Source organism: Manacus candei, unplaced genomic scaffold, assembly GCF_025592945.1.
Source record: "Manacus candei isolate 608988 ecotype Guabito, Panama unplaced genomic scaffold, ASM2559294v1 h1tg000037l, whole genome shotgun sequence".
NCBI lineage: Eukaryota > Metazoa > Chordata > Aves > Passeriformes > Pipridae > Manacus > Manacus candei.
In genome coordinates this window covers 13,173,574-13,293,221 of record NW_026138085.1, presented here as the reverse complement: position 1 = coordinate 13,293,221, position 119,648 = coordinate 13,173,574, and the positions used below count along the sequence as shown (strand labels likewise).

Sequence of the window (119,648 nt, the reverse complement as noted above, 5' to 3'; positions counted from 1 at the left end):
CAGAGTGACCTGAAAGCTGGAGCTGATGGTGCAGAGCCACAGGGCTGTTCCCCAGCGTGGTTTTACTCTCAGAGGAAAGCAAGACCCCCCTCGCTGTAGTGTCTGAGCAAATCTCTGGGAGGCCTAAATTGACTTGGAAGGACCAATGGAAACTGTCCCTGGTGACTATTTGTGACAGCAGGTCCACCTGCACACCTCCCTCACCAGAGTAGGTCCCATGGGGGTTTAAGCCCTCCACCTCCACGGTGAACATGACCCACCAAAACCCTTGGCAGTGTGTTCCTCCTTGCTGACTTAATCTCACGTGGCTTTTGTTTCAGGGGATGGGGTCATGAAACCTCCTGGAAGCTGATGCTGTTTGAGGGCTGACACGGAGAGGATGTCAAATTGCTCTCTGAAATGATGGCACAGCTCCATAGCACTCACACAGCAACATTGTGTTGATTGAATAGGAGCAGAGATGGAGCCTTGGAAGGCTTTGCAGATGAGGGAGTTGGAGCTGGATAAAACTAACAATAATCTGTTAGTTTCTCATCTATTTAAGCAGGCTCTGAAGTCAGCTCTTCAGAAGTAAAGGCTGGTACCTGCTGCAGTTCTGTGTGCCTGCCTTTTGAACTCCTTCAAAGAGGCTCTTGTACTTTATCAGGGAAATGAAGAGGGAGATCCCTGTGTAATCTCCATCATTAGTTTTCATTTCCTGATGTAATGATGCATAAAGTGTCCTGTGGGGAGAGTACCTTTCTCCCCTGTCACAGCGGGGGCTCCTTTGTAACCCTCCTCAGGCTTACAATAGACACCCCTACGCAGCAGCTTCCCCTGATCCTCAAAGTGCCATTACAGCATAGTTAAAATAATTTACATGCTGTTAATATAATTTTTTTTCCTGAGATAAAGCCATATATATGTCCATGGAAGAGTCGAATTGCCCAATTTAGGAAAGAGTTTGAGTTTCTAATGCCACTGACAGCATGCACGTCTTCAGAAACTCCTTCATGAATGATGAGGGAAACATGACTGCTTTCCTTCAAGATTTTTTCTCTTATTATTTTCAGTTGCTCATTAGTCTTGCAAAGCCAATCAGCCATTTTGACCCAAATATTTGGCTATGTGTTAATTCCAACAAAATTCTAGTGGTTGTGTATTGATCTGAATAAAAGCATGGAGCTTCAGAAAAGTGCAGGAGTTGGATGGAGTTGTGCAGTGTTTGATGAAGAACAGACAGTTTGCCACCAATTATCACACATAAACACTAACAGAGCCCAGAAAAGGCCGCAGGACTTCAGCAGAATAAATAACCACTTGCAGATTTAATACTGCCTGTCGTATCTCTGCTTTGTGGGGTTTATTAATGACTTACTCAGCAAGAGGAGCCCTTGTTCTGCTCCTCTGCCATCAGAGAAGGCACAGAATAGATGTGGTTTACATTTCTCTAAACTTAGAAGTCATGATGTAAAACTCAGAAATAGACATGAATACAGAAAAAAAAAAAAAGCCAAAATGTGTAATTTGAAAAACGTGTTCAAGCAAGAACTGCACAATATCCCACCTCCCGGAAGGTCCAAAGGAAGAGGGTTATGGGTAGAGAGCCCAGTGGGGCTGTTTGTTCCCTGGGGAGCAAAACACTTAAGTTTTAGTGTTCATGAAAACAGAAAACAATTACTTTGTTGCCTATGGAAACTTTATCAGCATTTCCCTCAGAGTTTTGAAGGCTAAAAGTCGCCATAGGCGACAGAGGGCCAACACAGCTGATGAAGAGTCTGGAGCACAAGTGTGATGAGGAGCAGCTGAGGGAGCTGAAGTTATTCAGCCTGGAGGAGGCTCAGGGGTGACCTTATCGCTCTTTGCAACTCCGTGACAGGAGGCTGTAGCCAGGTGGGGCTCTTCTCCCAGGCAACCAGCGACAGGACGAGAGTGCCATGGTCTGGGTGACACAGTGGTGCTTGGTCACTGGTCGGACTCGATGACCTCAGAGGTGTTTCCCAACCTGTGACTCTGACTGCTGGGACATCACTGGAGCCTGGAGCAGAGCTTCGCCCCCCCACGAGGGGAAGAGCCAGGCTTGCACCTGCTGTGAAGGAAGGAACGCTGCGAGAACTCGGTGTACACGCCCGCCAGGTACCACCGACAGACCTCATAACACCGCGCCGCTCCCGCAGCCGAGCCCTTCGCTAATTAAGCACTAATTGCGCCGCGCCCTCTCGGGAAACGGCGCAGGCGCAGGAATCATGACCCCTCCCGGACGCCGTCCGGCCCCGCCCTGCCCCGGACGCCGTCCCGGCCGCCACTTCCGGCGGCGGCCCCGGCGCGGAGTCCCCGGCGGTGCCGCGCTCCGCCCGGGCCGGGCCCGCAGCCGGCGCAGCATGCCGGGGCTGCCCGACCCGCCACACCGCCGCTGCCCCCCGCCACACCGCCCCGCGGCCCTGCCTCTGCCTCCTCCGCGCCGCCGCGCCCCGGCGGGGACGTGAGCGCAGCTCGCCCGCCCGCGCGGCCCCGGGGCTGCCCGGTGAGTGCGGGCAGCTGGGAGGGGGCCGGGTAAGCGTTCGGCAGGGCCGGGGGGCTCCACTTGGCCGTGGGCCGCGAGGGGGGACCGGGCTCGGGGACCGGGCTGCAGCTCTGCCGGGGTCAGCGGGGCCGAGGTGCGGGTCAGGCCAGGGCTTCGCCTGGCACGGTGCGTGGGGCCTTTATTCATAGAATCATAGAATTAGCCGAGTTGGAAAAGACCTCTGAGATCATCAAGTCCAACCCTTGAGCCACTAACACCGTGGTTACCAGACCATGGCACTGAGTGCTACATCCAGTCTCACCTTAAAACCTCCAGAGACAGAGAATCCACCACCTCCCTGGGCAGCCAATTCCACTGTCTGATTACCCTCTCTGTAAAGAACTTCTTTTTAATATCCAACCTAAACCTCCCCTGGCAGAGCTTAAGACCATGCCCTGTTATCTTACTGATAGTTGCCTGAGAGAAGAGACCAACCCCCACCTGGCTACAACCTCCTGTCAGGGAGCTGTAGACAGTGAGGAGGTCTCCCCTGAGCCTCCTCTTCTCCAGGCTAAACAACCCCACCTCCCTCAGCCTCTCCTCATAGGACTTGTGTTCAAGCCCCTTCCCCAACCTCGTTGCTCTTCTCTGAACCTGCTCCAGCCCCTCAATGTCCTTCTGAACTGAGGGGCCCAGAACTTCCCATGTCCTCCCCACGCCCCAGTGGCTGCAGCTACTGTTGCTGTCAAGGGAGGAGCCCCGGGGATGTGCCGGTGGGTGAGAGGGTTGTGAGGCTTCCTGCCTGTCCAGCCTCTGGCCCTGGTGTGACGTTTGTAGCCAGGCAGGTGCTTGTTGCGTGCACGGCTTGTCCTGGGTCACCAAACTTACCCCAGAGTTCCCTGTGGAACTGCAGCTTTGGAAGTGCAGGTGCAGTGTGTTTGCACTGAGCTGATGGTGTTGAGGTTATAGAAAAGGAGGTGTTTTCTTCTAGAAGTAGGTAAATAGGTGACACACAGTTACCTTGGCTTAATTAAAGTCAAAATTAGGTGCCAGTGATGCTGCCAGTTTGCTAAGGTGATGAAAAAAGTCTGTGTTGGTAGAAATGTTGTGTAACTTGTCAAGAGCATAACACAGAGTGTGTGTTTTAGCCATGGAGGCTCCCTATGATGGCGCTGAAGTGACTGTGGTGATGGAGGAGATAGAGAGCACTTACACTTATGCATCACCAGTGCCATGCAAGAAGAAGAAGAAACATAAAAGTGCTGGTGATCATGGAGAAAAAGCGAAGAAGCCTCGGTAAGTCCTTTCTGCCTTCATTCAGCTCCCGAGTAGGGTATTGCACCAGTTTTCCTTGTTTCTGATATGAGTGAACTTTGCAGGGCACTTGGAACGCTTCACAGTGTAAAACATCATATGTGAAACATCAGCTTGACACTTTGGGCCTGCTCTGATGTTCTTTACAGGTGCCACTGTTGCTCAGTCTAGAGTTTATGTACCCCAGAACATTTTGCTTGAGGCTTTCTCTCGGAGGTTCCTCTTTTTTCCTTCAGAGGTTCTCCCCAGAGTCTTACTTTTCATTTAGTTAAAAAATAGATTTACAAGTAGAATTGAATGAAAAATGACCTCAAGACAAACATAAACCTTGTGGATTTATTTTTTCCTAAGGAATTTATGTTTCAATTTCTGGTTGTGTTCCAGATCTGCTTACCTTCTCTACTATTATGACATTTACTTGAAAGTCCAGCAAGAGCTCCCGCACCTCCCTCAGTCTGAAATCAACAAAAAGATCAGTGAGAGCTGGAGGCTGCTCAGTGTGGCTGAAAAAAGCTATTACTTGGAGAAAGCCAAGCTAGAGAAAGAGGGATTGGACCCGGTAAGTCGTCTTTGTGGCAGCTGAAGACCTTCACTACTTACACAGCACTGTGTGTCATTTAACTGCAGATCCCAGTTTGTATTCCTGCCTGTAAAGAGTCTGTGTGAGGCCACTGCCTCTTGCCTTTGCCTTCTGTTCAGTCAAGGGAGAATGTTTGGAAATTCAAGATGGATATGTCTAGTACCCGCTCATGGTAGTTATTTTTGTGTTGTATCATCAGAGTGAGTGATGGGAAAGTGAGTGATAAAACCAAGACTGAGAAGGATTCTGCAGGCTCTGTCGTGCGGAGAAATTCCCAGCAAACTGCTTCAGGAAAACATGTGAACTTTAGGCACTAAAATAGCAGGATTGAGAGCTGATTCTCTTCCTCTTCTCATATTCATTTATTCCATCCTCTGGTTTTCCCCACAGAACTCCAAGGCGTCCACACGAACAGCAGTAGTCCCAGACATTCCAGGCTTCCGCAAGATTCTCCCTCGCTCTGACTATATAATTATTCCCAAAACCACTCTTCAGGAGGACAGGAGCAGGCAGTCAGTGGAACTATGTGTGGCACAGAGCCCAGCAGCCCCCGAGGGGTTAACAGCTCCCAGGAACATCTCCGGTGTGTCCCGTGAGGCCATGCAGAACATCCTCTCCGTGGACTCGGGCCAGGCCGGTGTCTCGGAGCAGTGCATTGCCATCGAGGGGCTGGCAGAGGAGGCTGCAGCCTTTGCCCAGCCCGAGCCTGCTGAGGAAGCTGTTGCCTCGGAGGTTCTCTCTCACTACGTTGGCCCTGTGACAGAAAAAGTGGCTGGAGATATCCTCTTGGATGAGGCTTCTTTGGAAATAGAAGGACAGCCGTATCAGACGGCCCGGGTGGTTATTGAGGAGACTCTTGTTAGCAGCTCCACGGACATCTCCAATGGGAGCATCGCTGTGGCCCGTCCCCAGGTGCCCGATGGGGTGTCTGTGGTGACCGTGGTGACAGGGAGGGTAAGTTTTTCTAGTGACACTCAGACTCCTGCCAGAGTCTCACCTGAAATGTCCGAGGCCTCTTTGTCTGTGCACATTGTCACATGTTACATTAAGATCCTTGGCGGGTGCAGGAGATCTTCTGTTGGCCAGCAGGGTGGGGATGCTCAGTGCTGAGGAAAACAGCAACTTTTGTAATCAGTGATACAAAAGTAACTTGGTGACCACAGTGTCTCTGCTTCCGGGTTGAATCAGCCATGTGCTGGTATCACTTGTACCTCAAGATGACTCCTTGAGTTTTTTTTTATTGTTTCTTATAACAATAGTTGTGGTATTGCAGTGCCAGTAATTGAGTTCTGCAGTTGGACTACAAGATTTTGGGGAGAAAAAAATGGCTGTCTCTCTGGTCCTGATAGGTGTTTTCTTGGTTGCAGAGATGTAGAAGGGAGTCCTTTTAAGCAAAGGTGATAGGGATCAGTTATAGAAAACCTTAGTCAGTGAAAAGTTGGATTCACTGTTTTCAATTTCAAGGTGTGAAGAGTTTGGTAGTTTCCAGAATGAACCTGGCAAGGCCGTTGCTTTTGAAATGGTCACTGCTCTGTCCTGCCTTCTGGTCTCATCAGTCCTTAGGACTTGTGTTTATTGGTAATGTTAATGAGAGGGAGGGATATGGGTCACCATGTCTGTTTTTTTCTGCATGTATTTTCCCTTTTACTTCATTTTAGGATACTGAAGAGAATAGCTCCTCCACACCTGCAACACAGTTCATCATGTTACCTTTGCCAGCTCATTCTGTTGTGGAGAACCCAGCATCAATTAAATTGGTAAGAAGTTCAGAGTCTTGTGGTATTTTAAGGTTTGGATGTATTGCATAGGTTTGTCTTGAAGATGTTGGAATGGGAGGGCTTTGATCCTGAATCAGTTCTTAAAGATAATCCAGTTTGGAGTCATCATATCAGTTGATATATTCCTTTGTCCCTGGTTTTATGTCTTGCATAAGCTAATGGGGGTCTGTGACTTCCTAGAGTGTCTCATAGGGGCCTGGTTTTGCTGCCTTTTTCTTCAAGGAACTTCTTGGAAACAGGTGGAGTAGATAAAGCTGTCACAAAACATCTGGTCAACAGCAGTTTGTATGTAGCCATCTACATGCTCTACTTGAGTGCATATTTGTTTTCATCCCTTCATCCCAGCTGGTGTCCATCCCTTTAAGGGCAAGATTGTGCTCTTGTGACAGGAAAACATGAACTCCTCAGTCTCGTGGATGGCTGTCACTTGGGCCGTGTGACAGGAGAGGAGCAGTGACCTGAGGTTTTAAAGACATGTAAAAGACTGTGTGGCCTGAGGAAGAATAGTATTACTTCTCTAATCAAACCACTCCAGCCACTTGTGTTTCTGTAGTCATTTTGGGACTTCATTGTACAGTCAGCACTGCAGCTCCTTGTGTTGTATAAGCTAGCATCAAATGCTGTTTTCCAGTTTCTCTATGCTTCTCTATACTGCAGGTATTTATAGTGGTACATAGCGTGATGCTCTTCCAGGTGTCTTGGGGAGAATGGAAGTACCTCAGGTTTTTGTTCCTGAGAAGTGTCAGGCTAAAATTGGCTCATTTCTTTGACAGCAACTCTTGCATTTCTAGAAAAATCCGTACCTAGTTAAGGAGTTACAGTACAACAGCTCGCTCGGGAGTGTTGAGAACAGGATATTGGGAAGTGCTGTGCTGACAAAAACTCCCACGTGTTGGTGCAGTTGTCCTGGCAAAGATGACAGGTTCTGCTTTGGTTGTTTTTATAAATACTGCCTGGTGGTGCTGCTGGTGTTTCAGTAGTTCATAGCAGGTTGGTGAAGCACCAGGGAGTACTCGACCACCGCATACAACAACCCTGTTGCCCCGTTGTCATGAGTATTAATCACATCTCGTCTCACTGTGGACTGCTGTTTGAATCATTTTTATATCATCTTATTATGACTTTTCCATGTTCAAAGAGAACTGTTGCATCACTGTAAATGCAAAAGTAGCTTCTCCAGAGGTTATGTGCATTGCTCATCTCTGCTCTGCAGGTTGATCTTAATTCTGGTTATACCAAAGGCTCTTGTGTAGACTGAGAGTTTAGACTTGGAGTAGTTATGGTGCTGACTCACCCTGATCCAGCTGTGTGGTGGTTGTTCAGTAAAAGGAATAATAGTGCAAAGCTGGTGTTTTGCTGAATAACGTTTGTAAAGTGCTTAGGAGGAAAAAGGGAGTGATGAGCACAGCTTTGTGTTTTTCAGATCTGTAGAGAAATTCTTTACAATTCTTGTTTCAGACAACCACCTATACTCGCAGGGGACATGGAAATTGCACCAATCCTGGCTGTTCCTTCACTTACGTCACCAGGCATAAGCCACCAAAATGCCCAACATGTGGGAACTTCCTGGGAGGGAAATGGATCCCAAAGGTAAATTTATCTTTCCTTTCCTAACTTTCAGACAAAAAGTGCTGATTTTATGAGTGCCTGTGGTATTTCTAGACCTGTAGATCTAGCATAGGAGGTCAGATATACCAGAACTGATTCTTTAGGTTTCCTGGGGTCTTTCAGCATTGTTTTTTCGACAGAAAGGAAGAACAGCTCTCAGCTATAGTAGATGTATGACCCTTTGGGAGTTTGTTAATAAAGTTGATGTAGTGGAAGCTGAAGTGCTGTTGAATATTGTTGTCTCATGGCAATGTGTCTGATCATTCACAATGTTCTGACCTTTGGCTGGAAGGAAATTCCCAGATGTTGATGGAGTTGGAAAGCTTGTCTGAGTGGACATGATACCTATTCTGCTTAAGTTTTTGGCATCTCTATTAATTGTGCACAGCAAAACCCACTTGCTACTTAAACCTTGGCACTGTCATGGTAATTAGTCAGCTCTGAAAAGATGTGTGTTCATTAAATAAATTTCTATCTGAAACAAGGCTCCTCAGGCACAATTTAAAGGATGGTCTTAGTTGGCATTGAAATTCAGTGGCTTTGTGTGGATTTGTTCTGGACCTCCTTTGTTTTGTGTCTGGATCCATTAAACATTGAGGTGCAAGAATTCTTTTAGGCAGCTTACAAACCCTGCGGTGTCTGAGCTGATGGCTGGGCTTCCTGTGTGGTAGGATACAAATAGTGATGGGGGTGTCTTCACTTTTGTTTGGTAAAGCTTTTGTTTGCTGAAGTAGAGAGATGGCTGACTGCAAAAAGTGTTTCTGGATTCTGCCTGAATGTAACATGTCTGCTCCTGTTCAATCCTACATTGATTAGAACTGAAACATTTCAGAGGGAGTTTTCTTTCTGTAGTTCAGGCTTACTCTGTTTTGCTGGGAACACGTTTGCATAAACAGGTCCACTGGTTTTTGTGGTGTCATGCCTTTGGAAAAATATGCATTAGCAATTTCTTTTAAACTAATAATAGTATCAGTAGAGCTGAAACTAAATATATACAAAGCTTCCTGTTCCTTAGAAAGGTTCTAAGATACCTTTTCTGAAAAAACTAGGTTATCCTTCTGAATATGAACTCTGTAGTGAGCTTAGAATTAGTGTGTTTGTCATGCCAAAAACTCTGGATTCCATTTCTGATGTGTTTTTGCATATTAGCAATTCAGTGTTCATTGTACCTTTGTCGTCCCCAGTACAATGACTTCTGTAGCCTTAGTCGTGGAAGTAACATTTTTCTTAAAGTCAAAAAACCTTCCTAAGTAGTCCCGTTTCCTACTTGCTCAGATGTTTGCTTTTCTGAATGCACATATCCAAAAGTTGCAAATTCTCTGTCCAGCTTCCTCTTGTTTCTCAATAATATGGAAGAACAGACAGCATCAGAGAGCTGAAGCCATGAAAGAGGAGCGTAGGAGGTGGGGCCTTGGTAGGGAAGGTGGTGGGTGACTTTGTGATGTTGATGCTAATGGTGATATTTGAGGGAGTTTAAGGAAGATTGATTCTCTGAAGTAAACAGTGCCTAAAAATAATACATGAAGGGCCAAGAGGCCAGATAAAGTGTTACCAGGACCTATGCTGTTGTAGGAGGTGCTGTCTGTCTGCTCTGGTACAATTCACAGCTTAAACACTTGGGATTTTGCTGTTTTGATCCAGCATTAAATAGGCCATGGGAAACATGGCATATGTGCAGGGAACTTACTTATCTGCGAAAGCCTGAAGCTCTGAAATGCGACTTTCTCTTTGTTTCCAGGAAAAGCAACCAAAAACCAAATCTGAGCCAAATTCAGGCACCTCTCTTAAAACTCCAGCAGCTAAAAGAGGTCAGCAGTCAGTCCTCACGGAGCCGACAGCCGTCAGCGAGAGTCCCTCCAAGTGTGCCTTGGAGAGCTCTGAAGCCGTCAGCCAGCTGCTGAACGCTGTGCCCACGGGAGGGCAGATGCCAGAGATGGAGTGGGAGGAAGTGATCATCTCTGAGGCTCACTTTCTTCCAAACAACGTGCTTGCTGAAGACAGGCAGGGTGCTGTTGGAGTGGTGCTGGGTCAGGAGAGCCAGCGGCAAGGAGATGCTTCCTCGGAGCAGGCGGAGAAAGAGAGCGTGGGGCTGGGGGTGCCACCATCCTCTGAGGTGCCAAGTGCAGGTGTGAAAAAGCCAGTGGGGTGAGTCAGTTTTTCATGTTATGGGAGTGTATGATGTCTATTGTGTGCTGATGGAATCAGTGCAAGAAATTGAAGGCAGTTGGCAGTGCTTCCTGTAAGACCTGTTCTGTTCTGTTTGCTGTGTGCTTTGTGCCAGTCCAGAGTTGTTCCTTTGAGACTTTGTCCGTGAGAGCTAATGTTTTTTAAAGTGACAACTAAATTATAGTCACAGGACAGATGTATCCTTAGCAGTCTCTCTCCTTTTATTGCAATAGCTGTGATCAGTGTGCTAATAAAGCACAATTCAGGGAAAAGAAGAAAACTGAAGCTGAGGAGGAATCGATAGAATTTTTTTCCACTTGTAGCTCTTGTCTTTCAGAATTGATGCACCAACTGCTACACACAAAGGACAAGAAGTAAAGAGTAAACCAAGACCCAAGCCCTCCTTGCTGGCTGCAGCCAGACCCATGAGAGCCATTCTGCCTGCACCAGCCAGCGTGGGGAGAGAGGCCAGCACTGAGCAGCCGAGCAGCAGGCAGGCCTTTGCCAGTACTGGTAAAAGCAGCATTCTCTGGTGTACTTTGGGAGCTGTTGTCTTTCCTCACCACACTGAACTCATCTCTGTCAAATAATAAGATAGGTCTGAAGGGAGGTGGTGACCTATGTTAGAAACCCCCCCCCCCACTTTCATTCTGCCTGAGAGTGCAGTAAATGGGCCATGAAACACCTGCTTGGGTCATTTCAAGTTCAGAGGAAAGATCTCACATGACTATGGTGGCATTTACGAAATATGTCAGAATGAAACAGTGCCTTTTTTATCACATTTAACCTGCTGCATCCCTTTCCTCCTTCTAGACAAGCATTCCCCTGTGAGAACATCAGGCTTGAAGCCCAGTACACTGAAACAATTGGGCCAGTCAGTTCTGCAGCCACCAAGTGCTGACGAGCGAAAGGTACCTAATGGGTTGTTCTTCAAATGCAAATTATTTTCCTGGTTTTTTTGGGGGGAGGGTTTTGTCCATATTGTGTTTTTTTTCTCTCCCAGGTGAGTGATACGACCTGAGTAAGAAATAGAGCATAAAAAGGTAGCAGCCTTATGATGATGAGATCTGTGACTTGCAGTTTTTATGGTACGGCTGAGAAGCAGCATAAATGCTTGGTGGGTGAGAGATGCTGTTGAACAGTCCTGCTGTTGGCTGCTTTAAGAACCTCCCAGCTACTTCCAGAAGATGTTTTCAGGATCTGCTGGTGCTTTGATAATCTGACATGCAGTATTGAATACTGAGCTCTTCACCTGTAAAATATGACCGAGTATGCCAAGATGCTGGAATAAATCTGTGTGAATTTTGATGCCTTAGCATGCAAAACACAGTGTCTTGTAGTACTCTGATGTTAAATGAACATTATTTAATTTCTTGGGAGCAGGAATGCTAATAGATATTGATTACAGGATGTATACATGTATTCAGCAGTAGGTGTCTCATGGGTGTTTTTTCTGCTTTCAATCTCTAGCTCCACAGTGCTGTGGCCAGCAGGGCATCTCAGGTTAAAGTAGTGGAGGTCAAACCAGACATATTCCCTTCCTGCAAGTACAGCTGCACCGTAACTTTGGTGAGAATTTTTCAAATGGTGTGACTTTGTGGGGAGTGTCCTCTCTGGGATGAGAACATTCCGTGACTTTTGTTTTACTAACTTGCAGAAATATATCTCATTTTTAACATGAAACAGTCTGTATTTTGTGTGTCATCTCCTGGACCTAATCCCAGGTGACTGTGCTCTGTTTTGCAGTCATGTTTGGGACCTTGTTAAGAGCTGGATTTTCATTCCTGTCCTAGCATAATATCCATCCCCTCCTTGAGTTCCTCTAGGGAGGATCAGGGATTTCTGAATGAATTTAATGTGCTTGTGGTCTCTGGAACTGGCCAAAAATACTTAAGTGCCAGTTAAAGTACTCTGTGCAAAGTGACAGGGCTCGCTGTTCGACCTTTGAACAAGATGCTATGAAGTGGGGAAAAAATGTATGATAATCTGTTTTAGACTTTGTCTAGAATCTTCTTGGCATAAAATCATAGAATCATTTAGGTTTAAGATCATCGAGTCCAACTGTTAAAAGTCAAGGTCAGCAAACATCTTTCTTGTGTCATTCAGGATTTGGGACTGGCGACATCACGTGGCAGAGGAAAATGCAAGAACCCCTCTTGCAGTTACGTGTATACAAACAGGCACAAGCCACGTATCTGTCCAAGCTGTGGATACAACCTTGCCAAAGACAGGACTGAGAAAACAGCAAAATCCCTGGTAAGGTTCAGGCTGGTTTGTTCTATCAAATGTCTCTCGTGGGCTGGGCAGGGAAGTACCTTAGTTTGCAAGTGCCCATGGGAACATGGTTTGGGTTTTTTTTCATTGTGGTAATCTTTTCTAACAGAATAATGTCCAATTTAAAATACTTGTGATAACATCTGAACTGTCAGATTCCTGTAGCAGTGGTGCTTCAGGCTGAGAATGAGTCTGAGCACACTCAATGCTACCACTGGGTGTCTCCTTAGCTTGTAAATGCTTCTGGTATGTTGGTACGTGCTGGGGAAATCACCCCTGAAGTCACACTTGTTGTGTCAGCTTTGTTGAACTTCAGACTTCATCAAAAAACTCCCAAGTATGCTGTGCTTTGTGATCAGTTTGGGGCTAGTGTCAGTTAAGTTAGTACATTTTGTATTAGAGCTTCCTATTTTTAAGGGTTTGTAGTGCAACTTTGCTTCCTGCCTGAATTTATTTCTGTATGTAGGTTGTGTTTTTCTCTGATGCAGAAATATGTTTGTCAGTTGTCTGTTTTTCTGCATGGATGTAAATAATTAATTCTGAGTTTATTTTATTTTCCTTTGAAGTTTCAGGGGTTAGCTTTTCTCATACAGAATTGTCATGTTTTAAGAAAATAAATGAAAAAAAGGAGCCGTCCTGTTCTAAGCTGAAATGCCCACTCAGCATAGAGACAGAATTTTAGTCTATATGGTAATATGACTCTTCCACTTGCCTTTTTTATTCTGAAGAACATAATTTTGTTTAGTGGTTTTGGTTTTTCTTTAAAAACACAAACAAACTGAGATGGCCTGTGTGAGCACAGAACAGCTGTGTAAGGAACAGCAGTGTGCTTAGCTCAGCTTGCATTTTGAGAGGCATGTGGCTTGTCTCTTCCTCATTTAGTTTTTTTCTTATTTTCTGGTTCTAGATGTGTTCAGCATTCCTGTCACACATGTTGTTGTTGTCTCTGGGCTTTGGACTGATCATTTACCTCATTGTTAGACTAGTCAGAAAACCAGGTTGAAATGCTGGCAGGAGAGTTTCAGTGATTAAACAGGTCAGCCTGTTTGTGTTCTCACTGTTCTCCTGGGACACCTGGAATTTGGTTCTCCTGTGCTCGTGTATTTTGTCTTGATAGCGTTTGTGTGTTGGAGAGGAAAGTGTTGAAGGACTGTAGGTGATCAATTGTAATTGATAAGTGTGTTCTGTATATCACAGCCCTCAGTTCTCATTTAATACTTGTCTTCCAGCTTTTAAAGAGGTGTGCAGGCTGCCATGGCTGGCTGAGCCTGTTATACAGGACACTGTGCCTGATAACCTATGGAGAATGGCAGTGATGATTGCCAGGATTGTTAAAGTGTTTATATACCTGTTGGTGGTTATCCTCACCCTATCCCCAATCCCTGCACTAACACTCCAATTTGATGGCAAATCTGTGATGGTCTAGCAGAGTAGGAGTTCCCAAAAGGCTGGGGTGTAATAATGTGTTTTTGGTGAAGTATCTTGGCTTGAAGCTCTTGTCTAGAGTCAGTGATTGAGCAGTAGAGTGCAAAGGTTACTGTGTTTTTACTGCCTTTTGTGACTTCTTTGGTCTTCTTAGTATTTCATCCCTGTGCTTGCTGAGTTGAATATCTGTTTTGCTTGCTTTCTAGGAGGTCAGCCCAGGTCAGAATGACGTGCTGAACACCAGCAAGCCCCTAACTCCATCCCAAAAAGAGATCCAGCGTCAGTCCACCCTGCAGCTGCTGCGCAAGGTGATGCAGATCCCCGAGAATGAGTCGGAGCTGGCCGAGATCTTCACGCTCATCCACGAGCTCAACAGCTCGCGGCTCATCCTGTCCAACGTGAGCGAGGAGACAGTCACCATTGAGCAGACATCCTGGTCAAACTACTACGAGTCTCCATCTGCACAGTGCCTCCTCTGTAACAGCCCCTTGTTCAAAGGGGGGCAGAAGTAAGATTCTGTTTTTTCTTGTGACTCTTTCCACCTCGTGCTGATTTTCTGTGTTACAAGTGTGCCTGAAATATTTGCTTTAGCCCCTGCACTGAGGATGGTGAAGGTAACACTGACTGACCTACACGTGCATGGAAAGGGTTTAGCAGGTTCAAAGAGTGGCTGCTAAGTCTAGGTGTAACTTTTTTTTTTTAAATTGAAACAGAGTATTTTCGTTAGTCATCCCCTCTTTGTTTTCCATTCTGATGTTTTGAGACTGACAGAGGAAAACGTGTGGGTTTACAGGTTATTACAGTGCATTATGTAATTTCCCTTTTCTCTCTTCCTGATCTGAATATTTCCTGTGTGGATCTTTTTGCTTATGATGTTTTCATTCTTTTCATGACTTAGTGTGTGCTTGAGTGAATCCTTTTTTGTAACAAGTATCCAAATGGAAACCTGAAGGATTTTCAGAAACTCCCAGTGCATTGGCTAGATTACCTTAACTAGGTTTTTATAAAAGCCTGTAGGGTATCTCCTCTCTGAGTCTGCCAGACATCCTCCTGTTCCCACTGCAAAATGTTGGGGAGTTTAAGGTGGTTTCTTTCTTCCATAAAAAATACTTTCCTGATACAAATGATGGATGTTTGCTTTGGTCAGGCTAGAACTAATTGAGATATTTCCAGCAGAGATAGTTTTTACGCTCAGTAATTTTTTCAGAACAGAGCTGTCTTGCACCCTGTCCTTCACCTTGTGACTTACCAGCCTGTGCATTGTAAATCCTTGTCTATGCTGGGCTGCTTTGCAGTGCTCTTGCATGTGGGACTCTCACATGTGCCTGCTCAGGCTCTAATTGAACCTCTGCCAGTGGGAGGGAGGTGGATATGATTTCGATTCCTGTTTCCTCAGGTGGACAGGTGTATTTCTGCCACTGGCATTCTCCTGTCTGAACTTCCCCCTCAGCAGCTGCACTGCAGAGGAGCAGACCTTTCAGAAGCTCTGTGTGTGCAGGGACAGGCTGTCGGGTGGAATGTGTTACTGATCACCATTTGTTGTCCCATAGCAATGGGACAGACACTTCTCCCAGGGCAGCTGAGATTTTCTCCACCTCTCAAATACTGTGTGCCCAGCATATGGAGCTGAAGGGATACTGTAATGCTCTTAAAAGAATTTGAGCAGTGACCCGACTCTGCCAGGAGAATCTGTTTTAAAATATAACTTTTTTTTTTTCTGGTGTAAATGATGTGAACTGGCTTAGACTGACGTACTAATGAACTCGTCTCAACAAGAATTCTTTAAGTTACTGCAGGGCTGGACTGAAAAACCCATTGAGTTGACTCAGAGTGGTCTTCTGTTGTCTGTTACAGTTCCCTTGCTGGTCCTCAGGAGTGCTGGCTGCTGACAGCTAACCGCTTGCAGGTGGTTACAGCTCAGGTCAAAGTGTGCTTGAACCTGCAGTGTCTGGCCCTCCACAGCTTCACTGATATTTACACAGGTAGGAAAGATGTGAGCCTGCCAACCTACAGCATGACTACAGTCTGAAGCCTTGAGACTGTATCAGGGCACTGTCTTTGCACAGAAGGGCTTGTTCCCATCCCCAGTGTACTGAACTCGAATTATTTTTTACTTGCACTATTCTTCCATTTCTTCTGCAAGTAAATCTGTATTCGTGAGGAAAAACATATGAATGCTCTGATGAGGAAGATGGTGCCTTGATTCACTGGTCTCCTCCATGTGCATGGTGAATGTCGAGTTCTGCAAGGCAATCCCTGAGGTCATAGTCAGAGATATCCTTGGAGAGTGCTGTTTCTCAGCATTGGCTAGTGAGGAGATGGATTGGCTGCTGTTCCTTGTAGCTTTTTAAATTCAAAGGCAAGTCCGTGAAAGGAGTTAATCTTTTAGCAGGAAATTTTGCACTTCAGAAGTACAGAAGTACTATCTGTGTTTCCGTTATCCTCTGAACAGTACTCGTATGAGTCTTTTGTGTATCAGTAAGGAATGTATTTCTTTGTGAGAAAGATCTGGAACCCTACAGACAATAACTGTCTTGTTTTAACTGCAGGCCTTTTTAATGTGGGCAACAAGTTGCTAGTGAGCTTGGATCTTCTGTTTGCAATCCGAAACCACATTAAACTTGGAGAGGATCCCAGAGTGGCCATTTCCAATATTCTCGACTCTGTTCAGGAGCAAACTGGTGGGTTTTCCTTCTGTTTTTTTTACCATAAGACACCAAATTATGACCTGCTGATGATTGTTAGGTTATAAAAAGGCAAACCTCACCTATTCTATTGTGGTATGTTTCTATGAAATCACTTCCTAAATCCAACAGTACCTCCATGACCAGTTCTTTGTAACAATTCTCTGGAGGACAGATTTGGTTTTATTCTGCACAGGAGTCCTACTACCTCTCCACTGACTTTAGGAAGTGAAAGCAGTAACAGTGGCATGTTTCCTTTTCAGAAAAAAAACTGAGCCCTGATGAGCAGGTTCAGCTCCAGGAACTGCTGTGCAATGGCTACTGGGCCTTTGAATGCCTTACAGTCCGGGATTACAATGATATGATCTGTGGAATCTGTGGCATAACCCCTAAGGTGGAAATAGCCCAGAGGAATGTGGAAAATGTCCTGGCACTGAAAAACATAGAGGTAGGCTTTTCCCACACTTCACATCCTGTTTGTGTTCAAAGCTGATCATGACTTTTGCTGACTCTGGTCTTCGTGGTGCACGATAAGTACATGAGACCTTTGTGAGTGGTTTTCTGCTGATGCCTGACAAGAGGATGTGGCTGGAGTGTGATGCCTGAGCTTCTTTTTGTAGGTGTTGATGTATAGCTTGGGGAAAAGGAGATCCTCTCTCCCTGGGCCACAGCTTTTGTCCAGCAGCCTCAGACAGTAGGGACCTTGGATTAAAGTGGTTGAACTTGGCCTTCTTCCTTTGACATGAAGGCATTCTTTTTTTTCCCCAATAACAGTTGCCTTGAGGTGCTGTCTTCTCTAATGGGGAAAAAAGCCCTAGTAGGAGTATGCAGCATGTCTGGCTTTTCCAACAAAAAGTGATTGTAGGGAACTTTAGGAGACTGAAATCATCTTGTTACATTTGGGCTGAGCACTCTCCTGAGTTGTCTTCATGCCTTGAATTGAGGCTGACACAGAACTGTCAAATGAACTGTGGTTATTTGTATTTGACCACTGTGTTCCTTGCTCTTTCTAGTTTACTTGGCCAGAATACTTGCCATCAAGTGAAGTGAATGTAGAAGACTTCTGGTCCACGATGGAGACGGAGGTGATTGAGCAGGTGGCTTTTCCTTCTAGCATCCCCATCACAAAGTTTGATGCCTCTATTGTTGCTCCTTTCTTCCCTCCACTAATGAGAGGAGCAGTGGTGATCAATACAGAGAAGGACAAGAACCTGGATGCACAGCCAGTGCCAGGTAACAGCTCGGGTTGTGCTTGTTAAAGGAGTGCTTCATGTGTTGGTGACTTCAGTCTTTTGGTCATGTTGAATTGAGAATTGATGATTGCATGTCTCTTTAAAAGTTATGGCTGCTGAGAAAAGGCAAGAATGCTGGGGTGGTTTTGGCTGTTCTCAGGCTACTTTGCTGCTTGAGCTTTGGCTTGTCCTGTGAAGCTTGAATTCACTGATGTGATTTGATGCATTTGAGACATGGGGGACATCAGAACACTGTACCCCAAATGAGATAGGGTCTGACTGCACAGGGATATGTGCACGTCTTGAATGCCAGTCAGGATTTGTTTCATGTTGTTTCATGATACTCACATGTGAAAATTACAGGTAGTGCTTGGTATCTCAATGTCACAATCTCAGTAAAGGCTAAATAAGTTTTTACAGAACTTGAGAAAAGAGTAGGAGAGGGATGTGCTAGTCCTTGTCAGTGTTGTCAACATTCAGTATATCTGCTGCATATTGACTGCATATAACCAGAAACCATGAAAGGAACAAGCTCAGATGTATGAGAGCTAAGTTTAGTTCCCTTAAAAATTTAGGTATGAGGTATAAGAAGGAAAACAGGCTTTGCAAGCTTAACAAGTGTATGAGTTGGTTTTGCAGGCAGGGCTGCAGCTGTTCTAGAGAGTTTAGCTGCAGAAGGGCTACATGAGCTTTCGTGGAAGTGAAGCTCCAGAGAAGGAACCAGGGAGGAAATGTGAAGGGTAAGCCTGGAGCTGCTCAGTCCGAAGGCTGAAGTCACATTTCTCTGTGCTCTTCTGTGAGTCACCTAAAGGTTACAAAGTACAAGATAGGCAAGTGCTTGTGGAGTCTGCAGCTCTACTGGGCTCAGTCTGCTGGCCTCAGCAATGAAGGGCTCGAGACAAGTGTGGGCTGTGATGTGCTTTGGAAGTAGGATTGTTCACAGCTTTCTCATGCTGGCAGTGGCTTGTACAATCTCTGCTTCTGTAGTCTTCATAAGAAATTATTTTGGTGACTTCCCTTCCTGAGAATGAGTGCTGAGACTTGTTTCCTGCCTTTGCAGGTAATGGGAGTGCCTTGGTGAGGCTCCTTCAGGACGAAGTCTTCAGGCCTGAGCTGATAAACTCTTACAGTGAGGAAGAGCTGCAGAGCTTTCTGACACAGTGTGGCATCCCCTGGGAGGCTTCAAATACAAAGGTAATGGTTTGTTTGCCCACACACAAGCCTGCAGGAGTGGAGCTGTTCTTCACTGTCTTTCCCTCATCCACTCTTGCCATCTTAGGTAATTAACTTCTCATCTGACTGCACTAAGGGCAGGGGTGGGTGCCAGCAAATTATAGGATAATTTACACATGGTGAAGTAAATTGAACCTTTGTGGGCTAGAAGAAAGGAAGGCTGTAATTACCTTGTCACTGGCTCAGTGTTGTGTAATTGCTTGTCATCCTCATGGTGCTCAGTGTGGGATTAGGAAGTTATTGGGTGAAGTGCAATTAGGATTTGGGAGACCTTGCCTGCAGCCTTCTCCCTCTCTGGAGGAGTCCATTAATGTTAGGCACATACAGACTTTTTCTGGGGCCTGTCTTTTCTAGGACCAACTCTGCTACTCCCTCCTTGCTCTCTATGAGTTTGTACAGAATGGGACAAGCATCACACCACCCTCTGCTCATCACACAGGAGGGAAAATCTACAAAATGTGTCCACATCAGGTAAGGAAGGCTGGAGTCAGCAATGTTATTTTCTTACCTTGCTGTTCACTATTTGACTTGCCAGCATGGAACTTCCTCATTAAATAGAAGCAATGGAATTGGCTTCTCTGAGCCTCAGGAATGAAACACACTGCCTTGTGGCTTGGAGTATGAGCAGTCCTGCAGGAGATCTCACGATCTGAAGCCTGGTCTTTATGTTGCTACTGAAGTGGAATTTAAAACCATCTCTTCCTGAACAAGATAAAGTGAATGTATATGAGGAAGAAACAGAATATCTTTAGAGAAAGTGACTGTCTGGTTACTGTGTAGTCTGGAATATCTGAAAGGAAGCCTAGTTTTTTTAAGTCTAAATTTTTTTCTGTAAATTTTCAGTTTTATTGGGCTGATGCTATTAATCCTTTTCTTTCCAGGTTGTGTGTGGCTCAAAGTACATAGTAAGAGGAGAAAGTGCCCGGGATCATGTGGACTTGCTGGTTTCCTCACGTCACTGGCCTCCAGTGTATGTTGTTGATACAGCCTCTTCAGTGGCACTGTGTGCAGACCTCTGCTGGCCTGGCCTGACTTCCCAGATGTGGGGGAAAAACCAGGGCTGCTTCTCTGACCCCATGGATCCTCCAACGGTTAGTTATGTCTTACCCTTGCTCTCTGCTATGCCAGTCCAGTATGGAAAAGTTTGAAGCGAGATTTAAAAAATTTTAAAAAAAAAGCATATATAACCTGCATGTTGCCTCAAGATCATTTCATAGAGTCACAGAATGGTTTGGGTTGGAAGGGCCTTTAAAAATCATCCAGTTCCACCCCCCTGCCATGGACACCTTCCACTAGACCTGATTGCTCAGAGCCCTGTCCAACCTGGCCTTGAACACTGCCAGGGATGAATTTGACTTGATAAGTGTCTCCTGACTTAAGCTTTGCCAGTGCATCACTTTTGAGCATAGCAGAACACGTTACCTGTTGCTTGGGGCGCTGTGTTAAGTTAATGGTCCTTAACAGGAAGAGCTGTGCTGGGAGTGCATTTTAATAGTTCAGGTCATGAACTGTGGAGCACATCACTTATTTTGACACAGCAACTCACTTCTCTCAAACTACTGCTATTTCTTGAGAAATGGGAGAGGAAGAGGGTTGCTAGTGCCTTGGGATTGTCTCTGAGGGCGTACAAGTGAGGAGGGAGTGTACAGACCACCTTTGTGGCACTTAGGGTCAGCCTGGATTGTTTAGCCATGCCTCTGTCCTGAATCATAGTGCTGGTTGAATTCAGCCAACCAGTATTGTCCTCTTAGCTGTGAGCAAATTGCTTCTTGTTCTACCTGGAGTGTGTCTCTCCTGCAGTACGTGTCCTGCCCTGAGCTGCTAGACCAGCACTACAGCGTGGACATGACGGTGGCTGAGCACTCCGTTCAGCACCCCATCACCAAGTCGTCGGCGCGTCGCATCGTTCACACGGGGTCGGAGCAGAACAGTTCCCGGGATCCCACGGCGCGGCATCACTGCATCTCCCTGTGCCGGGAGCTGGAGCCTTACGGCACCGTCATCGCCGCCATCAGCGACAGCAAAACGAGCAACATCCGCCAAAGGCCCATCACCTTCGAGAACCCCACGCACTATTACCTCTACAATCGCCTCATGGACTTCCTGACCAGCAGGGAAATCGTGAACCGGCAGATCCAGGAGGTGGTGCAGAGCTGCCAGCCGGGGGAGGTGGTGATCCGCGACGCGCTCTACCGGCTCGGGGTGGCCCAGATCAAAACTGAGACGGAAGAGGATGAAGAGGGGAAGCAGGAGGATGACAGAGGTTGCTGAGTAACAAAACGGCCTGTTGGTTTCTCTCTCTGGTCGCGTGGATGGGTGGGCTGAGCCAGCTTCTGCAGCTGTCTGGCTTGAGAGTTTATTTTTACAGGTTGGAGATGTGACGCCGGTGGCTTTGACTGCTGTTACTGACCAAAGAGCTCTGTGCTTCCGTAGTGTTGTGGTGGCTGCTGTGAGTGTGGGTCTGTCACCCCCCTTGCTGAAGGCTGCAACTGCCTCTGAGGCGTGGGATGGACCTGCTGTTCAGGGGTGTGGGATGCTGCCCTCCCTGCAGCTGGAGGAGGGAGAGGTGTTGCTGGTAGCAGGGAGTGTGCGTGGTCAAGCACACAGGATTTTTTAGTTCTGAATCTTGCTTGCTGACTTCTTTGTGCATATTGGTGGCAGGGCTGGGGGTGTGGGAGCAGGCATGAAAAGCAGATGGCTGCAAAGATTTTTTTCCCCCCAAAACATTCTGAACAGATGAATTTAGGACACTGACTCCTGCTTGGAAATCTTGCATAGCTCTCATATGCATTGGCTGCCAGGAGTCTTGAGGTGAGGAGGAGAAGGAGCTGTGCTGCTTTAACACGCTGTGTCTGGGGAGCCTCTCTGGAGGCTGCTCTCTTGGGTCCCAGACTGTGGGTGTTTCAGCTGCAGAAAGTTTTGAGAATTGTTTGTCCCTTCCCATGAGCACTGATAATTTAGAAGCCAAAACATACAATGAGTGAAGTGTGTTCTGCATGGTAAGGTAAGAACTGACCAGGTGAGCCCCAGGGGAGCTGTGCTGGTTGGGGGACAGTATGAGTGCTGTGCCAAAGGGATGGCTGTGGAAGGGGAAGGACACTCGAAGACTCTCTTTAGGATCAAGGAGGAACAATGAAAGCAGTATCACCAGAGCAAGCAGGGTTCCATATTCCACCCTCATGGATGCACTGGGAGAGCTGCACACACGTGTGCAATCTTGGCACTGTCAGGTGTCAAACCTGCCCTGCCCATGTCCTCCCAGCACTCTGAGGGTTAGAGGAGTCTCCTGCTGCCCAGGTTGCCTTGTCAGCTCCTTGAGAGGAGTCAGGCTGAGACCTCTGCTGCTGTAGCACAAACCTGAAGAACACCTTGGCCTGCAGTTACAAATCTGTGCGTGTCACCTGCTGCAGCTCCCTTTGGCCGTTGCTGGTGGTGAAGGCTGGTGGATGTTTGCTGTGACCCTCAGAGGAGAGAAGCAGGATGCCAGACTGCTGAGTTGCCATCTTGGGAGTTTGTTTTGCCTGAGTGAGCAGTGGGGAAGATTCCAAGGCTTGCGGTGTAGATGAAAACTCCCTTCTGTGAAGGGGAACCAATCGAGTACCGTACTGTTAAAGTAAATGTTAAAGTCTGAGCAAATGCAGTAATCACGGCTTGGGGTTTTTCTGTTAAGAACATTAACTTATTATAAGAGACGTTAGTGACTTTTTTCAGTCAGTGATAAAGTTTAATAAATTATCTCCAATTTTTGGGGTGAAACTGTGGCTAAGTGACTTGGTGTTTTTGTGTACAGGACCTCTAGAGGGCTGCAGTGGGAACGGGCACAAACACTGTCAGAGTCTCTGCTGCATTTACCCTGCCCTCGGTGTTGCACTTTCCCACAGTGACCATTGTCAGATGTCTCGTCATCACAATTGAAATTACATCCATGCACAGGGACTGCTTCAGAGCAAAGTGCTTTAAAACCTTGCTTTTAATAAGTTTTTTCATTACACAAGAATGAGTGATTTTGAAAACTGGTAATGAGGAGCTGGAGCAGAATTGCAGGGTGAGTGGGTAGGTCAGTGCATCACCCATGCCCTGAGCCATTCCCCTCTGAGAACAGTCCTTAGAGCCCTGGAAGGGACTCATTTTGTTAAGTATTTTATTTTTTTTATAATGCTGACAGATAGAGTTACATTAGCTTTTCATTTAGTAAGGAGGAATGAATCACTTGGTGTTAGCATAAAACCAGGTTTAATATAATCAGAAATGGTCCACAGTATAATTGCTCACAGTGTGACAAAGGCCACCTGCAATGCAGTTGTTGTAGTTTGCCTGAGCCCTGTCAGTGCTTGTACCTGGAATACGGATCCTTTACCCACCGAGCAGGTGAAGCTGAGAAGGTTCTTTAGCTACTTCTGGTAGCTACACCAGACTGGGTGGATGGGGCCGTAGTAACCCTGAGCAAGAGCTAGCTGAGAAGTAAGTTGAAGGGCATTAGGCCCTAGCTTATGAAGAAAAATCACCTCAGCTGTTCTATTAAAAATACATTTAGGAAATTACATACAAGAGTGTGTCTGTAATCGTAACAAAGGCAGTGATTGCTACATGTTCAGTAACTCAGAAGTTCTGTAGGATATGTGTTATGTTGATAATTTTCAGACCTGTTTCAGCTGCCATTCTTTCCTGGATTGGGATTGTGTTCAGTGCTCACATGAAAGAGCACTGGTTTCTTGCTGTATTTTACCTGAGAAAGAGCTGCCCCTCTGTCCTGTTACTGGGGCACAAGTTCACATAACCCTGGGATTGGCTCCATGGTTCACTTCACCCAAACACTCCCTGCAGAAGCATCAGCTGCAGAGAGGTCAATTTCATGAGGAAGTGTGGGGGTTAATGCATATTTAATGCTATGTAAAAGCTTCACCTATATCTAAACACTCACTCTGCACCATCCAGGGTCAGACTGACAAAGGGAAGAGAGCAAGACCACCAAGAAAGAGGGTTTGTGGAGCAGTTCCATTGTCAGGACTTACTTCAAGATGTGCTTATAAAACACAAGGGGTCAGTGGTTTACTTGGCTGCAACTGGTATTTAAAAAAACCCTACACAACCCAAACTCCCACAGCCTCCTCTGGGGAGGGGTGAGGCATGTGATGGGGACCTCTGTGTACCTTGTAGAGCCTGTTACCATCCTACCTATGCTATGGGTAGGGTAAGATAAGACCTTAGGGACCCCATGGTGAGTTGTGGTTTTTAGTCACTTCTTCACTCTCCTTTTGGTGAGGGAGTCGATAACACTCACACTTCAGAAAGCACAGAGAGGGCCAAAGCAGAAGGCAACTGGGTCCTAGGGCAGAGCAGAACCATGAGCTCTGCAGAGCCAGGACAAGGATCAACCCCAGGGTCATGGTCCCAGCTAACAGAACTGGTAGTTGTTGCTCTTGAGGAGGGGCTGCCCACTCTCCTCTTGCTCGCAGGACTCCTCGCAGCAGCCAGAGGTATCGCAGCCACTGTCTTCCTCAGCAGTGGAGGGGAGGTTGGTGTAGTCCTTGAAAGAAAAGGAAAAAACACATCACCCCAAGTTGTTCTGGTCCCTTTGATGGTGTTTCCATGCAGGTGACCAGCTGGGGATGCTCACTCCACACTGCCCCTCTCTGCGGTGCCCACAGGGCATGACCAGCTGCCAGGGCAGGCGTGTGCCTGTGCTTTTATGGACAGCCAGTCCCGAGGGAGTGCACAGCAAAGCCAGGGGAGTGGGGCAGGGTGCTGTGCTGGCAGTGTATCACTGCCCTGGTGAGGTTTCTGCCAAGCAGCCGCATTTCTTTGTCTAGCTTTCTTTGATCATGGTGGGGAGTGACTTTACCCTTAGCAAGGGGAAATCTGGACGATTCTTTGCACTTTCCACCAGCACTACACTGCTCCCATCAGCTAACAGTAAGAGACATCACAAAAGTTGTCCAGGAGCTGTGTTCGTGTAGAGGGAAGGCACATCTCCCCCCTTCTCTTCTCCAAAGGTCCTCACCTGCTCCTTATGCTCCTCCAGTTCTTTCTGGATGAAGCAACTGATCTGGTCAAAGGTTGGTCTCCGTGTGGGCTCCAGGCTCCAGCAGGCCTGCATGATGCTGTACCTGCAGGGCCAGACAGGGATAGAGCAGGTTCATGGTGCTGCTGGAGAGCCTGATCCCCAGGCTCTTCCCTGCAACCCTCTATGTGTCAGGGCCCAGCAGTGAGCAGGCCCTTGTCCACTCACATTTCCAAGGGAGCGAAGTCAGGCCTGGCCATCTGGTATCCCTGCTTCACCATGCTGTAGAACTTGCTGTTCACCACCATGCCAGGATATGGGCTTTTCCCTGTGGCAGTAACACAAGCAGAGGTGGCTCTCAGACAGAGGCTTTAACACTCCAGGCTTGAGGGGTGGGAAGAGGAAGCCTGGAGCATCACTTGAGCAGGTGCTACTCGGTTATAAGTTAGAGCAGATGATCCAGAATCCATTGTTTTTAATGGTCCCTCTGGAAGCATAACACAGTGTTTTATAGCCCTGATAAACCTAGATTTTTGTCAACCTTCCTCCTTTTTTGGAAATTTTTTTGCAGAGACATTAGGGCAGTAGTGAGCCGTGGAAAACAAAATAGGTTTGCAAGCTTGCTTCTTTCTTACCAAGGGAGAAGATCTCCCAGAGCAGGATGCCGTAAGACCACACATCGCTCTGCACTGTGTAAATGCAGTCAAAGATGCTCTCTGGGGCCATCCATTTCACGGGCAGGCGGGCCTGGAAGAGCAGAGAGTCCTGCAGGCTAGGACAAGCTGGCAGCTTATGCTATACCCTGTCTTTCATGTTCCAGCCCCACCCTGCCATTGTACCTTCTCTTGTGCCCGTTTCAATCACTTACATTGCCTTTTACAACGTAATTCGAGTCATTCATGATGTCCCGGGCCAGGCCGAAGTCGCAGATCTTGGCTACCCGTCCATCTGATATGAGCACGTTCCTGGCTGCTAAGTCACGGTGGATGCACTGGGGAGAAAAAACCACAACTGAGACCCAGGCAGCAGCCACCAGCCATCCCAAATAACTCCCTGCAGTCCAGGCCTGTCACCAAAACTTGTAGGAGCAAGGAGAACACTTGGCAGTACTGCTTGAAAAGCCCCTGTCAGAGGCACCGTGTCACGTACAGAATATATGGGCTCTCTTGCAAGCACTTCATTTGCAATGTTAAGACACTGACATTTCATGCCATGTCCTTTAATCACTCATGGGGCTGTTGAGGAGGCTCAGAACCAGGGGCTGCTGACACTGTGTCCTCATCTCTGAAACAGTCACACAGTGACTCTCTGAGCCAGCTCTGGCAGACAGCTCAACGGCCACTTTCAGTTCCTTGTCCCTGGGGCAGCAGGGACGCTGCCAAAGCAAGAAAGCTTCACAACAAAATTCCTGACCTCATGTAAAAGCAGGGGAGAAAATGTTGAGATTAGCATGATGCACAGCCCTGGGTTCCCCCTATAACACCGCCCTTCTGTGATGGCTGGGGGAGACAAAGGCTCTGGAGGGAACACCAGTCACCATGGCCCAGGCTGTTTGAACCCAACAAACAGAGCAGAGAGGCCCATTTCCAGCAGCAGCTTGCTTGAGCTTGGCCACCCCATCCAAAGACATCCCAAGCTTTCTGCAGACAGGGTGGTTGGCTCCTGCTTGGCTGGACTGGTGTTTCCCAGTTGGGGCATTGAGGCAGTTGTCCTCTTGGCACTCACGTTCTTTGATGCAAGGAATGCCATGCCCTGGGCCACCTGGCTGGAGAACTGTAGCAGGTCAGAGAGATTGAGGGGACGGAGATCCTCCCTGGCTTCATCTTCCTCCTCCAAGCTTCTCCCTGAAATTCAAAGCAGAGATTTAGACTTGCTGCAAACCTGGCAAGCAACACAAGCTGTGGTGTGTTGTGGTTCCCAGAGCTAAACCTAACAGGATGGCCAAAAGAAAGGAACCATGAAATCTCAGGAATGAGGCTTTGACTCACCCCTGACTTGCGCAGAATCTGATGCTACTGAAGATGATGATGACGACACAGGCCTCATTTCAACATATGTTTCCAAACCCTGGCTGGAAAAGCCACTGTCGCTGAATGAGAAACAACAGAGATGGGGGCAGGCTGTTAGCACCCTCCAGCAGTACCTTCTGCCTGCTCCACATCCAGTGAGAGGAAAAACCACATCCCTGATTGCAGCAGGTGACTTAGCCAGAGGATTAAGGGCAAAGGGAGCTGATTCAGAAAGGGGAGAAAAACCTGGCCCTGGTGCCCTGTGTTATGGGGCTCCAAGTACTGCTTCTCATTTTTAAGCTCTTGGCTGATGGGGAGCATCATCCTACAAACCCCATGTGCCCAACAGTGCAGGAAGCCCAAAAGTTTTGGTTCTAGATTGTGAGAGGACAGACTGGACAAAAACCTGGATTTATTGTGGGATGTTCAATGACTGCTGTCAAAATCTTTGAAAAATTCAGAACTATAACCAGGTCTAAACACATGCAACCCCAGTGACTTTTACATCCTGGTATCCTGCCAGTCCCCAGACCTTGATCTGTCCCCAGCACAGTGCTCTGCACACTTCTACCCAGGCCCTGTGTTGCTCAGCCCTGTGGCCCCCCGAGCTCTGCTCTTACCTGCGGATGTATTTTTTCTCTAGGTCAATGTTTTTGTAATCAGCAGCACTGTCTAAAGAGGTATCCAGGGCAGAATCCTGGATAATTATGGATTCAGCCTTCTTCCTCAGGAAATTCAGCAGATCTCCATAGCGACAGTACTCGGTGATGACAAGGATGGGGCCTGGGAGAGCAGCAGAAAGGGTTCATTAAGAAATGGTGTTACTGTGACTATCCTGAGGATTTCTGTCCCTGGGTGGGCAGCAGAACCCAGAGAGCTCATCAGCTTGCTCTGTGGTGTGACAGGTGAGGACAGGTAAGAGCCTCAGAGGAGCAGGCCATGGTAGGGGGCCATGGGGGAAGCAGGGCTGTCGGATCCTACCTCCATAGGTACATGCTCCCAGCAGGTTAACAATGTTCTTGTGGTGTCCCAAGTGACTCATGATCTTCAGCTCAGACATGAGAGCCTCCTGCTCATCTGTGTCTGCTGATGCTGCAAGGGGAGAGAAGGTCTTTGTGAAGGAGTGAGGGAGGGACAAGAAAGACATAAAGGGGAAGGATGGAAAAAGGTGTAGACAGATATTTGGAATAAAAGGAGGAGACACTCAGAGAGGAAACTTTGTCTTCTGTTCCTCTGACCTCTCATGTCCACAAAAATGACAGTAATGTGATTCCAGCACCTGGTACTTGTCACAGAAACATCTTTAAAAAGTAGATGTTGCAGACTGGGGGCACCAACACATGGTGAACACACAACACATCGTATCCAAAGGGGCTTGGGGGATTTCAACCTTCACAAATTCCTCTGTGCTTACACTTCAGCATCTTCACAGCCACTTTGAGGACCGAATCTTCTTTGCCCAGCCCAATAGCAGTGGCTTCTACCACTTTTCCAAAGGCTCCTGCTCCAAGAGTTTTTCCTGTAGAGAGAAAAAAAGGTACCTTTAAGATGCTTTATAGAAAAAGATTGAGCAGTTGTCCTGCACACAGCCTTGAGAAGGATGCCTGGTGGGTGGGGATTCCTGCTGGGCCCAGAGAAGATGACACATCCCTTAGTCAGGAGCTGGCTAACATCCATGGGGAACTCTGCTGTGAAGAAAAATGGTGGGAAAAAGGCCATTTCCAAACATGCCTCACCAGCTCTATGCCTTGGGAATGACCCCATATGCAAAAGAAGGGATAGGACCCTGACAACCTTCCTTGGAGCAATGGAAGATGGAAGGAGGTTGGACCCTACCATTTGCCACCCTGTGGGGAAGAAGGCAGCCAGGCCTGATTAAGGATGTTGCTCTAATGCCTGCATGCAGCTCTGGGTATTGCCCAGAGCTTTGGCTCTGACCCTTGGAGCATTTCAGCTCTTCAATGAGCTTCACACCCCCAGGCAAGCAGCACAGAAGGTTTCTTACCAAACTGGAGGTTATTCCTGGGAAACTCCCATTTTTCATTGTATGGCAGCTGAGTGGGATCAATAAATATGTAGTTATTCCCTTCACAGGCCTCAATGATCTTCCACCGCACCTGGTACTTGGGTTTCTGTAAGGAAGAGGCTCCAGTTACTCAGTGTTCCTGGAGTTCTGAGGGTTCCCCAGCCCCAGCCCCAGCACCCCCTCTAGCTCTCACTCTGCAGGCACAGAGGGAAGATACAGATTTCAGCCCAGCAAATAGCTCTTGCTTTGAACCTGGGCTGAATGAGAGAGCCTTCGTCTGGACAGGCTGGTCCCTTTGCTGTTACAAAGTTCCCCCAGGTCATCACTCACAACTGGGGGAGGTTCTCTTGCCTCTTTCACTGAAAGCATTCCATTTGGAATGGCAGAGCTGGGAGAGCCAGCACATCCCACCAGAGCAGTGGCTGCCAGTGCCCAGCTGGTGCTGGGGGAGATGTCCCCACTGTGTCTCCTTCCTTGGTACCCTGGTTGCTGAGCACAGCAGAACAGTGGAGCTGGCCCAGCCCCACTTCCCTTCCAGGGGAAAAAAAAAAAAAAGAAATGGAGAAAGAGAAGTAAAAATTTCTTCTCTTTTCTAAGAATCTCGTGGCAGAAGTAAGCAGGCAAGGCAGTGCTGGAGCAGAGAAGCTTCTTGAGCCCATGGCTGAGATAGGTAACCATGTTATTTATAACCCTGTCCTGCTTCTCTTGGGCTTGCAAGCCCTTCCTAAAAGCTATTTTTTTCAGATATGTGCTTATACACTGATTGACTGTTCCCCCTCTGTCTCTGGACCACTGGCCAAAGGCAACTCTCCCTGCAAAGCTGCAGATGCTTGTCTGAGAGAGGGATCTGATGGATTGTCTGACAACCAGCACCAGAACTTTGCTGCAAAATTTGCAGCCTTGTTAGGCTGTCAAAGGAAGGGTGCCAAAAGGGAGAGCTGAAAACCAGGTGACTTTCACCCACTGATGAAGCAGAGGTGGCTACTGATTGGTTCAGTTTATGGAAACAACAGAGAAGGAATCCAAATTCTGAAAATGAGTCTTGCAGAGAAAATGGGCCAAGTTCTTATATAAAAATAGTGACCAAGTCTTCCTGGAGACAAACTCCTCCTAACATCATCCTGTTTCCCCATAAAGACAGTTTTTATAAAGCAGTGAGGAGAATAAAAAGTGAATGCAAACTGCAAACCACTTTTTTTACTTCCTTAGTTCACTCCATGGATTTATGGTGACCAAAGCAAAACCAGCTGCAACTGACAGCACAGAATGAGCACCTTCGTCTGACACCAAACAATAACCACACTGACCTCTGGGCTACAGGACTGAGGGACCAGGGCAGGAGAGGTGTTAACACACTGGTTTTGGTGCATGAGCTTTGTCCTGCAGCCCGAAACTCCTGGGGGAAGCTGGGAGGCAGTGGAGGTGTGGGAGGTAGCTTGCCTGGTACCTCCAAGCTGAATGATTCCTGCCAGTGCAGGCTGTGTGGCCTCTGAGGCTGGACAGCCCTTGCAGCCCTTGCTATGCAACAGGGAATCTGACCTGGTTGTACTTGTAGAGGAGGAAGAGGAGTAGGAGGAGCAGCAGCACCAGTGCACCTATGCAGGTGGAGAGAATGGGGCTGAAGAGCTTGTTTGGAGGGGCCATGATGCTTCCTGGAAGAGGGAGAAAAGAAGAATGAGTAAAACAGTCCCATTTCAATCCCATCTCTGGGAACATCTTGCCCACTAATCACTTCAGCTTCCCCTGTATGCAACACACCCCAGCACTGGCCTCAGAGACACCCTTTTGGGAGCTACTGGGAACTGAGGGAAGTTCTTGATGCCAAACTCAAGGCCGCAATTGTTCCCCCAACGCACCCCAATTTCCACACAAACAGCAACAGGTGCAGGTCAGACTGTCTGGGGACCAAGATTTGTGCAATAAGAACAGTCCCATCAAAAGATGCAACCCCAACACTGGCAGGCTGAGCAACTGCTGGCTGCACCGTGCCCTGGAGCCGAGCCCTGCAGTAATAAGATGTTCATGGCATGGCTGAGCCTTTGGTCCCAGGCTACAGCCCAGCCAGAAATTCCCACTTGGCTCCTAAGACTGGCAAACGCCAAAGCCTCCCACCACTTGTGAGGGTACAGGGCTTGTGGAATCTATTCCACCTCTCTTGCAAGACAGTGGGGATATACGTATAGGATGACGGGCCCTCAAAGCCCCCACATTCTCCCCCACTGTGCCAAGCTACCAGTTTGTATCTTACTGGTGATGGTGAGTGAGTGAAACATGTCAGAAGTGTTGCCTTCTCCGTTTATGGCCACACAGCAGAAGGTGAAATTGGCATCCAGCTCCTGGAAGGGGATGCTGCTCTCCACCTCCACCTCTTGGAAGGGCAGCATGCTCACCACCTGGGGTCTGGAGTCATTCCGTAGCAATCTATAGTCCTCATTGTATCTGCAGAGACAGCGAGCAGGAGAGAATGAGTGCTCCCCTGCAGCACAGCGGCTCACAGACACTGCCTGTGTCAGATCAGAGAGGAGACATGGGCAATTAGGGTTGCCAGCTCTAAGATACATTGCTCTCTCCTCAGCTAAATTCCTCTCCCTGGACACCACAGCCCTGTACAGACAGAGCCTTAGCTGCGTTCTGCCAGCAGTCCCTTCAGTGGGGCTGGTCCTGAGACACGACAGCTGTGTCCAGGCAGCTTCCCATGATGCTGTAGCTCAGTGAACCTGTTCTCTGCAGAGCCTCAGAGCTCTGGAGGTCCCAGAAAGATGACTGGACCAGTCAGGATGTAGCTCTACGGCAACGTACGCCAGGGCACTTCTCTAAGGAATCCACATGTTCCTCAGAAAACCATGGGAAGAACATGAATCACTGGTGGCCAATCTCTTCAAGCTCAAGACATTCAGGAGTGGAATGTGCCCCCTCTACTCAGGCAGTCCCTGAGAACCTCTTCTTTTAGCAGAGCAACATCCCTACTGCTGTTACACATGTGGTGGTGCTCAGCAAATGCCAGCATGGCAAGGGCAAGTGCCCACCTTGGAGCTGCTCAGTCTCCTGGGCATTTCTTACCTGTCAGAGTGCACGGGGCACTGGTACCACTCAATGCGTGGGGCAGGGTAGCCAAGGGCCAAGCACTGAAGGATGCTGGAGTCATTGGCTGGCACCTTGATTTTGCAGACTGATGGAGAAGCTGTTGGGGAAGTCACATAAGCAGTGAATGCTGTGACCAGAGGAAGAGCACATCCCCCATGCTCTGGTTCACTTTCCACGTGTGCAACAATAAAACAGCAGCAACCCCTGTGCTACTCATTGTCAGGTTTGGGCTGGGGCTGTGCGTCCCATGGGTGCTGAGCTGGAAGCACCCTGGTACCTCGCTGAATTTGCTTCCAGCTGGGAAGCAGCCCCGGGGGCGAGCAGAGTGAAAGAATGGGCAAGCACTTACATTTCAGAGAGATACTGAAGGTAACTGACGCACTGGTCTCATTGTTGAGGGCATGAAATGTGTAGAGCCCTCCCTCTCCCTCCTGCAGGCGGTTCAGGAAGAGTGTGTTGTTGTACCTGCTCACCAAAAGAGAGCAAAAATAGTGAAGAATACACAGGCTGTGCTCAGTGAGATGCTGCTGCTTCCTGTGTTCTGGAGCAGTGAACACTTCCAGCACTAACCCCAGCCCATGAGGGAGCCTGCTGTTTCCTTCTTCAGGGGAAGCAGGGAGGGACTGACCTTCTTTAGAGGAAATTTTTTTTGCCATCAAGAGCACTTCAGCACTTCTGAAAGGCTACAGGTGGGTGAATGCTCAGAAATAATTTAACATCCAAATCATTGCTTTTGAAGGGGCAGGGGATGCCTGTCCTCCTGCCTTTGGCAGAATGAGTTATTCCATGAAGTCGTGCTCCCTTAGTGCCCACTCCCCTCTGCTCTCAGCCCATTTCTCAGCCCCCCATGCGAGTGTTCACCCTAAAGCTATCACCCTTGCTAAGTGGCACACTTCCTCTTGTAGATTATTTTTGGTTTCTAAGAAAATGAAAGGGGAATTGCCCAAACGCCCCAACAAATGGAATGATTTTCTCTCAGTCTCCTTTTGGTCTCAGTTGGCTGTAGGCTTTGAAAAAGCCAGGTCTGTGCCCTCTGTTAGATCACATCCACATAATGATGCTTCTGGCTTCTCTAGACATGGGCATACAGTGTCACTCAGTACACACTCTCCAGACCCCAGAGCATGGGACAGGTCCAAGGAGCAGTGAGGGAATTAAAGTTTTCTGTACTGATCATCCACCTCTGCAATTTCTTCCTGCAAGGAGAGTGCAGACTTGAACAACCGGATCACAAATGTGATACTGAATTCCACAAGGTTTTCTAAAGAGAAGGCTGCCAAGTTAGAGAAGGGTGGTGTCCTCCTTGACCTGATCATACCTCCTCAGTGTGGTTTGCTAATGATACTGAAAAGAGAAGACAGAAATGTAGAACAGTTCCCCTCTTCAAAACTTGATAGTTTTCTGTAGAATGGGGCCTGCCTGTCTCAAGGAAAGCACTATTAGAAACATGCCATAGCCAGTGTAGAAGACAAGGAGCACATACCAGTTGTTTCCAGAGATCATTTGGCCCTTGAATATGGTGCTCCCAGAGTTCTTCAGGGGGTTTGTGTGTTCCCAGCCCCAGTGGAGAAGTTTTGGGTAAGCTTTAATGTGGACCTGCAGATTCAGACTCTCTCCCAAAGCAACCTCCTGGCTGGTGGTGTCCCCTGGGGTCAGGAACACATAACCTCTCTCTGCAGGGTGGAGAAGAGCATGAACATCAGCAGGCACATCCAGAGACCTGGAACAAGCTTATACCAGCTTCATAAACAGATCTCTATTGGAAAGGGCAGCCTCAGCTAAGAGACTGCAGGAGGGAATGAGACACTACACAGGTTATGTTGCCAATGGAGTACTTTTAAACTGCTTCTTTGTCATGGCAGCCTAGTTTACACTGCCTGAGGAGAGCTAGAAAACCTTAGTGAACTCTCATGGGGAAAGAGGTTTTACATGCTGTATCCTAAGAAGTGATGAGGCTAAAACGGTATCTCCTAATTGTTCATAAAAGACAGGCCCTTTTAGCTAAAATCCTGGCTTCCCACTTGGAAACTACTCATTCCAAGCCCTCTTTCTGAGCCATGGTATGCAGCAGCTTTGGATCAGCAAACCCCAGCCTGCAAACTGTGAGGATGAATTTTCCGTCTTGCGATACAAACAAGTGTATAACAGACCTGAATCCTCTTATGTGGATCTGTGACTGGAAGTGACAAAGATCCATACTTTGCTCATATGGTTTGCCCTTCCTTCTAAGCCTTTCCTGGTCTTCAGCACAACCTTGCCTCATTCTCTGTTTATTGTTTTAAAGCTTTTTATAAACTCACAGAGACTGAAAAGAGCACTTTAATTTTTCATCCAGAACCCAAAATATGTCCTCCTGCTCCTCAAGATGTGAAAGGAGCACCATTTCCTTTCCTAGCAATTCCATGCTTGTCACATGAGCCTTCAGGCACAAGTGAGAATTATGTTTCCAACAACAAAACTAGGAACAGGATGGAGGCAGAAGCAGCAAATACTCAAGGCTAGGTGTGATTCAGTGTCCCTGGTCTTTTGGGGAAACACTCACCTACCACCTGAAGCACTGCTGAGGCATTCCTGAATCCTACTGAATTGTTAGCTATACAGATGTATTTCCCAGCATCTTCCATGGTCACGGCTGGAACAGACAGGGTGTCGTTGATGAAGTAGTTACCATTTCCAAAGTCAAGGTTTTTACTCCTCACAACCTGTCAGGCAGAGAGGGAACATCAGACATTGGAAGGGCAGAGGATGAATTGAACATTTAAGACAAGCATGCACACCCACTCTTGTTCTGGGCTAGAGAGTACATCACTCAGAGCAAACTCTGTGGAGATCCAGAGGTATATTAAACCTAAGTATCCAGGGCAGATATTCCACAGCAGTTAGGCTATAGCTATTGTCAGCCCTCTGACTGCAACTTGGCCTTACACTCTGTGATCCAAACAGTCCTTGCATGTTATTTCAACTCCTTAATAAAGACATCAGACACAATAAGGACTTCTGGCAAACCTTATCTAACCATCTAGCAGTTAAAAGTCAGCAGAGATTTTGAAATGCATTCCCTTTTTTCACCCGTGTCTTTTCTCTGGAGAATTGTGTGTCCTGAACACGTTTGCTGGTTTATAAGCCCTGGCAAGGCTAGGTGGGGAAATGTTGCCTTAAAAGGTACTGTGGCTCCTGTCCAATGAGCTCAGCTGAAACAACATATTCTCCTCCTCTCTTGCAGCAAGATCCTGACAACGTCATCCCAAGGAAAGGATATTCAGATTTCTACAGCTTGGGTAGTTCATGGCTTTGCTGCAGGTGACATGGATCTGGGCAGTTCTTACCACCCTATGTCCCCCAGTTTCCAGAAAAGCCCCACACCCCATTGAAGCTGCCCAACTTACCCTCTTTGCTGCTGTCACCCATCTGATGTTATACTTGTAGGAAGGAGCAGTTACTCTGCAAGTGACCTGGAAAGTTTCGCCCACGATTCGCACATGGTCTGTAGGGTCCATCACCACCAACACAGGCTTCTTCAGTGCTACAGAAAGGCAAGCAGGGAAAGATTCAACATCAGTTGGTCCAGTGATTCCACGTACTTTGGACACTCCCCAGGACCTGGCTACCTTGGATGGTGAGGCACTGGTACAGGTTGCCCAGAGAAATTGTGGATGTCCCATCCCTGGAAGTGTTCAAGGCCAGGTTGGATGGGGCCCTGAGCAACCTGATCTACTGTGTGGCATCACTGCCCATGGCAGTGAGTTTGGGATGAGATGATTTTTAAGGTCTCTTCCCACCCAAACTATTCTATTATTCTACTTTATGATTCTACCTTCTCCTTTCCATTCTCTTTAATCTCTTTACCCCCAACCTTCTCCTTCCCCAGTGATCCCCTTTGTGCTTGTGTCTGTGGGGAGCAGTACAGGTGGGGGGGAACACAGCAGTCAGCACTGTGGGTTGGAAGGGAAGGGGAAGCTTCTGCCGTGGTTACAGATGGAACATCAAGGCCTGAGGACTTGCAGAACACCGGAGAGATTGGTGGACATTTTTCTCTGGTCTGTGATAGTGCCTGTAAAGATTTGAAGACTGCTGAACCCATGGAAACTCAACTGAAGGAACCAATTTGCCAGAGGCTGATGGAATTTGGCCTCCATTAAACACTTTAAAAACTGCAGGTTCAGAAGGTCTTTCCTGCCACCAGAAAGGAGCTTTTCTTTAACTATCTACTGTGGCCAGCTTAGCTATTGGTGGCCCTGAGGACAGCAACAACCCCAATCCTTTACCTTCTTCCATAACCAGTCTTATTCTTGGTGATTTCTTTATTTTTCCATTTATCTCTGCCTGGCATCGGTAATAACCCTTATGCTTGTTTTGTACATTATATAGTTTTATTCCTCTCTCAGCACTGAAAGAGTAGTTGGTCCCAGGTGGGAGATGAGAGGCATCATCCATTATCAGAGTCACATTGGATCCATACTCAGGGGCCGTGATGAGACAGGGGAGATCGACATCGCCGCCTTCAGCCCCAAGGACCCGGAATTCCGGGGTGTACCACACATTATCAGGATCTGCAGGGGAGACAAGATAGGCTTGAGAACAGGATCAGAAAATGCATTGAAGCTCAGAAACACATTCCAGACAAGGCAGGTCTCCAGCATTGCTTCCCAGTGGGAGTTTGATGCTGGGGCAGCCCTGTTCAACGCCTGCCTGACTCAGCCTCCAAACACTCACACGACAAGCCCAATTCCAGCTAAGCCATTTGAGGAGGTCACAGCAATCAGCTCACAAATGTACATAGACAGGAGAGGCTGAGAAGTATGCTTACCTCTAATTAAACTTTTCACCACGGTGTTAGTTTTATTTATCAGACCTCCAGCTTCCCTGCCCAGGACAGAACCTCTGGTACAAGGGAAGGGATGAAGTCAAGTGGTGGAGCCACCACAGCATAAAATTCTTCTGGGATAAAATAATATTTTCAGTTCGGGTCATGTTGTGAGGATGTGATCCATGTGACTCTCTCCCTTGTCTGAGGTGCTGGCTACATAGTTCTCTGATTTGCAGATCTCACAGCTCATTACAACACTGAACAGACTTTTATCCCTGTTTTTTCAGGAAGGGAAGCCATAGCAGATAGAGGGAGAGACCCAGGACATTCCCAAATATGAATGAGATGCAGCTCAACCCAGTGCTTCAGCCATGGGCCCCATTTTGTGTGGACTTACATGGTTGTGGGTGAGCCACTGCCCCACCAGGAGCCTGCACTGCTCCCCAAACACACACACAGTCAGAAGCTGTGGAAAGGACCTATGTAATGGCTGTGCTCCCTGGAAGGAGGCTGTTCTGGATGTGGGAAGAGAGAAGCATGGTTACCTCTCACAAACAGGTGGACAGTTGCAATGCCCTTGTCACTGCTGTTGACATGAGCACAACTGTAGGTGCCAGTGTTCTTGTAAGTGGCCTTGGGAATACTGAGTGTGCTGATGGTGTGGTTACTGAATGCATTCCTTTGGTTAATCCATTCAACTTCAGACTCTCCTGAGCAGAGCAGGATGACCGGATCACCCGTGTTGACAACCAGAGCAGAGAGGTCAGGGTTGATCACTGGGGATGCTGAGCCTGCAAGGGAAAGAGAGAGTGAGGATGCAAAAATGATCCCTAAAGAGGAGTTTACACTGCTGAGCACAGAGTATCTCAGCATGAGGAAAAGGCTAAGCTTGGCATTCAGACTGGCTTTTTGGCTCACATCACTCCACCCATTCTCTCTCCCACCTGACCAGTATGGCCTGATACTCCAAGGAACGAATTTCAGGGAAGAAACGCCACCCCTCTGCCCTTCCCCCTTTCCTGCCATGTGAACATTTAGAGCTCTGGGACAGGAAAAATAATCATCTGGAGCTGATTAGGGCAGATGTTAGCTTGGAAATTGTTCTTGTTGGGGTTTGCCTCTTCTTGCAACAGTTTTCCTTTTGTGGTAGAGCTGGAGCTGCCCTATGAACTGGCTTAGCCCATAGCACCATTTGCTGGAGTTTAAGTCAAGTTTGGTGGATGGGGGTCTCTGTTGCAGTGGTGTTGTGATGAGCCAGAGCAGATCTGCAGAGTGGGAGATCAGTGCATGTCCTTTGGGAAGACTGGCTTTTTGTCACCAAGTGCTGGATTTTGAAGGTCGTCTCCTTATGTGTGTCATGGAGTCACACACAGCATTCTCCTCACAGATACCATCATAACATTATGAAGTGAGTCAGCATTATTATTCATATTGGGGAGAGGAAACTGAGGCACAGGAAAGCTAAACAGCTGAGGAAAGCCCATGGCTGCAGTTGTTCATGGAGCACACCAGTCCTGCAGACACCAGCATCACAACCAGCTGGATTTTTGATGCCATCTCCAGTTTGAAGATGGTTTCTCTGCTGGCTGAATAAAGGGGAACCAGAGTCCTAATCCAGCCCTCAGTGTCAGAAGGAAATATTTTTCCTTGTTTTGCCATGTCAGCGAGTTCTTTGAGTCACCACCTATATTTAGGGTGGGGGGAAGCACGAAATGAATCAGTGTCGTGGGGCCAGGGAAGAAGTGGTGCTGCCACCCCCACGCCAGGCCTTCAGGGAGGACAGGAAACACATTGCAAATGGCTATCTGTGCTCAGGGGGCTCTGCACCCTACTCCAGCCCCTATCCAGGGCTATTCTCCCACTTCTGCTTTCCTTCCCAGTTGCTAACCCGTCCTCACATCTTAAAGGGACATACACTCTGGTTCAAATTACACTAAGCATAAAGGTAGCTGTGGAATTTATCAACTTATTGCTCTTTGTAGAGGTCACTGCAGGCAATGATCCTCCTGCCATGGACACTGCCCCTGTAACAGCCAGCAGAAGCACACCCCTATCCTCCTCCATCCCTGCTCACAGCTCATTTGGTGATGAAGACTATGATATCCAAGGTACAAAAGTGTGTCCTGTGCTACCAGCTGTGTTCAGGGCTGTAACACCCAGAGCTCACACATCAGAGCTCCAAAAACATCATTTAAGCTGCCTGGGGCTGATGCCTCTCTCCACGCAACAAAGGGTTGGAAATATAAGACTCTTAAGGCCCTGGAGAGCATTGCTGGTGTGTGACAGTGACACAGCTGTCACGGGGAAACTCAGGTCTGGATCAAACTCACTGGCCCTCTGGGAAGAAGTAGAGGACAAGGATCTTCAGAGGATGGAATATTTGACATTTTATCTCCCTCCCCCTCCTTTTTTTTTTTTTTTTTTGATGTTTTTATCTACCTGTGGAAAGAGGAAAAGCCTCATTTATTCCCAGAGTGGAGGAAAACATATCCCAGAATCATTTGCAAAGCCACATTTTCCACATATCTGCGGCACAACATTCCTCCCCTTTTTGCTAAGCTGTGATTTCTACTGGGACTCGACATTTCTGTTGCTTTGATTCTCTGTCAGTGGATCCTTTTCCCTCACCTACTCTCCACTTTGGCTATCCCTCCGCATCCAGGGCTTCAGCACCATTTAATGGGGAGCCAAGCTTTTTGACTCACAGCTGCTTTTAAAGTAGTTCAGGGAAAGACTGTGTTGTAACTGATCCTTGGTTTGCCCACAGCAGGAAAACCCAAAACAAACAAGAGTCATATCACTCTGCATCCTTGTTGTCATCAACTTACACTTACTACTGAGATGCTGTGGCCAGAAGAGGCTCTGGGTAGGTGCTCTCCTGAATACTGAGGATGAAACCTTCAGGCTGTCACTGGAGACTCCCATCAAAAACACGACCACCAGCACAGGTGGAGTGAGGACAGACAAAGCAGAGACAGTAAATGCAGGACAAGGTGAGGTGAACATCATCCAAGCACCCACTCCTTTGTGTGTGCTGGGGGATGAGTCAGACCAGCAGGACCTTTTCCAGAATGGGGAAGCAGGGCTGCTGGGGAGGCTCTCTCCCTGCTGACCAGTGTGCAATCTTGCACGAAGCCCAGGGATGTCTCTCTGCTGCTCTCCAGCAGCTTCCGCAGCACTGCCAGTAACTGCTGGCCAGAGGTTTTGCCACACTCGGGTTGTGTAACCCTGACCTCTCCTTACAGCCACAGGCTCTGTCCCTGCCTCTCCCATGTCAGCCAAAACATTGCTTCCCTCTGCTGAGGGTTTGGTGAGGAAGGAGAAGTGAAGGCTGGTAAGACAGAAATGCTCAAGATCTTTACCAAGAAATCCAGTCATCAGGATCTTGAGTTGGTCCTGAGGAATCACTGGCCTAAGGTCTGGCCCTGAGAGGGACCCATACGAGAGCTGAGCTCCCCCTGTCCCACCCTCAAAGATGGCGAGGAAAAGTTTGGTTTTTAAGGACCCCTTCGCCAGACTGACCTACAGTATCTGGGGGGCCAGGGGAGAAGGAAAGTGTGCTTATCACAGTTCTGCTTGGGTTTTCTACCTCAGAGGTTTAGATCATCAAAGAAAACAAAAAGAAACCAAAAACCACGGGAAGACCTCTTGAGATGACCAATAACACAGATGTGAGATGATCAGGTGCAAAATCTTTTCTCTGCTTGATCTGAATCCAGGATTTCAGCCCCTTACACTTGCTCAGCAAGAGCCCAGATCACAATAGTAACACCACATCAGCCCTGGGTACTCTCAGAAGATGCATTTGCAATCCAAGAGGTAGGAGAAGGAAGTCAGGCTCTGACTCCGGCTTGAGGCTATTACTGTGGAGAACCTTGGAATGATGCAGCTTTGTGCTGCAGATGGCCAGCAGTGCTGGTACTCACACAGATGTGTGTCCAACAGCCTGACATGGCACACAGTTCCTGATGAAGATGTCACAGCTGGTGACCTGCATTTCCCACTGTCTCAAGAAACCTTTGGAGAGATCCTGACAGCTTATTGTTATGATTTCTCACAAATGTGTATCAGACCTGTCTAGTTCCTATAACCTTAAAAAAACACTTCAGAAATTAAAAAAATTAAAAACCCTGCAGCCTTCACAACTCAGTTCTCAGCACAGTAGACCTGGAAAAAGCCTGCTCAGCATGTTGAAGGCAGGACTTGAACTGCAACAACGTGCAGTGCAACAGTGAGAGGGATGCAAATTTCGTGGGCTGAAAATATGGGCACTGCAGTGGCTCAAGAGGGATACACTGCCTCCCTGCTACATGCTGAATTCTTTCCCTCCAGGTTGCCCATTCCAGGGAGGACCTCACACCACAGTCTCCTTGTCTCCCCAAGCAAGCTCAAAAGGAAAATGAAGGACAGTGGACCTGAGAGGCTGCCAGCACTTCAAAATGCAAGATTAGTAATACTGGTTTCCATCTGATTGGTTGTAAACCTCAAAACAGGCTTAAGTGACTTTTGAGGTTGATGGGTTATTACCTCTTGGCCACACCTCCACAGCCCCAAAAAACAGACGTGTTCACCTTTCCCTTCTCAGCTGCCTGACTTTCTGTTTCCATCACATCCTGGCCCTGCACCCCTGCTGTGCATGCCAGCACCACCAGAAATCAGCAATCCTCAGACACTCCAGCTGGGCATGAGGTACTTTGGGAGGTGCCAATGCAGCTGATTTTTCTGACTCTTTCACCTGCAGACCAAGCACCTCCAGCTCTTGCCCTGTTTAAGCAAAGGGTTATTTCAGAGACAGCTTCCCTCGGGCCACACTTTCTGCTGAACCGTTCCTTCATCCTATACCCTTTCCAGACCCAAAGAGAGAGAAGTTTCCCTTTCCCATCTCCCCACTGCCAAGGCTCTTCCTATGCTACGTGCACCTTTTCATCCTCCTTGGCCTTACCCTGGCAGTGCTGCAGGCAGCCAAGGGCAAGCCTTCAGCACAGCTGGGCTCCAGAGGCAACACAGACCAGCAACACACCCTCTTTCCACCACTGCCTTCCCTCTGTAATTGCAGCCAGCCCTGGATGGCCTTCAGAAAGCTGCTGCAGCCAAGTCTGCACTAAGTACCACACTCTGTGCCACAGAGCAGACACATTCTCCCTACCTGTGCTGAGGCTCCTTGAACCTGCCCACAGCAGTGGCTGCTTCATGCAGCAGCCTCCGGAAACAGGGACTGTCCCAGCCCACAGCAGCCTCCTGGGAGACACCAGTGGGAGCCCAACTTCACCCCCCACCTCCAGGAGCTGGGAACCTGTTACTCCAGCCTCAGCACTGCTCCATCCCCACCAAGGTTGTCACAACTCCTCACCTGAGGAGGGATGGAGCACTCGCACCAGACACCCGGGAAATCCTCACCACACCCCAAAACACCCCTGGAGTGACATGGAGGCACTGGGGGGCTTTGTGAGTCAGGGTACCTACCATACCAGAAGCCAGCTGTGCTGAGCAGCAGGAGGAGAGCAGGACACATGTCCCCAGGGACCGTGGTGTCCCCAGCGTGGAGGGGGGACGCAGCTGAAGGATCCTCTCGAGCAGCGGGTGCCTCTCCTTGCGGGCACCGTCCCCAGCACTCCCTTGGCAGGAGCTTCTCCTTTCTGAGTTGACCACAAGTTAACAAATTCCCTATTTTGTTTGTTTTTGAAACAGGAGGGGGAAAAAAAAAAAAAAGCAGGCAATGCTTTGATAGGTCACCGGTGTCACACCCCCGTGGCAGAGGTGGGGCCATGCATGCACCCCACTGCAGGGACCCCCTGCTGTTTGGGGTCACCTCCAGCCTCAGGAAAGGGTCCAACCCCACTCCAGTCCCCAGGGCTGGCAGGGACCACTGCACTATGCTGGGGTTCGGGACAATCCCAATGTGCTCTGGCTACTGCCACCCCAAAACACAGGGACTCCTACACCCTTTCCACTTGCATGGGGACACAAAATGCCTGACTGGGACCTGCCTTGAGGGCAGTGGACTCCATTTTACCTCAACAGGACACATTTTACCTCAGGCCCAGTGGCTCTTGCTGGCTTTGGGACCTGAGGACCCCCACGGAACATGGCAGACTCCCTCACAACAGGCACACAAATGCAATTCAGCCTAGAGCAGCTCCCAGGTGGAAAAAGCCCTGTGAAGATGCCAAATTATTTTGTGTTGACCAAGAGTGTGATTCCCAGTGCAGACAGGGGTCCTGGGGCCACACAGGATCATCCCCAATGCCCATGCTAACTCCAGTACCCTCCCCAACAGGATCACATGCTGGAGTCCAGCCTGCAGACCCCTCCCTTTTGGGCTGGGGGACACATGGGGACCCCATCAGGAGAGCTGGGAACCTCTCAGTACCTCCAACCCTGGAGCTCACAACAACCCTGTCACCACCAGGCAGTCCCTGGGCTAAAGCAAAGCTCCTTCCTCCCCCAGAGCCCATCCCACCCAGCCTTCCTGCTTCACTAGTGAGGAGGTTGCTTGAAGCTGTTTTATAACTGAGATCCTGGCAGGCACTTTCAATCAGTAATTAGGTAGTTAGTAAGCTAATTAGCAGTGTTAGTAATTAGTAAATTAGACACCTCGTTAACCCTCCACTAGACCGTGGCCCTTCCAAGACAGGGGTGAAGGCAGCCTTGAGGCCAACCGGTTCTCCCAGGGACACTCAAGTCAACAGGATCAGCAGGTCCAGTCAGGCACGGGTGCCCCTTGCTCTCTGCTCTGTCTCTGGATAACCTCATGCTGCAGCAGAAGTTCAAGGCTGTTCACAGCAGCTTTGGGGTGGGAAGTGACAGCCACCACCTGACAGTGCTGGGAAGGAAGCACAGGGGAGGAAGGTCCAGCCAGGGGGGCTCTCCCAACTGCTCCCAGCTGCAGCCCCGGCAGCGGGGAGGTGACCGGGACACCGGCGTGGGCAGAAAGAGAAATGCTGCTCCAAAACGCACAGAGGTGGCTGTTGAATCTTTCCTTGCAGTGCCAAGGTGCCAGGCAGCAGGGACGCCCTGCACACTCCCACACCACAAACGGCAGGGAACGGGCTTCTCCAAAGGGGGCAGTTAGAGAGGCACCAGCAAGACAAGGTCTTGGGGCCAGGAGATGAGAGCACGGCTGACGGTGCTGGAGATGACTAAGAGTCATGGGGATGTGGAGAGAGCTCTTGGTTTTGGCCAGAGAATGGCTGGAGAGTGTGAGGGAGTCCAGGGAGAAGGAAAGACAGCTTTTGGCCATAGAACGTTTCCTCTCAGCAGTTTTTCCTGGCAGGATGCAAGGAAGAAGAACACCAATTGGAGGCAGAGTGGTGCTCTGGGGGGCTCCTGTGCAGAGCTGGGAGCTGTGGAGCAGCTGGGCCACAGGAGACATCTGCCTGATTAGTCTTTCCTCCTTTTAAGCCAAAGGGGTTTTTTAAAGGATGTTTGTTTCCCTTTTTCTTCTTTTCAAGTCATTCTTTTATTTTTGTTTTTTTTCCAGGAACAAATGCCAGCTCAGACATAACTGACTCACCAGTGTGAACAAGTATTAAACCAGACAGGTTTAATACAGAGATGGGAAACAATCTCTCAGCCTCCCTTCTCTCTGAGTGGGCCCCTTGCAGAGCATCTCTGATGGCAGTGGTCCCAAGGTGACAGCCTGGACTCATGGTTCCCCAAGCTGGACTGAGCATGGGGATTCTGACTGGGACAAGCTGTCTGCTGGGTGTCCCTCTCTTTTTCGTGGCTTTCTCTTCCTGCATGCAGGCTGCACTCCAAATCCTATGGGTGCAAGCAGCAGCTCAGCCACAGGAGTGCTGATGGGGCTCATGTGCCCAGGCAGCTCTGAGCATGAGGCAGGGATGTTCTCAGAGGAGCTGCAGCCTTATTTTGAGCCACTTGAAGCCCAGGGATGTCTGTGGAGGCCCTGATGGCCAGGACAGACTTGATCAGTGCCTGGTTAGCCACAGCCTGGCTGTGGAAAGGGGAGTGGAGGCTGCTGTGAGCCCTGGCTGGGAGCACTCAAAGCTCAGGCTTGTTTCCCCAGGTTGAGAGTGGGGCTGGGCTATTCCCCTGCAATGAGCACAGCCTGCCTGAACTGCCCTGCAGCAGTCTGGGGACATCCAGTGTGGAACATCCATGTCCTGTTAGTACTGAACTGTCAGTGCCCAAACAGCTACAAACCCTGGTTACAGCAGGCCAGGGTTTGACACTGCAGTCTGAGGTTCTCTGCTTCCCTGAGCTCTTCCATGGGATGCCTGTCTCATCACTTGGAGAGGAGACTTCTTTTGGGGTGGGGAAAATGCCCTGCTGGGGGTCCCCATGTCTGCCTAATGCTTTCCAACCCTATAACCCCCTCCTCAGTGCATTCCAACATGCTAAAGGCCTGCCAGGTAGGGATTGGGCAGTGGGAGCCCACTGGGTTCAGGGCTGAGGTCTATCAATTCCCCTTCTCTGCTTCACCCTAAGCCTTTGCTGCAGCTTCTCTGAAGATGAGGTGATTTTTTTCCCCTGCTGATTCAGCTCCTGGAGAAAAATGCCCTGACCGAGCTGTGCCAGGTGACTCAGAGCATATCTGTGGAGAATCAGCCTGAGCTGGTCAGGGAGCCTGCAGACCTCCTCTCTGGCAAAATGAACAAAGGCAGGAACCCAGGACAGGCTGTGCTGGAAAGGGGAGCCTTGCTGGGACTGGGATCAGACTCCTGCAGCGCATGCCTTGGGCCCTTGGGGTACCCAAAGGGTTTCCAGGAGCTGAAGGAGGCACAGCTTCTGCCAGTGGGAGCTGCATCATGCAGCCTGAAAACAGAGTCAACATCAATATGCTTGAACATCAGGTCAAAATCCCTCTTCACAGCAACCCTGTGCTTTTCAAGCACATGGGTCAGAGCAGCTGCAAACAGCTCTGCTCTGCAACCTGGGGTCGTTTTTGGAGGAGCAATTTAAATGGAGAGGAGAGAGGAGAAAACTGGACTCAGGAGGTGCCTGTCTGTCATGGGGCTGGGGCACCTCAGTGTCTCTGGAGGGGTGACTGGGGAAAGGTGAGGGCAGAGGGGGGACCTGTGGGAGTGGTGATGTGGGAGCCAGTACTTTGGAGTTGCATCTTTTAAGGATATCAGCAAGTCCTAGAGGGAGGGGAGGAGAGTTGGACTTGGGGAGCCCTGTGCACTGCCCCACTGCTACCTCCAGTCTCTCCCACTGCCCTGAGATATTAAACTATGAGGAAAAATCAACAGTGCTGTGGTGTCTCCCATCTCCTTCAGCCCCGCCACTGTTCAGCCTGGCATCTCCTGCATCTCTACCCTGATCTGAGCACAGACCCAAGGAGCATGTCAAGTCCTTAGTTTGGGGCCCAAACCCCTGGCATTGGGGATACACACAGGAACAGCTCCCAGTATCCCTCCCTCTATGCACCTGCAACACAACCCACTGGCTGGTCATCCAGCTACCAGAGAGGTGGGGCAGATCCTGCCCTGTTTGCAGCCCCTTTTCCTTACCATGTCTCTGGGCTCAGCTGTTCCTTGCTGTGCTTCTCTCTGCCTGGCTCCCAGCTTGGCTTTCACTAAGCACTGGGGTCATGCACAGCGTATTAACATGCTTAGCCTTCACCCACGACATGGTTAAGCTGTATTCCCAGCCCTGCCTGAGTGGGAGCAACCAAAACGGGGCAAATAAAAGGAAGAGATGGAACTTTGCAAAATGAAAAACAACTTTATTTTTAAAACTCTTTTTTTTTTTTTTTAAACCGTATTTGTAAAAGTTTACAGCATAAAAATAATATCTCACGGCTATAGATGTGACATAGTACAAATCCTAAAAATACATCTGTAAACCTAGAAAAATGTTAACTCTTTGGTACCTTAGTCTGTGCTCTGCTTTTTCCCTTTGCCCTCTGGATGGTTTCTGACAGAGTGTGGAGGCAGGTGCTGCAGCTGTTCGGAGATGCTGCAGAGTAACAGCAAGTCAGCTCAGAAAGAGTGGGAAAGGGCACTCTTTGGGCAAGATTTGCAGTTCTGGTGCAATCAATCCATGAAGGAGGAAAAGACAGGAATGATGGGATGCTGCACGCCTCCTAGCACAAGCTGGCTTCTCTCCTACCCCTGCAAGAGTCATCTCTCCAAAGTGCTGCTGGAGCTGCACTGGAGTAGTTCCCCTGCCTTTGCCAAAGCCAACTAGATCCATCTTGGCATCTCCCAGAGACTTCAGATCTCTGAGGGTAACATGGGATCTATGCTGGGACCGCAGGAACCCATGTGCTGGCCCAGGAAATCTGGTTCTTAGCAATATCTGGCCCACTTTGGGCAGGTCTGCAAACACGGTGTCTCACTGTTACAGGCAGTGCTGGCCACTCAGCATCTGGGCAGGGCTGGGATCTGCTGCAGGGAGGACCTGTGTGTGGTCCAGGAGCTGCCCAATGCTTAGGGAGGACCTGCAGCTGCCCTGGCTGCTCCCTGCTTGGACAACCACCCGAGGCAAAGGACGCCAAAAGGTTACTGATGGCCACCAAAGGGCAACCTTTGTGTTCTCCAAGTGGGAGCACAGCCAGGCTGCATCCAGGCTCCCCAGGTCTGGCTTAGCAGCCCACTGCTCTCCTGCCCATGTGGGAGATGCTGTGGTTTGGATTGTGAGCTGGTCATATCGGTCCTGGGACCTGAGCTAAGCACTGAGCCCGACCAGAGCTCTCCTTTGTGCCTGTGTGTTGGAGCAGGGGGTTTTGCCTCCTTAGCACTCTGTGAAATCCCCTTCTCCAGATCTGCCAACTTTGCAGACCCAAGGCAGACCCTGGGCTTCCCCACAGGCCAAACCTACCTGCCCAGTGCCCTGTATTTGAGGTGCTGCCTCTCCCCCAGCCCAGAGCCCTGACTGGAAAGAAGGGGAAGAGCCGTTTCCCACTTCTGGCTGACTTCCTTCTGGCTGCACATCTGCACTGCACTTCTGCCTCCCATCCCCATGGGACTCCACCACAGTCTCCTTGGCAGGTGAACAGAGACAATTTAGTTACAAGTAAAGTCCGCTGTGCTATAGATTTCTTAACACGACACAAACAAACACTAAACGTGACACTCTTGCTTAAAAAAATAACACGCTCAAACCGAGAAGGACAAAAGGATTAAAACCTGTGCACACATCAGTCTGAGAAACAACTTAAATGTGGAAAGAGACACCAGAGTAACACATTAGTTTCTGGGATACACTTAGGTATGTATGAAATAGTGACTGGCAGTAGGATTATGCATATACTGGTGCTGATAACAATGTAACAGCTGTAGAGTAAAATATAATCTACAAATAAAAAGATATTGCACAAGAGATGGGCCCAAGCTGTGGCGTGTGTTCCTTTATGGGGGGCTCAGTTTGGGACCACCTCTGAACACAAAGACACGCCCCAACGAAAATGCTGATCATCAAAACTGAAAACCCAGAGGGACCAGTTCCCTTCAGAGTCTCACTGGAAAAAGTAGGGCTACAAAACTGATGGGCCCAGAACAGCCAACCATTTCTCCTGGCCCTCACTCTCCAGGCCATGCAGAGACTGGAATGTTGGCAGCAGAGACAGAGGGAGCGTGGGGCTGGAGCTGGCTCCCCATGTGGAGAGAGCTTGTCTGGGGGGATGCTCTAAGTCCCAGCCCTGCCAAGCCCTCTCTTTGATGGATGCTTAGCAAAACATGTTGGCTTTGCCCAGCTGCCAGCCTGTGCTGGGCTGAGAAGGTCTGCTCCCTGCAGCTTGCTAAATGGTGATGGGAATAGCTGGAATGATGCAGGAGTAGAGTAAGGATAGGAAAGTACCACAAAGTGCAAGACTTGGCTCTTAAAATTGCAGGGCCAAGGACAAACATTTGGTCATATCTCTCTGGAGGGGAGAATGGTACCATTTTGCAAGGAGTCTGGCGTACCTACTTTAAGAAGGAAGAGGAGGGTGGGGTTATCATCCCATCAGCAGCCAGAACAGGCTTTGATCCAAAGAATAATTGCAATAAATCTTCAAATGTGACAAAATGCCATAGGCATCCAAGTGTAGCTAATGCCCAGCTAATAGGACAGGATACTTGAGTTCCCCCAGAAGGAATAAGATCTCCTCTTTCAGGACTGTAGAAATTATTTGATAGTGGGAAATTAGTAATTTAATTAGCAATTAAATTACAAGATAGAGTTTAGAAAAGGATTTGCAAAGTAAATAAGCAAATGGCCAAAGGCAAGGTGAGAAGGGGTTAATTGATGGTGAAATTTTTGGGCTGGATGGAGGTAGTAAAAGTAGCTCTCTCAGATTGCTCTTGATGCTAGGAGTATTTCATATTTTTATTAGTCAGTCCAGCCCAAAAATAACACTTTTTAAACAAAATTTGCTGATGACCCAATGTCTGGAACAGCAGGGAGTATCTTGGTTAGAAATGCTGTAAGTGTAGAAAGACGAAGGTGCTTAGATTGGTCAGAGGATGACTCCAAACTGTCAGTATGTTGTGGCTGGGAAAAGGCCAGCATTATCCAAAGCTACACCAGGCAAGTCAAGACCAGCACAAACCAGAACTATTAATGCCCTGTGAGGTCTAGATTTGACCTCCTCTGGAGTACTGGATACTTCTGGTCACCTTTGATAGAGAAGGACAAATTAAAAATGGAGCTGGTGCAGACAGGGGCTATTAGGATGATCTGATGTGCCATCCTATGGGCTCAAGTTGCAGTGACACAGATTCTGCCAAGCACCTTATATGTTAGAAAAATAAAGTGGTCTGACCCAAAGGATCTCATAAATTACTGCTTCTCCTCAGTGAGGATCATCTACTGAACTGTGGCCATAGAAGATGGCTCCTTCATTACAAGCAGGAGGAACAGAGCATGGAAAAACAGTTGTCATTCACAGTGTGTTTCCTATGGATGGTGGGGAATCTGACCACATAGGCTGAAAATATACTCTGGTGGCTGCCAATAAAAGTGCTATTTCTTATGTTCACATTTTACCAAGGACATCAGCCCACAAAACACCTACTTCTCTTTTAGCCACATAAATGGCAGCACTGGAATGGTAGACAACATAAAACAGAAGCTGTTTGGCTGGGGATTTCTGGCAGAAGTTTCATATTTTGAAAAAAAAAAAAAAATTCGCAGTGGCTCTGAGGTGGCAGAAGCCCAGCAAGATGCTGCTTGAATTTCTGATTTTGTAAACCTGCCTGTGCAGTTTCTGTAGGGTGCACAGAAATATGTGCATGAATAGGGCAAAGAAGGGGTTAATGGGAGCAGGGGACATGCAGCGAACAGAGCTCTGGGCACAGTCAAAAACTGTGAGAAAAACAGAGAAAAACCTGCTAGTGTAAATGGTGTCAGACCTCTGGTTTTGAGGGTCCAGCTTTCATCTCTGCAGAGGTGGGGTTCACAACTGATTTCAAAAGCCTGGTGTTCCTCCTGCTTTGAGTCTCCTTGTTCAAGTGCAGCTGAGAGCACAAGAAGCCCCAGGCCTGCCTGAGAAGTGAGGAAGCAGATGAGAAGCAGGAGGAAGGTCTCTGCCCGTTTAGTCTTCAAAACTCTTTCCAAGAGAGTGGAATCCTCCCCAGTTTGTTTTGCTCTGCCTGGCTCCCTATGACACTTCACAGCCCTGGGTATGCCTGACCCCCAGAAGGTGGCAGGGCACGAGACAGTTCAGCTCTGACCAAAGAGCTTCCCAGCCTCTCTCCCTCTCTTTCTTTGGAGATGTCCCTGGGTTGGCGTTCTGGCATCCTGATAGTCTTGCTGTGAGTCAGGAAGGAACAGTGAGACCTTCCATCCTGAGAAAGGGTGTTCAGGTGAACAGTTTATCAAAGGTGAGCCCTTGCTTCCCAAAGATAAGGCACAAAGATTCTGCAGCTGGCGTGGTTATATGATTTCCCAGCAGATGAGCTGGGCTTAGTGGCAGTAGATTAATGAATAGCCATATTGCTTCCTTATACTGGCCCTGGCTAGTGGATTAATATAGTTGTTCCCTTTAAATCTTCAATGGAGAATAATTAGCTTAGTGTCCACACAGACAACACAAACAACATCAACTGCCCTCTTTGCTTCTGTAACCAAGTCTTGTGAGAGCATTTGGAGTTCCTGGCATCCCATTGGAATCCTGGTGCCGTGCTGGGCACAAAAGGGTTCCACAAAAGGGTGTGACAGCCTGTAGGTGGGTGCAGAGCTGTTCCCCAGAGCCGTGGGTACCTGTAGTGCTTGTGATGCTCTATCCCAAAGTCAAGAAAGCTCTGTCAAGAAAGGAAAATGGTAATTCAGTACCTCCAAGACACTGGCTGGCCTCTTCAGGACTTGGCTGTGCTTGGAGGAGAATCCAATGTACTCTTGACCTCCAGCAGTCGAAGGTTGGTGTTGCAGGTTCTCTACACCCCAGTATTGGGCTCCAGGCAAATCATCTGTCCAAGTGGCATTTCACAGAACCACGGCGTGGCTGGTGCTGAGACCATCAGAGAAGTGCTGGTACAGAGGAGATGAAACTCATTGCCATGGAGGGGGAAGAGGCTGGAGTATCATCTTAGCAATGCAGAAAGTAGCGTCTCTTGTGGAGATCAAACCCCCATCTTCCACTTGAAAAGATGTTGGTCTGTGAGATGTTTCCCTCCTGCAGTGGTTTGATCACTAAGGAGGATTTGGCAGTGATCTGCAAGGTTTCTGGCACTGAGCCACCTCTTTATGAGAGGTAAGGGGATGGCAATGGGGAAAAGTCTTTAATTCCCCACCCAGCACTGGGAGATGGGAGGGAAGGAGGAATGCTGGGACAGGAAGGGATGTCCTCATGTAGGAGTGTAAAGCATGGCTCTCTGTGGCATGTGGGTCAGCCCCTCAGCTGGCCTCTCCGTAAGGAGATGCAGAGTCAGCCCAGCTCTGCCTACAGGAAACTCTCCTCCACTTCTTGGTGTCCTGTGGTTGGCTCCTGGCAGCCTGGCTGTGGGTCAGATTCCTGCTCCTCGTCCTGCCGGAGGCCCAGAGGGCTGTCACAGGATATTGTAGATGATGTGTTGGCCTCGTTCAGCATAGAGCTGAAGGGAGACAAGAGGGAGAGAAAAGTGAGTGTCTTGTCCCAGGTCTCCTGGTGGGAGAGGATTCCCAGAGCTCCCAGCAGCCCCACTCTATCTGAGTAGCTTTCCACAGGGGAATAGGCCATACCAACTGGATCTGTTCAGCCCTCAAACACAGCATAGAGCTGGTTAGGTTCTGCAGAACATGGTCCTCTGTGTGCCTTCCTCCTTGTGGATGGGGTCACTTGTCCCAGCTGTGCTGGCTGATGTATAGGGATGTGACATGGTGCCCTATCTTAGCTCATGTTCCAGCTCCTCTGGTTCATCTCCATCCCTGTGGGCTCATGTAGGTCACAGCCCCTCAGATGGGGTGACACTGCCCTCCTCCTCTCCCACCAGTCTATCCCTCAGCAGAGCATCCCTCTCCTCTTGAGGCCCCCATTTCAGATTTGGGTAGTCAGGGGAAAGGATGACATTCAGAAGCAACGTTTTTACCTGGCCCGGCTGACGGAGGCCTCTTGAGGGAGCTCACAGATTGCCTCGGGTTTGGGGTCGGGAAGAGGGATGATATAGTCGTTCTCGCCCCCGTTCTGGTGCACGGCCGTGTAGAGGATGCTGCTGGGGGGGGAGCTGGCAGCCAGCCGGGCGTTGTTCAGCCCAGGAATTGTGGGTCTTGTGCGGACAACAGCGGGGTGGTCACTCTTCATGAACTCTTCATCCACCTGCTGGTACCTCTGCTCTCGCAGGGAAGGTTGACAGAGAAAGAGGGAAGGTCTTGTGAGTGTGGAAAATGCACTTGTGTTGTGTTTGCCTTCCCTGCCTGCCAGAGTGTTCTGAGAGGGGCTGGGTTCAGCTACTCTGATGCCACCAAAGATAGGTCCTGGACATTTCCTAAGGAGAGCTCGGTGGCACTACTTCACAGCTCCAAAATACCAAACATTTGGAGGCAGTTGATCTCCTGCCAGTTCTGATTTCCGCGGTTGCTGAGACACCAGCTGCCTGTTTGGTGGTGCTGGTTGTCTCAGCAATGTCCCCAGGATGCCCAAACCACCTTCACTGGCTGTTCCAACTAGTCACAGCACAATTCTCTGGCACTGCAGCACTGAACACTGGTCTCCAAAGCCTGAGTGAGGGCCCTCACCAAGGCAGCACTCTTCTCAGAGCACTGACCCTCTTCTGTGCCTCCAGCACAGGGTCCTTTGGACATACCTTTCTGTAGCAATCCACCAAGAGGTTTCCCATAAGCACCACGAGCTGTGAGAAGGATGGTCTGATCTCAAACTTCTCCTCCCAGCACTTCTGCATGATATCGTAGCTGATAAGAGGGAAAGGAGAGCACTGGTGAATTGGCAGGTGGGGAAAGCAGAGGCAGAAATGCTTCTGTAGTTTGTGTAGGGCAGGTCCAGGACAAACAAATTATGGCACTTACATTTCATCAGAGGCATGGGTGGGTTTGGACATCCTATAGCCACGTTTGATGGCGTTGTAGAACTGTTCATTCATAGGCAGTTCGGGGTATGGAGTCCCTCCTGGGTGTAAAGAGAGAGCAGAAAATCAGACTGGTGGATTGCCTGCCACCCTCATGCCAATATGCATTTTACACAAAAATTTCCTTCTTAATTTACCTTTTCTGTTTCATTGCACTTCCAAATGGCAATGTCAGCATGGGAAAGAAGGAGACAGGGAATGAAGTGCTACTCTGGCTAGTAAGGTTGGGACTTGGGGATTAGAAATTAGAAATTTTATTGTCTCTGTGAAGGGATCCTGCTAGCATGTTATCAGACCTACAGACACCGCCATGGTCTCCAGGGCACTTACCAAGAGTGAATATCTCCCAAAGGAGAATCCCAAAAGACCACACGTCACTCAGGGTGGTGTAGAGGTTGTTGAAGATGCTTTCTGGAGCCATCCACTTAAGGGGCAAGAAGGTCTGAGAGAGAATAAAAAATGAAACAAGAAGAGAGTCAGCCACATCTACAGCACTTATTCGAACAGGTAAGAGCCTGATAGCCAATTACAAGGAAAGAAGACCCTTCAGAGCTGCCTGTCAGCCCAACACATTTGTTGACATCTGCTGCCAGCAAGTTCTCAGAGGGACCAGTTGCCTCTTTCTTTGTGCAGAATGGACCCAGCAGGCAGGAGGAAAGGGTGGGTGTGTTACATCTATTTCCATCACAACCTGCCATGATTAATGCACACACGTCACCGTGTGCATTCCCAGCTCTTGAGGAGGCCACTGACTTGCACAACATGACCAAAGACTCCTGAAGAAAGTCCAGGCCTATCTGGATTTTGGAAGCCTGAGACCATGCTGGAGAGGACTAAGGGATAACTAAAAAAGAGTCAAAGGATATATCCAGCTTTTTTCTGTTCTTACTTACTCAGAGTGATACATAAAAAGAGACTTCACTTGACCAGCTTGTATGCAGCACTGGCTGTGCTGTTCCTGGGATTCGCTTGCACAATGAATACCAAAATAATCTCCAGGAAGGATTGCAAAGGGGCTCAGTTTCATTTCCCATTTTGGACAGTAAAGAAGCTGTGCTCAGGCTGGACCAAAAACCTCAGACCCTCTACAGGAGGGACTCCCTGCCCAGGCCCTGAGTGCCCGTCTGACAGCACATGCAAATGAGAGAAAGCACGAGAGAAGTTAAGTAGTTCACATATTAGATAGAGACTGGAGTTTAAGGGGCCTGGCTCTGCTCTCCACTCCCCCAGCCTCAGTTTCTCTGGGAATTACGTGGCCTGCTTTGCTTGGGGTTGCAGATTCCCAAATGCCTCAGGGCTGGAGTGGATGTGCTGTTGTTGAAGTCACAGGGGAGGTTCTGGAGAAGCTCAATTACAGCCCCATCTTCTCCTGCCTCAAAAGATTGGAGACAACTCTCTGGAAAGTAGCTGTTTGCAGGAAGACACTTCCTCCTACCCTGTGGTCTAGTGGTTAGAGCAGAATCCTGTGAACCTCTTCCCAGAGTGGCCAGTGACTCACTGCAGCCCTGAGACACTGTCTAACCTTGCTCTCCTCCTGCCTGCATCTCAGGACCACACTCAGTACCAGCAGGGAAGGGATGCAGCACTGCTGCCAGTGATGGGGACAGTGTACAGGGGACAATCCCTGTTTTTGCTGCTGCTGCTGCTCAGGTTCTTCTGTAAAGAGCCAGGAGATGTGGGCATGCACCTCTGCTATTCCACAGTGTGCAGAGCATGTGAGGTGCAGGATGGTTGGCTGTTGACACCATCTCCCAGGAGTCCTGCTCTGTCACCACCTCTGGGCAAAAGGATGGACAGGGGGACAGCTCACAGGGGGACTATGTAGCAGGTGACAGGCCCAGAGCTCAGGGAAGAAGGGGCTTGCATGGCTCCTGGTACTCACACTGCCTTTGGAGATATAGTTGGAATCCCTCATGATGTCCCTTGCCAGACCAAAGTCACAGATCTTCACCAGCTTCCCCTCACAGATGAGGACATTCCTGGCAGCCAGGTCCCGGTGCACACACTGCAGGGAGAGAGAGGGCACTGTCACTGTGAGGGGTAGGGGTCCCCAGACAGCTTGAGGAAGCAGTCCAGCTCCAGCATGAGCCCATTCCTGAGGCTGTGGGCACAGGAGTCACCTCACGTAATTTCAGGCATCTCCTCCACCTCTAGGGACAATCATGGTTCAACCACTAGCAGAGCTACCACATTTTCACTGCTTGCCTGGACTGCTGCCCCCATGACAGCAACAGACACACAGATCTGGCAAGGGGAATCTGAACAAGACAGCAGAGAGGGAATTGCCAGGGACTGACCAAGCAAGGGGGCTTGGTTGGCTGGCAAGGAGGGGATGTCTTCATGTCTGTTTGGATAATCCAACCCAGCAGTCTGAAGACATCAGTTACACCAGCCTAGCTTGTGCCTCCTGGTATGGCACTATGTTGGAAGTTTCTGTATGAACAGTCCCGAGGTATGCTCCATGGGGGAGCACTGACTATGCTCTTTTAGGGATCAAACTGTCTGGCTGGAGGCAGAGCCAGGAATTTCTCTCCACATGTCATTGATGGCATTGATGCCTTCTCTTAGCCCTGCCCTGTGTGATGCTTCACCTGATCAAGCTGTATTACTGCCTGCCCTGGGCTAAGCCAGACCTTAGAGCTTAGTCCTCTATGGTGGCCTTATTTCCACTAAACAAGCACTTCTGATGAGTTCTGGGGTGCTCAGAGCATGTGGTGCAATAGGGTTGTCCAGTAAGAGTAGATAGTCTGCTGCAGAGTGCCTTGTACTGTAGCACAGGGAGATTATCACTGTTTGGTCATCCCAGTAAATAGGGATGATATAATGCCACAGCTGTGCTGAACATGGCTCGGGAGGAGCAGAGAGTCAGGGAATTTGAGGTCTGAAGCTCGATGTGAGCCAGGGCAAGCTGTCACGTGCAAATATAGTCATGCTGATCCCCAGGGCTGTGTTTCCAAAGGAAGTGGTCAGCAGCTCTTCAATTGCATGGCCAGTTCTCCCAGGAGGAGTTTGGCATGGACAGAGGGACAGCAAGCAGAGCTGACCACAGCAGGCACCACAGACCAGCCAGCATACATACATTTTTGGAAGCCAGGAACTCCATCCCATTGGCCACCTGGAAGCTGAAGCCCACCAAGTCCATGTAGCTGAGGAGCGGAGACTCGTTTATCAGTGTCACCCGGTCTGTCCTTTCAGGAGCTGGAGAGCAAGCAGAGATGGATGTTGTTGTTACCCAGCACACTGGTGGGTCTCCTGCCAGTGTAAGGACACACTGGGGATTGCTTTGCCTCCAGCAATGAAGGGGCAGAGCCAGGAGCTCTCATTTGTGAGGGCGTCTGCCACCACTACTGGACTAATCCCAGAGGTATCCAGCACCCAAAGCACCTCTCCCTCCGGCTGTGGCCAAGCTGTTACCTGAGGGGGAATAGCTGTCCAGCTCATACGGGGTGCCATAGTTAGAGGACTCGATGTCAGCATACTTGACTTCACCCTTCATGTCAGACATGGGCACATAGTCCAGGGAGTCATCCTTGCTCATGTCCATGTAGCCCCCATCACTCTCGACAGACATGGAGAGGTGACTGTGTGGGGAAGCAAAGAGGCTGTTTAGATCCAGAGAAGAGGAGGAGACACAAGGGATGGGGGCAATGATCTGTGAGCCCTCAACCCCAGCACCCAAATGCCCCACACAGGAGGGAAAGAAGTATGGATGCAAAGATGTTGCAAATGGCACTGGAGAACTCCTACCACCTAACACACAGTCTCCTCAGTGCTGGCCTTAAACAGCCCTGTGGTATTCCCCTGAGGGTCTCCAGATGTCCTTGCCCACAGGCTGAACCTTCTCATGCTCACCTTCCCTGATGGACCATAGCCTTGGCTCAGCACAAGAGTTTGGCACTGGGTAGGGCAGGAAAGTGAACCAGGGCCACACAGGTCCACAGGTGCCCTCAGGGCAGGAGGGTGGGCAGGCAAAACCCTCCACCTTGTCCGTGCACATTCCCAGGCTGGCCAGGACTGCATGGAGAAGGCTGACCTGAGTCAACAGGATATAACCCTCTGTCCACATCTAAATCTTCTCAGTTTGGATCAGCACCTCTCCCACGGCTGAGCAACAACTGCATCTGGGAAGCAGCACTTTGAGGCCTTCCAGATGCAGGGGCTGGATAAGGGAAACCTGCAGCATGGCCAGAGCTGTGGGGCACATCCCCACAGGCAGGGGGGACTGTGCTTAGTGCTCAGGAGGATCTCAGCTGCCTTCAAGCAGGAAAGGCAGGGGGGAGCTGTAACACTGCTCTGTTTTACTATTGTTTTGGCGTGTTGGAAGGAAATGCTGCTTTCTAACTTCCCATGGGACTATTTCTCTGCGCTGTTTGTGCCTGCACCCCTTACAGCTGGCAACCAGATGAAGGACCCTTTCTTTGTGGCTCCTCTTGTGCAACTGCCCTCCTTCTAACACTTCTCTCTTGGGTTCGGTAGCAGCACAAACTGCCCTGAAAATGCAGAGTAGAGGTCTTCAATGATTAAGACATGCTGGAAAACCCTGTGTCTCTGTACTCAATGCGTAGCTATAGCTATGCCAATAAAGTTAATGGTGCGAGGGAATATTCCCAACTGGCATGGAGCAGGCAGCATGTGTGCTAGAAAACTCAGACTCCAGGACACACAGTTTGCCTCTGCTAACTGCCCTCTGCCAGGAGCTGCTTGGAGGTGGCTGGTTAGCACGTGAGCTGGTCTGACAAGGCAACAGAGCAGCCAGCTGTGTCCCAGTGCTGGCACAGTGTGGATTTCACTGGTCTGGAGGAAATGTAGGTATCCTTCCTGGTAGTGGCAGCCTCCCTCATTTATGGGATCAAGGTAGGGTAGGCACCAGGGCAGAGGAGGTTGCTGCTTTGCAGGTACCTGTGCACATGGTCCTCCTTAGGGGTGTTCCCATACAGCTCTGCCTCTCGCCGTGCCTTCTCTCCATAGGACTGCAGGAAGGTGTGCTTGTTGCGGTGCAGGTAGTCCACCAGGTCCCCATAGCGGCAGTACTCGGTGATGATATAGATGGGTCCTGGAGGGAGGGAGAAAGCACCAGTGTCAGCCCTGCTTTGGCCACCACAGCAGTGAATTTCATCCCACAGGGACATTACCAGAGTGCAGAATGCCTAGGCAGGGCCAGGGGGAAATGCCACCTTTCTGGTACTGAGTATTTTTGGCCTTTGAAGTTTGTGTATGTGGAGGGAGGTGGGGGTTAACTGACACATACCTTCTCAGTTTCAGGTTGGAAGAAAGGCATTTGGAGCCCCACAAGGCTTTCTTAGGGGAAGGGTGAATCATTATGAACCAGAAAACAGGAATTACTCTGTCTGAGGGCAGTTCTCCTCAACACAGCCCAGGACAGCAGGAAAAGGAGACAGGGTGCTCAGGGTTCATCTACCTCCTTTGGTGCAGGCCCCCAGCAAGTTGACAATGTTGAGGTGAGGTCCCAGGTGGCTCATGATCTTCAGCTCAGACATGAGGGCTTGTTTCTCGCTGCTCCGGGCTGTGGCTGTTGGGTAGAGCTGGTGTGAGCGGCAGGGCGAGGAGGGAAGTGCATGGCACGGTTTGGCCTTGTGGCTCTTGGATGGGGGAAAGGGATGGTGGGGGGACAACTCACACTTGAGCATTTTGACTGCCACCTTCATGGTGGACTGTGAATGGCTCAGGCCATGGGCTGTTGCCTCCACCACGCGACCGAAGGCACCAGAGCCGAGAGTACGTCCTGCAAGGAAACAGCACGGAGATGAAGGTGGCAGTGGTTCTCAAGGAGAGGTGAAGAGAGGAGCTTGGAAAAGACAAGGCCCCTCTCTGAAACCACACCAGTTTTGCTGCAGTTTGTCCTGGTGGGCATGGACATGGCCATGAGCTGTGATGGGGCTGTTTTCCATAACTACCAGCTGCAAGAAAGGGTAGCCAGTGTTGCATGCCTAAGTGGGCAGCTGGCCTCCCACCATGGTCCCAGATGGTCCCCCTGTTCAAGGATCACATCATATCTCCAGGGATCTCTGTGTCTATTCTGGGTTGGTCTGTTTTGGAGATCACAAATCAAAACTTATCACCCCCAGACAGTCAGGGCCCCAGGGGTCCATCAGTGGGACCTGCAGAGCCTTTACCTAACACCAGCTTGTCCCTGGGCACCTCCCAGGTGGAGTCGTAAGGGAGCTGCATGGGATCCACATAGATGTACTCGTGCCCATCGGAGCTGACTGACTCAATCACCTTCCAGCGGATTTCATAACGAGGTTTCTGGAAAAGGGAGCAAAGGGAAAAGAGACACCTGAGAGGCTGAGGGTCAGAGAAGCCATGGGGGATGTCGGTGGGCTTTGTTAGGGAATGTTTGATCCCTGCAGCCATTGCCTCATTTCCCATGTAGTCTGGAGATGCCAGGGGCATGCAGGCACTGATGGAAGCCCATGGCCTCTGGCATGGCTGGGACATCATCAAGGCCAATCACCCTAACATGGGGGTACCACTGTGTCAGCCTGGGAACACTCTCTTCTTTTACCTTCTGCCACAGGACAATCAGGATGATGAGGGAGATGACAGTGAGGACCAGCAAGGCCAGGATGACAGAGATGATGACCACCTTGAATGGCAAGGCTACAATGGAAACAGGGACAGCAGTCAGACTCCTCTATTCCTGCATGTTCTGGGGAAAGGAGGGGACAGCAACACAGAGGTGTCCCCACACCCTTCGCCTTCCTTCCCTCTGGTCACTGCCCCCCTTCTGCTACATTCTTTCCCCCAAGGTCTTGACCCTGAGCTCTCCTCTGTGTGGGGACTGTCTCTGTCCTCTCCTCCTGGGCAGACTTGCCCAGCATTTCCAGGTCCAGCCCCCCAGGGATGATGGAGCCATAGGTTGTTACCACCTGTTGAAGGGCCTGCTGCAGGAGGGGTTTGGCCATGGGAGGGTGTAAGGAGCTAGAGGGGCTGGTTTGCCTGGGAGAGAGCTGGCAGCCCTGGGACCGGGCTTAGACCATCCTTCCTCATATTTGGGATGTTCAGCATACAGATGTTCAAGTCCCTGGCACCATCTAGTGACTTGTGGGCTAATAACAAGACACCTAGGACCTGCTCAGGTCTGTTGTCTTGCCTCCCTGGAGAGATGACCCTGCCAATGGTGGGAAGAGGATGTCCATGGCCAGTGGACATAAGGGCTCCAGACTTCCCCTGGAACAACCTTTTCTGGTCAACCCAAAGGAGGCTTCATTTTGGTCAGAAACACCCAGGTTTTCTGCCTCTGAGGGCTGCAGTCCTGGCTCCCAGCACCTCCAGGTTGGAGCCACAGAGAGAAAAGCCCACCTCCCTCAGCCCTCACCGTGTGGGACCAGAGTGATGTCCTGGGAGTTGGTGCCCAGGAAGTTCTGCACGGTGCACCTCAGGAGCATGGGCTCGTCCACCCTGTGCAGCTGCAGGGTGCTGTTCACGCGGAAGACCTGCCGCTCCGCGTGGTACGTGGCGTTGGTCTGCAGCCCGATCTCGGCAGACTCGTTCCCCAGCAGCCGGGTGGGCTGGCCCTTGGTGCTGCACCTGGTCCAGGGGAGGATAAAAGGCACCTGAGAGGCAGCTGGGACCACGCCCAGGTGTGAGGCCAGCAGGATACAAGTAAGTAATAGTCTGTTATTCTAATAAATGCAAGAATCCAGCTGTTCCCTTGGGATCCGTCGCTCCACTCACCATTTGATGTCGCTGCAAGCAGACCAGCTGATCTCTGGCTGGGGCATGCCTTCAGCAGAGCATGTCACAGTCTGCTCCCCACTGCTGGCACTGCTGTTCTCCTTGAGATCCACCACTTTGGCTGGTACTGAAACCAAAAGACAGTGGTGGGAATTAATCCTCCTTTCTGACTGCAGGATGAAAGGGCAAAGTGATTCTACTAGGGAATGCATCCCTACCATAGCCTAGGGATGAGGCAGGACTCATCACATCAATTGTGGTTTATTTTTGAAAGCTAACAGCAAAAAGAGAAAGTTTTGAGGGGGTTGTGGAGGAGATCTGCCCCATCTAGCTTGCTTGGAAAGCATAGGTGAGTGTGAGGAAAGTCCTGGACATCAGAGCTGTGCAATCATCTCTGCATCTACTGCCTTGGGCCAGGGCATGAAGGTCAAGCTGTTGATGTCTATGCTATCTCCCTGTCCTCCTTGCCCTGGACAAAGTGTGAGATATTTCAAATGAGCATGTTTCTTGCTGGAATGCTCTTACTTTAACCAAAACCACTTTGGAGCTGTAGCCAGAGGAATAAGGGCTTCAGCCTGAGGGTTCTGCAGCAAAGGACGGTGCCACCACCTGAGATTGCTCCCACACTCCTCAGCCCGGCATCTCCATGCCAGTCCTCACCATTTATCTGCAGATGGAAGGACAGCTCCTGCTCATCATCCTCATTGAAAGCCCGGATGGTGTAAAATCCTCCTTCTTCCTGCTTCACCCGCACCAGCACCAGAGCCGTCTGGTACCTGGGGGAGACACAGTCCCGGAGTGATGGGTGTGGGAAGGTACCTGGGACTGATAATGCTTGGAGGCAACCAGTTCCCACCCACCTGAGGCGTGCTCGAAATCCACCCATGGAAAAGCATTCAACCACTGTGTCCAACCAGCAGTTTGGAGGTTACTTTGTGAAATATCCCCTCCCTGCACCCTGGTGAGAAATTATGGGCTCCAACCTGGTTTCTGAGAGGTTCCTGCTGGTGATGGTGAACTCACTGCTGCTCTCCATGGTCAATGTCTTGTTGTTCTTCAGCCACACAATGCTTGGTTGGGGATAGGCCTCCACCTCCACCTGGATGGTATGGCTCTTGTGGACCTCGGTGTACACCATGCTGGGCAGGTGGGTGTGGAAACGCACAAAGCCACGCTCTGAGAGGGGGCAAAAGGGATAAGGGGGATCAGATCGAGAAATAAACCCCTCTCCATTCTTTTGGACAAACATGGATCTGGAACAAAACTCTCTGAACACCCAGAAGTGGTGGGGCAGCTCCAGATCCATCCCTCGAGGCTTCAGGCTTGTGTCTGAGGGGAGTGTGGTTGCAGAGCCACACTGGAGCAGAGGTGCTCACAGGGCAGCAGCATGTGGGTGTTGCCTTGGGAGATAAAAGGGATGGGGCAGGTTCCCTCAAATTACACAAAAGAGGACAGATGCAGATGGGAGGTGACAATATGTCTTCACATTACCTTGGCACTGTGCAGTGCAGAAGAACTCTTACCCATACCCTCAAGTGCCTTAAAGGGTCACAAAAGCCATGATGGGAGATTCGGGATGTTTTGAAGCCAAGAAGTGGGCAGGGGTGACATGGGGTGAGGATTTGCTCTTTGCCATGGTTACTTAGAGCAGAGGTGGGGAGGGAAGAGTGTGCAGAGAGGAGAGGGGGTCACTGGGGCACCCTGCCTGGACGCCCACATGGTTTCCTGGCTTTGGGTGCCTGGGCAGCAACGCACCGATCACTTGGACTGTGATGTCTTTCCGGTCTGTTTTCTCATGGTAGCCCTCGGAGACATTGCAGACATAGGTCCCACTGTCCTCCAGCTCTGCATTCTGGATGATGAGGATGGAGCGGATCTCGTGGGTGGATCCGGGCAGGAAGTCGGTCACCGGCTCCACAGCCTTCCCTGCCTGCACAATGGGACAGGAGACATGGTCTGAGGAGTGAAGAGCATGTTCTGCCACTGGAGCTATAAAGCTGGGCTGACAGGGAGGGATCAGGAAGGGGTAGAGTACCCCAGTCTGGCTGCCACAGGGACAGCGAACATGCACAGATGAGAGGCCATTGAGACAGCCTCAATCCAAGGATATCCCCATCAAACCTCCCTACGCAGCAGTAGCATCATCCCACATGGGGATTCTGCCATGAGATATTGATGAGTGATTGCCATGGGACATCTGGGCAAAGGCTGGAGCTGCTGCCTGGATCCTGTGGGTCTGGAGCACTCACTTGCTTGCGGGGATAGTCCCAGTTGAAGTTGACCAGCTCGTTGCCGCTCACGGTGCACAGCACGGTGACATTTTCTCCCTGACGCACTATGGTCTGCACTGCGCTGATGGAGACGTTCACAGACGACACTGTGGGAAAGGTGGAAGAAAGACAGGACTAAATCCAGCCTCCAAACTGATCAGGGCCATCACTGAGGAGGCGGAGGGAGAGTTTTGGTGTCCCCTGCCATCGGGCTGAAGGAACAGCCACAGCAGGCACACAGCTGTGCTAAGACAATGGCAGCCCACCCTGGATCCTGTAGACGTAGAAGGTGTCTGAATCCACCTCCTGGTCATCCACAAATGTCCGGCAGAAATAGGTCTTATCCTCAAAGAAGCCTTTAAATCCTTGTTGTGGATCATAAGCAGCTGGGATGGGGTTCTCCACCTTCTTCTCATAGAGGGTCACCTGCATCCGTGGGTTGGTCACACGGCATGGGATGACAGCCTCTGTGTAGCCCGTGATGAAGATGAAAACCTCTTCAGAGGTGACTGCGGGGAGGAAGACTAGGGAGGGATCTGTGGGAGAGAGGGAATACTGGTTACAGAAACCTGCCTGAAGTTTAACCAGGACTGCTCTCTGCTCCTCCTGGAATGTTCCAAAACAGGGCCTTGTCTCCACACTAGTGGGATGCTTCTTCCCATACACCCCATGGCAAAGTACACCTGTATGCTGTGGGCTTGTCAAACCTCTCCTGAAAGGGTGAGAGAGACCCAGAACCACCTTTGTCCCCCACCACTTGTCCCAGCACACCACACATGGGTCTCTCCAAGAGCTGGCATACCAGAGCCATGCCACAGCTGGAAAGACCTGCCATAAGGGCTCTCCTGCAATTGGAGGAGGGATTTTGGAGGCCAGGTGCTTGGACACAGAATAAGACAATAATTCAAAACCCTCTTTCTCCTGGTTGCTAAACCCTGTGGAAATGCAGAGACACGGGTGTGCTGTTCCCTACCTGGAACGTAGATGTACAGGGATTTCCTCTCCGCCGGCTCTGGAGCCTGCTCAGGGCTGTAGGTGCACGTGTACTCCCCGGTGTGATGGCCTGTCACGTTCGTGAGGGTGAGGTTGCTGACAAAGACACCATCCCTGTGCTCCAGTGAGGCAGAGAGGGGCTGACCCTCCCGTTCCCAGACCAGCGCTCCGTCCCCGTAGCACAAGAGGGAGAAGGTGCTGTGGAGGCCGAGTTCAAGTTGAGTGTCTGTGGGTTCAATGTGCAGCCTGCTGCCCCCAGACGTCACCTCCAGCAGACCTGAGAGAGGAGGGAGATGAGACCAAATTGGATTCCTCTGAAATCCAAGCAGAAGGAAGCTGGAGCACCACCTCATGCCAATGTAATTGCTTTGTTGTGTCGGCCTTTACACTGAAAAATAACCTTCCTGGATTTGTCCTCCTTGGCATTGTCATCACTGACAAACCCATGCCCTCCTCAGAAATGTCCAGCCAGCCTAGACCTTCATTCCTTGTACCTCCTGCAACACTTATCAGAGAACAAATAAGACGTGACAAGGTTTAGCAGTGTTCAAAGTAGCCCATGTTGTCTGTGGCAATGCTGGGTGGAGGACCTCCCATTTTATGCTTTAACTAGTCTGCCTTCATCCAACCTTTCTGCAAGGTAACTGCGCCCTCAGTGCCACCCAGTGCTGCTGTCCAGTGTCATCAGGATGGCTCAGGAGGGACTTGGGGCAGTGTTAAGCTGGGGCGTTGAACAGAGTCAGGGAGGCAGCCATGCTCTGATGCTGGGTGTTGGACCAGCCCAAGGAGCATCCTTGATGAGGACAAAACTGGAAATGGGTGGGACCTGGGCCTCCCACACATATTTCTCACATTTTTGGCTTTTATACATCTTATGATCTGGTCTACATGGCCCAGGGAGATGACAGTCTATACGATCATATTGCTGACCCCAAAATGAGCCTGTCTCTCTAAAAGCAGAGATATGCACCTCTCAGATGCACCCTCAAAGGTTTGGGAAGGCCATGCATTTAGTAGGCAAGGATGAGAGGAGGAGAGGAGGCAATTCCCTGCACTGATAGCTGCCTCTCCACAGGGACAGTGTCAGACAGGACACAGAGCAGGCTGAAACAATGTCAGTTTACAAGAGAGTGAAAAAGGAATGAAAGCAAAACCTTGCAGGAAATCCTTTGGAAGCAATAGAGCAGGCAAGGTCTTCCTGAATGGCTCCCTGTGTCTCTCCCAGCTTCCTTGCTTCACCCTTTGTCTAGATGTCCCAGTGCGACTGGGACATGTGCTCCTCCCTGGTGTCCCCATGGGTGGGCAGAACAGCTGCCAGGGGACAGCCCCAGGGATCCCCTGATCCTGCACACCCTCCCCAGCCACAGCACTCACCAGTGAGGATGAGGAGCCAGAGACCTGTGTTTGGAGCAGGGCACAGCATGGTGGGGTCCAGGCTTGGTGGCTGAATCCTGTCAAGAACAAAGTGGGATGAGCACAGCACTCAGCAGAGGAGGGGTCCCTCAGCCATCCCTGAGCCCACACCCAAGCCCTGGGCTCCCTTCTCCACCTCAGAAACCTCCCATCTCTTTCCAGTTTTCAGCCTTTCCCTCCTGTCAGGGTGGTTGGTTGGTTGGTTCCCCCTCACACTGGATCTCCACAAGGAGCAGTTTCTAAGGCATCTCCCTCTGGTAAACAGGGATTTTGCTGGAGGCTCCAGCAGTTGTGTCAATTTTTGCTCATCTCTGCTGGAAATGCCGCTCTCCCCCCTTCCTCCCTCCCTCTGCTCTATCACTTGCCTTTTTTTCCCTTAGTTTTTCTTCCTTCAGTCCCACTGAGATAAAACTTGCTAGAAAACAGATCCCACTCCAACCCTCCCACATTGTTTGCTCCTTCCAATGAAATAAAGGAAGCCTTGTTAAAACATGACAAGCCTGAAGAAACCCCACAAAAAATTAGTTTATTGTATTTAACTTTTAAATTTATACATTTAAGAGAATATTTAAGATATTTAATTTTTTGTTAAAAATCCTTTAAATCACAATTTCTCAAGGAATCTTTTCCACAGAGATTTTTTCAGCCCTTCCTGGTGCAAACCAAGAGCCCAGAAGAGACGAGGCCAGATTTCCCTAAAAGCAGGAGTCTGTCCCCTGTGTACTGGGGTGTTGGGTAACCCTCCTTTTCATGCCTGCAGGGGTGGCGATGAGTATTTCTGAAAAGCAAAATGAACACACCAACAAGGGGAAGAGCGAGGGGAAAGGCTTCCTCTGTGCCTGGGCAAAGCTGGGGGGAAATGAGTTCAGTGGTCCTGAACTTGGGGACGCTCCTGCACGGAGCTGAACTTCACGGCTCAGCCGCGCTGCAACTCAGGGCTGAGCTCCTGCCCTGCCCCTGGGAGGACACACCCCGAGGAGAAGCCCCCTGCGGTACCAGCACTGCCCTGGGGAGCCGCTCACCAGGCTCGAGGATGGTTCAGTGGCAACCTGAACTCGCTGACCTGGCCCCAGGCACCGTCTCTTACTGAGCTCTCTGCAGCCTCTTGGCCCTGGAGTGGCCTCCCGGTCTGCTTGATGTTAAGGAGGAAATGGTTTTTAAATGACGTGCGTTTGTCAGATGTTTTTATTATTCTCTTGCTTTGGCTCAACAAAAGTCTGATCTTACCAGCAAATCCTTCCAGGTCTCCAGCTTATTCAGCAACTTCCCTCTCTCCCCCCCCCTGCCCCGCCAGAAAACCCCTCCATGACTCTCTGCATTTGCCAGAGGGGATAAGAGCACTTAGGGGAAGAGCTGGGGGTGGGTAGGATGAAAGGACCGAGGTGAAATTTAGGTTGTAAATGAATGTGACCTCCCTGCACCCACCCTCAGAGAGCACCAAGCTGCAGTAGAGAGAAGAATAGACAACCTAATCTCTGCCCCCAAGGCACTGAAGAACAATTACCTTCGTTTTCCAATTCTCCCTTACAGAGGTGTGTGATTCATCCATTATTCAACGTTCAAGGTTGTAAGGACAACTGTGATCCTCTCCTTTCACCCCTCCCTGCCTGCATGCACAAGCCAGGTGGTGTATTCACCTCCCCAACCTCCAAATACCTTCCTGTAAGCAGCTAAGATCTTCCCAAGCCCATGCCCAGCGTTTAGCTGCCTGTCCAGCTTCATGGCTGCCACTTACTCCTGTTGCAGTCGAGATCTTGTCTTCCTCTTCCCACAAAGACAGGTCCCTCACTCCACCAGTCGAGATCTTGTCTTCCTCTTCCCACAAAGACAGGTCCAGTCCCTCCACCAGTGATCTCTGCAGGATCACTGATGGGGTAAACCCCTGCCCTGCCGGCGCTGGCGAGCCGGGCACGGGTGTGCGCTGGTCCTGGACTGGCAGGGGTGTTGCTCCAGTGAGCAGTGAGAGCCCCACAGCCTCCGCCTGCCGCCTCTGGCCGCCTCCGCTGTGTTCATAGCTGGTTTTAATAAAGCTGCAGCTTTTGCAGAAAGGCATTTCTCTTGGAGATGCTTCCCAAGCAGAGTGGGAGGGTGGCAACGTCTCGCAGAGAGTGGTGACCTCTCCCTTGTTTTTCTGCTCCGGCCAGGGCTAGAGACTCGGAGACTCTGAGCTCTGCCAGCCCTGCAGGACGCGCGGGGAGACTGCCTTGCAGAAGGGAGAAGCCTTTCTCACCCTGTTACGGGGACACATGTGCTTGCACTTGTGAGTGCACGCAGGCATTTCACAAGGGATGCAAATGCACCCAAGCTCACTGCCAGCCTGGAGAGCACTTGTTTCTCTCCTCAATCCCAGCTTTTGTTCTCAGCAGGAACTGTAAGTGCCACTATGAGTGCCAGACAAGGAGGGGCAACCCCACTCAGTGATCCAAAAGCAGACATTATCCCACCCAGGGACCCAAACACAAGTACCTACACAATGCTCAGCTGCCTTGAATGGTCTCCTCCCACCCCAATAGGTTAGCAGGGTGCCACGGACCCCCAGACATGCTTCCCACATGCCAGGACCTGAGTATTTTCAAGCCCTGGGACCATTTGCCTCCACCCATCCTGGCACAGTCCTGGAGGCCAGGGAGCTCCCACAGCAATGCCGTATCCAGTACCCTTCACTCCGCCCTGCAGCTCTGCAGCAGCCTCCCCCCTTGCTGCCACCGAGGTGATGTCCCACCTCTCCATCCCCACCTTATACCCCTCACCATCCTCCCGTCCCTTGCCAGCACAGGTACAGACCTTCTCTACGCCCCTCTCTGTCTCTGTGATTTGAGGTTAAGCCGGTCCTGGTCAGGCAGGGGAGGGAGCTTTTCTCTTGAGCTGCACTGTTTATTATTCTAAAGGAGGAATTTGGCTGGGAGAGGAGACAGGAGGTCGGCTGGCTCGCAGGGCAGCCGGGCTGGCTGGGTGACACAGCCCCACACCACGTCCAGCCCCACATGCCTGTGGGGTGGCTGTGCTCCCCTGGGGACTCAGGTCCCAGGGGCCAGGCTGGGGCTCGGCCGGGGGCTGTGGGGAGCGCCAGCTCCCCCACAACCAGCACAGCGTGTCCCTGCTTGCACCCACACTGCTGCCCAGTGAGGCCAGAGCTGGGCACCGCCGAGAGGGTTTGGAGACACAGATACAGGCAATTGTCCCTGCTCGGTGATACAGACACTGTCCTTATCTCCCCTCTGTAATCACACCAGCCTGGCCGCACGTGTGGTCACAGGAATGCACCCAGCGGCCGCTCCTCCCCCGGACATCCAGAGCGGAGAGTGGAGTTTGCAGCTGAGAGGAAGAGATCAGAGACAACCCCGGGGCCGCCGGCTTTCCCAGCCCACCGCTGCGCTGGCAAAGGAAAGTGTCCCATGGCTGGCTGGGGCCAGACACTGTTGGAAGCGTGTTCGAGCATCTCTAGCCTCGTACTCCAGCAGTGGTTTCATGGGGCAGTGGAATAAGTGGGGTCACCCTGACATCCCTGAGCAGCAGCAGCAGAAAGCACCCTGGGCTCTGATGGCCTGGGATCCCACAGACAGGACACAGGCAAGAGGGCCAGAGCAGAGGTCAAACAGCACGGCCAGAGCCACGGCTGCGCCAGGACCGGGATTCAAGTCTCATGATTCCCCATCTCATGACTTCACAGCTTCTCCAGAGCAGCCCGCTCCCATTTCTCCTGCATCCCAAATCTGATGACAGCTGAGCTTTCTCCTCCGCCTCCTCTCCCACTCCCTCGCTCGTGTGGATGGGGGCTGATGCCTCTGTGGCTGATGAACTTGGACAGGAATTTCTGCAGCAGGAGCAGGGCTATGCCCAGGGCTTTTGATACAAGGAAGAGCAGTATCCAGCCTCTGCTGGGGATGGTACCACCTTTGTCTGAGGAGGACCTTTCCCTCAGTCACCTCTGCTACTCCTTGCACCTCACAGTGCATCACCAAACCTTATTGATTTATTAATGTTCCCCCATGCCAAACCTCTCTCTTTAAGGATTCTAGTAAGCCGAAGATGCCTTTGCTAATGCCCAAAATATGTTATGTGGGCTCAGTCTTGACTATTCTTGGGTAACAAGGCAAGAATTTCCTCTGACTTTGCTTTGCATGCCGTGCCACACCTCCGAGCCCTCTTCCCTCTGTGCTTGCTCCCAGCATGTGTACAGTACAGGGCTCCTGGCAGATCATTTCAGCACATGTGGCAGCCATTGCTGGCATGGGCATCACATGGCACTGCCTGTCCCCAAGCATGGATCGTGTGGGACAGGGTCATTTCCAGCCCTGCAAATACCTTAAACCACAGGAGATCTACACAGAGGAACATCCACACCAAGGATGCCCTCTCAGTCCTCTGCCATCCTCCCCAGCATGCCTAGACCAGGTTTCTTGCCTCTCCACAACCAGTGTCCTGTGCAGAACCACTGGGAAGGTCCCAGAAGCACCTCTAGAGCTGTGGGAGCTGGGAACCAGCCTGCAGAGCTGGTGGACAAGGAAGAGATAGCTCAGCATGCTGGGGACCAGGAAAGCAGCCACAGCTGCTGTGACAGCCACCTTGCAAGGAGCTCTGGTCCCTACAGACCATCGATCACCAGAAAGGGGGTGTGCTGTCAGCTGGAAATCAGGGTGCACAGCCCCCTGTCAGAAAATCCTATTTGCATTTCCAGGGGCAATTCCCGCACATATTGTCCCACATTGCTCTTCTTCCTATCTATGCTCTCCTTGCTCTCCTCCCCACTCCTGTGACACAGGGCAGAGGTGCTGGGTGCCGGCCCTGCCCATGAGGGCATCTCATCTGGCAGCAGCACGACCACGAAGCAGTGGAGAGGCAAAGTCAGGCCTCTCACACAGCCGCCAATCCTTTCTCTTCCTCTGAATTTCTATTTGTAGCCCCTTTTCTTGCAGGGCTGTGCTTCCAGGCGCTCCCACAATGCTCAATGGTCCCACCATCCTGCCAAACAGGCAAGGGACATCTGGTGCAAATTAGCGGGAAGTCAAATACACTTTATTTCTTCTTTGTCTCAGCGCATCTGAGTCATTAAGTGAGATCATGGGTGCCCGTATGTAATGAAAAATTCCCCCTATGGATCCCGTGATCAATGCCCCTCAAAGCAAGGGAGCAAAGGCTTCTCCTGGCAGGGGGAAGGGGACATCACCCCCTGCTTTTGAAGGCAAAAACCTCCCCGAGCAAAGGCTGGTGACCCCTGAAACCCAAGCCTTGCTTGTCCAGCAGTGAAACTCCTTGGCTTGTCCTGTTTTCCTCTGCCACCCTCCCTCCAGCCTCTGTGACTGCTTCTTTCCCACCCTTTAATCTAAATAAAACCGAGTGGTTGTTTTTTTTTTCCCCTTGGCTGGAGTTGTCTGGAGTTGCAACATCTCTCCTCTGGGGTCCCTCGGCTCCCATGACACCGTGTTTACTCACAGGCCAGATTATCATCACAGAGCCCTTTTTCTTTTTCCCAGCAAATGCCTAGAATTAGGCAGGGCACACACATGGGGAGCCTGTCATCCCAAGGCCCATAAAGGGCTGCTGATAAAACGCAGAAGTAGGAAATCTGAAACCAGACTGAGGAGCAGCTGGGCTGGGGAGTCCCCATGTCCCACATACCATCCCTGCCCTGGGGGCAAAATCCTCCTCACCTGGTCACGTGCCAGTGCCAAGGGAGACCTGAGGCTTTACCCAAACACTGGGGGAACCAAGGGATGCTGGGAGCCCTGGGTACCTGTTTGCAGTGTGCTGGATCTGTGGGTCTGTTTCAGTCAGGGAAAGCTGAGGTTCTGCAGGCACTCACAGGCAGGGTCACTAATGCCAGAACACTCCAAGTGGTTTTGTGAGACTCTGAAGATGTGACTGAAGCCACAGCCCTGGTATGAACCAAGCTCTCTAGAGGACGGGCAAAGCAGGGGCAGAAGCCACCTCTGGGGCAATACAAGCCCAGGGACACTGTGACCACAGTTGGGGATGGCTCTTCTGCCTGCCTCTGCAGCAGGGAGTGGGGCTGGCACAACCAAAGGCCCTGCCCAGGACTCCAGGTACTGGTCCCCAGCCTTGGTACCACCTGGAGGAGGTGGTTGTGTGGTTGTGAGGGTCCTGCAGCAGATGGCAGGGCCTGAGCTGGCACAGCAGCTTCCTCCAGGCCAGCCTGCCACGGGCTATCACAGGCTTTGACAGCATCTGACAGAAAGCTGAAAATGAGGTCCATGACCTCAAAGCACAGGGGGAGGCTGCTGGGGAGGATGACAAGTCCACCCTGAGCCTCAGCAGGGTGACTCAGCAGCCCGGGGGTCAACCATGTGAGGAATGGGGTGGGGTGGCGAGCCCCATGCAGCCCTGTTTGACCATGGCCATCCTCCCTCTCCAAATGAGGGGGGACCAAAATGTCCACATACACAATTCAGCAAATCTCCAGCCGTGGGCTCTCCACAACACGTCGTCGCTGTGAGGAGCCGGCACAGGGGGACGTGGGACCAGGGCAAGCCCTGCACTCTCAACCCAATCCCCTCTGCTTTCCCCCTCTGCTTTAAGCCCATGGGAGACAGAGGAAACGAGTGACCCATTTAGTGCAAGTTCAGAATAAAAAGAAACATCTGTTTGGAGAGGTGCCAGTGTTATAAATAATCCCCCAGCCCCGAGTGATGGTATTCGTGGCCCTTTCGGCTGCGCATGCTCCCCCGCTTCCGCTGCCGGAGGAAAGGCCAGACCCCAGGGGCTGCTCCCTGGAGCCTGCAAGCTTGGCCTGGACTGTGGGAAAACCCTGGGTGAGGACCAGGGCTCACCTGGGACTGGGGAAGGAGAGATGGGGGTGTTGGGAGGAACGGCTGCCACGTGCCAGGCAATGCCTGCCTGCCCCTTGCTGCACACTCCGCTTCTCGCCCTGGTCAAATCCTGCCCGCCTTGCTCTCCCTAGGGCAGGCAGTGGGTGCCAGGGCCATGGTGGTGCTGGGACTGGCTCATGGTGGTACTGGGAGTGGTCTGTGGTGGTGCTGGGGGCTGGCCAGCATTTTGGAGCACAGCCCTAAGTCTGTCATTGCGCACGGCTGGGGGTGCTCATGCCGGGTGTGGGGAGCAGGGCTTTGTGCAGCCTCAGGGCTCACCCCTTGCAGTGTGATGACCCACTGGGGGAGGCACAGATGTGCCCCTTGGGAGCATTTAAGCCCTTCCCAATGCTCTTCTCCAGCAGGATGTTCAACAGAGCCCAGATAGGGCTGTCTATGACCATCCCCTAACTTTGCCATTGCCCCTGACAGCAAAGACATTTTTGGGAGAACACACCATGCTGCTTCATGAGCATGTGAGCAATGTGAATTATGAACGTGGCTGCAGGGCACCCAAACTGCAGGCCAGAACCCACACAGCTCCTGCATCGCTTCACTGCTGGCCCCCCCAAGCCTGGGAGCTGGCTGGCAGCAGTGACTCAAAGAGTTCTCTGATCCCTCCACCCCCAGACTGGCATATTCAGGGGTCCCAGCTCCTGGGCGTGTGGGATTGGATGGGAGTTGCCTATCTGAGCAGAGCCCATCTGCTCACCTGCTGCTTTTCCCCACCCAAGTGGAGAATGGGAGAAGCAGGGAATATGGGACCAAGGTCAGGTACCATCTTGGCTGCTAATCCCATGTCCTGGCACCCACAGGGCCTTCCTCACTCTTGTTCCATGGCTGCCAGAAAGCTGTGTTTGCCTTCCTGTAGTGATTCAAGGGAAGCACTCTCCTAAGGTACGAACAGGGAGAAAAACAGTCTTCAGCAGTTGGCATCTCCATCATTTGCTCATGGCTGCTGGTCAAGGGTGGCTGCTATGGTGGGGTCAGGGCTGGAGCCAAAGGTCCCAGATGGCTCTAATTAACGACTAATCAGCTGGGATGGGAGGCAGGATGAGAAAAGGAGCCATCCCGAGTCTTAGTAGGATGTAAGGGCTTTGCCAAGCCCCAGGAGTGGGGAGGGTGTTGTGGTCTTACCAGCCCCACATACCAGCAAAGAACAAGCAACCTGATCCTCTTGTGAACACTTCCCTGAGACTTGGATCTGTGGAGGAGGGGGAGGAGGAGATAATCTCCGTGGATGCATTGGCTCTTCTCAGCTTCCTGTGAGGGACCCGAGCTTAATTGCTTGGTTATGGGGTTTTAGGCTCTCGTGGCTGGGATTAGGCATTCGCCAGCTCTGTGGTCAGGGCACTTTTTGCCTATCTGCTGGATCCAGAGAGGAGCCTGGCACTGTGGCCAGGGTGGGAGCGGATGGGGGCTGCTAGATCTGGGCATGAAGGGCAAAGGCCGCTTTCAGAGAGGGGGCTGTTTATTTGGCCCTGTTACTTCTGGATTTCTAAGAGGGAACAAAATGCAACTTCTGGTGCAGCTCTTGGTGCTATGGGCTGATCCTGCCCCCTCCTCCATAGGCTTACATGTGGGGCAGGAAGACCTGGATGGTGGCACTTGGCACCAGGACTGCAGAAATGGATCACCTCTTCCTACATTCTCTGGCCAGGCAGCATGAGCCGTGCTTGCTAACCTGCTTGCAGGGTCCTTTATAACCTCTCCTCTCAGTCACGGAGCAGAAATCAGTTCCCATCTGCACCCATGCTCTGCAATCAGCCCCTACTATGCCCAAAGCCCGACAGAACCTCCAGAGGAGAAGCAGAGGCAGGACTTGGCATCAGCAGCTGCCAGCACCCCCTGCCCTCCCCTGAGCCCAGCTTTAAAATGGGCACCAACTCCTGCTCCTGAATCAGACCATATTCTCTCAAACAGCTCCCAGGCTGGAGAAGGAAACTTGGCAGCTGCCTGCAGGGAGAGAGGAGGGGACCCCTCTCATGGTGCTGGCAGCCCTTGGCCCCAAGGAAAGCAGTGTTTCTATTCTGCCACCATTGCTTGGCAAAGGCTGAAACCGAGGTGACTTCCAGTTTGGGAGTGAGAATGAGCTTGCAGAGCACAGGGCTCGAAATGGTGCATTTTCTGCTGGCAGCGGTTCAGAGAAACCCACAAGCAAACATATTTTTTTGTATAAATAAGACAGTGTGTCTCGCCAGTTAAAGCAATTCAAACATGAATGTAGCAATTTAATTGGTGCCAATTGCTGTGTCTCAGTAGCATTAAGATTTCAGTCACAGACTCTTTCGCATGGTAGATGGGCCGGATGGGGGAAGGCAGAGGGACCAGCAGGATGGGGCTGAGGGGAAGACTGGCCCACCTCCTGCTGCTTCAGGAGCCTTGTCCCCCTGAGCAGCCCTGTGCTGCCCATGGGGACCATTCCATAGCAGGGAGAGGGTGCCTGCTTCTCTATCTGTCTCATGGTTTGCAGCCCAGCGTTTGACAGCCCGCACAGCACCCTGATACATCCCTGCACTATCCAACCCTTCCCTGCTCCAGCTCCTGCACACCACAGCCTCCTGCCAGCCCCATCACACACTGGCTCTTGCTGAGCCCGGGGATGGGTGTTAGTGGAGCTCTGGATGTGCCCCTGCAGGCATGACCTGCAGAGGATGAATCCATCCACGGGTGCAGGACAGATACCACACACTACACCACTCTGGCTGTCCTGGCACCAGCCTTTCTGTGGGAGTTTTGTGAGCTCCTGCTCCCTGAAAAGGCTCTGCACACCACTGTCCTCTGGCTCCGCACGTCAGTGGTTGCAAGGCAAGAGTACAAGCACAGATCAGGGCATGCCACAGCCTGTTGTGCACCCAGGGATGATGGAAAAGCAGGGTGTGAGGGGCAGCACGTCACTGTATGGCTTGTGTTGCCAGGCTAGGGGATGATGGACCCATGGGACCCCCTTGCTCAGCACATGACCCATCCCAGCACCTCTCTGTACATCCCCAGCACGTGTCCCTGTCCCTGTCACAGCTGGGTCTGCTCTGTGTCCCCTGTGGTGCCAGGAACATGCTGCCCTTCCAGGAGGAGGTGTCCCAGTGGGAGAGGAACAGGACAGAGGTGTGCTTGGCTTGGGCACCCTAATTAGGCAACAGGGAAAAGGAGGAGGGGAAACAACCACCCCTAAAACAAGCCTCGTTATGTCCAATTTGTGTGGTGAAGCGGAAGGAGCTCCCTGGAGCTGGTCCAGCCCCTCAGGAAACAATACCCAGTCTATACCCTCCCCTTGAAGCTCCTCTCCAGGAGATTTCTTTCCTTTGGTTAAAGTACAAACAAACAAACTCCAAGAAGTGTTCAGTTCCAATCCTCCCTCGCAGGGATAGGATACATCCAGCCAACCCCAAGCCCTCATGGTCCCTAGCTCCTTCCAGCTCTGGGCCAAAGGCAGCCCCAGCTGCCAGCGCCAGTGGCTGTGTTCCCATGGGGTTTGGCCACCACACAGCTCCTCTGCTCCCTGCCCTTTGCCACTCCAACCCGGGAAGATGCTTTGCTGGAGCCTGTCCCTATGGACACCGTTGCAATCCCATCCCACTTCAGCACGGCATCAAACACTGGGACCAGAGGAACTTTGGGGACCAGGCACAGAAGTCCCTGCCCAGACCCTCAGGCAGCAGTCAGTCATTCAGGCAATGCCACAGCCAGCCATCGTGGCCTCTTCTTGCACAGCATCACTCCTGCAGCTAGGGAGCATTTCTTAACCTCAGCCTTCCTCTGGTGCTCACTAAGACATTCCTGTCTTGCCCTAGTCCTCAGTGCTCTCCTCTCCCTACCAGTGTTGTTCTGAACGCCTTGGAAATCCTGTCACAGACCCATCAAAAATGAGGCTGAAAGACATCATGGGGTCATTGTCCTGTTACAGTGCCCACATCTTCCCACCCAGAGCTTTGCCTGACATGTCCTTTGAGATCTGTCAGGCTGAAGGAAGCCAGCCTCGTGTCTTTAAGCCTACAAACATTTCCCCTAAAATCTCTTTTCTCTCTGTGGTGACCTTTCCTGTGCATGAAGACTATGTGTTACCTCCCCACAACACCCAGTGAGCAACAGGCCCCATCAACCCATCTCCCGGTCCTCTGCAGCCTCTTCTGAGCTTCTCATCACCCTCCTTGCTCTCCCCGAGCTTTTCCACTCCACATCCATCCCTGCTGAAGTGCTCAGCGTCACTTGCTGGGGAGGACCTGCCCCTCCACCCTGCCTGTTTGAGCTGCCTCTAGCCATGCACCTTTCCACACATCCCTTGGGAAGAGCTGTGGGATTCCTGCCACAATGCTGCAATCTGGTTTGTGTCCACTATAGACTTCCTGATTGGTGCCAGACTCCACCGGGAGCTCTTGGAATGCCCCTGTGCTCCAGTGCACACTGGCTGCCCACTCAGCTTGGTTCCAGCCCATGGTTCAGAGCCCTGCAGGACCCCACAGGATATGCCCAGGACTTTGGACAATAAGCCATGGCTAACTTCTCCGACTGCAGTGTTGCAGCTGTCTGTGCCTGTGTTCACACTCCATTCATGGGCACCCCAAACCCCCAGTCCTGTGTAGGGATGTGGGAGACGAGCTGAGAGTCCTTCAGCAAGGACTCTCCATGCTCTTGAGCTGGCTTAAGGGAGAGAGAAAAGTCCTTTGCATGCTGCAAGTGGGTTGCTGTGACTTTGTGATTCTTTAAAACACTGACCTCTCTTGATGCATCGACTGATTCGAGGGTGTTTCCTGGGTTCAGGGACACTGCTTGGGGTTGGTGACTGCTATAAAAGCCATAACACACCCGAGCCTGGGTGACATCCATGTCAAAGAATGACTTCAGACCCTGCCCAGGGCTGGCTGCCAGCTGGGGTGGCTGCCTGGTGGCTCCCCATCCAAGCCAACCTGGCACTTGCACTCTACCAGGCAGAGCTGTGTCTTTGGCACTGGCACCAGCTGCCCAAATGAAACTTGCCTCTTTTCTGAGCATGGAGTGCACAGGCACCTTGTCCTGCAGGGTGCTGAGGGGGAAATGACCGTCCAACCCACTTCTTGATGGCCCCTGGGGACACTGGGTCTCGACATTGCTAGTCCTCCTTCAGACGGGAGACCCTCTGAAAAGATTTGGGGATGTGAAGCTTCTGCACAAGGCTTTGCACAGCGGACCAACTACTTCAAGCTTTAGTGTAAACTCCAGTCATTCTGAGGCAAGGATAGAGGAGCACAGCACCCCTTTCCACCACAAATTCTGCTTTGAATGACTCCCAGTTGGCAAGTGAGTTCAGGAGGCAGAAGCTCTGAGCCCACAGTGATCCCACTGTGAGCGTCAAAGCCTTACAGGTCATGCAAACCCCTGTTCCCAGGCTGTCAGAGCTGCATAGTTCAGCACAGCTTCAATCCAGACCAGCTCCATCCTGTTGGAGGTCCTCAGCTCCAGTGCTTTCAGGATAGCAGAGCTGTTGCCCACATCCATGCCTAGAAGGGTTTTACTAGGCTCTACCCCTCCAGTACCTGGCACACCAGGGCACAGACTCTCGGCAGGGCTTGCAGATGTCCCTCTCCACCTTGGCCTGGCCCTCAGGCACACAAGTCCTGCCATGGGAACAGACCAAGGTGGTGTGGTCCTTGGAGCACCCTGAATTCAGAGATAACCATGGGTGACACTGCTCTGCAGTGGGGCACACTCATGCCTCCAGAGGATGCCTCGCTGGAAGAGTCTGAGCAGCCTCTTCCCCACGCACACCCCAGCCCTCCCACAGTCACTGAGCAGGGAGAGCCAGGACAACCCCCTGATCCAGGGAGAAGCAGAGATCACCTGGGTCCCACTCCTGCTGCAGTGGAGTCTCCCCTTCCTGCCCTACAGCTGCAGCATCCCCTTGACTCCCCTCAGCCATCCCAGTCCAGGACATGGTGAGAGCTGATGGGATGGCTTTTGCCGTGGGATGCTGCAGAGCTCATCAGCTCTCTACCAAACACCACCTCCCCAGGGCTCGGCAGGGCCTTTTGGCGTGTCAGCCCCTTGCAGGAGAGCAAAGCCCCTTCCAGAGAGCAATTGTGTTGGGTCAGGGAGAGGGCCCATGGGGACTGTACCAGCTCCCATGCAAGGTTTCCCATCCGGAGAGCCGGAGCTGAGCGGGAAGGTGAGATGGCACCCGGGTGGGCGACACGGGAGCTTACCTTGGGCAGGGTCCCACGGGTCGAGTGCCTGTGCCGTACGTCCCACGGGCACTGGCTGCCCCGAAATTCCTTGGTCTCCTCCTCTGCACTCTCTATCTGCTGCCTGCTGAGGTTCTCCCTGCCCTCCCAGCCTTCCCCAGCTGGCAAGGCTTTTCCACTTAAAGGCGAAAGAGAGGGAAAGAAAGAAGTGAAGTGGAGGGGAGGAGGGGAAAAAAAAAAAAGAAAATAAAATCAAAAGGAGAGGCGAGGCTGTGCCAGGGCTGGGCTGCAGCCAAGCCCCTGCTCTGCTCCTCTAGTGCATTTCAGCAGTGCCCTGGGCAGCCCCAGCCCAGCTGGGAGGGGGTCCATCCGCCTCGGACCTGAGTGTGGAGCAAATCCCTGGGCCGAGGGATGTGCACGCGTGTGTGTGTGCGTGTATAAATAAAAGAGACCTCGGGAGGAGGAGAAGGGGGGAGGCTGCCTCACCAATGAGGAGCGGAGCTCCTCCGACTTCCTCCCTCCACCCTCTGTGGGGACCCTTTGCAGAGCAGAACTCGAGATTAACGCCCGGCGGACGAGTGTGATGGGTGAAAAAAAAAAGCTTTTAAAGGGAGGAGAAGCCAAAGTGACTGCAAGGAGAGGGGAGTTCTGCTGCGGGCTGCGATGGGGGCGAGCGGTGAGGGCTCGACTAACGGGAAACAAAAGGAGCCCGGACCAGCTCGACTATCGCCTCCTTAAACTGGAGGGAAGGAGCTGCTCTCTCCCTGTGCCTGCTTTCAATTCTGGCCTTTTTCCCTGTTTTCTTTTTCTTTTCTTTTCTTTCTTATTTTTCCCTCAAATCCCCCCCCATCCCCCCCCCGCCGTTTTCTTTTTTTTTTCCCCCCTTTCTCAGGATATGAGGGGATGTTTAGAAAATCCGCTGCCCACGCCAGCAGCTGACTCATGTTTTTATTAAAGAAGGCCTGTACTGAACCGGCTCCGCGTATTCCCCCTGGATCCCTCCCAGTGCTCTGCTGCGCCGGCACTGCACCTCCCGCCCCGCTGACCACCAGTGCACCCTCACAACTCTTCTTCTTTTTGGAAGAGGGGATAAAAGGTCTTATACAACTGGGATGCTGTGGCGGTGGGTGGGTTTATTCGGGGATTCTGGGCTGTTGGGGCTGACAAGAGGCACAGAGCTGGGAGAGGTGGCGGGAGTTTTCACCTTGGCCATGCCATCATCTCAGATGTCCCACGTGCCTCCTGTCCTTGGGGGGTGATGAACCAGCTTTAAATCCTCCCCACACCTTGATGAGTTCAAATCAAGTTTCTGAGACTCCCTCAATAGGCAAAACATCTTTTGTCCAAAAGAGGATTTTTTTTTTCAGTTTGTTTCAGCACTGTAACAAGGGGCAGATGATCTTTGGATCAGAACTGCCTTTTGACCCATCAGTTCTTGCCACTGTTTTCTTCTTGGTGACGCTTACGAGTGGTCAGGCATTGGAACAGGCTGCCCAGGGAAGTGGTGGAATCACCCTCCCTGAAATTGTTCAAAAATGTCTAGATGTGGCACATGGGGACAGAGTTTAGCAGTGAGGATGACAGTAGAGGGTTGAACTCAATGATCTTAAAGGTCTTTTCTAAACTTAACAATTCTGTGATTCTCCCTGATCCGAACATGGAAAACTGCAAAAGTGCACTGGCTATCCTGAAAAACGAGACTCCCTTGAAAAGGTACCTGTCCATCTTTCCTTGGTTTTCCTTTCTAAGAATTAAAAAGCCCTCCCCATAAAGACAACACCACTGAAATCCATGTTCCTGCCTTGTTTGCAAGGCAGACTCATCCCCTCCTGCCTCTCAAATGAATGCCTGCACAATGGCCACAGCTCATGATTCCCCAGCTGGACCAGCCCGATATTTGCTGCTTATCGCCCATTATCTCCGTGTTTCCTTTACACCAATGGAAAACCAAAGGGGAAGGTCTTTATTCTGTGCAGCTGTGGAGGGTGAGGAGGGCTGGGCTGCAGCACTCTGGTTATCTGTGCATGATGAGCAGCCCTCAGCATGGGGCTGGTGTGCTGGCTCCATGCCTGGCAGCGCCTGGAACCGGGGCAGGTACTGCCACGGGCAGGGCAGGGGGGATGCAGCCCTGGGCAGATGGATTCCTCCACTCCAGTCAAGGTGGTGGCCATGTGTCAGGGGGTCCTGTCAGCTGCCCCTGAGCCAAGACAATCTGTTGTGCAGAAATGGAGCCAGTGAGCGTGAGAGCAGCTCATATGGGGGGCAGGCGGCAGAGAGGACGTGCTGCACACACGGCTCTTCCCAACACTTTTCCCAAGGGATAAAGACTTGTCTGACTGGTCCTTCTGTGAGGACATACGGGCTGCTTGGAATTGCTCAGCAGAGCTATTTCCGGGCACTGTCCCCCCTCCAAGGACAACATTACTGCTCCCAACAGAGCGGGAGAGGGAGAAACCTGCTGTACAATCCTGCTGGGCCCCTCGGTCCAGGGACAGGCTGCCTGGGGTGAGCAGGGGGTGGAAAAGCTAGCACAGACTGTGTTTGAGAGCAAAGCATCTGTAGTCTGAGGTGAGACATATTTCCCCCTCTGCCCTCTGCAAACAGATGGCACCACAGAATCACCAAATATTCTGAGTTGGAAGGGACGGACCCACAAGGATCATCGAGTCCAGCTCTTAAGTGAATGGCCCATATGAGGATCAAACACATGACCTTGGCGTTATTAGCACCATACTCTAACCAACTGAGCTAACATACTCCAGGCTGGGAGCAGGAAGAACCAGGGTAAACAAAACCCTCTCTCAGGAGAAGTCTGCAAAGGCCAGGATTCATTGTTTTGGGATGATGAGAAAGCCCTGGAGAGCCCACAGCATCCCGGCAAGCACACAGTTGTACATCCCCAGCCTGCGTTGTACATCCCCAGGGAGCATCTGGGACTGCATGCTTTGTTTAGGAACAGCACGTTGGGGTTACGGCAGCTCCTGGGAAAGGCCAGTTTGGAGGAAGCACGGAAGCCAGAGGGACTTGCTTGTGCAAGTGTGTGGGTGGAGGGCAGCAGCTCTGCTACTTCGGCCTCATCACCCCTTCATTGCTCACCTCTATTTCTGGCGCCTGCACCCCCCATCAGTGGTGCTGCAGGACTCAGTGGTCCCCCTGGGGCCAGGACAGCTGCAGTGTGAGATGCCAGACCGCTCTCAGCTGGGATTTCCAGCCTCAATAATCATCATTAAGTGCTAACGGGGGCTTGGGGTCATGTAGTGCCACATCTCTGGTGGGGAAATCAGTGACTGAGACAGGGACACTCCAGGTTGTTTGGTCTGCTTTGGCATCATCTGGATCAAAGCAGCACTCCGACCTCCTGCCCCATCCCAGGCAGAACTGGGACCCCAGCAAAAAGCCCCTTTTCCACACCTGACAAGGAGGAGAGAGACCAGAGTCAGGGTGACCCAACACAGTGGTGGAAACAGCCATGCTGGAGTCAGCAACAGGTCCCATGTGCCAGCAGGTGACAGGTAGGTAGGAAAGAAGCAGCAGATGTCGGCCTTTCCCACTTCTCCAAAGGCTTAACAAGGGCCAGATTTGCCCTGGCTTTGGTTTCTCCAAGTTCCTATCAACTCCAAGACAGCCCAGGAATTTCAGCATCGCTCTGATGTGGTGTCAAGCCGCAGACCACAAGAGAGGAGCAGTGGGTGCCAGGGAGCACAGCACCACATCTGGGCAGCCCATCTGGTGTGGCAGCTGCCAACACTTGCTCCTGGCTGAATCCAGCCCTCGAGCCCTGGGGGAGCTGCGCCAAGGCTTCATCCAGCCTCTCCAGAGCTCTGCCCTGGCCTCTGGAGGAGCAGCTACCCTGTGCGTGGTCCTGCTTTGCCAGGGTGGGTGACAGCACTGCCCAGGAGGAAGGGGAGGCAAAAAGTGCTGGACTTCTTCCAAAGTGACCATATGTCTGAGCACAATGCACTGGGGAGCATCCTGGGCTGGGGAGTGTCCTGCAGCACCAGGAATACCAGCCATGGACCCTTCAGGGTGACAACAGTGTCAGAAGGTAGCACTGAGCCATACACCGTGTGGTGCTGTGTCCCTACAGATGCTGGCCCATTCCCTACATCCCCTGGGTTTGGGCAGGGGAGGAGGCAGTGGCAGAGGATTCTAACCCGCTGCCTTTCCCCACCTCGGGGCCTTTCCGCCCCCGTCCCACGCACTCTTCCTAACCCCCACAACGAACCTTGGTATTAAATGTGCTCGGCAGAGCCCCCGGGAGGCAGAGACAGGCTCCTGGGTGAATACTAATAGCGATGCCGTCCGGCCGCCCCAGACTTTCCCACACATCTGCAGCCACTTAATGTGGGAATTGGGAATCGTTAACCCTCTGCTTACACAGTGCCTGAAACACGGTGAAGGAGTGAAGCACAGCCAGGACACTCCCCACCAGCGCAGGGGGAATCCCATCCCAACACAGTGAGAGCAGGGACCCCACTGTGCTGGAAAGCAATGAGGGATGCCAGCATGTGTCCAATGCCCTCTTGAGGATAGTCCCAAAGTTTGTGGCATTTGCATTTGCCAGGAAAGCTGCTCCAGATCCCCAAGAGGAACACAGCCCTGGATGGGGAGAGGGGAGTTCTATGGCAGTGCTGGCAGCACACCCATTCAGGCTATCCCAGCACTCATCCCCTCCAGGGACAAGCTCTGCAGAGTTTACTTGGCACAGGGCCACAAGTGCCAGCACAGATGTGGTTCAGGCACCTGGGAAGAGCCAAAGGGTTCACAGGAGTTTACATGGAGCTGATGGAGATGGGTCTGGGGCTTGTCCTTTGCAAGCAGGTTGCACTGATGTCTCCATTGCCAGGGAAGAGGAGTTGTTCTCAGGTAATTCAGTGGGGCATCTGTGATTGCCCCATCCCTCCCTTGTCCTCTGGGATGCTGCTCCAAAGATGTGTGACAGGAATGATGCATGGGAGATATGTTCTGCTCTCCCTTTCCTCCTGCTCTGGGAGGGCAGCAGGAGAAGCTAGGGAATGACAGAAAGGTGATGGCTGGGCTGGGGTGTGTGTGGGGCCATGCAGCTCTGGGATGTGCTGGTCTGAAGCCACAGATTTGGCTGTGGGGGCAATAGGAGCTGGAGGGAGAGGGGAAGTGGTGGGGCAGGAGGCTGGGAGGGGGAAAGGGTAGTGAGGAGAGGCACCTACTTGACTCTCTGCAGGCATCTCCCTTTCCTGCTGAAAACATGGTGGGGTTCAGAGCAAGCTGGGTGACAAGACAGGACTTGGTTTCCCAGATTGAATGCCTCCTCCATGGGAGGAGGAGGTGAAGGAATGGTCTCCCTGCTCCATCTGTGATAGCTGCTTGTAGCCTGGCCCTGGGGACCTTCCAGCCCTCCTACTTCCAGGAGATGGCATCACTCGATCACGGATAGGAGCACTGAGCCCCAGGGAGCATTGGGGAACCCTGACTGCTCTCCCTCTCCACTGTGTCTGCCTAGTTACCATCAGGAATATCAGATATGGACAACTAGCAGGAGGTCCTCAGGCTGGATTTGCTGCTGGGGGTCTCTAGGGTGGATGGAGGGGATACTGCCACCTCTTGTCATCCAGCTGGGGACTTACAGGCGCCCTGGCAGTCCCTGACCTGCTCAGCCATGGGCCCCCAGTGCAGGCAGTATCCTGGGGCTCTGAGGATCCCCGTCCTTCAGCCCCAGTTGAGCAGCAGAGATGCTCCTCAGGGAGCCCATGGAGGGCTCCTCACCTGGCTCTTCCTTGGCGTAAACTTTGCCAGCTGTAATCCCCACCAGTAATAAATGGGTCAAAGAAAAGGAAAAGAGGGAAATTATCATCAGTGGATCTTTATGGCCTCATTGTCTTCCCTGACCCCCTTCACCCCCACCAAGGGAGCTCGTGGCTCGGCTGTTGGCAGGCACATGGTGATCCTGTACCCCACTGAGCCTGTCACCTGCTGTCACTTGGGCAGGATGCAGGTGTGGGGTCCTGGCCCAGGCCCCTGAACCTCACCTCCCAGTCCCCAGCAGCTTCCTGAGCCCTTGGCCTTGGCCCCACAGGATGGGAAAAGCGAAAGGGGGTCTGGGCTGCCTATCACTGCCTGCAGGAATAATCCCAGTCCCTGAATTGCAGCCACCCCTGGGGTGACACCCAGCAGCCACCTGCATCCCTCAGTACCTCCCACCATCCACTCAGGGGGGATTTTCTTCTTTTCTTCTCTTTTTTCACACTTCCTGAGCCAGTGCCTCTTTGCTGGTTGGAGGAAGAGGAGGAGTAAGGTGGCCTTGGCTCTCTTGTTTACACAAAGCTGAGACCTTGGGAAAAATCCAGGATAGATGGAGCTATATGGCACATCAAGCAATCTGAGCTGCGTAGTGAGCTGAGATCATCACGAGGTGGGACTGTGATGACAGTCACCTTTGTCACAAGGGAGGGAGCCAGCACAAAGCTGAGCAAGGGGCTGGGAACCCCGGGGGCACAGAGAGGGTGCTGCAAAGTGCTCAGCTCTTGTGGTGCCTCTGGCCATGAGAGGTCTCAGGATGCAGAGCCCCAGCAGTGTCAGCTCTGGGGGTGATTTACCATTGCCAGGGTTTTACTCTTCTCCTTTCTTGCAAACCAGATCCCTTACCTCTTACCCATGGCCCTTCCATCTCATCCTGGCTCCCACCTCCTTGCAGGGAGTGGATGTGGCTCAGCAGTCAGTATCTGTGTGTTATTTTGACACAGTCTTAGCTGGAATTGGGGCTGGAGCAATGGGATGAGGTGCCCAGGACTGATGCAGAGCTGCTGAAGGTCCACAACCCTGTGCTGGAGGTTTTATTCCCTCTTCTCAACTTCATCCTTAATTTCTTTTTTTCCTGCATTTCTCGCTCTCTCTTCCCACCCCCCCCCCTACTTCCTACTGTCAAATTCCAGGCTGTTTCAGCCCCAGGAGGGTGAGAGTGGATCAGTCCTTGTCCTGCTTGTGTTTCTAGCAGGTGAAGGGGCTCGTGCAGAGAAAAGGACAGAGGTGACCTTGGGGAGGGGTGATAAAACACCCTTCTGGACCCTCTGTGGGCTGTGTTTGTGACTGAGGAGAGAAAACCATGCTGCAAATGATGACTGTGGCTATGTCTGGCATAGCTGGGAGCATGACACCAGTGGGGGAAAATGGTGCAGAGGAGGCTCCTGGATGCCAGTTTCTGCAGTTTCTGGCAGCATGACACAACGCTGGTCCTTGGTCCCTTGTCCCCTCTGGAGTGGAAGAGTGTCTGGCCTCACAGTCAATGAGTGGGCAATCTTTGCTGGGGTGTTTATGGCTGGTGGCCACCTCCCACCTATGGCAGACACAGCTCCATGAGAGTCCCCTTTCTGCTTGGTTTTCCCAATCACCAAACATATGGGGATGTTTTTGCTTCCTTAAGGCTGAAAACAGGTGAGAAACTCCTCTTGCCACAGAGTTGTGAGCCCCCTGGAGATGTGTCAGAGCCCAGGGACTTCTCCTTGTGTCCATGGTGAGAGCATTCCCCCTGCACTCAGACTCTGTCTGTCCATCTGTCCTGCTCTCTGATACTGGGGTGAGCTTTGCTGTCAGGGTTCAAGGGGTGGGTTTGCCCCTGGATGGAGGGAACAAATAGGAATCCAGAACCTTCGCTTCCCACCAGCCCCCCTTTTCCAAATAGGCCAAACGCTGCCGCTGGGCACAGAAAAGCCCCGTTCAGAGCAAGAGTTTAGTGTTCCCCAGCGTGGAGACAGGGCAGGTGGCAGGCACAGCCCAGCCTGTCCCCTGCCCACAGCCAGGTTTTAATGCTGGGTCTCAGCCCAAGGCATCCTGCTCCTGGGGTACAGATGGTGGTGGGCTCCTTGGGGCATCCTTATAGGTGACACCTGTGTTGCCCCAGTGTCCCCAAAGCTGGCTTCTACAAAGGGACCACATCTGGTGGCATGGGCATAGTTGTGGGGTGGTGACAACAGAGGGAACGTGGGGTCCTCGGTGTTCCCCAGGGTTACCCACCGCCTCGTCCTCCTTGCAGCCGGGGTGGGAGGCTTGAACTCAGTCCCCCTCACCCGCTGGGGTTCCTGCACTTTGAAATGCAAACCTGCCTTTCAATGCAAATGCTGCGAGAGGTTGGGCCCAATAAAAGCCTGTGGGCAGGGAGGTGCCTGGCCCCAGGACAGGCTCCCCAAGGCGCCCAGGTGAGTGGCGGGGAAGGAGGGGCGGCCGCCTCCCCGCCAAACCCAACCGGCCGCAGTCGCGGCTCAGCGGCACAGCATGTGCGTGGGGTCGGCCGGGGAAGATGTATGTGGGTTATCTTGTGGATAAGGACACCAACATGTATCCCAGCCCGGTCCGGCATCCCAGCCTCAACCTCAACCCCCAGAATTACGTGCCGGGGCCACCCCAGTACTCGGACTTCGCCAGCTACCACCATGTGCCGGGGATTAACAACGACCTGCACCACGGGCAGCCGGCGGCCGCCTGGGGGTCTCCCTACACCCCTGCCAAGGAGGACTGGCATTCCTACGGGACCACGGCGACGCCTTCCACTGCCAGCCCAGGGCAGTTTGGATTCAGCCCCCCAGATTTTAACCCCATCCAGCCCCCAGGCTCTGGACTCCTGCCTCCACCCATTAGCAGCTCTGTCCCCCAGCTCTCTCCTAATGCCCAGAGACGCACCCCGTATGAGTGGATGAGGCGCAGCATTCCCAGCACCAGCAACAATGGTAAGGAAATCCCCAACCCTGCACACTTGCGCCGTCCTCAGTGCAGAGGATCTCTAGGCTAGAAGTCCTGTGGGGCTGGATCCTGCTCTGTGGCTCTCCCTGCATGGGGACTACCAGAGGGACAGCAAGCTTGGCCTGCCCTTGGTGTGGTACCCAGTCCCCAAAGAGCAGAGGACCCCACCACCGAAGTGGCAGGAGCTGAGGATGGGCAGGGAGGGTGCTGTCCTTCCGCATTGGCGGCAGCTGGGATTATATGGTTGGAAAGTCCTTTTCCCCATCCTGGCACCCCTGTCTGTACTTGCGGCCACAGGGTAGGGATGGGCAGAGTCAGAGACACCCAGGACCCTGAAGGGGTGTTGGTGGGGGTTCTCATGCAAGGGTGAGTGTGTGGGGCTGTGTCTGTATGTGAGAGTGTGAGTTGGCTGTGTGAGAGCCTGTGCATGGTGGGTGTGCACATGCTGTGTGTGTGTATTTGTGTGTCTGTATGTGTGAAGGGAAGGTACTGTACATAAATACAGGCCATGTGTGTGTGTGTACAGAAGGTGGATTTAGTGAGGTGCTACAGCCTCTGTGTGTGTGTGCAAGGTACCCTGAGCAGTACATGTGTACAGACAGTGTTACTGGGTGTGTATGGGGAGTTTTATGGGCTCAGTGTGTGCATGCAGGGTGTTGTGTGTGGAGGATGGTGCTGTGCTCAGTGTGTGTGTGACAGGCAGTGTGTGCGTGTGCAAAGTGTTGGGGACAGTGCCACGTGGAGGGTGGACATGGGTGCCACAGGTGCAGCACACCATGGGTGGGTGCTTGGCACTGCAGAAGAGGGTGCCCTGGTTCCTGTAGTCACCTCTGGTGTGGGCACCAAGTGGTCGTGCTGTCCCCAGGGTCCTGTCCCCATGTCCCTGGGGTCCTGTCCCCGCTGAACTCCTGACCTGGGGAAAGCGTCTGGGCGACCCCAGTGCCCTGCCCACCCTGCTGCCCACTTCAAAGGCAGTGGGCAGATCCCCCTTGGGGCCAGCCCAAATTGACAAAGGCTTCTCTTTGTCATGGAGATGGTGGCTGGCTCCTTTGGCAGTGAGGTGAGGTGCGGGGGCCCTTTGTCCTGACCTACCCTCACCCTTTCATCTTCCCAGCCTGGTCCTGTCCTGCCACAGCGGGACCCTCTGCCCACAGGGCTTGCCTGGACCTGCCACCCCTCTTCCTCTCCTGTGCTGGCCATGAGCTCCTCAGAGCTCTGCTGAGGCCAAACTCACTGCAGGAGTGGCTGTGTTTTCAGTTACTGCTGCCCCACATCCTTGGAATCAGGGCTAGGGCTCCCTGTTCGCAAAGTGTCTCCAGTTTTTGGCTTGTTTTTGGCTCCACGCTATTCCCACTGGCCAAGGCCCATGTAAGGGCCTTGTGCAGAGGTGCCTGGGGTCTTCCAGCATGGAAAATAGCTACTTGTGCTCCTAGGATCCATGTGGCAGGAATGGGGACCAGTGACTGCAGCGGAGCAGGCAGAACATCCCGATAAATGGAAAAAAACAGCCCCAGTCTGGAAAGAGGAGGGGAGAGGCAGGCTGGTATTTCCTGTCCCATTTTAAGCACTGAATATAACTATTTAGGAAAAATGCCTCTCCCCACACCCAGTGATGGAGACCCACAGGCATGCCAGAGCTGAGGGCTGCCCTCTGCCTGGGATGGAAGGGGGATGTGATCTGCAGCCCTCCCCTGCAGCTGGGACCTCGCCACTTCTGCAGGTTTTGTAGGTTTGAACATCTCGGTTTCTTTTGAGGAAAGAGGTGGGAGGGGAAATTAATGAGAGGGGAAAGCCATCAGCACACCTCTCCTGTGGATCAAGGGCATGGGTTTACACCCAGCAGTGGGGCTGAGATAAAACAGGGGCTTGAAAGTGCCTCTGATTGAGTCAGACAACAATTGAGTTGATTGAATTCTGGAAAAATATCATTAGTTGCTTAGTTTGTATCTCTTAGATCAAATACAAAGGAACAAATAAATGGCCTTGTTCCTCTCACACACAGAGGAGCTGCCCCAGCCTCACCACAGCGATGCGGGGCTGGATGCTGGGGTGAAAGGCCCTTTCTTGTGGGGGTTTCCTTAGGATGGATGACACAGTCCCTTTCTAAGGCACTTACAGATTAAGGACGTGTCCTTGCACCTCTACTGGGTCCAAGCCCAGCGCTGCTGGTGCCAAGTGACTGCAGGATTTGGCCATTGTGGGACCATGTGCTGGGAGATGGTGGGATGCAGCTGGTGTTTTCCAGTGCTACCCTTTAAATAAAAGTCTCCATTAAGCTTGAAAGAGTGTAGGGCAGAGATAGGTTTGACATAGATAAGGGTGAAGCTCTTAGATGAATCATTTTATTGGAATCAATAAGCTGGACTTTAATCAATCTGGATTGATAAACTACCCATCTCACCACAGTGGGAATAGGAAATGAATACACAGACTTCTTCACTATAAATATCAACACCTTCATTGTGAGTGCTATAAATCATGATACTTCAGAGAGTTGTAAATTAAAGTTCCCTCTCTGTCTTGATTTGTATAAACAGCCCTTGGCCCTAGTTTGAAAGCTTTTGGGGAAGAGCTGCGTGGTGGTAAGAGGGAATGTTTTGCAGGGAATATGAGTGTGTTGGGGACTTCTGCAAAAGTGATCCAGAGCCTGAGGAAAATCAGTGAGAAACCTCCCAGTGACTCACTGGGAGAGTCAGGCTTTGCAGGGGGATGATTTTATGTACCTGTTGCTACATACATGCGTGCTTCACCCGGCTGAGCCGAGATAACTCAGCAGCACAAGGGATTGCAGCGCCGGTTGCTGGGAATGGGGAGTTAAAGGGAACTGAGCTGGAAGATGTCCCCGAGCCTCATTTTTCTCTCCAGTGTCACCTCTTTTTCTGCTCATAAAATCTTCATGAGCAGCGTGTCAGAGCCTCATGCTTCCTCCTTGTTCACAATTATTTGCAAACTTCCCTGTGAATTGCACCCTGGGTTTATAAAAAGCTCAGGAAGGTGGCTGGAAAGGGGGTTGGCTGAACTTTGAAATTCACCCACTGCTCATTAGTCATGCAAATCCTTAGATACTGCCTTGGGTCTGGCTTTTAGGTCACTAATCCAGCCAAGGCAGCAGTGCTAAATATTGCAAGTGAAAGTGCAATTGGGGCATCCCTTGGGGAGGCAAATGTGCTCAGGGCTTCACATGGCACCAATGCCTGCGGTGCCTGGGCAGGTTTTGGGGTAATGGAGAGCAAAGAGTAGTGCTCTGAACATGGGTGAATGGCGATTTGCTGGGTGTGCAGTTTTCCATCGCAGTTTTCACTCTTTCTAAGTCAGTTTTCCGGCTCTGTTTATTTTCCTAGTGAGGCCCATGTGTAAAATTCCCAGTAATGAGACAGAAACATTTCCCCTGGACTGCTGGGGTTCATGCTGTGCTTGGTATATTTTGGGATGATGGTGGTGGCTGGAGGACAGTGGATTTCCCTGGTCAGCCCCTGTATGGGGGACCCCTCTTTAGGACATGGTCACTCCCTGTGAGACCCTTTGCTCTCCCAGGACTCTCAGTGTCCGTGTGTTGGGCCCCATCAGTCTTCTCCCCTTGAATTATTAACCCACAACCTGCTCCTGGCCCCATCTGGGGTTTGTTGTCTACTTAGCCTGCTGGCCAAGGTACAGGCCTCTTAAACTTCCCTAGAATTGACTTTCCTTGAACAAAAAGGGCTTCCCTGGAGCACTGGCAGTACCTACGTGATGGGCTTGGCTACCTAATACCCCAGGATTAGCAGAGGGACACTTTAAACCTCTGGCCAATGACAGATGTTTCCTATAGGGGACCCTTCAAGGACACCCACTCCAGTGCTGTTAGCTTTGTGATCACTTGGATAAGGGGCTGGATCCTTCCCCCTGTGCTGCCCCACGGTAAGGATGGGCCAAGCCCTGTGGGGCTGCAAAGGGGGAGAGGAATCCTGGTGCCCAGATGGGACCCCCACTGCCTTGCTGTCCTCCTCCTGCTGCAGATGGGCCAGATCCATCCAGGAGGTAGGTCAGGATGAGCTGGGTTGGGGCTGGTGTGAAGGCAGTGCTCTGAATCAGGCTGTTCCCATCCCACAGGCACTGGCTGTCGCCCTGGCGCTCCTCGCCCTCCCGCCCTGGTGTGGTCTTTGACCCATCACAGGAGCCAGGCTGGCAGCACTCAGCTTGGCACCCATAAAACATGGGAACAACTGAAGGAATCTGCCAGTTGCCAAAATAAAGGATTGAATCACAGCAGGGCTGGTAAAGACTTGTCCCAAAATCCAGCTTCAGGCTGCTGCCTCTGGGGTTGAAGCATCTCCAGTTGTGCTGTCCGTGCCCAAGAACATGAGGTTGTGATGGGGAACTGCCAGCTCATTGCAAACACCAGAAACCATCTCTTCATTCCCTTGGTGTTTGCACCTCCTGGGAGGAACATGAGGCTTGCAAGAGAGGTGCCTTTTCCCATGTATCAGGGTGTGGGTGCAGTTTTGGCCCGATCACAGTGCCAGCAGTGCAGAGCCCAGCCAGGACCAGCCTGTGCTCCGGTGCACTGGTCTGTGCTCTCCAAATCCAGCTCTTTGACCAGGTGTGTCTGTGTGTCTGTCCTTTCCCAGCAGCCTGGCTGCCCTGAGCAGCTGTGCCGTGCACCAAGCCTGGGCTCTGCCTCACAGCTCTGCCAGTCCCACAACCCCCGGGTGCACAACCCCCAGCCACAGCTTTGCACTTAGAGCTAAGGTGTTTGGGGAGGACAGAGTTTGATCCTCTGTGAGCAGGAGACTAGAAAGCCATTGGGTCAAGTGGGGCAGTTTGGCAAGTAAAACATTTCCAGTGCACACTGCACAGAGCCAAAACAGGTTTTATTGCTAGTGGGTGCCCACAGGAGCATTGCTGTTTGCTCTGAAGTCTTTGGAACCAGGTTGTGCCAATGTTAGCAGACAGCCTGGAAGGAACTACCCTGGGGATAGGAGGGTTGCTGGGGTCCTTGAAGGGGCCTGCAGCATTCTGTGGCACAGGTGAGTCTTGCCTCAACCCTGATGTCTGTAATGGCCATTTTCCCAACCCAGAGTAGAGACTGGGGAGCTTTGGCAGGGTCCATTGGGTGAGGATTCATCCAGCATCTCCTCCCTCTGCAGTACAGAGACATTAAATATGTGTGTGTGGGGATGTGTGGTTCCTCTCACCCAGTTTTTGACACCCAGCAGTTGTCAAAATCTGATGCATTCTGGCAGAGGAATGATCCCAGGGATCTCGGGAAGGACTGCCCTCCGGAGGGGGTCGTTTCTCCTTGGCCGAGATGAAGCAAACCACATGGCTCCGCTCCTTCGCCCCGTGTTGGTCGTCCCATCCATCACTCCTCTGCTTCCTGCGGCAGAGGAAAAATAGCTGAGGATATTGAAGTATGCACGGGAAGGGGAAGGCTTGTGAAAAGCTTGAGCTGCTTGTTCCCAGCGCTCGGGGAGGGTGGGGGGCTCGGGTTTATCCCCCCTTCCCAGGCCACAGAGGAGTGTGGGTGTTTTGGAGCGGCTGCTGGAGCTGGAGGGGAAAGGAGGGGAGCAAACAAGTGTGGGGCAGGGGGTGCCCAGGGAGGGCATCAGAGGCTCAGCCCCTGCCACTGTCGGTGCAGACTTTGGGGTTCCCAATTCCATTCAGTTTAGGGATGGTGAAATGAGCTGGGCTGTCTGTCCTGAGGCTCAGTATCACCCCTGTGCAGTGAGGCTCCCGTCACCGCTGCTCGGCAGAGGGAGCATCGACCCCTCCACACAGAGGCAGCTGGAGCACAGCTGGCTGCCAGATGAGGATGGCTCCAGCCAGCCTGGAGTCTCCTGGGCTTCAGGAGCTGATCCCAGCCCTCTTCTGGGCTTGGGGTCTCTGTCGTGGGGCGTCACTCTGCTGGCTGTCCCTGTCTTTGTGGAGGTGTGGGTTAGGTGTGGGTTAGGGTTAGCTCCATTTCCACCCATGGACCTGCAGAAGGACTGGGGGTTAAGCTGTCCAGGGGGTCCCACCAGCAAGCAGAGCTGTGGCTCTGATCCTGGGACTTCACTCTGCTCTGGAACTGCTTCTGTGCCTCAGTTTCTCCATCTGTAGCATTGCCTAAGCTCTGCCGGGGGTAGGAGAAATTTTCCTTGATCCTTTCCCTGGGGAGAAATGCCAAATCCTGATAGAGCACTGATTCCTTTGGGATGGAAGGACTGCTCATTCAGAATAAAGCTGCTTTTTCATGGAGAGGGAGCACCCACACGGAGGGGACAGCCTTGAGCCCTGTCTTTGTGCATTTAACCCCAGTGCAGACCAGTTCTTTCCTAGGTGCTCACTGGTAATGGGACTTACACACCCCTGATGTTTTTCAGCATTACAGTTTTGTAATGCCCTCAGATAGTGTGGGACCGTGCACCCAGTACAGACAGACAGGCAGACAAGGCTGTACAGAGGGAGCCAGTGCATGGCCAGAGCATCACCAGGAAGGTGAGACCAGGTAGACTGGGGAAAAGACAAGTTCTGTATAGCACATGCCAGCTTTTGCTCCTTCACTGTTTTCCAGCTCCACCCAGGGTGCCCCTGCCACCGTGCAGTCTCTTTGCTCCCTGGTTTGAATGAGCTCCTTTCCAACTGTTTTTAGAGCTGCTCAGCACCAGTCTCACAATGTCCCATATTGCTGATGTCTCAGGGATTTTGGGGTACAGTTTCTTAATTAAAGCCATCCTTTGGACAGGCCAAGGTCAGAGAGAGGGTGAACTACCACCTCCCTGGCAGCTGTGGCCGTGGATGGTGGGCACAGGGATCTAGTTTGATTTTCCTTTACCCTGCCAGCTCCTGATACAGCCCAGGGCAGGAGCTCCAGCATCCCTGTTCTGGGGCAGGGCTGCTGTGGAGAGCAGATCCAGGCTGGGATCAAGACTCCATCCCCCTGTGCAAGTGTGTGTGTGTGTGTGTGTGTGTGTGCACACTTGGGAGCGCGTCCCTTGGGGTTTGCACAGCACATTAAAGCTATTCCCTTATCTAATCATGACTCAGGTGAGTGCTATTAGGGTTATACATTAACAGTAGTAACGATCCCTTCTCCCCACACAGCCATTGGCCCTGCCTTGATCCCAAAGCCGAAACCATTCCCACTGGCCCCATGAATGGCTCCATTTGGCTGCCTGAGCAGTTCCTTTGCCTGGCCTTTTGGGGACAAGCAGGAGGAGCTGTAAATGCATAGCGGGGCTGGAAGTGGCCAGCAACTGTGTTAGGAGACATCACCAGCACCCCCTGTGCACCCCATGCACCCCAGTCACACTCCCTCCTGGGACAGCAGCCTCAGCTCCAAACTTTCCCAGCCATGGGACTGCCTGATACACCTTTGCCAGGCTTGGCTGTAAACGTGGGAGCAGCTCCATCACTCTGCTCAGCCTTGCTCCCTTCTGCAGCATCAGGGTCTCCCCATAGGCATGAGGGCTCCCCATAAGGAACCAGGCTGGCTCGTCCCGAATTTCCTCTTTCTTTTTCACAAAGCCATAAAAACTCTCCAGGAGAGAGTTAAGTGTAACCCAGCATTCATATTCAAGGCAGTTGAATTATTCATTGTCAACAGTATTTCTTTCGAATCCTTTTCTTTTCCTTGTGAATCACTCACAGCACATCCCAGAGTTCAGCAAACATCCGAAACCAACAGTTAGTCAAGGTGAATAACTTTCCATCTCTGGCTTGGTAGTGAGCCCTCTGTTTTGAGTCTTTTCTACCTGACATTGGGCAGCAAGAGCCCGGTGCCCAGCTCCCCCAGTGATGGCTCTGCCAGCCCTGAGGCAAAGCACAGCCCTCCATCCAGGATGAACGATGAAGAGGGAATAACAAAGAACAAGCTGTGATGGATCTATTTACAGCTGCAGCAGGAAATAATAATTCCTACTGAAATTCATGGCATATGTGGTATTCGCAAACTGCCTTTATTCTTTCTCCTTTAATTTTTTGTTACTGTATCTGTCAATTCCTTCACTTTCCAGGTGTTTTTAGGTAGGGTATTCAAACAGCAATGTTTCAAATAAGATCATTTTTAAGTTATTATCTTTTTAGAAAAGTGTTTGCTTTCAAATGAAAAAAGAAAGATAAATGTATGAGAAAGAAAAAAAACTTGTAGGAGCCCCTGAGCCTGGAGCAGCCAAAGGGAGCCCAGTTTCTCACAGAGCTGCTAAACCTCACATAAATCTCCACCAGCGCATCTGGTTTATTCTGTAACTTCCCAGGATCGCTGTGTTTGCAAATTCAGCACAGGTCCCTGCTGGGTTGGGGTGAAGAAATTCTTTTCATGCTGGTGAACTCCTCCCCTGTGGGGTGGCAAGAGGAGGCAGCAACCCCTGGAAAGGACAAGGGTCCTGTGAGAGAGCAAGGGGAGAGTGTGGGTCCTACATGGGCTGGGTGCCTCCAACATCACTCCAGCCCAGCAGTATCTTCTGTGGGCAGTTTTGCTTTGAGCTGTCACAGCTGATGTGCCAAATAAGAGACAAGCACCCAGCACACTGACTTGCTGCGTTTCAGCCGTGTCTCTGCAGACGTTCCACACACATCTTGCTCAAACAAATTACCTTTTTTACCCTGTTTTGACCTGCAGAGTCACCCTCTGTGTCCAGAGGCAGGTTTGACCTGGCAGTGGTGAGGAGGGATTAGGTGTTCACTTCTGACCAGCCCTGGGATGAGCTGGGCTCCCCACTCTCTGAAGTGGTCACTGAATTCATTACATCCCTCAAAAACAAGTTAGTGGCAGAAGTCCAGCCCTGGACTCTCTGGTTCTATTCCTGGTCACGTTGCAACCTTGATGGGTTCACTCCCTCTTCCTAGTGTCACTGGAGAACTCTGGTGCTTCTTGAGGACTGTACTGGGACCCTCGTCCATCACTCTGTTCATGCTGTGCTGAGCCCCAGCCAGCACCTCCAGGAGCAATGGCAGGACAAAGGGTGGCACACTCATGGAAATCAGGTGCTAACTTGAATTGGGTGACTGCTGCTTGTGTGCCTTGGAGTGCCAATGTCAAGTCCCAGCAGGGCAAGATGCCTTCTGTGCCAGCCCACTTTCTCCCACTCATGTGCTTCCACGCCTGGTTTGCTCAGTGGTCAATGATATGAGCTGGGTTTGTGGCTCTTGCTTATTTAGTAGAAAAACAGCTGTCTTTGTACATCCCATGGGATACTGCAAGGGAAATGACCCTGGGGGTGCCCCTCTCGGACCTGGAATATACAGTGGCTGTGGGTTGTTCTGCCTCCAACACTCTTTTACATTTATGTTTCAGTGTAAGAAGTGGCTTAGGAAAGTCCCCATCTCCTTGCAATGGGAAAGCAAGAGAGAGACACTGTCAAAAGTAAAACTGAGTTGGTCGAGAAACAGATTTCCAGCCTGAGGGTTGGGGGTTTCCCTGTGGAGATTCTTTGATGTCCTATTAGTGTCTCTAGAGCCCAGTTTTGCTCTGTGCCACCCAAACTCCTGCTTCCACTGGAAGGCTCAGAATTTAATTGTATTGCTGAGACTGTCCAATGTCTATCTGATTTGGCCCAAACTGGCTGAGGTGCCAAAGACTTTTTAGGGGGAATGGATGAACAGGATGGCAGGCACACAAAGATCCCCCTTCCTGGCATAATCAGGCTGCAAGTGAGGTCATATAGGTCCTTGGGTCACTAGAAATCCCTCTCTGCACATCTGCAGCAGTGATGGGCAGTATCTTGTCCATGCTGGTACACCCAGGGCAGCCCCAGGGAAATCCATGGAGCTGTTCTGCACTTGCTCCTACTCCTCCCCGTGGCAGCACTGCTCTCAGCAGCAGAAATTCAGGAGAAGGTGGGCAAACGTGTCTGCCAGGCAAACAAATGATCAAGCACCATCCCTCTTGACTCCCTGGAACAGGATTTTGTAATTTTGGGTGGAGAAGCAAATATTCACAGCTGTGTTTATTCCCTGCCCATGGGCATTTCTGCAGAGGAAAGCACCAGGATCTTGTCAGCAAACTTCCAGGCATGGGTGTCCTTCCTTGGAGTGCCACCTGCACCCCTCGGCCCCCACCCCAGGCAGAGTTCCACAAATCCTGTGTGTTGGTGGGTTAGCAAAGGAACTAACAGAGGAGACAGCAGGGCTATCTTTTGACTATCTTCTGCTACAAAGCAGCAGGTGCTGTTTGCAGACCTGTGGGATGTGCATCTCTGTGCACAGAAATGTGAGTCTTGATGGCCCCAACCTTTGTTCATATCTGGGGGTGCCAAGGAGAGATTCAGATTGGCATTGGCCAAAAGTCCCTGGCTGGCCCGTGGAGTCACTCCCCAGGACTGCTTAGGCATCATGTGGGCTTTCTCCAATGGATCTTTGAAAATGCATGGGAAGCCCTCTGTCTTAGATCAGTACAGGGAAAAGGAAAATAACCCTCTCAGTGGCAGAGAAATGCTGTCATTCTAGGGTTTTCTGTCTTTCCCTTGTCCTGATCAATGTGCCTTCAAGTGATGACAACTTGGTTTTGGGCTTCCTGGCAAAGAGATGGGCTTTCCCCAGCAATCCCAGGCAGCTTGTCCTCAGTCCACCACAGGACTTGCAGCTCTGCTCCTCTCAGGGACCATGTGTCATAACACATGGGATTTATGGTCCATCTTCTTGAGGTGCCTCTGAATCCCTCCTGCTCTCTCCACCAAGCAATTCCACCAAAGCCCAGGTACTTTCCAACAGGGAGAAACACCTTGGTGCTAACCAGGATGGACATTAAATCCAGTAGGAGCCTCACGACTGTCTTTCCCACTGGTCCCCAGGGCATTGCCACATTTCTCCTGAGCTCTCCGCAGGTGGTTGTGTATCTCCTCCATGCCCTTGGGGATGTTCCCTCCCTTCCACTGCTCCCCCTCCCCACGGCTCACCTCCCACTCTGCTCTCTCTGCCAGGCAAGACCAGGACAAAAGACAAGTACCGAGTGGTGTACACGGACCACCAGCGCCTGGAGCTGGAGAAGGAGTTTCACTACAGCCGCTACATCACCATCCGCCGCAAGGCCGAGCTGGCCGCTGCCCTGGGGCTGACTGAGCGGCAGGTCAGTGCTGCAGAGTCCCGGGAAAACCACGTCCCAGGGGAGAGGGAGATGGGAATGGGTTAGGGGAGGGCTGTGGCCCAAGCAGTTAGCAGAGGCCCCACCTTGCTCCACAGAAATCCCTTCCTTTCCAAACCTGGGGATGCCCTCCCTGCCCCAGGGGCACCATGAGGGTGGTCATCTTTGGTTGCATCCGTCCTCAGCTCTGCATATCCGTCTTTTCCTTTCTGCAGGTGAAAATCTGGTTTCAGAATCGGAGGGCGAAGGAGAGGAAGGTGAACAAGAAGAAGCTGCAGCAGCAAAGCCAGCCCACCAGCACCACCACGCCGACCCCGCCGGCCGTCAGCACGCTCGGACCCATCGGGGGCCTCTGCAACAGCAGTGCCCCCAACCTCGTCTCCTCATCTCCGCTGACGATCAAGGAAGAATTCATGCCTTAACCCCCTTCACCAGCTACAGACACCAAGAGATAAGCACTATGCACAGAGCCCAGCCGGTCCGTGTGCTCGGAAGAGTGACAGCCCCTTCCCAAAGACACGATGGTCCCCGACTGAACCGACGGGGCAGACAGAGAGGGGGCAAGGTGGCACTGGGACCTTCCCAAGGGACTGGTGGGCTGTGTAAAAAAAATGGGTTAGGTAGTACTGCTCTCCCGTGGGAAACACACACTGCTCTGGTCTCTGTAGCCCAAGGCAAGGTCCTTATGTCAGCAGAAGAGAGGGGGTGGTGGTGGAGGAGGGCTCTCTTGTGGTGCTCCAGGTGGAACTGGAAGGATGCTTCCTTTGGTCCTCCTGGCTTTGCAGCTGCCTGGTGCTTTTGAGCAGTTCGAACCAGACTGAAGTAGAAAAAAGACCTGGCTGGACTCAAGGCAAAATGGGTTTCTGCTGAGCTGGTCTCCTGGGAAGTGGGGTGAGGAGGGCAGAGCGAGCTGGGCTGCAGGAACCAGGCAAGACACTTGGCTGTAGGACATGATGGGGGAGTCCTTCAAACCACAGTGATGGTGGCAAGCTGGAGCACATCCTTGGCAAGAGTCCCTGAACAGCCCTGTCCATGTCCTCAGCCACCCTGGCAATGCCCACTGTCCCATCACGAGCTCTGCCCCTGCAGACACAAAGAGCCACATGGAGATGTGTCCAGCAGTGCCAGTGCCCCCAGCTGTGCCATGGCAAGACAGCACTGCAGCCATCCTCCACCTGGAGCACAGGGAGAGGAGACAAGGGAGCCTGGCACAGGCACACTGGAGGCAGACCATCCTGCTGAGCCCTGAGACCACCTTCCTGTGGGGAAGTGGAGGAGAACAGAAGGTTTGCCATTGGGATAGGGTGCAAGAACCAGCCCCATGCTGTCCAGAAGGGCTGACACCAGGAAAGGGCTGTGTGTTAGTCCAAGGGATCACAGGCACCGCAGGCACCGAGAGCTGCTGCCAGGTGGGAAGGAGCCACCTCAGGCATGTGAGAAATGGGGCTGGCATGCACTCTGCAGTTAGGGGATGGAGAATTTGGAGAATTGGTTTTCAGAAAGACAAAGAAGCTTTTTTTTTTTTTTTCTATTTTCTTTAAAACTACAGATTACAGGACTACAGATTTTGTCCTCCCTGTCTCCCCTCTCCTCCATGCACTGTACCTCCTTTTACCCTCTCTGTGCCCTAGGCCAGTAACTAACCCCTGTCTATTCCTGCTGGTGAGCTGCAGCTGAGCAGTCCCTTCATCCCACACCCCTGACCACTGTAATGGCCCAGGTTAATGGGCAGCCCAGTTTCAGCAGACCCAAAGGCCAGTGGGGCACAGTTGGGGCACAGCTGTGTCTGCGTCTCCTGCTCAGGGCTGAGCCAGCTGCTCCTGAGCTGCGGCTTCTGAAGTCCAAGACAGGGATTAGGGAGCATGAACCTTGCATGGTGGCTTGTGTGATCTTTCCCAGCATCATCTCTCCAAGCTCCATGAACATGGAGCAGCAGACATGTCCCTGCTGCCTGCAGAGTACCCAGTCAAGCCCTTATATCCCACCCAACAGTGTCCTGTGCCTCACATCCCTTGGCTGCCCTGTCCACTGCCAGCCCCACACTGCTCACAGACCCCAGAACACAAGATGCCCAGATGGGTTGTGGCTTTTACAAGTGGGTCCATTATCCCACTGCACCCACTGCTCTGCTCCAACCCTCAAAGGCTTTGGGTGTCCCTCCTGCAGGAGCTGGTGACACCTCCCACAGCCACTGCTGCCAGGTGCACACAGTGATGAGGACAAATGTTTGCATCAGTTTGGGACTTTGGCTCAGTTTTTGTGTATATAAGGCAGAACCGGTTTTCCTTTTTATTTTTAGGCATCAGTGAAAATAAAAATGAGCAGGAATCCTGTGTGACACAGGTCTGTTGCTGTCCCTCCTGGCCCCTGGTGTTGTGGCAGGGGAGGGTGCTGTCTCAGGAGTCACACTGGCGCCAATGCCGCTGAGCGCAGCCAGGGTTGGGAAGGGTGCCTTGGGACAGCAGCCTTGCCCACGTAGCACACACTGTGCCCATCCCACAAGGGCATTCCTGGCGGTGTCATGGCTCATATCGTGGCTTGGCGCTGCCACGTCTCATTCCTTTGGCACCAAGAGGGATGGCAATGCTGGGTGACCCAGCGGCTGCAAACTCTGGAGACAGCAGGGAAAGGGTGAGGCCATGCTTGGGCTGGCAGAGGCCAAAGAACAAGGCCAGCTCCCATTGGCGCCTCCTGGTCTCTAATCTCATTTTATGGCTGTCAATGGGCTGAATATCCTCCTTGTCCAAGATGAACAAACAGAGAACGAGGATGTGAGATAGTGCCTGGGACAGCTGGCATTGGTGCCCAACACTCTCCCCTCTCCATCCCAGGAGTGTCCCCCCAGTCCAGAAGACCACTGAGTAAGGGGTTGCCCTCAAATCCCTACCCAATATGGCTTGTTCAGCCCCAAAACTCCTCCCAGTGCCAAGCACTGCCTGAGAAGAGGTGGAGATGTGTGTGCCGAGGTGCCAGGGCAGGGCAGGTAGCTGTGGAGGGACACCTGAAGCAGGATAAAGGGTGGAGGAGATGGAGGAGTGGGAACAGGATGAGGTGGCATTGCAGACAGAGGGACAGAGCAAATGGTTTGTTCCTGCAATTGCAATAGCAGCTGCACCTACCGCTGACCCTGGTGACCCTGCACTCACTGGCACGGTGCCAGGCTGCCCATGGCATGGGACCACCACTGCTCCACACCCTTGCAAGGGGACATGGGGAATCAGGAGTTAAAACAGGTGGGGGGAGGCAAAGACAATGGAGCTGGTGCCACATAGGAAAGGGATAAGACTCGATGGGCCACCTACCCGAAGAGCTGGACTGGGGAAAGTGGGGCCATTTCTGTGTGCAGACTCCAGCATGGTCACCATGCCAGGGGCTGGCTCCTCCACACTCATCATCCTCCCTTAGTGGGTTTTGGCTGCCTTTGACATCCAATTTTGTCATTGCCACATGGAGACCAGCAGTGGGATCCTGCTCTGGCAGGGACTGGGTGATGGCAACCCAGCATGGGTATCACTACTGTCTGCAAGGGGCGAGCCTGGGGAGGAACAGAGTCCTGGGGAGATGAAATGTGCATCTCCCAAATTCATCTGCAGTGTTGGGTTTCCTGCAGGTAGACAAGGGGCCAGGACAGAGGGAAGATGCTTTGCCGCCCGCCCAGAGAGGCTGCGGGTGCCATTGACAGGATGAAATTCCAACTGATACCCTAATCTGGCGCCTGCCTGTTTGCACAGCAGGGTAAAAGTCCAGGGAGCCGTGGGCTGTGCCCTTGGGTCCCTGCCACCCGTGTGTGCACAGGGAGCCGGCGCTGGCGGGAAGAGGCAATAAATGCGCCCACACACCCAGTCACCCCTTCCCCCTACACACACACACGCCCCTTGACCGGGTGACGAAATGCATCTGCTGTGTCCCCACTCCCATGTCCTCCCCTGCCGCCCTGCATCTGCCGTTTGGGCAGGGATGGGCAAACCCTGCAGGGTCCCCCCTGTGCCAGGAAAGGGGCCGGTGGACACCATGTGCCCATCAGCTTTGAAACCTTTGATTCAAACCTCCTGGACATGTGTCGCCCTGACGGTTGCACCCCTGGCAGGTGACTGACACCTGGTTTCAGCACCTGCAGCAGCTGCCTCCTGAGTCATACGTCCCACATGGAGCCTGGTCCTTATGGGGACAGCCTGCCCTCATGGCCAGAGGATCCTGGGGGATGTCCCCAGCAAGCCCCCGCAGTTTCTTCCTCTTCCTTCCTCTGCGCTTTTCGTCAGCTCCTGCTGCCCAGCTTCACTCCTCCTTAGAGGAATCTTGAAATCATCATCAAAATAAGGCCACACGCAGCAGGTGGCCGAGCACACCACCGTCCTACAGCATGGCACACTTCCCAGCAGTGACTAACCAGAGCACCACTGCCGCTGTCGCCTTCCTCGTGTCTGCACCGTGGATCTGGGCACAGTCCCATCTTGCTGTCACCCACCTTCTCGCCTCTTCCCAGGTGGCTGCCACTCAGATGTGGGTGGGCTGCCCAGGCAGGGTGGGCAAGGGTGTTTCCCCAGCCTGTGTTCCACCCTCTCCTTGCCCACCAGACAGTGCCAGTGTCTGTCAGTTCTGCATCACGATGGAGAGACAAGTCTCTGCTTTGCCTGCTGTGTCTGTGCTTCGGCCCAGGGGAAGGGAAAGGTTTACTTGACGTCCCAGGGGTGGCTCAGAGGTGGGGTGGGAGGAAGCAATACTTGCTAGAAAATGCTTGCAAGCCCCATTTGTGCTCCCTAGTGCCAGCTTCTTGAAGATCAGGCCATGGGAACAGCTGTGCAATACCCTTGTACTCCTCTTGAGCTCTCCTGGGGTTTTTGGGGTCCCTGGACTGCACTGCTCTTTCTGGTTCCTACTGCCTCTGGGGGGTGCTGTTCCATGACGTGGGCTTCTTGCCAACTCCAGGGCAATGCAAGACTTGAACCAGCCATGCAATGAGGCCCTGGTGCATCCCAGGTGCCTGAGGTGGGACCTCTACCCTGGTGGTCCCAGGCAATGGTGAGCTGATGGTGCTCTCAGAGCAGCACCAGACAAAACAGGAAAGGGAGCTCCAGATACAGAGCATCCCAGCATCAGCAGTATCAACATGGACATTTCAGGGTAGCATCAGCCCTGGATGTCTCTGCTGACAAATACTGCCCTGGACACAAGAAGGCAAGGGCTTGAAGTCCACCCAGGAATGCTGGGCTGTTTGTACAGAGTTCAGTCCATGCTGGTGACACAGGGCTGAGACAGTTGCAATAAGGTGACATTGGTCTCTCCTCTCCCACGTCATAGAGATGGCCATGGGACGCTTCTCTTTAGGTGGATCCCACGGGAAAAAGTCAAAGAGCTGATTCAGATTGCACTGGCACGAAAGGCAAACAAAGCATCCCTGCCCTGCATGAAGGGTGAGGCAAGGACAGTGCCTGATGCAGCCCCTGGATGTCAGCCTGGCCAGCTCCAGGCTCAGCATTCCCAGCCAGTATCCCGGGAGAGGGAGAATTGATGGGTGAGTCCAAGGCAGGTAAAACCTGCCTGGGTGAATTCCCAAAAATCTTTTTATTTTTGAGGAAGCTGTGTAAAAAGTGCGAAGTGTGTAAAAAGAGGTGTTTGTTAGGTTATGTAGTTTGTTCTTTCCTCCTTTCCCAATGGGAAATATTGGTAAATATTAGCTCAGAAAGACCCACTGTGCAGGAAGATGCTGTGAGCTTCTGGCATCTGCACTCGTGCTGCTGCCACCGCTGCTTGGGGCACGTGGGGTGCTCAGTGGCAGAGTGCCTGCAAAGTCAGGTCCATCCCTAGGGACGCCCGATGCATTCGTGGCATGAGTGAGGCAGCAGCCGTTCCCCCTTGCTGCCTAGGTCGGGGGCTGAGGTCCCAGAGCCCCCCTTAGCCCGCCAGGAGTGCGTTTGACAGACAGACCTCCCTCCTCCCTCCCTGCTCCGCACGCAGCCATCCTCCACTCGAGGCAAACCTTTCCTCCAGCCTCGCTCCTGCTGTTCCCCAGCTCCCCCCCGGTAGCAGAGGGACACCCTCCCTGCCGGCCGTCGCTTCCCCTCTCCCCCTCGGCCCTCCCCAGCGCCGGAGAGAGCGAGACGAAAAGTGTCGGAGCGGGGAGCGCATAGCAACAGGGTCTGGCATGAAGAAGGTTCGGCAGCAGCATCTCCGGAAGGTGAGAGCCGAGAGCGGGGGTGCCCCGGGGATAGGAGCCGGGGAGCAGGGCTTACCCCCGGGAGGTGAGAGCCAGGAGCGAGGGTACCCTCGGGCTGGGAGCGGGGAGCAAGGATACCCCCGGGCTCGGAGCGGGGAGAGGGGGAGGCACGTCTATCGCCCTGCATCCTGCCCTCGGGATCATTCGTGGGCAGCCGACAGGGATTAGTCGGATATTCGGGGATAGTGTCCGTGTGCGGGGCCAAAGCGGGACTGTGAGCAGAGGGATGGGGCGTTTCGTGCCCACCGCTCCTGCCTCGCTGCCCTGAGCGGGAGGCACCGCTGCCCGCATCCCCGACCCTCCTGTGCCAGCAGTGCTGCCGGCGGTGGGTGACTCACGTTGTGTCTGGACAGATGCCGGGGGTGGCACCGGGAGCAGAGCTGGCTCCCCGCAGCCTGGCACCCCGGGCTCGGAGCGGGGGTGAGGGGTAAGGGATGAGGAGTCCCACACAGGGAGCTGGGCAGTGACTTTCCCACCTGCAGCTTGGATTGCCTCCTCATCCTCCCCCGCAGGATTTAAAGGGGTCTGGGTGGTGGGGGGCCAGCTGAACACTGAACTCTGGGTTCAGGGCAGAGCTGACAGAGCTACAAATCCTTTTTCCATCCTGCTGGAAACCCTTTCTAAATCCAGCTGTCAGGCTTTCCCATCCCAGGTTTCCCTCTGCTGCCACTTTGCTCTTACAGCCTCTCTGAGTTCCCATTTCCCCCCACTTTGGGGACTTTTTCATGCCTGTCCCCCTTGGAGACATGGTGGAGCAGGGTGGCAGAGGGTGGCAGAGGCTGTCAGCCACAGTTCCATCATAGGAATGTACTGATGCTGCCAGTGGGTCAGCACTTCCTGGAGCATCCCAGGCAGACACCCAGGGCTGGGAGCCACTTTGGCTCTCCTCTCTGCCAATCCATGCCCATTAACCACAGGGCAGGGTGACTCCAACCTGTGCCAGCATCCTGATGAATGAAAACCCAGGAGAGTTTCATCACTGCCAGGAAATTCCTGGGATATTGAAACATGACGTAAAAAAGCCAGCAGTGGCCTGGTGACAGCCAGCAGCTCTCTGCTGTTTCTCCATTGTTTGGAGTCATTGTCTGGCCTCTTCTCTCTCCTCCTCTTTCCTAAAAATTGCTTTTTCAGATGTCTTTGTGATTGCAAGATCCACTAAAAGTTGTCTTTGTCCCTTCCAATGGTTTTCTGAGTTACTTGATGCTGGTGATCCTGTTTAGCATTTATTCAGGAATTCATTTAGTCCCATGGCAATCAGCTGGTATGGAAAGCAGATGTCTCTGGAGTTATTTTCTCCATTCCCAGTGCTGCTCAGAGCCCTCCCTCCTCCATTACCCAAAACCACTTGCTGAACTCAGAGGGAAAACCCTGTGCTCGCAGCCACCTTGGGACCCCTGTGTCCAATGCTGGCATTGGGCTTGCCTGGAGCTGGTGGTGGCTGATGGAGAGATGTGCCCAGCCCAACTGCAGCACCCACCCAGGACCCTGAGAGCCTCCTCTCCCTCTCATTATGATCCACTTCCCATTGGCGAGTCAGGAGTTTTAAGCCTTCTCACTAGACATGTTTTAGATATATGAAAATGCCTCTTTAATGGAGAAGATCTTTCCCAGGCTCTAAGGACTTCAGGTTGACTTTTGCATAACAGTATTTGTGAGTGGATGTTTTAATTTGATTATTTGCTTTGGAGGGTTATTTGGTAGAAATGGGCTAAAGCCCACGGGAGCCAGTGGTGGGAGCCACGGTTTGGGCTGTCCCTCCCCATACCAGCAGAGCATCCTCCTCCTGCCTGAGCCACTGCCCCCCTCTGCCTGCCACAAACTGCCTCAAAACTTCCCCAGGGTTTTTGGATGGAAGGCAATAAGCATTTGTATCCATGTGTACTCCCTGAACTTTGGACATCACTGTCATGAGTTTGCTTCAGCCTCAGCCATCTCCAGCCCCCAAAGCCTCCTGTGCTGACTCCACCACCTCTTGCTCCCTCTCATGGCGTCGGCTGGGGGCACCTGGGGTCAGTGCAGCCCTTCGAGGGGCTCTCCCACACCACAGCAATGCTTTATTTACTTCACTTTCTAAGCAATATTACATTTGAACTAATTTTTATGCTGTTCTGTTGTTTTTTTTCTCTCGGAGATTAACAAGCAATTCGAGGTAATCTGAAGTGACTCACACTTCAGAGACTTGCTGTGCTCAGATCCGCAGGGGAGAAATCTGGCGCCGGGTGGCATTTCCCCCTATCAAAGGCTGTGATCCATGCACGAAACACTGGCAAAATAACCCCACAATGCCAGCTTGAGTGGAGACAAAATATGATGAAAAAGTAACTTTGATCTGGCTGTTTTTTTCGTGGATGCAGCTGAGTTTTGGACTGGTTTAAGTAAATTGGTTTACAGAAAATAATTAGCACAGGGCGATTTTCTTACGGACGTGGGCTCTTATCTTGGCAGAGATTAAAGTGCTTTTTTTTTTTTTCTTGGTGACCTTTGATTTGCTGACTTCTTTGGGAACATCTTTTGGTGAATAATGAAAAGTGATGCCGTGTTCAAAGAGGCCGTGGTTGCCAAGGGAGCTGCTGGTCCCCGTCTGTTTATAACTGCGAGACGGGAGCCCGGTTTGAAGGATGGCAGTTGACGGTGGAAAGCACTAGAGCAATATTGTAGCATTGGAGCACTTCAGCTGCTGCTGAAAAAGAAAATTCCTGTTATGACAGAGGCTGAAAGGGAGCAATAATCCTTAAAAAAGGATCTGGAATCGAGCCGGTGTGTGAGATTTCCAGCAGTCTGAAGTAGGGAGGTGTGCTTTTCTCTGCTATTTGGGACAAAGATGGGCTAGAATCCTTAAATACTGTGCTTTGCAATTCATTTTAAGCCAGACAAGTAGGCCAGTTTTTCTGTGATTTCTATGGAAAGGCTGGGATTTGGGGTGTTTTTGAGCATTCTGGTCATGGAGCAGCCTTTTTGTGTGTTTTCCAGCAGCATTCCTGGCCTGTGCCTCCCAAACATCCCCAGTGGGGACCACACTCTCATTGTCCTCAGGGTCTACCTGATGCTTGAGCAGTCTCTGCATTCTGCTGTGGGGTATCAAATTTAAACTGCAGAGCTCCAGCTAAAGATATTTATAAGGGGGACAGTCATCACGGAGACACAGGTGACAGATTACATCCTACGGCCCTTGAAAAGAGGGCTGAGATGAGGACTGGGCCATTTACAGATTGGAAGGGGTCCAGTTGGTTCCTTTCTCTTCCTGTTGTTGCTTCTGTGTTGATTTCTGTGCTATATCTGACGGATGGGCACAGCATGTAATCAGCTCTTGCAGCTCTACCTGTGCCCTCTCGTAGGTGTTTAGGATTCAGACAGAGATGCAGGAGTCAGGCAGAGGATTTAATGATCTCCCAGCATTTCTGCTTGCTGGTTTTCTGTGATGCAAACCTGGAAATCAAAAGCTCCCCTGAGGCAGTGGGATGGACGGGAAAGCATTTTGGGGGGAAAGACCCAACTGTGATGGTCCCCACTGAGCAGGGATATTTGAATACAAGTTTTATCTGCTGAAACTTTTGGGAAGGTGTTGTGGAGCAGCCTGTCCATCCCCTGCAAGCAGAGGCAGCTGCAGGTCACACCTGCTGTGCATGCTGGGCTAATTAGCAGGGATGGCCACGGCTTGGAGATGTTGCAAAGCCAGAGAGCTGTGTTGAACCGCTGCAGGAGGGCTGCCAGGTAGCAACAGTTTTATAGCAACAGTATTATATTTGGGTCATATTTTGACTTTTCAGCCTGTGTTTCTGAAACTTTTTTCTTCTGATCCTTGCCTTGTGATGGTGGCATCCAGTGGGGATGGGCTTTTCACGGAGAGGTTTGGTATAACAGCTTTGCTGGGGCTGTGTGTTTCAGGTTGGCTTTGGGAAGAGTTTGCCCTGGCTTGTCCTGTCCCTCAGGGGGTTTTCACACCAAGTGGGGACGGGGGTGAGTTCACCTCTGTGTTTGGTGCCTTTGGGCTGCAAGCAGCACGTCTGCGGTGCCGGTGGCTGGGGGTTTGGGGTGCACCCTGTGAAGGGTGGGAGCTGGAAGCCCTCACCATCGACAACACGGCTCAGTGTCTCCATGGGAACCAGCAGCAAGAGCATCTCCCAGTCCAGTCCAGCCAGAGAGGAGGAGGAGAGCAGAGAAGGTGGCTGCCACCTTCCTGGAGGCTGTGGCAGGGCAGCGCTGAGCTCTGCTCAGCAGCCAGCTCTGGTCTCCAGGGGAATTGGGGTCTGCTGCAGGCTTTGAGCACATGTGCACACTGGTGCAGGGAACCCACAACTCCTTCTGGCTGATCCCTCCAAATCCAGACTCCTCAACCACATCCATAGACTTGTTCCCTAGGACTGTGAAGAGGGACATGGAGAGAGCTGCTTTTTTCTTTGGAGAGCCAAAGAAGAAGAGAAGGTTCCCAAATGGGTTTTTCCTGCCCTGGTCCTGGTGCCTTGTCATCAGGGACCCCAGAATCTTCCTGTGCTTCAGTATGAATGTGATGTACTCCCATGCCAGGGCACAGCAACATGTGGTGCCACAGGGACAGGATCCTCATCCCACCCCTTTTTTGCTGCCTGGTCCTGCTGAGGGGATATCTGTGATGGGATCTCGCCCATCAGCTGCTGGCTTAGGCTTTCAGCTCTGGAGGGATGAGAGTCAGTAGGAATGCCTTCCCCCTTCTCCCAAGATTAGGAGACTGGGGAAATTCAGACCAAACATCTCACTGCAGGCCTGATATACACCCACACACAAACAGCAAGGAGTCCTCACAGTGCATCACCCCAGCCTAAATGGATTGCAGGACCCACACCTCCCTCCTGCAGAACTGAGACAGTGGGAAGGAAGGGAATGGGTTAATCCCCTGCCTGTGCTGCATTGATCCAGGGCATATTAGGAAAGCTGGAAGGAGGTGTCTTAGCAGGGACAAGTGGGAGCCTCACAAAATCCCCACAGTGTTTTGCCAGTTGGAAAAGTGTGAAAAATATGTGGAGCATTTAATAGCAGCCAGCTGAGTGCCTGGCATGGCAGTGGCACATGGGGATGGGGTGTCACACTCTCTGGGACACCACAGTGTTCTCCTACTGTCCTCATGCCCATGTTCTGCAGGATATCTGGAAAGTTTATTGTGGCCCCTTAAAAGTATGTCTTTGGAACCTGGAATTGCAAGATGGGTCCCGGTGAGGCTTCCCAGGGTGAACCAGGACCATCCTGCCTTTCCCAGGGAAGCTCTGGCCACATGAGGTTGCATTTATCCCCTTTCCTTGCTCAATGGCACAGCAGGACATTGCCTGGGGTGGTGACCAGAGAGCTGCTGTAATGGGGTGTCCCCAAGGCACAAGTGTCAGTGCTGTGATTTGGGGTTACAAATTCACACAGGAGTTCTTGGCAGTCCTTCCCACTCTCCCATTCTTCATTCTCTGCTTTTATTCCCCCCTTGACCCCTGCCTGCCTTCCCCCATACCCCGTTCCTTTGCTCAGCCCGTGACACCAGATCTTCTGGTAAGCCCCAGCAGCCAGGATGGGGACCTGGGCTCCGAGTGCCCAGAAGACAGAGGGAACTGGACGGGGCGGCTGGATTTCCTCCTCTCCTGCATCGGATACTGCGTTGGCCTTGGAAACGTCTGGAGGTTCCCTTACAGGGCTTACACCAACGGAGGAGGTACTTGAGCATCCTTTGGAGTGGCAGATTCCCCCATCCCTGAGCTGGGCTGGTGGGACATGTCCCTAAAGAGGTGTCCCTTACCCTTCTTGGGGCTGGGAAGTAGCACTAGTCATTGTTGTGAGGTGATGCCTCCTACTGCCCCCCATGCTGGTTTAGGGCATTAACCACCTGTACCCCTGTGTGGGAAAGGATGTGCCAACCTATCTCTGTATTCCTGGACCTGGAGAAATCCCCAGCTCAATGCTGAACTGAACACTACCTGACCATCTCTCCTGGTGTCCAACAGTTTCTTGGCCTGGTGTCCTTCAGGACTCAGCAGGGTCAGCAAATTCTTCCCAGCTATCGAAGGAGGGAGCTTTTTGCAAGGCAAGAGTCCGGGGTGATGGTGCAAAGTGCTGACTCAACTACTCCCAGAGCAATTGCTTGTTTCACACAATAATAACTGGAGAATGCCACAGTGTTTGAGAAAAGAAAGTGGGGAGCAGGGGGGAAGCATGACACAGGTGAATCACAGCCCTTTTCTCCTGCACTGACAGTGAGCTGTCACTCCTCATTGTCTTCCAGATTTTGGTGTAGATCCCTCAGGACCAGAGATATTGAATGAACTTCATTGCCTGCCACAGATGGGCTTTGGGTGTTTGCTCTGTATTGCTTTCAGGAGTTTTTTTCTTGCTTCTTGCAGGAGCTTTCTTGGTTCCTTACTTCATCATGCTGGCCATCTGTGGGATCCCCATCTTCTTCATGGAACTGTCACTTGGCCAGTTCTCCAGCCTGGGGCCACTTGCAGTCTGGAAGATAAGCCCTCTCTTTAAAGGTGCGTGAGGAAAGTCCAGAGCCTCTGCAAGGCCTCTGCAAGACCTGATTGATGAGAACATGGACCAGCAGCAGCTTTCTGTGACCCTCAAAGCTCTTGTTAGCATCAAAGGTTAAATCCTGGGAGAAAGTGGAGCAGGCCGGACTTTTTGGTTAGCTGTTTTAATAGCTACAAGATATCTATGAGATCTGTCAGTCTTTGAGGGTTCTGGATGACATGACCAGTTTAGAAATAGTAGAAATAGTGTGAAAATTATTAAGCCAGAGCATGAAAGCTAAGCAATGACTGTTAAAGACAAAGAGGAGAATAAAGCATTTTAAAAAAAAAAAAAAAAGGTCAAATCAAATCTTTTTATTCTCAACATTACGCTGGAGTAAAGTTGTCTGGATGAGGCAATAGATCATCAATACAGAGAAAGCATGTCCAGAGGGTAAAATGTCAATAAAAGGCTCCCTCACCAGGTGAACCTCTGACTGTTTGAACATTTGGCTGCTGAGATGCAGTGTCTGACCCTGGTTTTGGATGTGCTCTGCTCCGGAGAGATGGCTCACTCCTTCTTTACCCTCTCCTTCCTCCAGGCATTGGCATGGGCACGATCCTCATCGTCTCCTTGGTGGCCATTTACTACAATATGATCATTGCTTATGTTCTCTTCTACCTCTTTGCATCCCTCACAAGCGACTTGCCCTGGCAGCACTGCGGCAACTGGTGGAACACCGACCTGTGCCTGGACCACCACGTCATCAAGGGGGGGAACACCACCTTCCCCGTCAACATCACCAACACTGTCAGCCCCAGCGAGGAGTACTGGAGGTAAGGAGAACATGGGGATGTACTTGGCATCCAGCAAGGGAGAGGATGGGGATGGAATGAGGGGTGAGGGGTCTGTGCTCCATGTCTCACAGCATGGTGAGCACTCATGGCTGGTGTTGTAGGAGTAGTGATGGGCTCTTGTGCTCAGCTGTGGGTGATATTTCAGTTTAGCCACTGGGATGACATGTTCTAGTGCTGCTTTTCTGGCCTGGTGATGTGTTAGACTGAAATGAATCCCATGCCTGGAATGGTTAGGAATTTGCTCTCAAGATACCAGGCATCCCCTCTAGTCTCACACCAACTGTTCCCATTTCCTTGGCAAATAGCTGCCAGTGCCTGGGATTGCTGACAAGGTTATTTTTTGCAGCAGAGGCATTTCCAGGGTCAGAGAGGGCCTCTAGAAGAAAGTAGAGGGTGCCAATGGCTGCTCACTAGTGGTTCTCCTTTCTCTCCAGTCGGTATGTCCTGCACATCCAAGGGAGCTCAGGGATCGGGGATCCCGGGAGGATCCGCTGGAACTTGTGTCTGTGCCTGCTCCTTTCTTGGACTATCGTCTATCTGTGCATCCTTAAGGGAGTCAAATCCTCTGGCAAGGTAAGGGCTGGATGGCCTTTTCTGGGGGGATTTACAGCGATGCTCACCAGTGCCTGCAACTCTGTGCGTCTGGGAAAGTGAGACCCACAAACAGCATCCGCTGGACACAGGACATTCCCGGGATGCCTTCCACACCTAGAGACCAGCAGGACTGACACACCAGCCCTGCTGCAGCCCAAGGACCCCAGAACTGCAGGGTGGCACCAAGAAGTGCAGTGTCCCACCCAGGGAGCAGAGCAGGGGGGCAGTGCTCACACTGTGCTCTCGCTCCCAGCTCTCCCAGCTGGCTCTGCTCTCCCACAGGTCGTGTATTTTACTGCCACCTTCCCGTACCTCATCCTGGTGATGCTGCTCATTCGTGGTGTGACCCTGGAGGGGGCCTGGAAGGGGATACGGTTTTACCTCACCCCCCAGTTTGATCACTTGCTGTCTTCCAAGGTGAGCAGGACATTGTGCAATTTGTTCAAGACACAGAAATGAACCTTCTGCCACATCCAGTGTGCAACAGAGGCAGTTCCCTTACTCAAGTGTCTTTTCTGACCACTCCCTGACCTAAAATCCTCTCTCTTGGTTGCTCCAAGATCAAAAGTCTTTGCCCCACACCTTTTCTTGACCACTGTTCCCATGTGGCCCATCTCCATGCCTGTGACTCTGGCTCTGCACAGAGAGGACAATGTGGTCACAGACTCCCCTAGGTACCAGGGCCATGGGCAGGATCATCCCAGCCCCAGTGATGGGCTGGATGAGGCAGTGGGTTCCCATGGTGGATTTGGCTGTTCTGTTGTTCTCAAGAAATCTCAGCAGGTGGAGCAGGGGTCAGCAGGGGTGGCCACCAAGAGACCACCCAGTTTTACAAGGGTATTTAATGCCACACTGGGCTGGCTCTAAAACACTCCCTCTAGCCCTTTAACTAGCCAGCTGATCCACTGTGAGTGGTGAGTGTGTTAACTAGGAAAGACAAACATCCTGTGGGCTCTGCATGCCTGGGGTGCTGGGGAAGATGTGCCCAGAGGTCTGGGGAAGCAGATTTTCAATGCCATTTTCCTTGTGAGGAGGTTTCCAAACCCCTGATCTCCTCAGAACTGCTTCCTTCCCCCAGGTGTGGATCGAGGCAGCCCTGCAGATTTTCTACTCCCTTGGGGTGGGCTTTGGGGGCCTCCTCACCTTCGCCTCGTACAACACCTTCCATCAGAATATCTACAGGTGGGACTCAGCTGGTATCTCATAAAAGTGTTGGGTTGGGGGGAGCCATGAAAACCTCAGCCAGTGGGTTCAAAGCCAGCAGAAGTACACGGTGCAGCACAGAGTCATCCAGTACTGCTCCTTCCACGAGCACCGTGGCAATACCTGGCAGCTTGCACAGGTCTGAGAGGAACAGAGGCATCTGTGGGAGAAAATTCTCCTAAGCACCAATGCAGAGCACCCAGCTCCAAAGTTTTGGGCTGTGGGTGCTGAAGTCTGAGGATAACTGAGGCTGGAGTTGTTTGTGGTTCACCAATAGAGGGGTGTTGGACATTTGGGGAAAGCAAGCTTGGGAGGAACCTCACAAAATTACCTTTGTCATGAAATATATGCTCCTTTTGACCCTGAAAAGCACATGCCAAGAGAGGTCCTGGGGGGAGAGTCACACTGGGTCACCTTACTGTGGCTCCTGGGGCTGGCAATGCCTTCATGCACTGGTGTGGGGTGAGAAGGAGAGAGCATGTTCAGAGCATCTTATCTCTCCTCTGTAGGGACACCTTCATAGTGACCCTGGGTAATGCCATCACCAGCATCCTGGCAGGGTTTGCCATCTTCTCTGTTTTGGGATACATGTCCCAGGAGCTTGGGGTCCCTGTTAACCAGGTGGCAAAAGCAGGTGAGGCCAAATGAAGACCCTTTCCCCTTCCCCCTCTGCCTGGGTGTGCTGAGGAGCGTCCCTTCCAGGACTGGAGGCACCTGAGCAGGTTGGTGTGAGGGATGAGGATGTATGCTCAGCTGGCCAGGGGGAGGGAAGGGGGGAGACAGGTTCTTGTGGTGTAAAGGTTGAGCAACAAGTGATGCCTAAGGAAGGTCTGAGCAAGGAGCAGGCTGGTTCTCCTGCACCCCTCCACTCTCTGCTGCAGGACCCCTCCTGCCCATTGTGCAAGAGTCCTGGCAGGTCCCTGCTGTGGTGCTGCTCTGCTGGGCTCTCCTTTTCTCCATCCCCTCATGTCCAGCCCCTTCACCTCCTTCTCACCTGCTGTCCTTTTCCTCCCTTAGGTCCTGGTCTGGCTTTTGTGGTGTACCCACAGGCCATGACAATGCTCCCCCTTTCTCCGTTCTGGTCATTCCTGTTCTTCTTCATGCTGTTAACCTTGGGCCTGGACAGCCAGGTAAGGAGAGAGCCCACTGAGCCAGCTGTGGAGCACAGGCAGCCTGAGGGCTCAGGGGACCCTCTCCTCCCGTGCAAGCAGTTTGCATTCATGGAGACCATCGTTACGGCAGTGACAGATGAATTTCCCTACTACCTGCGGCCAAAGAAAGCCTCGTTCTCGGCTGTCATCTGCATTGCCCTCTTCCTGATGGGGCTCATCCTCACAACAGAGGTAAGGGTGTGGGCATGGAACCATTGTGGGGACCAAGTAGGGCTTCATTTTAGGGAGAACTTCGGTCATGGCCATGTTTGCAGACACGAGTATTCACATCAGCTATCAAGGTGAAAGAGAAACAACGAGCCTGGGCTTGCAGAAGGTGTGAGTCCAAGGGGAGTGACACAGTGTTATTCTCATCCCTACACCAACCCCATAAGAAGTGTGATGTCTCTTGATGTCTCTGCTGTCTTCCCCAGGATCCACAAAAGTGGGAGGAGCTGGGGGGGGTTTATTGGGATGATGGTCCTGGAGATGCTGGCCATTGTGTTTTGTCTCTGCAGGGTGGGATGTACTGGCTGGTCCTACTGGATGATTACAGCGCTGGCTTTGGCCTCATGGTGGTGGTGATCACTACCTGCCTCGTGGTGACACGTGTCTATGGTAAGGGGCTCGTCCTCACAGGGGCACAGGGAAGGATGGGCTGTCTGTATGGAGAGAGGGATTTAGAGGGAGCGGTAGGGAAAGCAACAGACTCACAATGGACCATGAAACATCTCTGCTTCCACCACCTGTTCTTTCTCGGCCGTCACTGGATTCACCTTCCAGAGATCTGTGAGGTGCTGAGACCAGTCCCATGGACAGCATCAGCTGGGATCCCCTCCTCCATCTCCCAGCTGGGAGGGGAGACTCTGCTGTAGAAGATGAAAACCACAGCTTTTGATCAGTGCAGCACAGCTTGGTACAGGCACTGGGCTCTGGGCGAGGGCTGACAGCTTCTGAGTCTTTCTCCTTCTCCTTCCTCCAGGCATAAAGAGGTTCTGCCGAGATATCCACATGATGCTGGGCTTCAAACCAGGGCCCTACTTCAGAGCCTGCTGGATGGTCCTATCCCCAGCAACGATGATGGTAACTGCTCAGCTTGAGGTGCTGGAGGGCCACAGTGGTGCCAGTATCCCTGGGTGACCTCCCAGTGTGACAAGTTGCTCTGCTGGCATCTCCTGCCCCAGGGACCGTCCCAGGTTCTGCTGGGAGGTGTCCATCATGTCCAAGCCTTTCTTTTTGACCACGAGACCTTCAGAGGGCTCTGGGATGACCTCACTTTCTTCCCATCCCACAGGCTCTGCTGGTATATAACATAGTCAAGTACCAGCCCTCCGAGTACGGCAGCTACCGCTTCCCCACCTGGGCCGAGGCCTTGGGCATCCTCATGGGAGTCCTCTCCTGCCTGATGATTCCCCTGGGCATGGTGGTGGCTGTGCTCCAAGAAGAAGGGACCCTGTGGGAGGTAGGAGGGGCCTGGCATTGCACCCCAGAAGTGTGCAGGGGTGAGCAGAAGCCCCTGCCAAGCCTGCACCTTCTGGAAGTTTCTCTCTGTATTCTCTCTGCTGGAGGGGTGTGTCTCCCATCTCTCCTTCCTGCCCACGGGGTGTGAGAGATGGCTGGCACATGCCAGGGCCTTTCCAGCAGTGCTGCTTACCATGATGCCAGGCAGGTAGTGAGCAGCCCTGTGTGCATTCCAACTCCAAAGCAAGCCTGCTGTGCCCTGAGGGGAAGCACATTGTCCCAAATGTGGGGCAGACATAGGCACCTGGGACTTTGCACCTCTTTGGCAGGAGCGAAGGCAGAGCAAGGCAGGCAGCTGCCAGACTGTGCAGGCAGCCCAGATGGGATCCCTGCACTGAAAGGCTTCTCCCAGGAGCAGGTTACGGAGCTGCTGGCTGCTTGCAGCTTTCCCAGCCCTTCACTGCTCTCCCCAGGCTATTACAAGGAAAGGAGCAGAGCTTGCTGCCCTCCCCAGGCAGCAATCGCCTGCTGTCTGTAACCTGGCTTGACACAGCCATGGGCACCGTGGCATGGCCAGGAGCCCCCTTGGCAAAGACCAACCCCTTGTCTGGGTGACTAACCCCACAGCACAGGGCTGTAGCCCTACAATAGCCCCTCTCTCCTGCAAGCCCTCACCACCAGCACCCACAGACAACAAACCCCCCACAGCAAGGCACTTAAGCAGAGCTGCCTTCCCAAAAAGCTTCAGGACAAGCATTTGGCCCCATCCCATGCCCACGGGGAGCTCTTCCAGTCCCTGGGGGTTGGCAGAGCACCCTGTCCCCCCGGAAAGTGTGGGTGTGCTGGCTGTGGGGGTGAAGGCAGTGCTGGTGCAAGGTGCCCGTGCTCCCTCTGCCTGTTCCCTCCAGCGAGTCCAGCAGGCCAGCCGGCCCGCCATGGACTGGGGCCCGTCGCTGGAGGAGAACCGGACGGGCATGTACGTGGCCAGCCTGGCGGGCAGCCAGTCCCCCAAACCGCTGATGGTCCACATGAGGAAATACGGGGGCATCACCAGCTACGAGAACACGGCCATCGAAGTGGACCGGGAGATGGAGGAGGAGGACGAGGAGGAGTCCATGATGTGAGGGGACCCCCGCCACCCCCAATTTGCACGGGTTGCACTGCAGCACTTCAGGACAGCTTGGGGGGTCTTTCGGGCAGCAGTCGGGAGCTGTCAACCCTGCCAGGTTCCTCACCACCACCCTGGCCCTGCCACGATAGAGCTGCTGCCCATCCTGGTGCCCCTGATGTGTTTCTGTTCAGTATGACAAATGTGTGATGAGTCCATCCGCTCATGTGACAGTGTCTGGTTGAAGTGTCAGGGTTGCCCCACTCCCACCCTCAGCCCCAGCCCTGCCCTCCTCGTGTAGGGGTATCCAGGGTGCAGGAATGTCCAGGCTGCAGCAGGTGGGGAGGTGGAAGAGGTTGAGGAGGTCCTCTGCATTGGTCTGTTCTGTGTTTGTGTGTATTTGACTCCAGTAACCCATAAACACATGTGAGAAAGGCTGTAACATCCTCCATGCCCTGAGGACAATGTGCACCAGTGTGCTCTGATCACACAGAGGTATTCCAGCACTAATCAGTGTCCTCCCAAAGAAATTTGACCTAATAAATGAGCAGTTAAAAGCAATTGAAAAAAAAAAAAAGCTTTATAAACAAACCAACTCGGGCCTTTCCAGGCTTGGAGATCCCCAAGGACCTTGGTGGGTCAGGGCAGCTCTTCCCTGTGGTGCCTGGCAGGGCTTGGGTGACTTGAAAGAAGGGAAGAGGCTGGGTGACCTGTTCCCCATGTGTACAGGGGGTCAGGGACAGGTCTCAGCTGGACCCAGTGCCAAAAGAGGAACCATGTCCACTGCCAAGGGAAAGATCCAATGTATGGCCCTACCCCTGGGTACTGCTTTTCCCAGGGAAAGGAGAAGGGCTGGGTTTCAGTTCCTGCACATGATTTTGAGGTAGATCAGCCCAGGGCTCATGACACAGGGACCCCATCTCCTGCTGACGCTGCTGGCCTGAGGGTGCCAGTGGGCTCCTGGGTGGGGCTGTTTGGACCTCACGCTGCCAGTGTCCATCATCCCAGGGTCGTGTGTGCCTTCCATGTGCCATCGGCTCGCCAGTAAAACCGGTGTGTGACACAGCCCTTGTGTGGGTTATCTGAGGGGTCCCCAGCATGGAAGAAGGGCACACCTAGAGGGGCTTACAGGGATGGCAGGCACAGCTGCCCTGGGCTTTGTCCTGCAAATCTTCGTCCTGGTAAAAGACCAAACCTTAGGATAAACACACAAATTGGGGTTTTATGTCTGGATTATGCATGTGGTTCTGGTGCACTGGATCAAGCACTGTTGCCTGAGCCTCCAGAGTGAATGCTGGCGTAAGGCTGCAGTTTTTCTCCTTCCCTACAGTGGAGGAGAATTAATTATTGCCTTTTCACCTCTGAGAGCAGAGGGCCAGCTCCTACACCTGCTCCACCTGCCTGCTCACCTCCCCTTGCCCAGGGATGCTGAGCTCATTCCCGGACGGCTCTGCTCTTCCTTTCCTCTGCAGGACCACCAATGGCTTTCCCCATCCTGCTCCCCAGACCCCACCACGGCTGCAGCTTCCCTGGGCGTGTGGGGCTCCTGCAGCACAACTGCGCGCGAAGCACCTTCGGCCGCTGGCCCCCGGGTTAATCATTAGAGTCCAGCCATAAAAGTGTGGCTGATGGAAAGTTCAGGCCGTGGCGGCTGGGGAGTGGGGAGGGCCTGCCATAAACATTTATGGCCCCAATGAATCCCTCGCTCTAACCTTGACACTATTTGCTGAGCAGGAGGCCTCAGGAGGTCACGGTGTTGCCCAGCCATCGCTGCGGGTGCTGGCTGGGGAGCCCGGGCTGGGCTGGCCCCCGAAGGGGCACACACGGGGGTCTCCAGGGGTGATGGAGCAGGTGATGGACCCAGGTGTTTCATGATGTCACTGCCAGCCACAATGTGCCAGAGGAATCAGGAGTGCTTCACACCTTTCCACGGCATGAGGTTGAACTGCTCTGGGCTGACCAAGTTGGTCCAGTCTCTGCATGTCTCCCAGCTTTCCCTACTCACATGGTGTCCTGCCACATTCCCCAAACCCCCACTGCGATCCTGGGATCCTTGGGGCTCTCCCTTGGCAGCTGCCATCAACCAGAACTGCACTGCAGAGTGATGGGAAGGAAAGAGCCGAGGCTGTGCCAGGGAATGTGGCTGGGGAGCAAAGCTGGCAGTGTGGGAGGACACCAAGGGCAAAAGGCACGGGGGCAGTGACACGGCCAGAGGACACGTGCCCTGGGCCATGCGTGGCTGCCCAGAGCTGTGGGGGGACGTGGCAGCAGGATCATTCCAGTGCTGACACCTGCTGGGGCCAGGGCAGATGGCAGGGAGAGGGGGAACAATGGGGGCACCTCAGGA

At 51.9% G+C, this 119,648-nt stretch overlaps 5 protein-coding genes across 8 annotated transcripts; 3 read left to right on the top strand and 2 right to left on the bottom strand.

Moving 5' to 3' along the window:
• The first annotated feature begins 2,273 nt into the window (after positions 1 to 2,273).
• Positions 2,274 to 22,537, top strand: HMGXB3 (HMG-box containing 3). The gene is made up of 20 exons (XM_051793843.1): positions 2,274 to 2,503; positions 3,631 to 3,778; positions 4,181 to 4,355; positions 4,767 to 5,330; positions 6,035 to 6,133; positions 7,613 to 7,744; positions 9,501 to 9,907; positions 10,266 to 10,441; positions 10,742 to 10,839; positions 11,399 to 11,497; positions 12,035 to 12,184; positions 13,834 to 14,135; positions 15,482 to 15,609; positions 16,177 to 16,308; positions 16,575 to 16,759; positions 17,325 to 17,544; positions 18,604 to 18,737; positions 19,131 to 19,247; positions 19,658 to 19,867; positions 20,577 to 22,537. Exons 2-20 carry the CDS (start codon positions 3,633 to 3,635, stop codon positions 21,045 to 21,047), a joined length of 3,945 nt encoding a protein of 1,314 aa, XP_051649803.1. The 5' UTR covers positions 2,274 to 2,503; positions 3,631 to 3,632; the 3' UTR covers positions 21,048 to 22,537.
• A 366-nt stretch (positions 22,538 to 22,903) lies between these two features.
• CSF1R (colony stimulating factor 1 receptor) lies at positions 22,904 to 43,316 on the bottom strand. The gene is made up of 22 exons (XM_051793852.1): positions 43,298 to 43,316; positions 42,167 to 42,367; positions 37,249 to 37,494; positions 36,162 to 36,446; positions 35,283 to 35,419; positions 34,439 to 34,598; positions 33,380 to 33,569; positions 32,246 to 32,361; positions 31,873 to 31,993; positions 31,061 to 31,251; positions 30,352 to 30,464; positions 28,792 to 28,918; positions 28,201 to 28,305; positions 27,768 to 27,878; positions 27,407 to 27,569; positions 26,766 to 26,866; positions 26,503 to 26,621; positions 25,646 to 25,768; positions 25,413 to 25,524; positions 25,006 to 25,105; positions 24,778 to 24,883; positions 22,904 to 24,303 (listed from the first exon to the last, which is right to left on the bottom strand). Exons 2-22 carry the CDS (start codon positions 42,213 to 42,215, stop codon positions 24,172 to 24,174), a joined length of 2,907 nt encoding a protein of 968 aa, XP_051649812.1. The 5' UTR covers positions 42,216 to 42,367; positions 43,298 to 43,316; the 3' UTR covers positions 22,904 to 24,171.
• Positions 43,317 to 46,414: 3,098 nt separating this feature from the next.
• PDGFRB (platelet derived growth factor receptor beta) lies at positions 46,415 to 78,925 on the bottom strand. 2 transcript variants are annotated; one of them, XM_051793848.1, is made up of 23 exons: positions 78,526 to 78,925; positions 65,484 to 65,560; positions 64,090 to 64,386; positions 63,383 to 63,652; positions 63,096 to 63,223; positions 62,602 to 62,776; positions 61,830 to 62,022; positions 61,507 to 61,622; positions 60,847 to 60,973; positions 60,488 to 60,699; positions 59,675 to 59,769; positions 59,283 to 59,415; positions 58,787 to 58,891; positions 58,568 to 58,678; positions 58,048 to 58,201; positions 56,563 to 56,729; positions 56,228 to 56,346; positions 55,031 to 55,153; positions 53,479 to 53,590; positions 53,090 to 53,189; positions 52,870 to 52,975; positions 52,156 to 52,394; positions 46,415 to 51,681 (listed from the first exon to the last, which is right to left on the bottom strand). In XM_051793848.1, exons 2-23 carry the CDS (start codon positions 65,530 to 65,532, stop codon positions 51,531 to 51,533), a joined length of 3,282 nt encoding a protein of 1,093 aa, XP_051649808.1. In that variant the 5' UTR covers positions 65,533 to 65,560; positions 78,526 to 78,925; the 3' UTR covers positions 46,415 to 51,530. The 2 variants fall into 2 exon arrangements, with proteins under 2 accessions (XP_051649808.1, XP_051649809.1); XM_051793849.1 differs by lacking the exon at positions 78,526 to 78,925 and adding an exon at positions 73,062 to 73,147.
• A 7,716-nt stretch (positions 78,926 to 86,641) lies between these two features.
• CDX1 (caudal type homeobox 1) lies at positions 86,642 to 98,816 on the top strand. The gene is made up of 3 exons (XM_051793905.1): positions 86,642 to 87,200; positions 98,091 to 98,236; positions 98,467 to 98,816. The coding sequence occupies exons 1-3, from the start codon at positions 86,774 to 86,776 to the stop codon at positions 98,671 to 98,673; spliced, it is 780 nt and encodes a 259-aa protein (XP_051649865.1). The 5' UTR covers positions 86,642 to 86,773; the 3' UTR covers positions 98,674 to 98,816.
• A 5,224-nt stretch (positions 98,817 to 104,040) lies between these two features.
• On the top strand, positions 104,041 to 117,428 carry SLC6A7 (solute carrier family 6 member 7). Of its 3 annotated transcripts, none has more exons than XM_051793865.1 (14): positions 104,041 to 104,426; positions 109,953 to 110,133; positions 110,819 to 110,950; positions 111,529 to 111,763; positions 112,219 to 112,357; positions 112,661 to 112,795; positions 113,457 to 113,560; positions 114,091 to 114,215; positions 114,599 to 114,711; positions 114,793 to 114,924; positions 115,251 to 115,350; positions 115,715 to 115,815; positions 116,027 to 116,194; positions 117,102 to 117,428. In XM_051793865.1, the coding sequence occupies exons 1-14, from the start codon at positions 104,394 to 104,396 to the stop codon at positions 117,315 to 117,317; spliced, it is 1,914 nt and encodes a 637-aa protein (XP_051649825.1). In that variant the 5' UTR covers positions 104,041 to 104,393; the 3' UTR covers positions 117,318 to 117,428. The 3 variants fall into 3 exon arrangements, with proteins under 3 accessions (XP_051649825.1, XP_051649824.1, XP_051649826.1); XM_051793866.1 differs by having other exon boundaries at positions 104,396 to 104,490; XM_051793864.1 differs by having other exon boundaries at positions 114,599 to 114,924.
• The last annotated feature ends 2,220 nt before the right edge of the window (positions 117,429 to 119,648 follow it).

Coding starts and splice junctions, on each gene's coding strand:
- HMGXB3 (XM_051793843.1), top strand. CDS start 3,633: ATGGAGGCTCCCTATGATGGCGCTGAAGTGACTGTGGTGATGGAGGAG. Junction 14,136..15,481: donor TTGTTCAAAGGGGGGCAGAA/GTAAGATTCTGT, acceptor TGTCTGTTACAG/TTCCCTTGCTGGTCCTCAGG. Junction 19,248..19,657: donor ACAAAATGTGTCCACATCAG/GTAAGGAAGGCT, acceptor TTTTCTTTCCAG/GTTGTGTGTGGCTCAAAGTA.
- CSF1R (XM_051793852.1), bottom strand. CDS start 42,215: ATGTGTCCTGCTCTCCTCCTGCTGCTCAGCACAGCTGGCTTCTGGTAT. Junction 31,252..31,872: donor TGCCCCGTGCACTCTGACAG/GTAAGAAATGCC, acceptor CTGTCTCTGCAG/ATACAATGAGGACTATAGAT. Junction 28,306..28,791: donor CAGGAATAACCTCCAGTTTG/GTAAGAAACCTT, acceptor TTCTCTCTACAG/GAAAAACTCTTGGAGCAGGA.
- PDGFRB (XM_051793848.1), bottom strand. CDS start 65,532: ATGCTGTGCCCTGCTCCAAACACAGGTCTCTGGCTCCTCATCCTCACT. Junction 60,700..60,846: donor GCTTGCAGCGACATCAAATG/GTGAGTGGAGCG, acceptor CCCCTGGACCAG/GTGCAGCACCAAGGGCCAGC. Junction 53,190..53,478: donor TTGGGAGATATTCACTCTTG/GTAAGTGCCCTG, acceptor CTTTACACCCAG/GAGGGACTCCATACCCCGAA.
- CDX1 (XM_051793905.1), top strand. CDS start 86,774: ATGTATGTGGGTTATCTTGTGGATAAGGACACCAACATGTATCCCAGC. Junction 87,201..98,090: donor TCCCAGCACCAGCAACAATG/GTAAGGAAATCC, acceptor TCTCTCTGCCAG/GCAAGACCAGGACAAAAGAC. Junction 98,237..98,466: donor TGGGGCTGACTGAGCGGCAG/GTCAGTGCTGCA, acceptor TCCTTTCTGCAG/GTGAAAATCTGGTTTCAGAA.
- SLC6A7 (XM_051793864.1), top strand. CDS start 104,394: ATGAAGAAGGTTCGGCAGCAGCATCTCCGGAAG. Junction 111,764..112,218: donor CCCAGCGAGGAGTACTGGAG/GTAAGGAGAACA, acceptor CTTTCTCTCCAG/TCGGTATGTCCTGCACATCC. Junction 116,195..117,101: donor AAGAAGGGACCCTGTGGGAG/GTAGGAGGGGCC, acceptor TGTTCCCTCCAG/CGAGTCCAGCAGGCCAGCCG.